Below are 138,157 nucleotides of genomic sequence, written 5' to 3'. Positions count from 1 at the left end.
GCGACTAGGTCCATGAGCCACAGCTATTGACCCTGTGCTCTAGAGCCTGGGAGCCTCAACTCTGAGCCCAGCTGCTGCAGCTACTGAAGCCCAAGCACCCCAGAGCCTGTGCTCCTCAGTGACAAACCTGCATGCTGCAACTAGAGGAAAGCCCATGCAGCAATGAAGACCCAACACAATCAAAAGTAAAAATTTAAAAAAAAAGGGTGCAGACACCCTGGTGTTCACTGCAGCACTAGCTACAATAGCCAGAACATGGAAGCAACCTAGGTGTCCATTGACAGAGGAATGGATAAAGAAGCTGTGGCACATATACACATCGGAATATTAGTCAGCCATGAAAAAGGAACGAAGTAGGGCCATTTGCAGAGACATGGATGGACCTAGAGTCTGTCAGAGTGAAGTCAGAAAAAGAAAACCAAATATTGTATAATATCATCTATATACAGAATCTAGAAAAATGGTAGAGAAGAACTTATTTTCAAAGCAGAAATAGAGTCACAGATATAGAGAACAAACATGGTTACCAAGTTGGGGAGAAGAAGATGGGGTGAATTGGGAAACTGAGACTGATACACATACACTATTATGTATGAAATAAATAACTGATGAGGACCTACTATATACCATAGGGAACTCTACTCAGCACTCTGTGGTGACCTAAATGGGAAGGAAATCTGAAAAGCAGAGTGGATATATGCATTGTTTGTTCATGCAAGTGCTTAGTCATGTCCAACTCTTTTCTACCCATTGGAGTGTAGCCTGCCAGGTTCCTTCGTCTATGGAATTTCCCAGGCAAAAGTACTGTAGGGGACTGCCATTTCCTTCTGTAGGGATCTTCCCAACCCAGGTATCAATCCTGAGTCTCCTGTGTCTCCTGCATTGGAGGCAGATTCTGAGCCCACCGAGCCATTGGGGAAACCCCAGATATATGTATTTGTATAATTGTTTCACTTTGTTGTATAGCAAGAAACTAATATAATATTGCAAAGCAACTATACTCCAATAAAAATTAATTTTTAAAAAAGTTCTGAAAATAAAGCTGGTTGTTGTTGTTTTTATTGTTAATCAGTCTGGGGCTGAGATTCTTTTAGTAGCAAAATTTGAGCTAAAATGCCATGAGACTCTGTATAAACTTCATTTACTCCACTTGCTGTAAATAAATTTTAATACATTTTACCGAAAATTATTAATGTGTTTCGATAATGGATAATATTCCAGCCCCTGCTTAATTAGCTTCCGTTATTGTTTTACCTTGATTTTTGAAGAAGGAAAAAACATCAAAATGTAAGGCAATGGGAAGAGAGAGATTAGCTATATATGTGTGTGTGTGTGTGTATAAGTTGCAATTATTTTTTTCTTTGATTCTACATTATAGCAAATTAATGGAGGTCAGAGGTCAAAGAAGTAGAAAGAGAAAAGAGACAAACTGAAGGAAAGGGAAAATGCAAGCGTCATAAATACATACGAGGGGAAGGATCATGTTTGTTTTATTTTTCTATTAAATATCCAGAATTTAGCACAGAGCCTAATACAAAGTGGAAGCTCAAAATTATTTGCTTCATGAGATGTACGCGAGAAAGGACAGCTGGAGGAGCAAAGACAAGAGAGAAAAATAGACAATTATATAATAAGCACCAAGGGAAAGGAAACAAACAGCGTACTCCTAAAAAAGGGCTAGGGAAGAAAGCGGGGGTGGGGGACAGAGAGAAAGAGATGAGAAAGAGAGGACTGAGAGAGAGAAGAGAGAGAGACAGGAAGGAAAGAGAGAGGGGGAACAGACAGAGAGAAAAGAGAGAACTGGGGGACAGGAAGGAAAGAGAGAATAGGAGCTCTGAGCTCTTAGCCTGGTGACAGCCAGCGCTTTGGTGCAGAGACTTCAGAGTTCTATTATCTTTGATCTTTGAAATGCTAACTCACAGATTAAAGACTTTCCAGCACTTGCTATTTAGACTAACTTCTAGAGGAAGCCTCTGAAAGGCCAGGCCACAGCAACTCCCCAGGTGGCAAATGATGCTTTTGGTTGCCCTGACAGGGACTAAATTCCCAGGGTGATGAGGGGAAGCCCTGCTAAGGTCTGAGGCCATCCATCTTTTCCTTAGAACGAGTAAAAGATACTCTGGCATCAGATATGTCTGCATTTGAAAAGAGATGTTGCACAGTATTGCAACAGCATTCTTCTTTGCCATAGGATCACTTTAGTTTGGTAATATCATCCAGGGTCATTCATTCGGTAATGGTTAGGAACCTCTGACTATTATTCAGAAGATCCCTAATCTTTCAAGTTGTTTTTTGATGGTGTCTTCCTTTTTTGATTTTTTTTTTCCATTGTAAAATTCTATTCTTGTTGGAACCCAGATTTCATCTAGGCAGTAAGGAAGAGTGAGATGGGGTACAGGGTCACAGAGACAAAAGGGTCTGTGAGGAAGGCAAGCCCATTATCAGCTAAGTGATACTGGAATGCATTCTCCCTGAAACCGAGTCCCCCTGAAATCAAGTTCCTCTGCCAGGTGTATGATGAACCTCTCTGTCTAAAACTTTATTCCCTTTCTGGTCCTGCCCTTGTTCCCCTCAGGATTGAGGAGTAACAAAGAAAGTGAAAGTGAAAGTCACTCAGTCGTGTCCGACTCTTTGTGACCCCTTGGACTATACAGTCCATGGAATTCTCCAGGCCAGAGTACTGGAGTGGATAGCCTTTCCCTTCTCCAGGAGAAAGAAAAAGGGGGGTTGAAACCAAGCAGGGCCCATGTGGGTACAAAAAGTCCCTCCATGTCCCCCATTTCTTGTTTTTAGAAAAAGGCTTTAGTTTCCTAGGCCTTCCCTGAGTTCCAAAGAGCAAACTCAAGCAGTTACTAATCAGGGAAGTGAGGGAATGCAGAAACAAAGGAAAAGCAGATAAACAAGAAAAATAATGATAATAATTTAGCTATAGACATCCTGAGTTCCTCCTCAAAGGACATGCATGACAACCTGATACACATCCTTGAGTTCTGCAAGAACTAAGATGCCCCTACCCCCAGCCCAATCCAAGTGAAGAATGGTGAGTAAGTGTTGAGCAGAAGCTTATAGACCCCAGACTGGTTGGGACCAGACGGCTACTTAAGATTTCTTGAAACATCACCCTGTTACCCACCGCCAAACCAATCAGAAGAAAGTCATACTTCCTTATAGTCCTCACTCCAAACACTGCCATTAAAATCCTTCCACCCACTTCCTGGGTGGTTCAGTGGTTATGACTTCGCTTTCCAATGTGGGAATGCAGGTTCCATCCCTGGTTGGGGGACTAAGATCCCACATGCCTCAGAGCCAAAAAAACTGAAACGTAAAACGGAAGCGATGCTGCCACAAGTTCAATAAGTCCCCCAAACAGTCCACATCAGAAAGTCTTATAAATAAAACAAAATCCTTCCCTGAAAGCCATCAGGAAGTTCAGATCTTTGGAAGATGAGCTGCTCATACTTCTTGGCACATTACAGATAAATCCTGAACTTTCTTCACCAGTAAGCAGGCTTTGCTACACAGAGGGCAAGTGGACCCAAGTTTGGCTCAATAGCAATGTCAGCATGAAGATTCACAAGAACAAGCAAATATTTGGACATAGGGCAAAAGGCAACAATTTAATTTTAGCTGTTTCCTCCTCATAGCCAGGAATTCATAGTCTTAGTTGCTCCTTGAAATCATCTGAAGAAGTTTTTAAAAATATGGATTTCTTGACCTCACATAGTTTGATGCAATGGCTTCAGAATGTGTCCTAAACATCTCATAGTAAACACACATACTCTTCACACACACACACACCCTTCCAGGTGGTTTTAATAAAAATCCACAGTTGAGCACCTCTGCCCTAGGGTAGCAGTCCCCAACCTTTTTGACACCAGGGACCAGTTGCATGAAAGACAATTTTTCCATGGACTGGAGAGAGGGGATGGTTTCAGGATGATTCAAGCACGTAAGATTTATTGAGCACTTTATTTCTAGCATTACTACATTAGCTCCACCTCAGATCATCAGGCATTAGATCCCAGAGGTTGGGGACCCCTGCACCAGGGGACCTGCTAATCTTCTGTTGTATTGAATACTATTAATATCCACACAACCACTGTTCTCATCTAACTTGTGCACTTGAAACACTTCAGGTGTTGTTTTACTTCAAACAACTCTTGATTTTTACATCGATCTCCCCAAACCCAACTCCACTCTTCTTCCATATTCACCCTCTCCTCCCACGTACCTTCTATCACCACTAACGCATGTGAAAATCTTCTTGACACCTTCAGATACCTCATACCTTTCTCACATTCAGTCATCAAATTCTGCTGACTTCACTTTTAGGAAATCTGTCCACTTGTCTATCTCTCCACTAGGCAGTGCCCCAATCTCTGCCCTCCACCAATACACACACACACACTCACACACTCATTTTGCACTTGAATTACTAGGGTGGTCTCTGAACCAGCTTTCCGTCTCCCACTCTTGTTCTCATAGAATTCATGCTCCACAGAAATTTGTTTATGACACACTCTTGCTGAATGCTTTCAAGATCTTAGAACGGTGGTTACCAGAGTCTGTGTGGGGAAAATGGAGAGATATTAACTAATGGACACAAATGTCATTAAGCTTAGCAAGTTCTGGGCATCAATATACAGTGTGGTGATTATAGCTAATAATACTGTATTGTATACATGAAAGTTGCTATGAGAGTAGATCTTAAATGTTGTTACCACCAAAAAAGGGCAACCATGTGACAGGAAAAGGGCAAATAGATGGGGAAACAAGGGGAAAAGTGACAGACTTTATTTTCTTGGGCTCCAAAATCGCTGCAGATGGTGACTGCAGCCATGACATTAAAAGACACTTGCTCTGTGGAAGAAAGGCTATGACCAACCTAGACAGCATATGAAAAAGCAGAGACATTACTTTTCTGGCAAAGGTCTGTCTAGTCAAAGCTATGTTTTTTTCCATAGTCATATATGGATGTGAGAGTTGGACCATAAAGAAAGCTGAGCAGTGAAGAATTGATGCTTTTGAACTGTGGTGTTGAAGAAGACTCTTAAGAGTCCCTTGGACTGCAAGGAGATCCAACCAGTCAATCCTAAAGGAAATCAGTCCTGAATATTCATTAGAAGGACTGATGCTGAAGCTGAAACCCCAATATTTTGGCCACCTGATGCGAAGAACTGACTCACTGGAAAAGACCCTGATGTTGGGAAAGACTGAAGACATAAGGAGAAGGGGACGACAGAGGATGAGATGGTTGGATGGCATCATCGACTCGATGGACATGAGTTTGAGCAAGCTCTGGGAGTTGGTGATAGACAGGGAAGCCTGCTGTGCTGCAGTCCATGGGGTCACAAAGAGTAGGAGACGCCTGAGCGACTGAACTGAACTGATGTGACAGGATGGAGTTATTAGCTAAGGAGGTAGTTGTAATCATTTTGCCATATATAAATGCATCAAATTAAGTCTTTGTAAACCTTAAGTTTACACAGTGTTATGTCTCAATTACATCTCAATAAAACAGCTTGAAGGAGGAGGATCTTTCTTTTGCTCTAAGGATAAAGTCCTATTTGTTTAATTTGACGCACTAGGTCCAGACCACTTCTACAAAGTCATTCCCCCCTCCCCTCCCCCACTAACCCTACTTCTATGTCTTCACTGATCTTTCTTCTTCATTTTTAGGCCACATCAAATCTTCGGTCTTCTGAAAGGCCTTCATGCAGGATCACTGTTCATCCCCACCTCAGATCTTTATGCCACTTCCATGTCATTTTCAGCCTACATTTCATGTACCTTTTAGTTCTCAAGCTAAACGTTATCTCATTCTAAATTAGGTTCCTTTCCTAAATGCTCTAACATCCTATATTGTTCCCTCAAAGCATTTCCAATAATTGCAATTAAATATTTGTGTAGTTGTGAATGTGAGTTTTACAAAGTCATGGATCAGGTCTGTCTTGTTAATGTTAAATGCCCACCATGTATCACAATGTAGATCTCATAGATCTCAAATGCTAAATATTTGTTGAACACATGATTAAAATAGGGGCTTCCTCTCCCCATGTTATCAATATCCATGGGATTCTCTTAACTCTGGACGACTGATGAGCACCCGTGATTCCCAGCTTGGCTCTCACAGGAAGAAGGTGAGGATGAGGAAATCAAGGTAAGAAGAAAGTATAGATAGAATCTTAGCTGGACAGGCTTAACACTGAAGTTTTCTACTAATCTGTGCCTTTTTGCTCAGTCTCTGTTTGATAGATTGTCTTCCTTGATAAAAGCACACATTTGCTTGCCCAGCGGGTCCTGTTGGATTGCTGTCCTGCTGCTATTCTAAAGCAGAGATCTGGCACGCAGGATATGATGTAGATCATGGGACATGAGCAGATAGGGACACACGACAGCTTAGAATGACAGCACTGACACCAGCTGAACCGGAAATTTCCGGTCACTGATACACCTCGGTGATTCCAGAACCTGTTCAACCTTTTCAATAAATCTCTCTTCTGGAGGAGCTCTGCAGTCCAGAACTGTCTTTACCTTCCACCACATGGAAGTTTCTAAAGTTACTACACTATTTAAAATTTCTGTCTAGTTCATATGGTTGACTCTTTTCTGTTTCAGAGGCCACTCACAGAAATAAAAAATGTTTCTGCTAGTCTTGTTTTGGCCCCAGAATATATGTTGTCATTGTTCAGTTGTCAACTCATGTCTGATCCTTTGTGACCCCATGCAGCACACCAGGCCTCCCTGTCCCTCACCATCTCCTGGAGTTTGCCCAGGTTCATGTCCATTGAATTGGAGATGCCATCCAACCATCTCATTCTCTGTTGTCCTCTTCTGCTTTCAATCTGAAATCTACTCTTTGATTGGCAGTTTATCCAATCCTCCAATTACCAGTCAAAAAGCAATCTACTTTTTTAAAAATAATAATCAATCAAAAAACATAGAGTGAGACCATAGTAGCTAGAACTGTGAAGACAGTACAGTCAGAATTTCCTCCAGCTGCTCAGCACTGATACAGTTAACCCGGCTCTAGATCTGACCAAGGAAATTTCTGGGGACTTCCAAAGGGATTACCCAGCAGAGGTACCCATAACCCTCATCCTTTCAGGCATCTAATACCACAAACTCATTTAACTGCATGAGGAGCTGCATTTTTCAAGTTATTCAGCACCTCCACTCAGCAAATACTGCACAGGAAGCAATCTTAGGACAGTCAACCAACAGAGTCATCACAGTTTGGAAGCCTTTTTTTGGTGCCAGGGGATCCTAGAGAATGGGACTCAGGTCCTAAAACACCGATAGGCAGCCTGCGTAAAACCAGTGCAGGCACCACTGTTCCTCCAGTGTCCGCAGTAGCATGCAGGGTCTCTTGTCTTAACCTCCTGGGGGTGTCTCTACTGATGAATGGGTAAAAGTATAAAGAAAAAGAAATTATTTATTTTTCTGTTTTTTAATTCATTGAGCATAAGCAGAAGATTTATTACCAGTCTTTTATCATTTAATGAACTATCAGTATATACGTAGTCATAGCTCATTACAACATAAATCTCTGTATTCATTATTAAAAGAATCTCATCTCATTGTTAACATTATTATTAACAATTGATAGGTAGTGAGGGCTCACTAAGTGTTGACAATGTGTTTAAACATGTTATTTATGGATTATCTCATCTAATTGTGACTAAAATTTTGGGAGAAGCTAGGTAATTTGCGTATGAGAGGACCTGTATTACAAAATAAATTTTATCTCATTCAACTATGCCAGCAACCTTGTGAGATATTAATAAACTCTTGTATTAGGGATGACAGTAATATTAATAAGGGAGGCTAGGAAACATTTGTAGAAAAATAATGGTCAAAATTTTTGATAAGTAGGAACAGAAAAGTTTGTTTTAAAGCATTTGGTAAGGAAAGACAACAGATCTTAAACAGGACATAAGATTAGAGACCTCTATATTAAGATGGCACAAATATTCTAGCGTATCAGTCATAATAAATAACAACTTAAACTTGCAGAACACGTTTTATTCCATTCTATATAATTCTCAAAATATGAGATGGAAAAGGATGAGATCCTAAATAAGAGCCTGTTTAAGAATCCAAAAGAAATAAGCATCCCACCAATGAGTTAGAAATTTTTTCTTTAGTTGTCTACTTTAAAAAAAAACTCACTGAGAAAATATATTTAAATATAGATTTGATTCTTGAACAATGCAGGGGTTACAGGTGCCAACCCTCTGTGAAGTCAAAACTCCAAGTGTTATCTTTGTCTTCAAAACAAAGAAATTGATGAATGATTCACCCAAGGACAGGAAGCTAAAACAGTTTGAATAAAATCAGAAATAAAAATCGAGTCTTTTTGATCCCACATATTGTGATCCAAAATCACTGCAGATGGTGACTGCAGCCATGAAATTAAAAGACGCTTACTCCTTGGAAGAAAAGTTATGACCAACCTAGATAGTATGTTGAAAAGCAGAGATATTACTTTGCCAGCAAAGGTCCATCTAGTCAAGGCTATGGTTTTTCCTATGGTCATGTATGGATTCGAGAGCTGGACTGTGAAGAAAGCTGAGCGCTGAAGAATTGATGCTTTTGAACTGTGGTGTTGGAGAAGACTCTTGAGAGTCCCTTGGACTGCAGGGAGATCCAACCAGTCCATTCTAAAGGAGATCAGCCCTGGGATTTCTTTGGAAGGAATGATGCTAAAGCTGAAACTCCAGTACTTTGGCCACGTCATGCGAAGAGTTGACTCATTGGAAAAGACTCTGATGCTGGGAGGGATTGGGGGCAGGAGAAAAAGGGGACGACAGAGGATGAGATGGCTGGGTGGCATCACCGACTCAATGGATGTGAGTTTGAGTGAACTCCGGGAGTTGGTGATGGACAGGGAGGCCTGGCATGCTGTGATTCATGGGGTCGAAAAGAGTCGGACACAACTGAGTGACTGACCTGAACTGAACTGAACTGATTGTGATCTCTAATCCAACACAAGTTTTTTCCCCACATCCAGCTGTAAAATGAAAACATGAGTACTGACTGTATTTATTGAAAAGAATCAAGGTGTAAATGGGTCAATGCAGTTTAAATCCGTGTTGTTCAAGGGTCAGTTTAATGCAATCACATAAAGAGCCAGCCTTTCAGATATAGAAATTCTAAGAGTAATTTCCATTTTTAAGTTTTTTATAAAAATGATAGACTTGTAAAATAAATTTATTAAAATTTGTATTTTGAAATTTATGCATTTTCTTTAAGGGTGGTATAGCATTTAAATACCCACACCCAGAAGTCACACATGACTTGTTATCTGTAAAAATTTGGATGAGTAACTTAGCTTTGCTTATCCGGTTCATCAGCTGTCTAGTCAGATTAACAATTGCTTTACCCTACAGGGTTGTTTTGAAGCTAAAAAGAAAATTAATTATTTGGCTTTCGGGAATTAAGTATAATGACTGAAATGACAATTGTATTCACCTAGTCATATAGAAGAAGTGGCAAGAATACACAGAAGAACTATACAAAAAAGATCTTCATGACTCAGATAACCACGATGGTGTGATCACTCACCTAGAGCCAGACATCCTGGAATGTGACGTCATGTGGGCCTTAGGAAGCATCATTACAAACAAAGCTAGTGGAGGTGATGGAATTCCAGCTGAGCTATTTCAAATCCTAAAAGATGATGCTGTGAAAGTGCTGCACTTAACATACCAGCAAATTTGGAAAACTCAGCAGTGGACACAGGACTGGAAAAGGTCAGTTTTCATTCTAATCCCAAAGAAAGGCAATGTTAAAGAATGTTCAGATAACTGCACGATTGCACTCATCTCACATGCTAGCAAAGTAATGCTCAAAATTCTCCAAGTGAGGCTTCAACAGAACATGAACCGAGTACTTCCAGATGTTCAAGCTGAACTTAGAAAAGGCAGAGGAACCAAAGATCAAATTGCCAACATCTGCTGGATCATCGAAAAAGCAAGAGAGTTCCAGAAAAACATCTACTTCTGCTTTATTGACTATGCCAAAGCCTTTGACTATGTGGATCACAACAAACTGTGGAAAATTCTTCAAGAGATGGGAATGCCAGATCACCTTACCTACCTCTTGAGAAATCTGTATGTGGGTCAAGAAGCAATAGTTAGAACTGGACATGGAGCAATGGATTGGTTCCAAATTGGGAAAGGAGTACATCAAGGCTGTATATTGTCACTTTGTTTATTTAACTTATATGCATAGTACATCATGCAAAATTCCAGGCTGGATAAAGCGCAAACTGGAATCAAGATTTCTGGGAGAAATATCAACAATCTCAGATACATAGATGATCGCACCCTTACGGCAGAAAGTGAAGACGAACTTAGCCTCTTGATGAAAGTGAAAGAGGAGAGTGAAAAAGCTGACTTAAAACTCAACATTCAAAAATCTAAGATCATGGCATCCGGTCCCATCATTTCATGGCAAATAAATGGGGAAACAATGGAAACAGTGACAGACTTTATTTTGGGGGGCTCCAAAATCACTGCAGATGGTGATTGCAGCCATGAAATTAAAAGATGCCTGCTCCCTGGAAGAAAAGCTATGACCAACCTAGACAGCATATTAAAAAGCAGAAACATTACTTTGCTGACACAAGTCCGTCTAGTCAAAGCTATGGTCTTTCCAGTAGTCATGTGTGGATGTGAGAGTTGGACTGTGAAGAAAGCTGAGTGCTGAAGAATTGACGCTTTTGAACTGTGGTGTTGGAGAAGACTCTTGAGAGTCCCTTGGACAGCAAGGAGATCCAACCAGTCCATCCTAAAGGAAATCAGTCCTGAATATTCATTGGAAGGACTGATGCTAAAGCTGAAGCTCCAATACTTTGGCCACCTGATACAAAGAACTGACTCACTGGAAAAGACACTGATGCTGGGAAAGATTTAAGGCAGTAGGAGAAGGGGATGATAGAGGTTGGATGGTATCACCAACTTGATGGACCTGAGTTTGAGCAAGCTCCAGGAGTTGGTGATAGACAGGGAAGCCTGGGGTTGCAAAGAGTCAGACACGACTGAATGACTGAACTGAACTGATGTACTTATTTGATTATTATGTGTTTTAATTTGGCAAATATCTGAATTAGCTCTGACTGGCAACATTCCTAATACTGAAGCACACAGTTTGCACTCCTATTTAAATGTATTTGTTTTATTCACTATTTCTAAAATTAATATCTGACCAATTTTAGGATGCTCAAAAATTTGACATTTATAATTATCTTCAATCTTTTAGAAGAAATTTTTATGTCTCCTTGATTTCAGACACTCAGTAGGGCTAATAGTACTTCATATTCAACTTGGAGTTCCATGTGGGTTACCCAGTATGTTAGTTGGTGTCTTAGTCAGCTCAGGCTACTATAACAAAATGCAATCGACTGGGTGGCTTAAACATAAGACACTTCTTCTTCACAGATCTGAGCTTGGGAATCCAAGATCAGGGAGCCAGCATCCTAGGTTCTGGTAAAGGAATTTCTTCCCATTTTGCTGGTGGCTACCTTCTTGCTGTGTCCTCATAGAGCAGAGAAATAGAACAAGAGAGTACAAGCTCGCTGAGGCCTCTTTCATAAGGATGATCATTTCATCTTGGGGCCCCATCTTCAGGATTTTATGTAAAGCTAATAACCTCCCAAAGGCCCTACTTCCAAAGACTTCATCACATGCATTTTGAGGGATGCGAGAGTTCAGTCCCTAACATTTGGCTAGGGTTGCCATAACAAGATACCACAAGCAGGGTTGCTTAAACAATTGAAATGCATTGTCTCACAGTTATGGAGGCTGGAAGTCTGAAACAAACATGTTGATAGAGTTGGTTTTTGCTGAGTCATGAAGGGGAATCTGTTTCATGCCGCTGTCTCAGCCTCTAGTGGTTTGCTGGTAACCTTTGGCATGCCTTGACGTCTGTGTGTGTGTGTGTCTCTGTGTGCAATATTGCCCTTCCAATAAGGACACTGGTCATATTGGATTAGGAATCCATCCTACTCCAAAATGACCTCATTCTAACTGATTACATCTGCAATGATCCTATTTTCAGATAAGGTCACATTCTAAGGTACTGGGCGTTAGAACACCAACATATGAATGGACAGGGGCACGATTCAGTATGTAATGCTTAGTTATCCTTACTATCTATAAAGCACAAAGATATGAAGCATATTACTGAGCTCCTTAGTAGACATAGTATATATTGATTTTTCACATTAATATAAAATATTATTTAAAACATTACCTGGTCAATGTTTGACGTATTGGCCATACTGAAATAAAATTCTGAGCTTTGTGAATTAAAAAGGAGCATTTGTTTACAGAAGGAAAGTGAATCCTATGTTTCATCTGAGAACACTTTACCAAATCAAATTTAGCGATTTGCTGAGTTTCCTGGTATGGTACTTTGAGTGTTTAAAAGTGTTTTCTCAATTAGCTATTAAAAACCATTTAATTTTACATAAAGCATCTTTCTCTTTAGAGCCTTAATTAAAAGTCAGTATTCAATTATTTATGTACCACTCAGGGTATCAAACGATTTAGAAGGAATAGCAAGTAACATTCCACAGATTTGGGCTCATTTAAAATATGTTTGAAATAGCATATATATGATAACATTTAAAGTATGATTATGACCTTCCTTATTTGACTTTGTTATCTGTTGGCCTTTACAGAAAGCTGCCGGCTAACTCGGGTCTCTGATGAGATCAAAAGCCAAGAAGATGCCGGAAATATTTTGAATACTCAAAAGTCCAGAGAAATTTGAAGCTCAGAAAGTTGTACCAGCTCCCAGGAGGACAATTAGATTGAGACATCACTTTAAGAGCTAAGTAATAATCATGCTGAAAGAAAGAAGACTTGGTTACCTAATACAAAAGTATGCCTGCACTTCCTTGGTGACCAAGCAGGATCTGTGGGCATTACACTCCCCAATCTGGGGACCTCCAGCCCTAACCAGCTGCCTTAGACACTTCTGAAACAAGAGAAGTTGAAGGGCATTTCCATGGTTCCCCAAATAATGAGTGATGTAAGTACTCCTCACTCCACTCTGATACCTCAATATCTACTGCAGTAAACAGCTACCAAGGGCGACAGTGCCCAGCATGGACAAGCTGCCCAGGGAGGAACTGCAAGAGTTGTATCCCAGATGGAAGCAAGTCAAGTAATTTCAAGGGATGCCCGGAGGCATAGTGAGACTCTGACCAGGTATAGCTAAACAGCAAAACCTTCTCTGTTTTTACATACGCAGGATCCCAAAAGTCTCAGTTCAGTTTTAAGTTTTAATATCTTCACTAGTATAGATGTCACAAACTTATAAAATCAGCGTGATCTGGAAGACTATCTGTACTTATTTAGTTTTAAAATATTTGAAAAATTAATTTTTTGGTTCTGTCTTAGTCCATCTGGAGATGGCAGACACTAAAACAAAAAATTAAATTAAAACTGTATCCTTTGGTCAATAAGCATATGAAAAGATGCCGAACATCACTAATCATTAGGAAGATGAAAAATCAAAAACACAATATTATATCACCTCATATTCATTAGGATGGCTACTATAAGTAAACCAAAAATTAGCAAGTGTTGGCAAGGATGTGGAGAAATTAAAACCCTTGTGCCCGTTGGTGGGAATGCAAAATGGTACAGCTACTATAGACAACAGTATGGCAGTTTCTCAAAAGATTAAAAATAGAATGACTATATGATCCAGCAATTTCGATTCTGGATATATATCTAAAGAATCGAAAGCAGGGTCTTAAAAAGATATTGATACATTCATGTTCATAGCATTATTGACAAAGCCAAGAGGAGGAAGCAACTCAAATGTCCATCAATGGATGAACCAGTAAACAAAACATGGTATAGACATATAATAGAACATTATTCAGCCTTAAGAAGGAAAGAAATTCTGACACATGCTACAGAATGGATGAACCTTGAGGACATGATGCTAAGTAAAATAAACCAGTCACAACAAGACAAATACTGAATTATTTCATTAACATGAGTTATCTAGAGTAGTCAAATTCATCAAAATAGAAAATGGGAGGGTGGTTGCCAGGGGCTGTAGGAAAGAGAAAATGGGTACTTGTTTAATGGGCACAGAGTTTCAGTGTCCCGAGATGAACAAGTTCGGGCAACTGGCTGCACAACTATGAATACACTTAACACTACTTAGCTGTACATGAAGAAAGTGGTAAATTTATATTATGGGCTTTTTATCACAACAAAAATTTATTATTCAAAGTTTCTCAAAACTGTATGATGTGATAAATATAAATAATTTATAATTTCAATGTTTTTTTCTTTTGAAGCATTTATACTTCTGAGATTATCAAAACTTAAGAACCTCTAACACCTTTGAGATACCCTAGGTTTGGGGTCTTCCTTCCATTTATGGCTGATAATGCATACTATTTGATTTAGCTAAAGTGTGATACTACTATACTACATGTTGTAAATAAAAGCTTTAATATTATTTTGAAAAGCTTGATATTTCACAAGTTTGTATGGATTCGAAATCCATTTGCATTATCAGAGAACTTTCAATATTACCAACATTTCTTTGGTAATAAAAGAAGTGAAGTGCCATCAGATCTTAAAATATAATTTCAAATATATATTTTAGAATCGTTGCAAGAACAATTCAGGTTGTTTTACTTTTAATTAAGAAAAATTTCAAATGTATTTAAAAAAAGAACAGAGATGCTGGGAAAACTGGAGGCCTATGTTTAAGATTCAATTGCACACTATTGAAAGTTACTAGAAGAATCAGAAGACTCATAAAACTACTATGTTATGAGGAATAAAGAATGTTACATTGCAATTAAAAAAATACCTATAGTTTTAAATGAAAATGAACTGTTTTTAAAATCAAAGTATTTACTTGCAAAATTAAATTTCACAAATGAGACCATAAGATACTCTTTTAATTTAAATGATCAAATTTTTCTTTATCTTTCTTTCTTTTCTTTTTTTTTAACTGGCTGAGTTGCTTCCAGCAGATCAGTGAAGTCATATTGGTTATCAGGAGCCTGGTGAATAAATTCAACCTCCTGAAACAAACACTGTCCAAAACTTTAAGTGAACACTGTTCTCCAAAACAAATACTTCTAGAAACACTGCTTTCCATAAAACAAAACAGTTCTAAGGTCAACAATGCTTAGGGGATCTCTAATAAAACAAAAATGAAATATAAATATAAGAACAAGTTAGAAAATCGAAACACTAGGGGAAAATTTCTTTCCCATTTAGTAAACAGATGAAGATACTCACTTTTGCATGATGAGGAGCAGACTAAATGTAGATTTAACTTACTTTTTTTTTTAAATTTAAATTTATTTTAATTGGAGGCTAATTACTTTACAATATTGGATTGGTTTTGCCATACATCAACATGATTTAACTTACTTTTTATGGTTGGTAAAGGGTAAATATTGTCCTCTATCTTTCTTTCTCAACATATGACGATGACTAACCTAGTGATGTAAATTCATGCATCAGTTGTGTCAGCACCTTTCTATTTTTCCATCTGTTTCACTGAAGTGAAGTGAAGTGAAGAGAAGTAAAAGTTGTTCAGTCGTGTTGAATAGGGACTTTCTCCTTTGACTTAATCAAGGCTGAATTAAAGTATCCAGGGCTAATAATTTTTTTCTCTTAGTTCATTGTGAATGAGCATTGTAAGCAAATGCTCTGAAATTTTGATTGACATTTTAACAGTTGTTGTAGATTGAATGATTATCCCACACACTTACCCCGGCAAGATATCCACAGCCTCATCTCCAGAACTTGTGAATGTTACTTCCACGGCAAAAGAGCTCTGCAGATGTAACTGAATTAAGGTTTTTGATATGGAGAGATGAACCTTGATTATCTGGATGTAACACACCCACAAGAGTCCTATAAGAGGGAGACTAGACATGCATAGCCCAGAGAATATGCCACTGCCTTTGAAGGTGGAGGAAGGAACCACAAGCCAAGGTATGCAGGCATGTCTAGAAACTGGAAAAAAGATTCCTCCCTAAAGCCTGCACAAGAATACATCTCTGCTGATCCATTCTAGACTTCTGACCACTAGACAGTAAGATAATAAATTTGTGTGGTTTTAAGCTAGTACATGTGTGGTGATTTGTTTGCCAATAGGAAATTAATCCAACAATGGTCTGTGAGCACCTTTCACTCATCTCTTTTGTGGCATCTACACCTGTTACCTCTGGTGTTGCTTTTAGGTGTGGTTTGGAAGCCAGCACTGCTCAAGCCTATACCTCTGGTTGCTGCCCTAAAGGTGACTGAAACCCTAGGTGAGTGGTGTTGCCTTAGCTGCCTTATAAAAAAGAACTCAGTTTCTCTTGTGTGTGGCTACCTAAGATGTAGATTAGAAGGCTATTCACCATAACAGAAACACTAAAAAAATCAATTTTAAGTAAGATAGACAACCTAGAGGAAGATCCAAGGGAACATCCATAGTTAAGCCCAGTTAGTGACTCTAATTAGTAAGTGTTAGCTCTCCTTCATCACGGCTTAAGCCAATTTGAGTTTCTATAAATTTGAGTAGAATAAACTCATCTTGAACCTATTCTGTTCTGAGGTAAGGCTGGAACTATCACACCAAATTGATATGAAAAATGTTTCCTAACTGCAAGACCCTTATGCTCTTTAATTAAATATTGATCTGTGAGGCTTTCTCTGATTATCACTTCTCCTATTTGGTTCAGAGCCCAGACTACCTGTGGTGTGCTTTGCTTCCGTGCAGAATTAAGAATATCACGCTGTCTCCTTTCATTCTCCTGGCCTGGGTTCTGTGTTTGCTTTTCATCTACTCCCTCATTTACCTTCCAAGATAATAACTTCAGAGCTGCTCTATATGTGTGTGTGTCCATCCACGTCTTCTAGCATTTTCTGCTAAAGTCCTGCTGAAAGACAGCCTGTAAGAGATGATCAACTTTTTAGAAAAGGCGGGTATGAAGCCACATTTAGGTCACTCTGAATTCTGCATTTCTGAACGCCAGCACCACTTCCAAACAATTCCAATCCAGTTTCAAAAATTGAATCTTTAGTGCTATATGTTTTACTTTATAAGTTCTTTTTCAGTGTTTATAAAGTAAAGAAAAGAAAACCCAATTTATCCCAAACAGACGCTAATATGTGCAGCATCTGTGGATAGCAGAGAGAGTAACTGTCTCCCCAAACAGTCACTAAGAGGCCATATCCTTCAGTTGGCTATTGCATTGGACAAATCAAGATTATAAGCTGAGTTACTAAAAGCTGAAAGGTACAGGGAGTTATCTAAACTACTCTATATTTCTTAGAAAATAGTCGATTGCTCTTTCTGAAACAGTACCCTGTTCTAAGGCCAGTCCCTACCAGAGAAGGACAAATAGTAAGTGGGTCACCAAAACAAGCACTTCGTTAAATTAGCCTCAATTCTTCCTTTTAATTCCTCCACTCTTTATACCCCGAGTTCCCTTTACTCTTCATTTTTCCATTGTGAAAATACAAAAATATGTCCAAAGGAAGGAAGAAGGGCCCCCAGGATGAAAATGAGATGCTAACAGGGGACTCTGGTGTTGACAACAGCACATCCACTCTACATGAGAATGGGCTGTCTGGCTATAATCATCTGCCTGAGCTACCTTGATACCACTCTTTGGCAAGCTCTTGCCAGCTGCCTGCTATTTTTTTCCCCAGAAGCAGCACATTCTTTTGTGAGTTCTATGTAATTTCCCTGAATGCACACATTTCTAACATATTTTGTGGTTCAATCTTTAGCAGTATCTATTTTACTCATTTAGTTCCTAGCAAATCTTTCATTATTAGAATCGTTCTTTATTTTCAGCATGATTTTAAACAACAAGAATATTTTCCCTATATTCAAAATAATACACAAAAATGGACCTCCAGGGAGTTTATTTACTTGCTTGAAACTTTGTTAGTCATTGTACATGAAAAACAACATTTTTTTTGTATACAAGCAGAAAAAACAAGCCTTTGGATTTCATATAACTAAAACGACTTTAGGAATTAATGTTTGACTTATATGATTATTTTAATCCACAGGGCGGCAGAGGAAGGTATCAGTGGCTTTTATGAATTTGATTGAGCATGTAAAAAATTGTGATCTGTGGCTTTAACAAGTGTCACATTTTTCTACGACAATCATTCTTTTAGGGTGTCCTGTACCAAAAGGATCTTCACGACCCGGATAATCACGATGGTGTGATCACTCATCTAGAACCAGACATCTTGGAATGTGAAGTCAAGTGGGCCTTAGAAAGCATCACTATGAACAAAGCTAGTGGAGGTGATGGAATTCCAGTTGAGCTATTTCAAATCCTCAAAGATGATGCTGTGAAAGTGCTGTACTCAATATGCCAGCACATTTGGAAAACTCAGCAGTGGCCACAGGACTGGAAAAGGTCAGTTTTCATTCCAATCCCAAAGAAAGGCAATGCCAAAGAATGCTCAAACTACCACACAATTGCACTCATCTCACACGCTAGTAAAGTCATGCTCAAAATTCTCCAAGCTAGGCTTCAGCAAGCAATACGTGAACCGTGAACTTCCAGATGTTCAAGCTGGTTTTAGAAAAGGCAGAGGAACCAGAGATCAAATTGCCAACATCCGCTGGATCATGGAAAAAGCAAGAGAGTTCCAGAAAAACATCTATTTCTGCTTTATTGACTATGCCAAAGCCTTTGACTGTGTGGATCACAATAAACTGTGGAAAATTCTGAAAAAGATGGGAATACCAGACCACCTGACCTGCCTCTTGAGAAATCTGTATGCAGGTCAGGAAGCAACAGTTAGAAGTGGACATGGAACAACAGACTGGTTCCAAATAGGAAAAGGAGTATGTCAAGGCTGTATATTGTCACCCTGCTTAACTTTTATGCAGAGTACATCATGAGAAACGCTGGGCTGGAAGAAGCACAAGCTGGAATCAAGATCACCAGGAGAAATATCAATAACCTCAGATATGCAGATGACACCACCCTTATGGCAGAAAGTGAAGAGGAACTCAAAAGCTTCTTGCTGAAAGTGAAAGAGGAGAGTGAAAAAGTTGGCTTAAAGCTCAACGTTCAGAAAACAAAGATCACAGCATCTGGTCCCATCACTCCATGGGAAATAGATGGAGAAACAGTGGAAACAGTGTCAGACTTTATTTTTTGGGGCTCCAGAATCACTGCAGATGGTGATTGCAGCCATGAAATTAAAAGAGGCTTACTCCTTGGAAGAAAAGTTATGACCAACCTAGATAGCATATTCAAAAGCAGAGACATTACTTGGCCGACTAAGGTCCATCTAGTCAAGGCTATGGTTTTTCCAGTAGTAATGTATGGATGTGAGAGTTGGACTGTGAAGAAGGCTGAGCGCCGAAGAACTGATGCGTTTGAACTGTGGTGTTGGAGAAGATTCTTGAGAGCCCCTTGGACCACAAGGAGATCCAAGCAGTCCATTCTGAAGGAGATCAACCCTGGGATTTCTTTGGAAGGAATGATGCTAAAGCTGAAACTCCAGTACTTTGGCCACCTCATGTGAAGAGTTGACTCATTGGAAAAGACTTTGATGCTGGGAGGGATTGGGGGCAGGAGAAGAAGGGGACAACCAAGGATGAGATGGCTGGATGGCATCACTGACTCAATGGACGCGAGTCTGAGTGAACTCCGGGAGTTGGTGATGGACAGGGAGGCCTGGCGTGCTGCGATTCATGGGGTCGCAAAGAGTCGGATGCGACTGAGTGACTGAACTGACTGATAGGTATAATGTTATAGATGGATTATATATGACAACAATTACACAAAGGATGGAGGGGAGGGTAGATAGGTCTATACAGTTATGAGGTATTTATATTTTATGCAAAATAAAACACTATTACCTCTAAGTAAAGTGAAAATTTAAGATTGTCCATTTTAGTCCCTAGAGCTGTCACTAAAATATAAAAAGGTACAGCTAGAAAGGAATAGATAAAGTGGAATTCTAAAAAATATTCAATTAATTCTAAAACTAGGCAGGAAAATGTAGAAAGAGGGCTAAAAACAGAAGGGACAAATAGGAATAAATTCTAAAATCGTAGACTTAAATTCAACTATATTAACAATGAACCAAGCACTCCATTTAAAGGGCAGATTATCGAGATGGATTTTTTAAAAAGCAAGACTCAGTTATGTTGTGAACAAGAGTCATACTTTAAATATAAATGTACAGATTGAGAGGACATGAATGAAAAAAGATATGCCATACAAATATTAATAGTATGCCTTAAGAGGGTGGAGTGGCTGTACCATCAGATAAAGCAGATTTCAAGACAAAGATTATTACTAGAGGTAAAGAGGGACATTTCATAATGAAAAATCGGCCATTTCATGAGAAAGGCACATTAACCATAAATGTGCACACAACGGATAACAGAGCTTCCAGATATATGAAGCAAAGTAAGTCACATTAAAGAGAAAGGGACGGTTTATTACCAGAGTTGATCTTAATACCCCTTTCTCAGAAATTGATGCAGCCCCTGGGCAAAGAAATCATTAAAGAACATAATCTCTGAACACCATCATCAGACCTGTAGATCACACACTATTGTCAAGAATACATGGCACTTTCATGAAGACAGACCAAACACTGGACTGTATAACAAGTTTCAATCAACTTAAAGCTGTGAAATCATAGTGTACAAGTTCTCTGATCACAGTGAATTAAACTAGCAAGTAGCAAACCATATTAGAAAAACCCAAATATCTGGAAAATAAATGCATTTGTAAATAGTTCACGGGCCGTTGTCACAGCTCATAATATTTTAGAAGTCATTTAGTAATCACTATGATGTGAAACATGCTTTGATGTGAACAGACGACTAGAGCCTGTATTGGGCAAAGTAAACACCTTTTCTAAAGTCCATGGAAAAGCTTCAAGATTTGGTGGAAAAAAGATAAATAATCAGATATTTCATTTGCTGTTTTATCCTCAGCATTAACATTAGAATTTTAAAATCTTTGTTTACCAGCCAGTTAGCCTAAATATAATCCCATCTAGACTCCTATATGCATGTACATATAACATTCATCTTTCCCTCTTCCGTTGCCCCTATATTCCTATTACCCAGAAGACTATTTCGAGAATACTCATCTTCCAGTTCTATTGTATTTAGAAAAGCTGCTGCTCTTTACTACTAAACCTATTTCTATGCTTATTGATGGGAAGCTACTATGAAGAAGAAAAAAAAATCTGAAAATACATTTTCATTTCATTGCTCAATAAGAAGATAAGAAATTGAGGGAAAACTAGTTTCTAGAAGAACTATAACTTTTCAGAAGGTGTTTGTTCCCATGCACCTGGGAAATGAGTTCATACAGGATAGCAGCCACTTTCATTGCTTGGTCTGAGTTATGTAGTTACAGGGCATTGACATCCTCTATTTTCTTAAATCAGGAAAGAAGAAAAAAACAAAAAACAAAATGATCTGAAGCATAATGGGTCATCTTGCCCCCAAAGATATTTTCCAGTCTCTGATCCAGTCTTCAAAAATAGTGAACTCTATTGTCTCACTAACCCCTTACCTGTGCCAAAACCTGACATTCTAATTGTCCTCCTACCTCATGTCTTTCATGGATGTGTTTCAGGATAATCTGGTGCCTGATTTTAAGTTAGGCCAGTGGCTTTTTAAACCGAACGGTGGGTCAGAGTCACCAAAAGGGCTGGTTAAAATAGATCGCAGGGTTGACCTCTAGAGTTTCTGGAGTGGATCCTGAAATTTTCCGTTTCTGCCTCCCTCCCAGGTGATACTGCTGCTGGTGGTCTGAAGTCTACACTCAGAAAACCACTGGGCTTTCCTGTTCAAGAGGAAAGAGAATGCTAAGAAAGGTTCCAGGATTTCCTCAAAGGCATTTTTGTATTGCAAGAAGTCAAGACTGTCTGAATTTAGATTTTTCAAACTTTCTCATACTTCTTAAAAATACTTAAGTATTCAGGGAAGATAGGAGCTTGAGAGAGCTAGGGAAGAAATTATACAAATTCAGTAGTTTTTGAATTAGTCTAAATTAAAGTCCTATTCTGTGAGGCTGGGTTGCTTCAACATGCCTATTCCTAAGGGTTTACAGATTAGCTAGCCCAGTGGTTCTCAACATATGGTCACAGGTTCAGCAGGAACAGCACGACCTGGGGACTTGCCAGAAAATGCAAATCCTCAGGTCTTACCCCAGGTGTACTGCGTCAGAGACTCTGGAGCTGTTTACAACCCACAATTAACAAGCCTTCCATGAGATTTTGAGCGACTAACTCTCTCTCTGCCATGTGATCCAGATGGTTTTCAGATAAAGTTTGAAAACCAGTAATCTAGTTCAGTTAGAGCTTCCCTCTCTTAGACATGTTCTAGGTCAGAGACAGCAGGCTGAGGGGTTCACAGTTGGTCAATATCCACAATGTACCTGTGCAGATAGAGCCTGGTTAGACAATCCTCATGAGAAAGTATTTTTGCTACTTTTGGAAAAAAAAAAAAAAATAAAGGATAGGATCAGATCATTTTGTAAATTATGGCCCCACGTTTTACTGGCTCTGCTTCAATAGTTTTACTGGCTCTGCTTCAACAGAATGCCACAATCAATAGTCATGGATTTCTGTCTAGCTCATTAATTCAAATTCTTACTAAGTAGCAGTCAGACTATGGTCCCAAAGCTGAACTTTTCAAAGATATAGGAACACATTAGGATGAATTTATGATCAACCCTTTAAAAAGGAATTCTTAATGCACATTTATTCATTCAAACATGTTTCAAACACCAACTTCCTGCTAAGCTATGCTAAATGGCAATACAGAGGTGAGCAAAGTACAACCCACCTCCTTTACTGAAGATCTAGCAGACTTCAGATGGCTGCACAGGAGTGCACCTTGGTAACCATCTGGCTCTGTGGCTGTCAGTGTGGTCCTGACACCAGGGGACTGATGTTGGGTGTCTCAAGTATCACTGAGAAGTTGTCCTCAGACCTTGCCCACACCTACTAAGTCAGAAACTCAGTGGAGCAGGGAGGTGAGATCAGCAATCGATTTTCAGTCATTTGGGTGCCCCTGATGCATGCTAAGATTTAAGAACCCACAATCTAGCCTAATTATATTTTACCTTTCTCAGGTCACAGACCTAAGAATCTGAGCATCTGATGAAAAGTCTTACTTTTCACTTTGGATGTTGTGAACTGTGAGGGCCATTTAAGGACTGATCTCGTACAAGCCTTTATTTTACAGTTAAGCAAAGTAAATACCAAGAGCTGAGCAAATTCAGGGAGATAGTGAAGGACAGGGAAGCCTGGCATGTTGCAGTTCATGGGGTCACAAAGAGTTGGACATGACTTAGCAACTGAACAAGTGACTTACTATTTAAGTTAATCAACTAATTAATGACAGAAGAATGGTGCCTCCAAGCTCAAACCAACCAATTCCAAATTCATTTCTCTACTCCTCTATTTACACGGAAGGAAAAGCCAAAATATGGGTGCAAGCAAGAACACCCAATTCCTGGTCACAGGAATCTATGATGTCATTAAAACATCTATCCTGCCCATATAAAATGTAACTAGTCCTTCAGAGAAGGCAGGCATAATTTTTTTTTTTTTGTAATGACTACTGCAAGGAAATACATGCAATTTCCAAAACGATCTCTGATGAGCGGAAATGCTCCTAGGAATTCTTTTCTGTGCTAAAAGAAAATAGGGCAACATTTTGCTCAGTAAAAAAAGTGTCCTCACGTTTCTTGTTTTTGCTGAAAGAGCTGGGTACTCCTGTCTGTAGACTGACAGAGTCCACTTTATCACATACCAGAAAAGAACTCAACATAGAAACTGACAGTGAAACTAGGCAAAGTTAAACAAAAGAAGGTCTAAGTGAACTGATCCTATATGTGGTCACCTCAAACTCAGGGGAAATGAACCTATGCTGTCAGAACTCAGGACGACGATCTACCTAGAGGAGGGAGCGGTGGAGGCTGGGAGGGCGTGTCCTCTAGGACTGTGCTCACAGTTATGGTCTTCACTGGAGCCCTGCTCACACAGGTGTGCTTAGCTTCTATTCAGACAACAGTCTGCATTTTCCTTTCTTATAGGTAAATACACACTTGAAACACACACATAAAACAAGGTGTTTTAAGGATGCAAAGATTAGCTCTAAAAAGTTGTTTTTCCTGGAAGAAATATTTTAATCCCATGGAGGTGTCAAGGCATCTATCCTGAGGAACCTTGAAGTTAGTAATTTTTCAGAAGAACTTAGTGTAAAGAAATAATTGCCTATAGCCATGTTGGACCTGGTGTATTTCCAGACAGCTGCTTTTTTTTGGCTTAATAAGATATTCTCCGTACTGCCAATGCAGGGGGCCCAGGTTCAATCCCTGGTGAGAGAACTAGATCCCACGTGCTGCAGCTAAAGATTCTGTGTGCTACAATAAGACCTGGTGCGGGCAAATAAAGATTTTTTAAAAACACAAATTCAAAAGTAAGACTCCTTGTGTTAAAATTATTCAAATCCCTTGACCCAAATTCCATTTTCATTTTTTTTCTGAATAACCATAGATGAACAAAACCTTATGTCAGAATATTTTAAATGGTTATTTTTAAAAGAAAAACATTTAAAGATATTTTGAACATAAAGAGTAGTAATTGAACTTACACTGAACATAAAGAGTATTATATTATGCTCCATCCATACCAAGGATAATTATATATATTTTAAAATCAGGTACTTCAAGGATAGTTATTGAGGTGGCAAAATGGTATCAAACACTACTTAATAAAGAGCAGGATAAAAATGGTACAGAATAGACTTAATTTGTTAAAGAATTAAGCAAAGCCATATTTGTAAAAAATATAAAAACATTTAAAAAATATAAAAACTAAGTTCCCAACAAGCCATGGGGCAACTTGCCCCTCACTGCACTGCAATTACTGAGCCTGTGCTCTGGGACCTGCTCGCCACAAGAAAAGATCCCACAGGCCCCAGTGAAGCCAAATGAAAAAATATTAAAAAAAGATATTTCCTACATTGTCTTTAAGTGCTGTCGTTAACATTAGTTTTAATCTATTCAGATTAAAAACGGTTTAACATAACATACAGTTTTCATCTAACTAGAAACGATTTTAGTATGTATTAATAGAGGCTAATAATAATAGACTAATTAATAGAGATTGATACTACTGTGGTCACCAGCCTCCAAGAGAGCCCTCGAGTCTCCCCACTGTCTGGAAGTCACACCTCATGTCGTCCCCTTCGGCACTGTACCCGAGTTGGTCTGTGCCACCAGTAGAACCCGACAGTATGGTAGGTCACTTCAAATACTTAGTTATCAAAGATAGCCCTTCCAGGGCTGCCTTTCTCACACCATTCTGGGAAAAGCCAGGGGTTATGCCATGAAGACTCTCAGGCAGCCTAAGCAGAGGGCCTGTGGTAAGGGACATGCGTCTGTAGCCAAACGTCACCGAGGAACTGAGGTCCTCCACCAATCCTTGCTTTGGGGCCGCGCCCACAGGCCCCACACTCACCCAGCCTCAAGACTGAAGAAAGAGCTCCAAGGCAGCAACAGGGACATTAATGTTTTAATGGATGGGGGAGCTTATTTGTCTGAAGCAGGATCCTGGAGCAACACCCCACCATGTCAGTAGACAGCAGCAAAGACCCCAGGGCAAGACGTGGCAGTCTTTGGTACCAGGGGCAAAGGGAGGTTACCAGTTACAAGGGAATTGACATCAGGTGTGCACTTCAGTCACCAGGAGAACCAGCAGAAAGGCCGCTCCTTTTAAACTGTCTGAGTAGAGGGGTCTGATCTAACGATTAGAACAATCAGCACCTGGGGCCTGGAGCAAGGCGGCATTTCCAGATTAGACTCTATGGCTAAGACAGAAGGTCTGTCATTTGATGAGGGTGTAGGGGAGGCTGGGACTTATTGAGCAGGGGTTCCCTGGTGGTGGCTCAGACATAAAGAATCGGGGACGCAGGTTTAGATCCATGGGTTGGGAAGATCTCCTGGAGGGCATGGCAACCCACTCCAGTATTCTTGCCTGGAGAATCCCATGCACAGAGGAGCCTGGCAGGCTACAGTCCATGGGGTTGCCAAGAGTGGGACACGACTGAGCCACTAACACTTTCACTTTTCTTTTCCCCAACCTGGACCTGGCCACACAGTAGGAGGTGAGAGGCCAGCAAGCAACAGAAGCTTCGTCTTTACAGCCATTTGCTATTGTTCACGTTACTGCCTGAGCTCTGCTTCCTGCTCAGTGAGATCAATAAATGTAACGCACTTGAATCATTCTGAAGTCCTGCCCCTGCCCCCCATCCATGGAAAAATTATCTTCCAGGAAACTGGTTTCAAAGTGGCTGGGGACTGCTGATGTAGACAGAGCAAGAGAGCAGCCATCTTGAGTGGCCTGAGCTTGCCCCACCAACAGCTTGACTGCAACCTCAGGAGAGGCCAAGCTGGAGGCCACCCTGCCGAGCTGCTCATGGATCCAAATCACAGAAGCTGATAGGATAAATGTCTGTTGTTTAAACTTGCTAAATGTGGGGATAATCTGCTGTGTAGCAATAGATAACTAATGCAATTAGTTTTATAATTAGGACAAGTTTTATTTAAAAAAAGTAAAAGAGATACTTGTCTTTCTGAGAAAGAAAGGGCTTTGGTTTGAGGCTTCCTTGAGTTTTTGCTGATAGGCATCCTTCCTCTCCCCCATGACTGCACATGCCTGCTAAGTCACCTCAGTCGTGTCTGACTCTTTTCGAACCCATGGACTATAGCCCATCATGTTCCTCTGTCCACGGGATTTTCCAGGCAAGAATATTGAAGTGGGTTGCCATTTCCTTCTCCAGAGGATCTTCCTGACCCAGGGACTGAACCATCTTTGGCACCGCCAGCATTGCAGTCAGCTTCTTGACTGCTTAGCCACCCGGGGAGGCCCTCACCCACGATTACGTACCTGAAAATCACTATCTTAAGCTCTGTTTGGAAAAAATATTATGTGCTAGAAAACATTAAGTAGTTTATACGTTAGAAAACTGACTTCCCAGATGTTTGCTCAGTAGAAGTGCTCCTGAACCTTCTTGAGCAACCTTCTAATTGAACTGTACAAACATACATTTCATTATAATTTGACAGCAGAAAATAGGGGCAAAAGGGCATAAGTGTGCAACTCAGTAATGGGACTTTTAGTTCCATCTTGGTCACTAAGACCTAGGACAGTAGGTCTGAGTGTGGATACTTTGGAAATAGTGGGGCAAAGTCAAGTATCTTCTTCACACATCTTACTCAAGATCCCCAAAATGACAGGGAACATGCTGATTTAAACTTAAATCTAAAATACATAAAAGTTGACATATAAAATTGTTATTACAAATTGAATGTAATTTTCAATATTTTAATCTTTAACTATATCTGTCAAAACATCAGAGATGAAGATTTAACTTACAGAGTGTGCCTGCCATGTATACTAATTGGCAGTCAGTACTTGTCAAATTAGTTTGCCAAGTTTGCTTTCAATAAAAATCATTCATTTTTTTCATTTCCAATAAATACATTGAATATGCACTCTATGATGTGAATACCATTTAACTTCATAATTCTTATTTTTAGATAGGCAGAAGGAGGGGCAGATGGAGGCTTGCCATGAACTAATGGACTGGAAGAAATAAGGTGCAGATTGAAAGGAAAAACCAGAAGCAAAGAGGAGAATTTTCCAGGAGAACAATTTTAGGAAAGAATATATAAGCGCCCCCTGGGGTATGCTAGTCACTTCAAGGGGCTGTAAAGCTCTTTATCCTATGACTTCTACTCATTCTTGAGTACAGTCATTCTTGTCCTTATTATTTCCTGCATAATGAAAATGACATCCTCACACACAGATAATATTATTATTATCATCAATTTATGGTATTGGTGCTGCTGCTGCTAAGTCACTTCAGTTGTGTCCGACTCTGTGCGACCCCATAGACTCTCCAGATGATATTATTATTACCAATTTATGGTATTGGTGCTAGTGTGCCTACACTTTTGGGTGGATTTCTACGACACTACAAAGGTAAGTGAAATATATTCGCCAACGGTACAAGGAGTAGAAGTGCTTTGATCAACAAGAACCATTCAGCATTTTGGATGGGAAAGAAAGCCTGACATTGAAACGTCATCTGTACAAGAAGTCAGGACAGTAAAGAAATAAAAGCGTTGAAAATGTAAGCCCAGATTTTTAAAAAGCCATTTATTTTAAAAAACTGGTTTGTCAAATCACATACACGAGCAGATACACAACTACCAACGTGGCCCTGCAACAGACACCAGTGGGGCGTTCACCACACAGTACCTGAAAAATACAGCTTAAAAAAGAGGAGTCTGTGGAGTATTTCGCCTCAGATACCTACTGGACTCCCTGTTGAATGGCTTTAAGTTAGCGAATAGTGAGTGAGAGGTAGAGTCCCAAGTATAATCGCTGATGCCTCAGGGCTCCATTTAAAAACAAAACAAAACAGAAAACCATTTCCCCTCGGCAAAAGGGAAGTCTATCCTATTTTTTTTTTCCTTTGTGAAAACGGAAGCCAAGTTTCTCTTCTCAAATGGCTCAGCATTCCCAATAAAAGTGTTGTGTGGTGACCTAGGTATTGTGCTTCTTGAGCCACCTAATTCTCTTCACCTTCAGATTCAGACTCTACGAGAGAAGAGAGAGACAAGTCAGGTCGTTTTCTTCTGAGACTGTTAAACGAGGTCAGGAAATAGTTTCTATTCTTATCTCCCTGTCCCCTAAAAAAACACATTATTGCCTGGGTGTCCATTGACTAAGAGAGTCAGAAAGGGCAGAAACAAACTTTTGGATTTTTAAATGAAATTGACTTTCTAAAAAGGCAACATACTCAGAAATATTACTGGTGACTATAACTACTTGTATGTTTCTGGATCATCAACTTCTCATGCCTAGTTGGATTAAGTCTCATCATTATTGCTCTTCCAACTTGTATTCCCACTTTAAGCACATCAACCAGTAAAGGTGCTATAAAAAAATTGATCTAATCCCATAAATGTAATTATTTTTTTCCTTTCACATCTGATTATTTCTTCCTCTTTGTCCTCCACTAGGGATAATTTAAGAGATTTTGTTTTGTTTATCATGCAGATATTTTCATTGCCTTGATTCAGAAACGAAGGCTTAGAACTTCAGTTTTACAAAGCCAAAAAAAAAAAAAAAAAATCTGTGGAGGGAGGAGCTATTTTGAATTACAGTGAGAAAGGAGCTGCTAAATGGCCACCAAGGTTGTTAAACACAATCATACCTTCTTCTGCGTTTTGTAACCACTCCACAAATTTCTTCATCTGGTCAAGGAAAACACTTTTGCCTTTGGCAACATGTGCTTCTTTGTACCACTTCAATATCGCTTCTTCACTCAGCACATCAGCTGCAATTTCAAATCAAACATTTCAAAGTTATTACATATATATCATGTTTTAAAGCAAGTTCATGTCTTACAGCTTAACAGAAAGCAATCACTTCAAATATTAAAATTCTGTTATAAAAGAAACGCATATTGAAACTTATCAGAAGACAAGAACTAAGCTTGTTTCCACACAGCACAGTGTCCTGTGTCCAGCGTACGTTAGTAGTGTGGGTAGTGATGTTGCTTAGTTGCTCAGTGGTGTCAAACTCCTTTGTGACCCCACAGACTGTAGGCTTTTCTGTTCATGGGATTTCCCAGGCAAGAATTCTGTAGTGGGTTGCCATTCCCTTCTCCAGGGGACCTTCCTGACCCAAGGATGGGACCCTTGTCTCCTGCATTGGCAGGTGGGATCTTTATTTCTGAGCCACTGGGGAAGCCCAGTAGATAGGATCGTCAGTACTTTAGTGATGATGGTGGGACCGGGACTTGGAAATCTTACAGTGTTAATTTGCTGGGAGGAAACTGGGTTATTTTGCCAATGAATCAGCAATTCTAGCATTTCAGAATACCCTTTTGTCCTGCCAGTTTCAAACACATCTTGATTAAGCAGCGACCTCAAATGACTGGTCTTTTAAGGGGATTTACTTTAGGAGAACAAAAGGGCAAACAAAAAAAATATTGTAGATAGAATGCAATAATGGTAATATTAATGATTAAATATAAAGATGAGCTTCCTGGGTATACCATGGGACCAATATACACAGAATCCAAAGTTCTACATCACTCTATCGCTGTCCTAAATTTATTTTCCCACAATATCTAAATCACATGAGTTTCCTTGTACATCATTCAGGGAGAAAGACGTGTTAGATAGATTTCCTACAGGTTTTTAAGAAAAAGTGTTATCTATTAACTATCTACTACCTAAAACTCTAAATTCCACAAATACACCTTGATACCCTCAAGTTATCATTAACTTAGAATAGTTAATGTTAATAGAAAGGGGAATGTGGAAACAATAGCCGACATACTTTGCCAATGTTCTAATGGGTTGTCTTTCGGGGTTTTGGAGTGTGACATGAAACAGAAACCATATAAAAAGGATTTATTATTATCGCCAACGCCTGCCCAATCCACTGCAAATGCTGATAAATCATTCTAACGATGTTTTTGTAGTTGAAATATACCTTTAACTTATAAAAACAAGAGAAATGTTTTGATATTGCTTTTATTCATAATATCACTGATCTCTTCCTAACAAAAGCCTTGTTTTTTAAAATTAATAACTGGCTCTCAGATTCAACTGAAGAGATTAAATTGACTAAAAATGCACATGATTGGTTTTAGAAAATAGAAAAGTGTGTTTTATTTTTTATTTTGATCATTAAATACACTACGTTTTGCAAAGGAAGATAGAAATCTGGGTTTATTCATTTTTAAGGACTAGACTTAGAAATTATAATCAGGAGTCCTAAGTAACTACTCTTAGCTTCTAGTTTTTGAGTTTCTCATGTTTCCAGCTCTGCACTCTCCACTCACAATGATAAAAGAACTTTCCTACCTCTGGCCATCAAAGCCTAGTTTTCGTAGCCATGAGAAGAAGATGGTTTACAGCTCGAGGAAGTGATTTGTTACTGGGTAAGAACACTTTGCAGAAATTTCCAGGAACACTGATTATCTCAAACATGAATTTTAAAAGTCCCTTTTATAGGATTTGTTTTTATGACATCTTTAAGATGCCTGTGATTTCTACTAGTAACTTCCAAACTGTTTCATCATGTTCTCTTATTAGTAAGACAATTTTGAGCACATACATTCCCAACATATGTATATTTTTTGGTTTACAAACTATATGCATGTACTAACAACTACTCTTCATGGGGTTCTCAAGGCAAGAACACTGAAGTGGTGTGCCATTCCCTTCTCCAGTGGACCACATTCTGTCAGACCTCTCCACCATGACCTGTCTGTCTTGGGTGACCCCACACGGCATGACTTAGTTTCATTGAGTTAGACCTAACAGAAGCAGGAGATATTAAGAAGTGGCAAGAATACACAGAAGAACTGTACAGAAAAGAGCTTCATGACCCAGATAATCACAATGTTGTGTTCACTCACCTAGAGCCAGATATCCTGGGTTGTGAAGTCAAGTGGGCCTTAGAAAGCATCACTACGAACAAAGCTAGTGGAGGTGATAGAATTCCAGTTGAGCTATTTCAAATCCTCAAAGATGATACTGTGAAAGTGCTGCACTCAATATGCCAGCAAATTTGGAAAACTCAGCAGTGGCCACAGGACTGGAAAAGGTCAGTTTTCATTTCAATCCCAAAGAAAGGCAATGCCAAAGAATGCTCAAACTACCGCACAATTACACTCATCTCACACGCTAGTAAAGTCATGCTCAAAATTCTTCAAGCCAGGCTTCAATAGTACATGAACTGTGAACTTCCAGATGTTCAAGCTGGTTTTAGAAAAGGCAGAGGAACCAGAGATCAAATTGCCAACATCTGCTGGATCATGGAAAAAGCAAGAGAGTTCCAGAAAAAGATCTCTTTCTGCTTTATTGACTATGCCAAAGCCTATAACTGTGTGGATCACAATAAACTATGGAGAATTCTGAAAGAGATGGGAATACCAGACCACCTGACCTTCCTCTTGAGAAACCTATATGCAGGTCAGGAAGCAACAGTTAGAAGTGGACATGGAACAACAAACTGGTTCCAAATAGGAAAAGGAGTACATCAAGGCTGTATATTGTCACCCTGCTTATTTAACTTCTATGCAGAGTATATCATGAGAAACGCTGGGCTGGAAGAAGCACAAGCTGGAATAAGATTGCCAGGAGAAATATCAATAACCTCAGATATGCAGACGATACCACCCTTATGGCAGAAAGTGAAGAGGATCGAAAAAGCCTCTTGATGAAAGTGAAAGTGGAGAGTGAAAAAGTTGGCCTAAAGCTCAACGTTCAGAAAACAAAGATCACAGCATCTGGTCCCATCACTTCATGGGAAATAGTGGAAACAGTGTCAGACTTTATTTTTGGGGGCTCCAAAATCACTGCAGATGGTGACTGCAGCCATGAAATTAAAAGATGCTTACTCCTTGGAAGAAAAGTTATGACCAACCTAGATAGCATATTGAAAAGCAGAGATACTACTTTGCCAACAAAGGTCTGTCTAGTCAAGGCTATGGTTTTTCCAGTGGTCATGTATGGATGTGAGAGTTGGACTATGAAGAAAGCTGAGTGCTGAAGAATTGATGCTTTTGAACTGTGGTGTTGGAGAAGACTCTTGAGAGTCCCTTGGACTGCAAGGAGATCCAACCAGTCCATTCTAAAGGAGATCAGTCCTGGGTGTTCATTAGAAGGAATGATGCTAAAGCTGAAACTCCAATACTTTGGCCACCTAATGTGAAGAGTTAACTCACTGGAAAAGACTCTGATGCTGGGAGATATTGGGGGCAGGAGGAGAAGGGGACAACAGAGGATGAGATGGCTGGATGGCATCACTGACTCCATGGACGTGAGTCTGAGTGAACTCCAGGAGTTGGTGATGGACAAGGAGGCCTGGTGTGCTGCGACTCATGGGGTTGCAAAGAGTCAGACACGACTGAGCAACTGAACTGAACAACTACTACTGTTAATAGAACTAAACATGTAAAGGGAAATTCTATTTTTTCTTCTCACCATAATGAATCATGTTATGATACAATCTACAGGTTGCAAAGGCGACAGAGTGTAGCTTAGTGACACTGTCTCGTGTCTTCCTTATGAAGGTTGAGAGCTCACTCCTGCGTTTGATTGCCCCGCAGAGGCCAAAGGAGACCATGCAAGTACTAGAATCCTTGCTGGTGACTGTGCTTGTGAAAAGGACTGTACATGACCGGGAAAACTTACCGGATAGATCATCTACTGAAAAATCAGACCATCTTTGTACAGAGCTGAGCTCGTGGAAGAATTTAATAATAAATTCTCCTGCAAGACCAAATCTCTAGGGAAATAAATAATAAAGAAGGGACAGAAACAATGACACAGGGCAACTTTGAGGCAAAGTGTGAATATCAAAAAGAAAGCTAACTTTTGTGTAGGAAAAAAATCTAATCACAAATGGAAGGAACTCCTTGACAAATGTAGGAGAGAGAGAACTTGTGTTTTCCACTAAGGAAAAGTAGGGAGAAGAGTTCATTATAACCAGGAGATGGAGACGACAAAGTGTTGGGATCTCCCCCAACTACCTACTAGGAATACAGACGATCAGTAAAAGTACAGTAAGAAAGGAGACATTCCACAATTGCACCAAGGCCTCTCATATTACAGTGTGTTTCTCTCCCTTCTATGTGGCCAACTTCTTCATCACCTCTGGGGAAAATACTCTGGTCCCTTGAGAGCCTTCCTCTTTCCTTCACCAAGTTAGCTCCAGCTCAGAGTTAGGGGCCCCTCCGCTGTCTTCCTTCCACTTCTCATCATCATTTATTGGTACCAGCCTTATTTTAGCCACTGATATGGTGATTATAGGAGAGAGCCACTGCAGTATTCTTGCCTAGAAAATACCATAGACAGCGGAGCCTGCCAGGCTACAGTCCATGGCGTCGCAAAGAATCAGACATGACTGAGTGAATGAATACACACACACATTGTGATTATAATTGTGGATTTTCTTCTATACTCTGAAATCCAGGCAGTCAGGGACTGTTTTGTTCATCTCATTTCCAGCATTTAACATAAGACTTGGCAGCTAGTTTGCACTCAGTACATGTATAATAAATAACCTGATGAGAAAAACTAAATATGTCTCAGTGTGTAGAATTTTAATTCAAAATTTGGGTTTTCATGAGGGTCAGAGACAATATCCTAAGAGTGTTATGACAACTGCAAAGTGTTAGGTGATGTCACTTATTTAAATATTTAAGTTGAAAACGATGTCACCTGAAACATAAAATTCAGTGCTTTTTATGAGCAGTGGCGTATAGGGACATGAGTCAAACATAATTTACCCTAAGAAAGCTGGGACTATATGTGAGAAGGTCAAACATCTTTTAGAATAAGAAACTTCTTTTAGAAAAATGTGTGTGAGGAATAGAATTTCACCTAAGAAATATCTGTGAACAATAAAAGCCATAATAGAGGTACTAATAGTACTTGAGGAGGTAGTTTTGTATTTTTCCAAAACTACATGCTGAGAATACACTACCTAGCTTTAGGAAGAAAGAAATTTATTTTAGAAGGTGAATAATGCAACATTAGAAAAGTAGTGATGGACTTACTATTTTCCTTACTGCCTTAGAAATATAAAAATCTAGATTCTAGTACAAAATGTGAATCTTCAGGAAGTGACCAATCACCACTGTCTCCTTTCATTGCTGCAAAGCATTACTCAAAGTTTATTCACCTTCACTCCTCTATTTTTTTTCTATAAAATATATAAAAATGAAAATGTTAATAATGGCACTCTTTTAAGCAATTAGGTTTTCAGAGGGGACACGGGGAGTCATATCCCACAATTCTGTTATCCTCAATTTTAGCAATACAGGAAGATGAGTGTATGTAATAGAGATACTCAGAGAAGGCAATGGCAACCCACTCCAGTACTCTTGCCTGGAAAATCCCACGGACAGAGGAGCCTGGTAGGCTGCAGTCCCTGGGGTCAAGAAGAGTCGGACACTTACTGAGCGACTTCTAAAATGGGAAAGGAGAAATTATTTCCATTACATTTTTGAAAACTGGCTTTAAAGCAAAATGTAAAGGGCTTCCCATCACTAGATAAAAGAAGCAGACAAAACACTATTTAATATTTGTAAAATGTGTATGTGTATATGGAATTAATGGTTAAGCATAATCTTAACCATGTTACTACAGTTCATGGGATTTGTCACTAAATAAATATCAATAAATATCCTTTAGGTCAATCAGTAAATATCCTTTAGGCATTCAATAAATATCCTTTAGGTCAATCAGTGATCTGAGACCAACAGTCACAGCATCACCTGGAAATTTGTTAAAAGGGAAATCTGAGGGCCCAAGGCTCAGAGGATAAAGCATCTGCCTGCAATGCAGGAGACCCGGGTTCGATCCCTGGGTTGGGAAGATCCCCAGGAGAAGGAAATGGCAACCCACTCCAGTATTCTTGCCTGGAGAATCCCATGGACAGAGGAGCCTGGCGGGCTACAGTCCACGGGGTAGCAAAGAGTCGGACATGACTGAGTGATTTCACTTCTCTAAGGCTGGACGCACTGAATCAGAATCTTTGGGGAATCTGTTTTAACAAGCTCCCCAGGTGATTCACACACACAGGCACTGGAAAAGGAGTGCTTTAACAAACATAGTCCTCAAGTCTTCCTAGACATATGAAATACAGGACAAGAACATCCAAATCCATATAAAGACAAACGAAATATATGTCTACTGGTGCACAAGTGTTTGTTGAATGAAATAAGGCCAAGGTAAAAACTACTATGAAAAGGAAGGTAAACACAGTAACTCTCTTAACAGTCATAAAGAACAAACATTCTTCAGGGATTCCATGTTCTCAAGAGAAAAAAATGCAATTATTTTATTCAGAAGAACAGCCTATATGTATAATTTTGTGGAAAATTGCAAAGTTACTTAGAAAATGATATTCAGTTTTAACTTTTCAGTAAAATATAGTTTAGGTTTCTATTTGCAAGTTTCCTGATTTCATTTCCAAAAACAGCTAGGCCAGAATAAAACTGATGCTGACGCTTATGTTCCTGTGTTCCCTTGGGCCTGCTCATACTCACCGCAGACTTTACTAACTGAAACAATCTATTCAATAGGTAACCTACGGTGTAAGGAACAGCTAATGCCTCTTCTTTGTACTTCTTGGTGCCCATTTCTTGGATACAATTCCAGGCCACTGTTCCTTAGAGTTTGGGGCTGAAGAATAGGAAATAACTCAAAGCCGCCAGTTTTGCTAGCTGTTAGTAGTTGTTATAAAAAGTATAATGGGGAAGGATGCTGACATTCATTACTAGTTAAAAAGAGAAATCTGAAGAGTAGGATGTTAATAGTTAATATGCCATCTAAATGCCTTTACTGATTAAAAAGTAGTTTGTCTTGGCCACTGGGTACCACAGGTATGTTTGCCACAGGACCTGCAGGTCTGGTTCTGATGGGTTACCTAGCATTAAGACATTGCTGTCTCATGACCTGGGGTATCATGTAAGCCCTAGTTTTAGGATGTTGCTATCTCACAACCATATCCAAGTGAGTCTAATACAGACCTGGCCAAAAAAAAAAACACCAAAACCAAAAACACCTTTTATGGAACTTCAAATGGGACTCTGCAGTCATCACAGTCTCCCACTGACACAAAAAACTGTGCCAAATACCTTAGTGCTGAGAAAGCAAAAATATCACCCACACACTTATGGGCAAGAAGAAGAATGCATCTGAAGAATCTGGATAGCCAATTAAAACTCTGTGAAATGCTATCACGCATTTTTTTCCAAATAGCTAGCAACCAATAACGCAAAATTTTTACATTCCAAACTGTCATTCAAAATAGACAAATTTAAGAACGCATCAAAAAGAAAAGAAACATTTGACTGGTACTCATTTATGTGTTTGTTGTGTGCGTGTCTGTTAGTCGCTCAGCTGTGTCTGACTCTTTGTGATGCCATGGACTGTAGCCTGCCAGGCTCCTCTACCCCTGGAATTTTCCAGGCAAGAAAACTGGAGTGGGTTGCCATTCCCTTCTCCATGGGATCTACCAGACCCAGGGATTGAACCCGGGTTTCCTGCACTACAGGTGGATTCTTTACTGTCTGAGCCACCAGGGAAGCCCATTAATTTATACTTTAGTTTTCTTCTGTTATGCCATTTAAGATAGCAGTAATTTCTAATAAACAATTCATCATGTTCAAAATGTATCATTGTTTAAATGCTCCTTCCCCTCTCCTCATAAAACTAACTACAAAGCTAGACCAAAGAATAGTCTAGGATCATTTTTTAAAAATATACTATAGGTATAGAGATTGAGATCAGTTAAAACCCTAGAGCATTCATTTTTTAATAAACTGGCAGTACCAGTTGTCATGGCAACCTAAACCTTATAAACATAATGAACAGACAGTAAATGTGAAAATCTAAAAATAGTCATTTCCTGGGCAAATAGGAGACTGGGTGAGCCAAATAACTAAAACACAAAGTTTAAAGCTAATTTAGAGCCAGCTTGATGGTATCTGAAAGGCCTGAACATGCTTCTGGTGATCCTTACAATTCAAACACAGACCTTCTTTTTAGTAATTACAGTCTTTTTCACCATCCTCTCTCCCCATCTTCTGAAATTATAAGTTCATCACCAGTCTTCTAGCCATTTCCATCAGTGAGAAGTGCACAGGGGCCTAATCAGACTGGGACCTGGGGCCACAGGCATTTATGGGTTTTGTATGAATACCCCCTCTCTCTACATAATATGGCTGCCTCACTAAAACTCAGAGATGAGCAGAAACCCATGTTCCCCTCTGCATCACCCCTTACTCTGGCCCAAAAACAGCTTCAACAAAACACGGAAGCATAGTGGCAGAACGACACAGATACATACCTTTGTAAAAGAGAACCACAATCTTCTGAAAGGCTTTCATGAAATGGATGTTGTCGTAGCAGTATTCCTGAACCTTCTGCAGGAGGATCAGCTCTGACTGGCCTTGGGAGCTGAACACAGCCAGGAGTGGAGCGTATTGCTGGAAGAGGAGTGGGGAGGAAGACCGTTCACTTTTGTGGGAGGTATAGGGCTGATGCCACTTGAAGCACAAGCAGTCACCTGGAGATGTGCTTAGAAAACTTCCACTTTGAGGATTATCTTATTATAATATTGTGTCCAACCAAAATGAATTTTCTACCCCTGCACCATATCAGACTTCTCTCATTGCACCTGCTAAGAGAGACCAAATAGGAACTCCTGGCTCTGTCAAGAGACAACTGCTATGCTATGTGTTCGTCTAATGGATATCGTGAAAATGAGGCAGAGATCCTAAGTTCTGAAGGTTCCCAGGCCTGCTGTGATTCCTCCACTCCTGGCTCTGCCGCTGGAAGAGCAGAGGTCTCTTCCCAGATCCCCTCACAAAACATCTTTATGGTTTTGTTTTGTTCATATTGCTCCTTCTGTCTTAAATGACCTTGGCTTCCAGTTCTTGATGTGAGTGTGTCTCTCTCAGTCCTGTCTGACTCTTTGTGATCCTACTGATTGTAGCCCGCCAGGCTCCTCTGTCCATAGAATTCTCCAGGCAAGAATACTGAAGCGGGTTGCCACTCTCTTCTCCAGAGGATATTCCCAAACCAGGGATCAAACCCAGGTCTCCCACACTGCAGGCAGATTCTTTACCATCTGAGCCATCAGGGAAGCCCCTAGTTGTTGATGTTTGGCTATTATATTGTCAAGAGTTACTGAGCTCAGCACAAACTCCTCCTTTGATCCTTCCCTGCATAGGCTACTCACTGCTCTGTTCTCCTAAATATTGAAGAGTTATCCGATTTACATCCTACCAAGTTTATACTATGTAGGTGTCCACTTCCCAATTCAACTGAAAACTCTGAAGGCAGGTTCTAAGTCTTCTACGTTTCTTAATAGTTTTACAGGGAGAGGATGATGAAAGCAAACACATATGTATCCCCCTACAAAAATATACAATTCATACAATCAGTTGATTACTTCTACCACTCACTTTTCAAATTCTAACGTCAACTTGTAGCTGACTCCTTAGGAATTTTTGTCAGGTAGAAGGAAAACTAACAGACTATATTTCTCTTTAATACTGAATATATGACTATTCCGCGGATTTTCTGATGTTTTTAATAAGAACTTACCCTCAGTTATTTCAGAAGCTCTTACATCTCAAACATTTTAGGTGGTGGCATATTTGAAAGGAAAAACATTAGGAAATATATGTTTGGACTGAACCTGGGACACTATGATTAGAACCCGTCTGTCCCACTGTTAAAGCTGCAGCTGGCCTGCAGCCAAGATAGCCTGGCTGGAACCCTGTACCTTCAGGTGTTTGAGGGCCTGCTCCGCCACGAGTTCCTCCTTCTTGTTCCATTCCACAGCGTTCATTATACAGGTCCACAGAAGTCCGATCACTGCTGTTTCTGGAAGATCATTCCTTTTCATTTCTTCTTTAACATAGAGAACCACCTACATTTCACGAAGATAGGAGTCAAAAGAAGAACAGGCAGGTGGGGAGATCCCCCCCTCTCTGTGCTTAGTGAAAGGTTTGGGGCAGACAAACACGCTGCTAGTCCCACCCTTCCCGGCATATGCTCTCAAGTTCCAAGGCAGAGGAGAACACAATGATTTGTTCTCAGAGCGGATTTATTTTTAGTTCCCAAATTAATAGGCTTAGCTCTGGCCAGGAGCTGCAGGGTAATAGAAAATAACAGCGAATCTTGGTTTCTCAGAGTTAGTCTTTTACAGGCAGGACCCCTGTTGAGTTCAGCAGGGCAAGGATTATTTAAGCCAGTCTGACTTTCTGGGGTTTGAAACAGAGCTGTGAATGTCTACTTCCAATCCTCAACTTAAAACCTCTTGATGAAAAGTGTCTTGGGTTGGTATGAGGCACTCACTACAATTTATTCTTTAATTATAACTTTCGAATATCCTCATGCCTCATGTAAATAAATTGTAAAGTGCAAAGACTTCTTTTAGATGGTATATATCAATGTAGCAACACTCAGCAGGCTATTTTCCTTCAGAATTACTTTTAAACGCGCAAATGTATCCTAAAAACCTGACCATATGCAATAAATTCTGCCTAACAGTGTATTTTATATTAAACTTGTTTGCAAAAATCTTTCCCCTTTTGAAATAAAATCCCAAGTAGAGTTGAGGACTTCAGTACACGCATGTATGCTAAGTCGCTCAGTCCTGTCCAACTCTTTGCGAACCCATGGACTGTAGCCCACCAGGCTTCTCTGTCCATGGGGATTCTACAGGCAAGAATACTGCAGTGAGTTGCATTTCCTTTTCCACGGGATATTCCTGACCCAGGGATTGAACTTGCTTCTCTTAAGTCTCCTGCCTTGACAGATGGATTCTTTACCACTACCGCCACCTGGAGGGCTTAAAAAATAATTAAAAACCATAATGCATCTTGCTGCAGCTCCTGCTAAGTCGCTTCAGTCGTGTCCGACTCTGTGTGACCCCATAGACGGCAGCCCATCAGGCTCCACCATCCCTGGGATTCTGGAGTGGGTTGCCATTTCCTTCTCCAATGCATGAAAGGGAAAAGTGAAAGTGAAGTTGCTCAGTCGTGTCCGACTCTTAGTGACCCCATGGACTGCAGCCTACCAGGCTCCTCCGTCCATGGGATTTTCCAAGCAAGAGTACTGGAGTGGGGTGCCATTGCCTTTTCCAATAATGCATCTTAATGTACCACTTTGTGAGCTTCCCTGGTGGCTCAGACAGTAAAGCGTCTGCCTGCAATGCGGGAGACCCGGGTTCGATTCCTGGGTCGGAAGGTCCCCTGGAGAAGGAAATGGCAATCCATTCCAGCACGCTTGCCTGGAAAATCCCATGGACAGAGGAGCCTGATAGGCTACAGTCCATGGGGTCGCAAAGAGTCGGACACGACTGAGCGACTTCACTTTCACTTTTGTGAGCAGTACACCTACTTTTCTCCCTTCCTTTTTAAAAAGAAAGTATACTGTTTTCTTTCCTGACAGCCTGGATTGCAGCGGGGAAAGCAGCTTTCAAGAAAAGAAGGAACGGAGGAGTCCCAGACCTCCAGCTGACAGGGAAAAGCTGCAAAGAAATGTGACCTCTCTATCCCTGGAAGTATCACAGTGTTCGTTATAGTTTGCTTTTTTCACCATGGAAAATCATGTTCAAGATTTGTGCTTGGGTAAAGGTTACTGAATATATTGCTGACCTTAATGCTATGAGACTTAGGACCAACACCTCCACCTGCTGGCCAGAATCCATCTTGAAATCTCAAATTTTAAATCATACATGGTACCTTGCAAGGCTCTAGGCAAGCAGGGTGGTGAGGATTTGGGACTTGAGAGTTAAGTGGCAAAAGGAAAGGACTTTTAATGCAACTTTTGAATTATCCCATAAAAGTTTTTTTAAAGTTCAAATGGAAAGTTTTCTTCAGGCATGACTTAAAAAAAAAAAAAGATAGTCATAGCCACAAGAACCATAGCTATACAAAAATATAGTATTTACATTATGCAGCTACCCAGCTATTGTGAGTGGAAGCCAGCAAGTCACTGGTCCAAATGGTCTTTATCCATGACATGAATGTAAAACCACCCCCTTTCTGTCTTAAAATTGAAATCTGCATACATTAAGCTAATACTTAACCATATTATATAATTTGCAGTAAAATGGGAAAAAATCACCTTAAACTGAGGTATAACGCTAGTGGATAGCAGCGGACAGTGAATCTATTAGGCAGATGAAATATTTTGACAACCACAGCAAGCTGATAAATAAGTCATTTGTATGGAAATAGCCATTATTTTCTGGAACATCCTGGAGGATGTTTTTGATATTGAGCTCGTCTATATGGTATGAAAAGGACCTCAAGTTCATAGCTGAGTGAAGGGCAGTCTCCTTTAAGGGGGGTGAAGTCTGCGCCGCACAATCTGGGATGCGCCCCCGCCAGTGGCTTGGCAGGGAGGCGAGCCCATGGGCCTCACCTCCCTGATCGGGCACTCCTGAGAAAGGCGCTCCTGGAGTTCCTTCTGCAGCTCCTTCCTGGTGCCCAGGGACTGCTGGACTCGGAGGAAGTCGGAGAGCTCCTTCAGACCTGCGTCTGTGAAGAACCTAGCGAAATGATCCACGCTCTGTCTGTTAGCTGGGAAGAGTTCCTGGGAGAGAAAAGACAAGAGACTGTCACACAACAAGCCATGCACATTCTGCAAGCATAAAGAACATTTTCATATTAAAGTAGCACTTGGACTATCTCACGAAGAAAAGAGTAAGGGTTGATTTTTGAAAAGAATACATCTCGAGGTATATTTCTTGAGCACTTGCTAAGACACCTTTCAAAATTAGGCAGTTTGACAAAGAATAAAAAAAGTAGTTTCACTCATTTGGAACCACTATTTACTTTTTCTTTTACTTTAATTGAAGTATAGCATATGCAAAAACAGAGCCAAGTTTGCTAAACTAAGTATAAGTAGGGTGATAAATGAGTAAGGCTGGGATTATTTTAAACAGATAAGAAAAACGGAAATTATCAATCATACTGTTTCCTTAACTATGAGTTAATAGACAAAAACCAGTTTTAGTAATGCTGAAATGATTTGAGATACTATTAAAAAAAAAACAATATTGACTATTATCATCTCATAGACCTTGATTCACATTCTGAGAAAACGCTGCTATTAGTCTAAAATAGCTCAGAGCTGCAGGGAATTTTTGCTGTATCTCTTAATGATGGTGGCTCTAAATTAAGTTCATGGTGAGATCTAATCTAAACCTGTCTTACCAACTCTTCAATTCATTACATAATTCTTTTGGAAATTTTTAAAACACGCAGTACACCATGGCTGCTCTTACATTTTTACTTCATTTCCATTTCACCTTATACAGCTTGGCAGGGGCTTAGGAACACTTAGTCATGTTCTAATCCTGTGTGACTCCCAGCACTCAACTAAGAAAGCAACGCAGTTTTCAAAGCTCTCACATTTTTCAGACTGTTGAAGAGTCTACAAAATAGATCCAAACTTTTATGATGGCTAGATTTGGATATATATATTGGCCAATGCCTACATGGGCTTCAGTAAAAATCTCTGAAGAAAGATCTGTAACGAATTTGCTAAAGAAATGCAAAAAAGCAAAATGGCTGTCTGGGGAGGCCTTACAAACAGCTGTGAAAAGAAGAGAAGCGAAAAGCAAAGGAGAAAAGGAAAGATATAAGCATCTGAATGCAGAGTTCCAAAGAATAGCAAGAAGACATAAGAAAGCCTTCTGCAGTGATCAATGCAAAGAAATAGAGGAAAACAACAGAATGGGAAAGACTAGAGATTTCTTCAAGAAAATTAGAGATACCAAGGGAACATTTCATGCAAAGATGGGCTCGATCAAGGACAGAAATGGTATGGACCTAACAGAAGCAGAAGATATTAAGAAGAGGTGGCAAGAATACACAGAAGAACTGTACAAAAAAGATCTTCACAATGCACAGAAAAGATAATAACAATGGTGTGATCACTCACCTAGAGCCAGATATCCTGGAATGTGAAGTCAAGTGGGCCTTAGAAAGCATCACTATGAACAAAGCTAGTGGAGGTAATGGAATTCCAGTTGAGCTATTTCAAATCCTCAAAGATGATGCTGTGCAAGTGCTGCACTCAATATGCCAGCACATTTGGAAAACTCAGCAGTGGCCACAGGACTGGAAAAGGTCAGTTTTCATTCCAATCCCAAAGAAAGGCAATGCCAAAGAATGCTCAAACTACCACACAATTGCACTCATCTCACACGCTAGTAAAGTCATGCTCAAAATTCTCCAAGCTAGGCTTCAGCAGCATGCGAACCATGAAATTCCAGATGTTCAAGCTGGTTTTAGAAAAAGCAGAGGAACCAGAGATCAAATTGTCAACATCCACTGGATCATTGAAAAAGCAAGAGAGTTCCAGAAAAACATCTATTTCTGCTTTATTGACTATGCCAAAGCCTTTGACTGTGTGGATCACAATAAACTGTGGAAAATTCTGAAAGAGAAGGGAATACCAGACCACCTGACCTGCCTCTTGAGAAATCTGTCTGCAGGTCAGGAAGCAACAGTTAGAAGTGGACATGGAACAACAGACTGGTTCCAAATAGGAAAAGGAGTACGTCAAGGCTGTATATTGTCACCCTGCTTATTTAACTTCTATTGAGAGTACATCATGAGAAACATTGGGCTGGAAGAAGCACAAGCTGGAATCAAGATCACCGGGAGAAATATCAATAACCTCAGATATGCAGATGACACCACCCTTATGGCAGAAAGTGAAGAGGAACTAAAAACCCTCTTGATGAAAGTGAAAGAGGAGAGCGAAAAAGTTGGCTTAAAGCTCAACATTCAGAAAACGAAGATCATGGCATCTGGTCCCATCACTTCATGGGAAATAGATGGGGAAACAGTGGAAATAGTGTCAGACTTTATTTTTTGGGGATCCAAAATCACTGCAGATGGTGACTGCAGCCATGAAATTAAAAGAGGCTTACTCCTTGGAAGGAAAGTTATGACCAACCTAGATAGCATATTCAAAAGCAGAGACATTACTTTGCCAACAAAGGTCTGTTTAGTCAAGGCTATGGTTTTTCCAGTAGTCATGTATGGATGTGAGAATTGGTCTTTGAAGAAAGCTGAGTGCTGAAGAATTGATGCTTTTGAAGTGTGGTGTTGGAAAAGACTCTTGAGAGTCCCTTGGACTGAAAGGATATCCAACCAGTTCATTCTAAAGGAGATCAGCCCTGGGATTTCCTTGGAAGGAATGATGCTAAAGCTGAAACTCCAGTACTTTGGCCACCTCATGCGAAGAGTTGACTCATTGGAAAAGATCCTGATGCTGGGAAGGATTGGGGGCAGGAGGATAAGGGGATGACAGAGGATGAGATGGCTGGATGGCATCACCGACTCGATGGACATGAGTTCTCGTGAACTCCAGGAGTTGGTGACGGACAGGGAGGCCTGGCGTGCTGCGATTCATGCGGTTGGCAAAGAGTTGGACACAACTGAGCGAATGAATTGAACTGAACTGATAGGGACGTAGCCAGATGGCTTCTGTCATGATTCAAATTTCAATATTCTGTGTGCCATCATCCCATAACCTGCGTTGAGTTGAGTCATGAGTTTCAAAACATCAGAACAGAGTTGGTGGGAGCAGCATTAAAACACACGTTCACGTTAAACAAACATTTCAAACCTGACTGAATTTCTGTCTTGATATTTGTCAAGAGGTCTTCTAAATTTGTTGGGGACAAGGAACTAATTTAATTTTTAGTTTCTTCTATGAATTTAGATATGAAGTATTTTGCTAATAACTGTATACAACAGAAGTTTTACAGAAAAATAAACTGAACCTCAACAAGGTTAAACAACTAATTAGGCAGCTAGAAATTTAAGGACACGGCTGCATGACTCCAAAGTCAATAATTATTTGCGCCAGCATTCTGTGTTCAATTTAGGAAGAATGTGACTGCAAAGTCTGATTGCAAGTTACGTTCAGAGTAATACATCATCAAAGTGATTTTTTAATTTACTTTTACGAACTATCACCATAGTCCTTATGAATGACACGTAATATCTTGAAAATTACTATTCTGAGCTGATCTCTACATTTCTGCTCCTACTAAATTCTCTCTTTTGCTGTTCCCAACATGCCATGCCTCAAAGGCTTTGCCTGAAATACTCTTCCTGGATATATCTAGATAGTTAGCTTCCTCACACACGTTACCTTATGAGAGGCCTTGCCACACCACACAGGGATACGTCACTGTTTGCCTACTTGGTTTTCCTCTCAGAGCACTTTTTACTTTTTATTATACTACACATTTAAATTAATTATTCAGTTTATTGCCTGTTCCCCTGCAATAAACTATAAGCCCCAGAAAGACAAAGGTTGCTTGTTTGACTTTCTTCAATAGCTTCAGCTCAATATCTTGATCACTGTTCCCTTTTCCAGTGATGGGAGAATGATGTCTCCCATCTCCTCTCTTCTAGGAGTTGCTATATATTTTTCTTGCTTCTGTATTACAGAAGTAGGTAATTGCTAAATTTTGAGAATATGCTATTTTTCCCCCAAATGTGCTAATCCAGAGGGAACTTTGTTTAACAGCTTAGTGAAACAAAAATTTCCTCCTAGATGGTGGAACTGACACTCTAGTTCCTCATTCATTTGTAAGTCAGCAAACAGCATGTAGGCATGGTCTAAGACATAGCCACCCTGTCCTCATGGAGTTTCTGGTAGAAACTGCTACCTAAGCTTTTCATGCTCAAAATACACTAGACAAAGAAACCTAGTAAAAACACTTAAATGATATGTTTTTCAAAAAGGAAATACATTAAACATTTTTTTAAATGAAGTAACCTAATCAAGTTAACCAAGCTGTGATTACTGGTGTCTTTAAGGAACCCTACTTCAAGTTAGAAGAGTATAGCATTCTCAAAAGTTTAATATGGGAAAGAAAGGTTCACTCTTACCCTCAACCCACACTCACATACAGTGCCTTGTAAAACACCTGATAATAAGCATAAAATTGTAAGGATGAATGAATAAAAAATAAATTGCTATTCAAAAAAATAAAATGGATAACCAACAAGGACCTATTTGTATTGCCCATGGAACGCTGCTCAGTGTTATGTGGCAGCTTGAATGGGAGGGAAGTTTGGGAGAGAATGGATACATGTATATGTATGGCTTAGCTCTTTTGCTGTTCACCCTAAATCATCACAACAGTGTTAATTAGCTATATCTCAATACAAAATAAAAGTTTAAAAAAGAGAAATAACTGAGTCTTCTGTGTTAAGTAGTAATCAACTATATCTTTTTTCCTAATAATTCACCCAGCTATCCTTTAAAAGTGTTCAGTGAAGTTCCTCCTTGTTGTATCTGTCTTCACAGGTGGAGAAGTAGCTCATGAGTGGATTAAATCTTCCTACCCCACTGGCAGGCTTCTCACTGACTACTTCTGACCAAAAAAGATGAGCGTCTACACCACCAGAAGGGCTCACTTTGGTGTCCTATATTCCTGTCCTCTGACATGAGGACAGAATGGCTCTGGTCGGAGCTGTTCCTTCACCATGGGTCCCAGAAAGAAAGGGCATGTAGATCTCAGTGGGCCTTGCTGAGCTAAGATACAGCTACTCCACAGACTCAGGGACGAGAATACACTCTTTCATATGAACCTCCACCGACATCAACAATCTATTCACTTGTCTTCAGTGACTTCCAGACACCCTACGTTGCTATAGAGTAGGTGCCACAAAGGCAGGAAACTTTTCTATCCTGTCTCTACTGACTCTACAACTTCTAGGCTGGAGCCTGGCACAAAGCAGACATTTAATAAATACACACTAAAATGAAAAGTATTGTCAGTGGCAAAAATCAACAAGAATCTAGAGTTAAATTTTTCTTCTTTATCAAATTCTAAAGACTTCCAAGAGAGCTATTTTAAGGTGAACTGCAAAAGATAAAGGGATTTTAAGTCACTGAAAATCCAAGAGTTTACAATGAGCCAGATTTAGACTTATCCCATGGATCAATACCCTTGCACAGTAGGACACACTGGAAGAGAAAACAGAGAAGAAACTAGGTAAAGAGAACACGGCAAGCATGTCTTTTAACTTTAGACTTTGTCCTAAAATTGTAAAGGCAGTTTCACTTGGAGCTATCTCTATCACAGCTGTGGCTTCTAGCACAAAGAAATTATAGGGGCAGATAGAAATTATGAGAGCAAATATTTTTCCTGATTTTCTTTGAAAAATACAAAGATATAGATGTAAAAATATAATCAAGCAATCGTGATGATGGAAGTTTCAAATTAACTACAATTAACTTGTTCACTTTCATAGGTATCTAAGCATTTCTAAGGAATCTTGGTATAAATAAGGAATCTTGTTTAAACTTTTATTTTGTTAATAAACTAACCTGTATTTGAGATCAGTGTTATTCAACTATGACTCAAGATACCCATAAATGTCTAATTAGGTGAGATCAATGTGACCTCAAATTTCATATTAAAACTTTAAATTTCTACAGTTATTAGCTGCATCAGAGGTAATTCTGATAAATTTTTTTCACTATGTCAACAAACTTCCAAATTTGAAAGTCTCCACATTCCTTGTGACTCTTTAATTTTATCATTCCATTTATTTATGCAACGAAGATTAAACTGGAATTAGTTTCTACCTTACAATAATACAGAAATAAAAGGAACCATGTTCCAATTCAACACAGACTCGGGCATTTGCGTATTACATTGCACACACTGAGAGAGCCACGGCAGATGCATGAAACATATAACCCTTTGCCCAAACAACACTTACAAGCAGCCTTTTATCTAAGTTGGCTTTTCTCAAAGAGGAGGTAACAGAGTTGGCATCTTTTTCTGCCATCCATGCTTTAAAAAGCTTGACAGCAAATGAGGCCGCAATGCCTGTTAAAAGAGAGAGAGTAAACCTTTTATAAGAAAAACTGCTTGTGATAATGCGTAAGGCAACATTCCCCATTAGGTGCCCTGAAATGACTAAATAACTTAGAGACTTGATTTGGTACAAAGAAAAAATGGAAAGCTCTCTAGGCTATTCATTACTCAAAAGAGAATATTTTCATGAGAAGTAAAAAAAGAAGTTACAGTACTTTTCAAACTTGGACTCCCGAATCCCAACCTGTTTTAACTGTAAGTTTATTTTTATCGTGGTCAAAACCATATTCAAAGCCAAGAATGTTATAGTGTTTTGCCTCTATTTCACTCTGTGGTTCACCAATATTTCATGTTTATAACAGTTATCCTGAGGTATAACAAATAAATCATGAGCCATACGACTGAAATGCCAACATGTCAACTAATCTGTTGATAAATGATGCCAGTGAAAGAACATCAATAGTGACAGGTATAAATAAATAAAGTTATAGATGAACATGCATCATTTACTTTACAGTTTTACTTTTTGTAAAAAGCATTTTAAAACATTCATGAGTTAAGCTATAAAAATGTCAGTTCTGTTTTCAGCTGAAATCTTTTCTGGATATTTTTAAAGAGATTTTAAAAATTGCTATGTTAATCAGGAATCTACTCAATTACATACTCATTTATAACAAGATTTATTTCTAAATATAAGTGATCAGATAACTAATAGACAGCTTTTCTGTAAACCCAAAATGTCTAAATTAATGTTGCATTTATTTAATGAAAATTTAAGGAGTAGTTGATACATTAAACTGATTTTTCTGAGTTGAAGGCTTCACTATTGGTGATGGTTTAAACAGTCTCTAGTCCCCTTTCCAAAGAGAATTCCCATCTTACTGAGGCCAGGTGACTTCTAATTAGTCTAAGCCCTGGCACCACCCTACTTCTGCAATGATTAATAATGGGGGAAAAATTCGAGTCCTGAATGATATTGCTTTCACTCTGAAGTCTGTTTGACTTTTACATATATTGTTACATAAGAAACAAATGCCCTTAAATGGGGGAGGGAATAAATTAGGAATTATCGGATTAACACATGCACACTACTATCTATAAAATAGATAACCAACAAGGACCTACTGTATGGCACAGGGAACTATACTCAGTATTTTGTAATAACCTATAAGGGAAAAGCATCTGAAAAAGAATATATATCTGAATCACTTTGCTATACACCTGAAACTAACAACATTGTAAGTCAAATGTTTCAATTAAAAAAATGTTAAAAAAAAAAAAAAAAAAGAAATGCCCTGACAGAAATTTATGTTCTGTCTTCCAGTTACTTGCAGGTAAACAAGCTCAACTAATACAGACACCAGCTTTACCCAATGTTTTTCTTTTGAATAGCAGAGAAACTAAGCCCCTCCAGCCTCAAACTAAGACAATAAACATGAGCCAGAGAATTTTATGTTGTCAACTTGTTGACCTGGATTTTTAATATTATCATTACTTCATAGTCAATATAAAATTTTATATAAACGTATGTAATTAAAACATTTTAAAAGGATCTTGTAACCCTCATTGTAAGTAAGAGAAGCAAAGCATGCCTGAAACTAGGAGTCTAAAAAAAAAATCAGGCTCAAACCTGTCACTGTGCATTAAAAGTGGGCCCTAGTGGAAGGACTGGAGAAACTCTGTACTTGAGATTCTGCTGAGTGGATGACTCCCCTGAGCCATTTGTTGGGTGGGAAGTTGGGGAGAAGGTATAATTTCATAACCCTTTCCTATTTGGGAAGAAGGAGTTTAAGGCTTTAGTTTCTAAAGATGGTAGAGTGTAAGGAAGAACCATGTGACAGGGGCACCATGTCACTTCTGTTGCAGAGCTGTTCTTTCCTACCCCTCCTAACATTTTACCATAAAAAATTTCAAGACCTTCTTACAGAAGAACTGAACAAACTGAAAAGTAAATACTCATGTACTCACCATCTTGATTCTGCAGCAGTTAATATTTTGCTGTATTTGCTCTATCACGTCTGTCCATTTATCTTTCTAATAATTTAATTTCTAATACATTTCAAAAGAAATTACATACCCCATTTAAGGTTTTAATATAACCAGAAAGAATTATTTTCTGTTATGAATGCTAGGGATAAATCTGACGTAATTAACATTTACTGTTTACATTTTATCTTTTTCTCCTAGTATAAAATGGCTAGTACCATAAATAAAACATGAAGGATCATGAATTCTCTTCAGGAAAACACTTTAAAGTGCTATAATATTTTAACAATATATTAATAACAATTAGAGAATCTAAAACTATAGAGAATCTCTAAATAATGTGATTCGACTCTTGATTTACTATTCTTTTCTCAGTTATAAAAAATTATAACTCATTTCACTGCAGGCATGAATGAGGCTGGGACTTCACATCTGTAGGAGTAAAACCCAATTCTAAGAAGAAACAGATGTTTTCACAAAAGCTCTTTTAATTTGTCTTTAAGAAAAAAATAACTCTTTTGTTTAACTGCATTTAAAACTTGAATATCATTATCCTCCTACAAGAAAAAAAAAGCCCACTTCTGTATTATTCTATAACCAAGTAATTGTATGTATGCCCATCAAACTCTTAATGCCTTAAAATTAAAGCAAAACTCTTAGGCAGCCGTCTGGACTTCTAAAACAGACATAATGAATACTTTTTAAAAATGTGATCAGAACGAACATCTGAGCACAAGATCTTGAGGGGGAACAGTCCAGAAGAATGGCCCAAACCAGTGAAGTAATAGTTTGGGGGGCATTTAGGAAAGTGAAGGCCCATTTTTGGCTGTTCTACTAAATGGAAGCAAGTGTTTTAGGCTGGAATTCTGTTTCTGAGGGCAAAAAAGGCTAAATGTCCCACAAAGCATAAAGAGTCCTGCACAATGAAGCACTGTCCCAGCAAAATATGTCAGTAAGCATCTATGTTGAGAGAAACAGTGTAGAACTGATCAATTTCAGGGTCTTTGACTGAGACTTAAGGCAAAAATTCTGGTTTATTATTTTCTTTAATTGTCTTTCTATAGGTGTGCATATTTTTCTCCTAAATTCCTACAAGAAACACATACAATCCTTATATTGTTTGAACACACATACACACAGCCTCTTACGTGGAGCACGGATGGGCAGCAGAGAACACCAAGAAGAGATACTGGTATTTTTCTTTGGCTTTCTTTCCCAGCTGACAGGTAAGAAATGAACATACATACCTTCTTTGACTAAGCTGTCAGTGAAGAGACTGGTGAGGATGGTGGCAGGCAGGGTGCCGCTGCCCAGCAGGATCCCTGACAGCATTGCCAACTTTGTCTGCTCTGTTTCGGAAAAGGCTTTAAGGAAGAGGAGAAGCTGCGGGTCAAACAAAAGAAACCATGTCTATAAAGCAAAGGACTAAAGTAGGAAAATAATAAACGACGCACATGCACGGCTAGATGGTTCACAACTGATGGCTCACGGGTGGCACACTTACTCACTGGAGACACACACCTATGTTCCATGATAAATTGGGTGCGATAGAAAGGGACTTTATCAGGCCCTGTTCCTTTCTCCCAAATTTACTTACAATTTAGCTACAGATAACATGAAATTAAAAGATGCTTACTCCTTTGAAGAAAAGTTATGACCAACCTAGACAGCATATTCAAAAGCAGGGACATTACTTTGCCAGCAAAGGTCCGTCTAGTCAAGGCTATGGTTTTCCTGTGGTCATGTATGGATATGAGAGTTGGACTATGAAGAAAGCTGAGCACCGAAGAATTGATGCTTTTGAACTGTGGTGTTGGAGAAGACTCTTAAGAGTCCCTTGGACTGCAAGGAGATCCAACCCATCCATTCTAAAAGAGATCAGTCCTGGGTGTTCTTTGGAAGGAATGTTGCTAAAGCTGAAACTCCAGTACTTTGGCCACCTCATGCGAAGAGTTGACTCTTTGGAAAAGACTCTGATGCTGGGAGGGATTGGGGGCAGGAGGAGAAGGGGACGACAGAGGATGAGATGGCTGGATGGCATCACCGACTCGATGAATGTGAGTCTGAATGAACTCTGGGAGTTGGTGATGGACAGGGAGGCCTGGCGTGCTGTGATTCATGGGGTCGCAAAGAGTTGGACATGACTGAGCAACTGAACTGAACTGAACATTCATGGGAAGGAAAAGAGACATTTGGAGAATAGTGTGAACAGGTCACATAAATAAATTTGACTGTATATGACAAAGGGTAAACATCACCAAGTATCTTCTGAAAGCACTGTTGCCTTTCATGGGTGTTTCATTTCTTTGCATGCTCCCTTAGTCCTGCGCCCCCTCACTACACCCCCATCCCATCATACACCTACCCATTTTCTTTGGGTTATAACAAAAAATAAACAATAATAACAAAACAGAAGTCAATAAGCTGTGACAGCCAGCATATACTTTTTTGAGCCCACAGCATACTTTTTTAAAACAAGACTGGGTGAAAAAGGGTTTTCAAGGTTCTTGATGCCTCTTTTAAAAATGGTGCAATTCAAACTAGGTATTTCCTAGATCATCGAGTTTTACCACCAACCCCGGTGATGAGGTAACGGAGGGTGTAACATAAAGAAAAGTTACGGGTGGAGAAAAGGCCACTGCTGCGGGTTGGAAAGAACAATTGTAATGAGAGGGTGACAGTGCTGTCTGGGTCCTTCTGGGTTGCAAGGCTGCCAACATCATATCCCAGCAGTAGAGGAAGTGACAAAGCAGCAGCCCCAGAAAACTTGGAAGGGAACGCAAAGCAAAGGGGCTAAACCCCACTTGCCACCGTGAGTTCTAGGAGTATCCCTGCCCTCCTTTTTCCTAACCCTCCTCCACCTAGTGCTTTGACTCTATTTGTATTTCATGGCTACTTTTCTTTGTTTCAACAGACTTTAGGCATGTAACTGAGATTCCCCAGGGCCGAAAATCACGACTGGGGCTCTCCAGACTTATTCATTACCCTGCACCGATGGGAAAAAAAAAATCACTGGCATAAATACAGACTTATTAAGCACTTTATGGTCAATGAAATTCTGTTAGCTCTGTGCAGTGAATAGGGCTGTATTAATGTACCATCCCCAACAGTTACAGAATTATTATATTACAGAGAGGTTATGTGACTCTCCAAATATTTATATGATGAGTAAGTGGCAGAACTGGAATCAAACTAGCCCATTTCACTCCCCATTTAAGCCTTTTAAAGTCTCAATGATTTAACAAGACTTTCTAAGCTCACTTTCTAAGCTCACAAGAAAAGAGGGAGTCAAGGAAATTGGTATCAATGGTTAAAGCTCCAGGGCGCAGCAGGAATGAGGTAAGAAAAAAACTGACAAAACTAGATACTTTATATCAATCTGGCTTTTTTCTCATTGTCAAAATAAGAAAGATTCAAGTAAATAATGAAAAAGAGCCAAGATAAAAATATTAACACTATTTTAGAACATTAATATACTCATATTCACCAAAAACTCATTTATATTTAGCAAAATGGTGCAAAAGTTTTCTTTTCTTAAAATTAACATCCATATTGCTCAATTATACAAATAAGTATTAAAATCAGACGCTACATGTATTGCAGCAGAATTTTCTTTAAAAAATGGATACTCTGAAAAATAAATAATTCTTGAAAGCATATGCATCAAATGAATCAAGTAGAAAGTTTTCAAGGTTCAAATGAACTACGATAAGAAAAACATGAAGGATATTATTAGGCAAAGAGGAAAGATGTTTATTTGAATGCTTTAATATCATTTTTTGGTAATATCTATCCCTCTATTTTTGGAGAAGGCAATGGCATCCCACTCCAGTACTCTTGCCTGGGAAATCCCACGGTCGGAGGGGCCTGGTAGGCTACAGTCCATGGGGTCGCAAAGAGTCGGACACGACTGAGCGACTTCACTTTCACTTTTCACTTTCATGCATTGGACAAGGAAGTGGCAACCCACTCCAGTGTTCTTGCCTGGAGAATCCCAGGGACGGTGGAGCCTGGTAGGCTGAAGTCTATGGGGTCGCACAGAGTTGGACATGACTGATGCGACTTAGCAGCAGCAGCATCCCTCTATTTTAATGACACACTCCTTACATTTTATAAATAACTACATATATACACATGCTTTTATTGAACTATACATTGATAACAGCTCAAAATTGCTGAGTGGAACAGACAGTTTTCTGAACAGTTTATGTGTATATGACTATTTACGAAAGTCTTGATCCTCACTTTCAATAAAGAAATCTGAGGCACAAAGAAATTAAGTAATTTGCTAAGGTTAAACTTCTGCCAAATGGTTGTTCTTCTACTTAACAATTTATCATAGACATTTCCTCTCATCAATTCATGTGGTTATGCCTCATGCTTTGACTGCATAGTATCCCACTGTAGAGAGAGACCATGATTTAATGAGCCTGTCTCCCACCATGAAAATTTAGCTTACGTCTCAATACTGTGATGAACATCTGTATGCATATATAGTTGTATGTTTTCATGCTGAAGGATTTTTTTGTATGAAAGTTGAGCCATGAAGAATTTAGATTAAAAAAAAAGATTTTGCTGCTGAAGTGTTTGCTTTATATGGAACCATTTTGAACAAAGGGAAGCAAGAGTGGGTAAGCAGCAAAGTAGACGTTGCAAAGTAACAAAGTTGATGTTCTGTTTATTCCCTTGGTTTATAATTTGGGCAGATATCTAAAATCAGAAATGATGGCAAAACTGCCATATATAAATAAAAGGGGAGCTACAAATCAGAAAGGAACATACTGCAATTTCTGAAAGGAGGGCTTCTTTAATAAGGTGCTATTGCTTATTTGGCTATTTATTAGAGGTCAATTACTGTGCTAAGTACCTTACAGCTCATAGAATTATCTCTACAACAACCATACATGAAGTCCATACTTTTATTGCAGCTATTTTATAGATGAGAAAAACCAATGAGATTTACACCCAGATACTATTTCACAAGGTATGCTTCTATTTCCTTTGCTAAATGGCATCTTCTAAAATTAAAGAATTTTAGTGATTAATAGCTCCTGTGCTATGCTCTTTTGTAAGCTTTAACTAATTATATATTCTTCAAAAATATTCCTTTGAACAAAGCATGCTGGCTCACATTAAACATGAAGGAAAAATTCTAGGCTAATAATGTATTTCTTTCTACAGCTATTAGCTAATGATCTATCATACTCATTTCTTCACTCAACAAGCATTTATTAAAAGCTTAAAGAGGTCTGTGGTTCTCTGGACTACCCCTATAAAAGCAAAATTTTCATCCCTCTTCGTGTCATATTTTAGCAAACAGAGTATATTACATCTGAATTCTTACCTTTTTCATTTCATCCTCAAATGCTTTTTCCAAATACTTATATCTCCTGATGAGTTTATTGAAGACCTAAACATAAAAGAAACCAGTCAATATTATGTAAACAATTTTAAAACACAAACTCACCTCAACTACAAAGGTCTACACTAAGAAACACATGTAGTTAAACATTCTCCTACTGTGATATGAGAACCACAAACATTTCAAAAGAGTTATTATGACCTGGGGGATAAAACAGGATCAAAATGCACGTAGGAAAAAAAAACAAATCCATTTGAGAATATAATAGGTGAGAAAACAAAAATGACTTTGATGAAAATAAAATGAATAAATATAATTTTAAAACTGTGTGACACAGAGATGGAAAATATTAATAACTGAAACAAAGGGGATTACAGATATAATCACTGAGATACATGATGGGAGGAGATCAGTGTTTAGGGGAGATTATACTCCAGGTGAATACAAACATGATTTCAGCAGATAAGCAAAAAAGACTATTGGCCCCCACAATCCAGTTAGAATTCTCAAGCAGGATTTCCAAGTGTGTCAGTGGAATCCTGGACTGTTTTTTAAAGAGGAATGATGTTTGTTATGGACCGAACATCTGTGTTCCTCCTAAATTCATACATTGAGGCCCTACCCCTAAAGTAACTCTAACCTCTGGGCTCTAATGCCTGATCTGAGGTAGAGCTAATGTAAAAGTAATAGAAATAACGTGCAAAATAAATGTGATGCACTTGAATCATTCTTTTCCTAATAGGCTGCCTGTCCTTTTTTTCTTGGCTTACAGTTCTTTATTTAATCTGTATATAAATCCTTTATTGGAGAAGGCAATGGCAACCCACTCCAGTACTCTTGCCTGGAAAATCCCATGGATGGAGGAGCCCGGTAGGCTGCAGTCCATGAGGTCATGAAGTTGGACACGACTAAGTGACTTCACTTTCACTTTTCACTCTCATGCATTGGAGAAGGAAATGGCAACCCACTCCAATGTTCTTGCCTGGAGAATCCCAGGGACGGGGGAGCCTGGTGGGCTTCTGTCTATGGGGTCGCACAGAGTTGGACATGACTGAAGCGGCTTAGCAGCAGCAGCAGCAGCAGCATAAATCCTTTATAGGCTTTATGTATTACAAGTATCTCCTTGCTTCTTTCTTCTGAACAGCTACCTAATAGTTTATTAATATGAATTACCAAGCTCTACTTAATTAGTAGCCTGCGGATCGACTTATGGATTTTCAGACCTATGGATTTTCATCCTTTGATGTTTTAGTTTTGAAGGATAGTGCTAAACCACTCTCCCTAAAGCTGGAACCAACTTATATTCCAACAGAAATTGCGATTTCTCATGTCTCTTATGGATGAAAGGTAAAAACACTCCATCTTCCTGAAGTTTAATGATCACTGTCTTATTATGAGTGCAGTTAAGTATCTCCCCATATGCTTAAGAGCTACTGAACATTTCTATTAAAAAAGTGACCTGAAGAATTTCTGAATCTTAACTTAAATCTTACTTAAAGGTTTCCCTTTCAGCACAACAATCTCTCAGTGACAGGCTCTACCTGAGCATAGTTTCGGATGGTTTCATGATCTTCATTTGCTGAAAACACACAGTGGTTGGTCATCTTGGTCTTATCACCATCATCTATGCGTGTTCCTCCAGGGGCTAATAAGAGAATAGTTAACAACCATTAGGACAGCACTGAAATCAGATGAGCATGTGTACAAGAGATCAATTCTTGTACATCCAGGAAAACTGTAAAAGTAGGAATCACATAAACTTTCATAGAATGATGTACGTGTGTAGATACACAGTTTTTTAGAAGATTATCACCTTAATAAAATTTTGTTCAAGTGGTTGTGTTTATTACAAAGGGCTAATTAAATCTTATGAATAAATTAACTGCATCAAAATAGACTCTTGAAGGAGTTAACTTTTCCAAAAACTAATTTACTTATGAAAGATGTTTATACGGTTTGATTTGTGTTTTTGCTGTGCGGTGCAGCATGTAGGATCTTAGTTTTCTAACCAGAGACTGAACCCATGCCCCCTGCGTTGGAAGCAGAGTCTTGACCACTGGACTGCCCTTGTTTATACTTCTATGATAATGCAAAATGGTTATTCGAATGTGTATTCCTACCATAGGCTATGAGACTGTTGATCTACATACTTGACTTCGCTGGACCCTATAAGTCTGGTTCTTGCCAAAGCGTATCCTTAACTATGATAGCTAAACAATAATATTTATTCAGTGAATTTAATTTGATTATTCTCAATGTAGTTCCTGATGTTTCCCACATCAGAACATGGTTCACTTTCCAGGTTTGCTACTAATATTTTGCTGGGCTCCAGTTCACCAACACTAGTACTATCCAGACCTGGCTTTTATAGCAGATCTTGATGGTTTCCACTTCAGTAGGTATCAAGAATGTTTCCTCCTCACTAACCCAGTTATCCACACAGTGTTGATCAGTATACACTCTGACCCCTTATCATTTATATTTGATCACCCAGCAGTTCCACTGGCTAGGAAAGAGTGTATTTTATTGTTGTTCATCTTTGCCCCATACACTATACAGCATCATGGAAAAGTGAAGTCGCTCAGTCGTGTCCGACTCTTTGTGACCCCACGGACTGTAGTCTATCAGGCTCCTCCGTCCATGGGATTTTCCAGGCAAGAGTGCTGGAGTGGATTGCCATTTCCTTCTCCAGGGGATCTTCCCGACCCAGGAATCGAACCCAGGTCTCCCGCATTGCAGGCGGACGCTTTACCATCTGAGCCACCAGGGAAGCCCTAAGTATCATGGAGGAAATGGACAAATAAATGGATTAGAACAAAAGGATGCCTTTTTTCTACCACTCAACTTTCCTATTCAAAGGCTTCCCAGGTGGCACAAAGGTAAAGAACCCACCTGCCAATGCAGGAGATGCAAGTTCAATCCCTGGGTTGAGAAGATCCCCTGGAAAAGGAAATTGCAACCCACTCCAGTATTCCTGCTTGGGAAATTCCATGGACAGAGGAGCCTGGCAAGCTACAGTCCATGGGGCTGCAAAAAGTCAGACACTCATGCACACATGCTCAAAGGCTTCTCCTATAAGTTTCAACGGTGGCCATTACAAACATTGGTTGATTAGAAGGCCAGAGTCAGAACACTAGGTAGTTTCGTTTCCTGATTTTACTTCATCAGAATTAGGGTGAAAATTTGAGCAAGTCAAATTAGGTTAATAACTACTATACACTCAAATATTTGTTGAGTAGGTATTTGAACAGGCCATATTTTAGTGTTTTGATTTGAGTCATATTTCATACCTTTGGATGATATGAGCTACAAATAGCCAACTGTTTCTTATAGTTTTGTAAGTAAATTCGTTTTTAGAAATGTCAGCTCCTTCAGGAGTCTGTTCTCATGCAATTAATTTATGCACAATTCAATTAGCCCTTTATAATGAATACAACCACCTGGAACAAATTTGTTTTGGGGGAAGGGGAACAAAATTTTATTAAGAGTATAATCTTCTAAAACCTCTGGACTAATGATTCCTATTTGATAGAAGTTATATAACTGAAAAGTCTGATTTGGAAACTACAGTCTTTTAAGAGGTAAAATTTAAAAACTGCACTCTCTTACAAAACAAAATATTTGTTATACATTAATAATATTGCTATACCTCGCTTTTTTCCCCCCAATAGTGGGACCAAACATTAATTGCCATTTCTAAAAATCTTGTGAAATTTTCTGTTTTTCTCAAGGTAGAAATAGAACAAAAGTAAAGTGTTTCTTGTATCTACTCTTCAAAGCATACACCTGAAAAGCCAAGGTAACTATTGTCTCAAGAATAGCAGCGGAAGGTAAATATTTTTGTGGATGTGAAGAAAATTCTTACATACTAAATTAGCAAACAAAATGTTTATATAAAAAGAATGCACCTGGCTAACTTTTTTCATTACATCATAGGTCTGGCCTCGGTAGATATGTGCGGATACACTAACTGTGCTCATACACTGTACCAAACATTATGTCCTACGCTCTTTTGGATGTATGCATGTGGCGTGAAGACATGAATTCTTTTTCTCAAACATACGGGGTTTATTAGGAAAAAAGCCTAACAGTGGAAAGGGGGAAAGACTGACAAAGAGTGTTCAATGTGTGTGTTTGTAAAAGGAAGGCGGTGGTGAAGGAATCTCCCCTGAGCTCTAGGTTCTGCGAGTCAGAGAGAGGCAAGATGCTGCAGACTTTGTGATCCTGGTACAGGCTGCAGGGATAAATTTGCTGATCATCATTATGGAGATGGTAAATGAAGTCTTGAGACAATCAATGCAAAGCATATAACTTTGACCATATGTGAGGCAGCAAATATGGAAACCTATGAGTCACATGACAAGGGGCACTAAGAGAAGGAGCAGGGAGTCCAAATTTGGTCTACGAAAGGAAAGAAAGGGAAATACTTCAAGGACAATCAAAGGGTCAGCAGTGCTGCCAGCAAGGTACTAAGAGCTGAAAAGGGTGCCCCAGATAGACAGGTGAAGTCATTCGTGACTTTGATAAGAACCAAAACTGACCGAAGATTATCCTTGCATACAATTTACCAGTGTATCAATAAAACAGTTAAGGAAATTGAAAAAGCCAATAATCACAACAGGAAAGGTTCAATCTCACTCTTAATTATGGTTTTCATTCTTTTCAGAATCATTTGAGGTAACACTTATTATAGCAAGAAAGACAACAACATACTGCAAAGTAAATACAAAACAGCAGAGAGAGTTATTGTGTTTGTATAATATCATCCATCCTCAAAAGTTTATGCATTTAGGTAAAGAAATCTGTAGAAAAGAATTCACCAAATATTAACAATAGTTATCTCTGGGTATCGGCATTTGAGCACACTTCAGTTCAGTTCAGTTGCTCAGTCGTGTCCGACTCCGCGACCCCATGAACCACAGCATGTCAGGCCTCTCTGTTCATTGCCAACTCCTGAAGTCCACCCAAACTCATGTCCATTGAGTTGGTGATGCCATCCAACCATCTCACCCTCTGTCGTCCCCTTCTCCTCCTGCCCTCAATCTTTCCCAGCATCAGGGTCTTTTCAAATGAGTCAAATCTTCGCGTCAGGTGGCCAAAGTATTGGAGTTTCAGCTTCAACATTAGTCCTTCCAATGAACACCCAGGACTGATCTCCTTTAAAATGGACTGGTTGGATCTCCTTGCAGTCCAAGGGACTCTCAAGAATCTCCTCCAGCACCACAGTTCAAAAGCATCAATTCTTCAGTGCTCAGCCTTCTTTATAGTCTCCAACTCTCATATCCATACATGACCACTGGAAAAACCATAGCCTTGACTAGATGGACCTTTGTTGACAAAGTAATGTCTCTGCTTTTTAATATGCTATCTAGGTTGGTCATAACTTTCTTTCCAAGGAGTAAGCCTCTTTTAATTTCATGGCTGCAATCACCATCTGCAGTGATTATACTTGTTTTAAAATATCTACTTTCTGCTTTATTGACTCTGCTAAAGCCTTTGACAGTGTGGATCACAACAAAATGTGGAAAATTCTTAGAAAGAGATAGGAATATCAGACCACCTTACCTGTCTCCTGAGAAACCTGTATATAGGCCAAGAAGCAACAGTTAGAACTGGACATGGAACTGCAGACTGGTTCCAAATTGGGAAAGGCGTGTATCAAGGCTGTACATTGTCACCCTGCTTATTTAAGTTACATGCAGAGTACGTCACGCAAAATGCTGGACTGGATGAAGCATAAACTGGAATCAAGATTAATGGGAAAAATATGAACAATCTCAGATATGCAGATGACACCACTCTAATGGCAGAAAGTGAAGGAACTAAAGAGCCTCTTGATGAAAGTGAAAGAGGAGAGTGAAAAAGCTGGCTTGAAACTCAGCATTCAAAAAACTAAGATCATGGCATCACTTCATCATTTCATGGTAAGCAGATGGGGAAAAACTAGCAGATTTTATTTTCTTGGGCTCCAAAATCATTGCTAATGGTGACTGTAGCCATGAAATTAAAAGACACTTGCTCCTTGGAAGGAAAGCTATGACAAACCTTTGTCAGCAAAGTGATGCCTCTGCTTTTTAATGACAAACCTAGACAGCATATTAGAAACCAGAGGTGTCACTTTGCCAAAAAAGGTCCATCTAGTCAAAACCATGGTTTTTCCAGTAGTCATGGTATGGATGTGAGAACTGGAACACAAAGGAGGCTGAGTGCTGAAGAACTGATGCTTTCGAACTGTGGGGCTAGAGAAGGCTCTTGAGAATCCCTTGGACTGCAAGGAGATCAAATCAGTCAATCCTAAAGGAAATTAATCCTGAATATTCACTGGAAGGACTGATTCTGAAGCTGAAGCTTCAAAACTTTGGACACCTGATGTGAAGAACTGACTCATTTGAAAAGACCCTGATGTTGGCAAAGACTGAAAGCAGAAGGAGAAGGGGACGACAGAGGTTGAGATGGTTGGATGGCATCACTGAATCAATGGACATGAGTTTGAGCAAACTCGGGGAGATAATAAAGGACAGGAAGCCTGGTGTGCTGTAGTCCACGGGGTCGCAAAAAGTAGGACATGACTTAGTGACTAAACAACAACAGCAATTTCTGAGTATTGGGATTCGAGCACACTACAAAGTGCTTTTATAAGTGGACTTGAATTACCTATAATGATAATGAGATTTTCATAAACAGTAGCAATAAAAATAAACCTGGCACAGAGTGAAAGCCAGCAGTTCAAATCAAAAGGGAGTCTGGAAGTGAATGGGGCCATGTATCAGCACAGATAGATATAAGAGCTCAGAGTGAAGAATTAAAGGGTGGCTCTACCTAGAAAGGGCTTCCCTGGTGGGTCACATGGTAAAGAATTCACCTGCAAGGCAGAAGACCTGGGTTCAGTCCCTGGGTTGGGAAGATCCCCCAGAGGAGGGCATGGCAACCCACTCCAGGATTCTCGCCTGGAGAATCCCCATGGACAGAGGAGGCTGGTAGGCTACAGCCCATGGGGTCGCTAAGAGTCACACACAACTGAGCGACTAGGTATGTATATACCCTGTCTTAAAGTAGGTTGGCCTAAGCAACATTTCTCAATGAAAGGCACTTGCACCATGCTGCACAGGGCAATTTCTGATTGTACAGAATGTTCCTTGCGTAGCAGAGTAGGTGGCATACCCGGCCTCCACTCCCAGGTCTCTGTGACAACCACAACACTTGCATACACTTGCATATGTCCTCCAGGTAGTTGAAAAATCACTGACCTGGGGATCTGACCACTTCCGGTGATTTACAATTACCATAGGAACTAGTTATGAAAACCAAGTTCTGAGAACAACTAGAGAGGAAAAATGAGTGGTTGTGATACCTATTTAACATTTAGATCAACACACCAGGACACTTAAATAGTATTCTGAAACCTTTTCCCCTGATGCCCCTGCTCTGAAAGATACAGTTTTTATTTTGCTTTTTACCTATTTTTAATAATTTCTGAGCTTTTATCTCTAATCCTTTTAGTTACACACTCACTATTGAGAGGATTTTTAAAAAAAACTAAATATAAACTATATTTCTTAGGCATTTTATTATTGATTGATGAAATGATATTGAATGAAACACTGGGACTTCTTTTTAAATTTGTTGACAAAGTTAAATCTCACTGCTTATTGTACCAAAAAAAGGGGTGGATGGGACTAGAAAGAAAGGTGCTATGGCAATTGGGATTTAAGTTGCAGGCAGATTCTTTATTGTCCGAGCCACTAGCTAAGCCCCTTAAATGTACTGGAATGATCTAGACAAGTGGTCTCCAGCCTCTCTGGCACCAGGGACTGGGTTTATGAAAGACAACTTTCCCACGGACTGGGGGTTGAGGACCACTGATCTAGATGATTCCTGAACTATAACGCAGAAATTACCCCTCCTAAATCCACTCCAGAAACATTCAAAGATCAGGGACACATAGGAAAATTGGCTTTTAGCTACAGCCAAGTGGCCAACCGTGTTGTCTGTCAACAAAAGTTCTCAGTTCTATGCTTCTCTTAACCCACAAACATTTCACAGCCACATCAACACCATTCCAAATCATAATCTAGGTAAAAGTTCTACAGACTCCCATTTGTATTTTTTAAAAATCAACTATCATGCATGTAAAGCTTATAAAGATTCTGTCTCATAAGAAAATATTTCAATACAATTGAAAGTACGTAATACTACAAGATGCTCTAGTATATGGCTTACCGAGCATACTGCCAGCCACCAGGATATCGAAGAGTGTGTCTGCATAGCGACGATAATCTAATCTTGAGCCTGTGGAGTCCAAAAACTTGGCTACAGCTTCAAGGTCATCACCAGCTTCATTAAGCCCCTGGACAAGTGTATCCCTGAAGACTGTGGGTTCGAATTTCTCTTTTTCATCTAAAATAATAGATAATACAATGGCTCTTTTACTTATACATCATATTGCCAAATGCAACCATACATTTCCTTTGCTCACTGGTTTTTATTTGATAGCACGATTATTCAAAAGTTGAAAGACAATTAAGATTGTCTACTAATTTTTCATGTTAAAGCCCCTGTTTAAATATTCATTTAAGCAACTGATTTCCACTAAATGGGGCCACACTTTAATACATTAAAAAGTTGATGATCAATCATTTGTATCACTCATAGGGTAGGCCAATGTAACTATTAGTAGGCCAATCTAACTATTAACTCTAACTCTCTAATAAAAAATAAAGTATAACAATCAAAAGTTTAAAAAAATTTTTCCTATCCAGGATAGAAAAAGAAAATGACTCAGGGAGACTCACCTAAGAATAAGGGAGAATATAAAAGCAAACAAAATAAAGGCTAGGAGGGAGGAAATAAAGAGGGGTGGTACTTAAAAAAATTTTTTAATTGAGATATAATTGATATGTGATATTAGTTTAATGATTTGATATCTGTACATATTGCCAAATGATCACCATTAAGTCTAGTTAGTCATCACCATATACAGTCATATATTCTGGCTTGTAATGAGAACTTCCAAGATCTTATTTCCAGTATGCAATACAGTATTATTAACTGTAGCTGTCAGGCTGTACATTACATTCTCACTGCTTACTCTACAGTTGGGGGTTTCTTCCTTTTGAATACCACCTCCACCCACTGGCCCACCTCTTCATACCCTCTCCTGCAACCATCAATCTGTTATCTATGAGCTTTTTTGTTGTTTTTATTGTTAAGATTTCACATATAAAGATCATATAGAATTTGTCTTTCTTATTTCACTTAACATAATTCCCTCCACATCCATCCATGTTGTCACAAACAGCAGGGTTTCCTTCTCTTTACTGCTGAGTAATAAAAACTTAGGTTGTCGCTCTACCTTGGCTATTATAAATAATGCCTCAGTGAACACTGGGGTGAATGTATCTTTTTGAGTTAGTGTTTTCATTTTCTTCAGATAAATACCCAGAAGTGGAGCTGCTGGGTCATATGTAGTTCTACTTTTAATTTTTTAAAGGAACCTCCATACTGTTTTTTATAGTGGCTGCACAAATTTACACTCCCACCAAGGGTGTTCAAAGGTTCTCCTTTAACCACATCCTCACCAACACCTGTTACTTCCTGGAAGGATATATATATTTTTTAACAAGATAAGTTATTCCAGAATATTTAAATATTTAATAAATATCTGAGCTATATGTTTATAAATCCAGCTTCAGAGAAGACATTGTCAACCTTCCTGGTTGCATGACCCCTTGGCAACCTTCAAAAATACTAAAGATTCCAAAGAACTCTTGTGTTTATGGACCCACGGAAACTTATTTTATAGAAATAAAATTAAAACTATTTATTACATGAAAGATATTAGTGAGAAGATAGGCACTGTTTTTACACTTTTGCATTTCTTTTAAAGTCTGGAGTAATAGCAGATAGACAAATTCTCAATGTACTGCGTGCAATTTGTTGCAATATCACACATCCTGAAATGACTGTTAAACTCTTGAGAGAATGTGTTAAAGGGGAAAATATTATCTTGGTATCTTATTACGAAAACAGTTTCAATTTTGTAGATGCCCTGAAGTATTTCAGAGGATTTAAGGATACAGATACTATGTAACTTTCTCTCCTCAGCACACTCTAGAGAGACTTCTTTGTGGATGGTCACTTTGGAGTAAAATCTTGAACAAAGTAAGGATCACTTGAAAAAAAGTGAAGGTAACAAACTAGATGTCAGATGAGGAGTTAAAAAAAATGACTAGATAAGACAAAGGATCTAACATTCAGTTCAAAGAATTTCACCTCTTCCCCCTTATAAAGACTGAGTCGGCATATGGGGAAAAGGGGCAAAGGATGACATTCCCCCCAAATATTCTATCATAAATGTCTTTAGAGTAGATATTGCAATTTTTTTTTAAAGGAAGAAGGAGGAGGAGAAGAGAATGCTATGGAAAAAAGAAACATTTCATGAATAAAAAAAGAGTACTTGGAAATGAAAAATATGGTAGAAAAACTTAAGAACTCAATTGAAGAGTTAAAAGAGAAAGCTGAGAGTATCTCTTAGAAACTCACAGAAAAGTCAAAGACGTACATAATAGAAGCATAAAGATAAGAAGAGCAGACTAGCCAAATGTCCAAACAAGTGAATAAAAAGATACTTTTCTTGAAAAGGGGGGGATTTAAAACTTGCAAGAAATTTCAGTTTTAAAGGAGACGTGAGTTTCCCAGTGAAAGATTATCTGTGGACACAGCACAAGGACTGACAGCAGATCCACAAGGAGCCTTCATTACTGTGAAACTTCAGAACAAAGCAAGTCGCTGAAGTTTCAAGGGCAAAAAACCAAATCACATACAAGGTATCAAGAAACAGAACAACCCTGAATTGCCCAACAGAAATACCAGAAGCCAGAAGACAGTCCTTCAAAATTCCAAGGAAAATCAATTTTCAACCCAGAATTCCAGTGTTTGGTCACACTATTAATTAAACATAGTTAAGTGGAGTTCAGTTGCTTAGGCAAGTCTGACTCTTTGCGACCCCATGGATCGCAGCATGCTGGGCTTCCCTATCCATCACCAACTCCTGGAGTTTGCTCAAACTCATGCCCATAGAGTTGGTGACGCCATCCAACTATCTCATCCTCTGTCAGCCCCTTCTCTTCCTGCCTTCAGTCTTTCCCAGCATCAGGGGCTTTTCCAATGAGTCAGTTCTTCGCATCAGGTGGCCAAAGTACTGGAGCTTCAGCTTCAGCATCAGTCCTTCCAATGAATATTCAGGACTGATTTCCTTTAGGATTGACTACTTTGATCTCCTTGCAGTTCAAGACTCAAGAAGTTCAAGACTCTTCTTTAACACCATAGTTCAAAAGCATCCATTCTTCAGCACTCAGCTTTCTTTATAGTCCAACTCTCACATCCATACATGACTATTGAAAAAACCATAGCTTTGACTAGACGGACCTTTGTTGGCAAAGTAATGTCTCTGCTTTTTAATATGCTGTCTAGGTTGGTCATAACTTTTCTTCCAAGAAGCAAGGGTCTTTTAATTTCATGGCTGCAGTCACCATCTGCAGTGATTTTGGAGCCTAAGAAAACAAAGTCTGTCACAATTTCCATTATTTTCCCATCTATTTGCCATGAAGTGATGGGAATAGATGCCATGATCTTCGCTTTTTGAACGTTGACTTTAAGCCAGATTTTTCACTTTCTTCTTTCACTTTCATCAAGAGGCTCTTTTAGCTTCTCTTGCTTTCTGCCATTAGAGTGGTATCATCTGCATATCTGCGGTTATTCTCCCACCAATCTTGATCCCAGCTTGTGCTTCATCCAGGCCGGCATTTTGCATGATGTACTCTGCATATAAGTTAAATAAGCAGGATGACAATATACAGCCTTAACGTACTCCTTTCCCAATTTGGAACCAGTCTGTTGTTCCATGTCCGGTTCTAACTGTTGCTTCTTGATCTGCATACAGATTTCTCAGGAGGAAAGTCAGGTGGTCCAATATTCCCATCTCTTGAAGAATATTCCACAGTTTGTTGTGATCTACACAGTCAAAGGCTTTGACATAGTCAATAAGAAGTAGATGTTTTTCTGGAATTCTCTTACTTTTTCTATGATCCAGCAGATACTGGCAATTTGATCTCTGGTTCCTCTGCCTTTTCTAAATCCAGTTGAACATCTGGAAGTTCTCAGTTCAAGTAATGTTGAAGGCTCGCTTGCAAAATTTTGAGCATTATTTTGCTAGCATGTGAGATGAGTGCAATTGTGTGGTAGTTTGAACATTCTTTGTCATTGCCTTTCTTTGGGATTGGAATGAAAACTGACCTTTTCCAGTCCTGTGGCCACTGCTGAGTTTTCCAAATTTGCTGGCATATTGAGTACAGCACTTTCACAGCATCATCTTTGAGGATTTGAAATAGCTCAGTTGAAATTCTATCATCTCCACTAGCTTTGTTCCTAATGATGCTTCCTAAGGCCCATTTGACTTCACACTCCAGGATGTCTGGCTCTAGGTGAGAGATCACACCATTGTGGTTATCTGGATCATTAAAATCTTTTTTGTATAGTTCTTCTGTGTATTCTTGCCACCTTTTCTTGATATTTGCTGCTTCTTTTAGGTCCATACCATTTCTGTCCTTTATTGTCCCCATTGCTACGTAAGAGCAGATTAAACACATATTAAAACATTCAAGGCCTCAAAAATTATGTTTCTCATTCACTCTTTTTAAAAAGCAATTGAAACAGACACTCCACCAAAACAGGAGAGTAACTCATGATTTCATGATCTTATTAAGTTATGAGATCCTGGGAAAAAGAGAAAAAAATCTAAGAGACAGACAACAGTACTTTTCGGGATAGTAGGAAAAGGGTCATTTCAAGCTGTACTGTTAACAACTGGACAAGTGGCCTAAAGAACAAACTGAATGGAAGAGTGTTTTCCAATGCAATCATACAGTATGAAATGATACATAGTTAGAATTGCTTCAATAAAATGTCATTGTTAGAATTCCAAAAGTGTTTATATGAAGAGATTTACATAACAAAGCAAAGTGTAGTGCTATCTAGTTTTAAGGTACAGAAAGCTAAGAAAAAAAAATCAATTAATATAAACTCATTTAATCCAAAGTGAAAATGGTGTTCAGAAAAATAAATAATAGTTTAGCTCTGAAGACCATGTACCAGGTCACAATGATATAACCCCTAATCAGGAGTCTAGCTAAAACTGATAAAATGAAAGAACACAGACCAAGAAGAGGATTTTGCAGGTGGGTGGGGGGCGTGAAAGAGACAAATCTTCATCTCCCACAGCAGGAAGTGCATCCATAATATACCTCTCCAACAGAAACATCAAGAAACAGCCAAGTAGAAGTGTTATGTGGTCATAGGAATGCAAATGCTAAAAGAAGCAGTTTAAGGTTAGAAAGAAGACTGCTGGAAAACAGACTTGCTGCTGTTACAACATGTTTTGCAGAGTGGTTTGACTATTTAAGCCATGTATGTGTGGACTATTCAAACCATGTACGTGCATGACTTAGATACAATTAAAAACTACATTTTAAATCAGACAGCAGCTATCTGGTTTTTACAGACTGCCTACCTACGGTGTAACAGAAAGGATGTGTTGTAAGAGGTTAATACCACAACCTCAGAAGCAGAGAAGAATGGCATTCCCAGTACCAGTCACAGTCACGCAGCGTAAGATTCCACGAAGACAGATGTAAATTAACTTGAACACTATTTGTCATGAACAAGAGATAAAAGTCCCTTTGATTCCATAAGCAAAACATTATGCAGACAAGAACATGCAAATGTTGACTGTGGGGGAAAACATAATTAGGGTCTTGTTGTGAAGCGGGGGAGGGAAAGAATGGGCACCCTACAAGAACAGATCATGGGGTGTGGGAGGAGCAGGCAACTGTGACCAGAAAGAGGAACTCATTGGCAAGCATCATCCCCCTGCTGGGCATCCAGCTAAAGGGTAATTCTCCTCCCACCTTGGGAAAAAGTTCTGTTTCCCTTAATAAAAAAACGTGAGAAGTAAAAAAAAAGACCACAGGTTGCTCACTAAGTATTAGTCACTCAGTTCTGTCCAACTCTTTGTGGCCCCATGGACTGTAGCCAGCCGGGCTCTTCTGTCTATGGAATTCTCCAGGCAAGAATACTAGAGTGGGTTGCCATTTCCTTCTTGGGTCTCCTGCATTGCAGGCTGACACTTCACCATCTAAGCCAATAGGGAGGACTATTAAGCTTATTAAAACTTATGACCAGCTCCCAAAATCAACTGAGGCCACCCACATAATGGCACCCCAATATACTAGGATGTTGATTCAGGCGGCAGAACAGACTTTTTGATGGTTTGAAAATTATAAATTCGAAGCATTGGATAATATAAGTTGGTCAATAAAGTACAATCCAGACCAAGCTACAAATACAGACAGCTTTGTTTTGAATCCAACAGACAACTTAAAAACTTTCGCTTGTGAAAAGGCTTTCACCCTCCAGTTACACTTTTTCAAAAGACTTGCTAATAGAGAGGAAGGCAGTATATTACAGCCAGAGCTATTTCAACAGTGAGTAATAATGCAGTAGGTCAAAATGCTCACGTATAGCTTGGGAATATTAAAAAGTCATAATGGCCTGGGAGGATTAATAATTATCTTGCAGGATGAAGAACAGAACTCCCATGTGCTAAGTGTTCATCTGCAGGAATATAAAATTCCTGTACAGGAAAATGGCAAGAACGTTAATGGAAGTTTGGGGAAACAAGACAATACTTTCACCCAAAGGTTCTTTTTCACCTTAAACAACCAACAGTAAATATGATGGATTTTCTAACCATACACACAGATTGACTTCCAATATATATTACCTTAAATGATTTACTTCATTAGTTCCTAACACCACTTATTACAAATCTTAAGTTATTTAAAACTGCCAACTCAGATCTAAAGCCTCAGAGAGAAACCTGAGTATGTAGCCACTCTGGATGCCTGATGTTTGGTCATTTTTTCTCACTCCGATTTTCACTAATTTTAATTGTATTTTTCTACAAAATTTAGAGGGGGACCACTTGAATTATTAAACATTTCATCTCGCTCATTTCATCTAAGCATAACAATGGCTCAGGCGAGAAGTGTTCATCCTTCTCAGATTCCCATAAGTCGCAGTAGAAAACACAAAATTTCTTTGCAGAAAATATTATAAGTAAGATGTGCATATTTCATAAAGGATTAGTGCTATATGATGTGCCCTACTATAATGTTTGGGCTTCCCAGGTTGTGCTAATGTTACAGAATCCATTTGCCTATGCAGGAGACATGAGACATGGGTTTGATTGTTTGGGAAGATCCCCTGGAAGAGGGAATAGCAACCCACTCCAGTATTCTTGCCTAGAGAATCCCCAAGGACAGAGGAGCCTGGTGGGCTACAGCCCATGGGGTCACAAAGAGTCAGACACGACTGAAGCAACTTAGCATGCACACACCATAATATTTCATTTTGATGTTAAGAAGAGAAAAAAAAGAACAAAACATTTTTAGACTAACTTGGCAGGGAAGAGCATTAGCTGTGCTAGGGAATACTTAAAAACTGAAGAGAGAGCTTCAGAAGACAGCCTATTAAAATGACCTTGAAATATCCTCTGCAGATTTCTTTTCTCAGCTCTATGAAATTGCCAACCATTTATCTGAAGTCAGCCCCATCATAATAGCAAAAGAAAAGCCAAAACACGATGAATTGTCAGGAGGCACTTTACTGTTATGAAAAGCAGAAAATGAGGCTGATCCATTTTTGCCCCCAGTCAGCAGTTTGCACAAAATGGCTCAAATGCAGCTTTAAATCCTCAACAGACCTGAGTTATATAAATCTAGATCAACTGGCAAATTATGGATAACATATTTCTGGGTGGCTCTCTGTGTGTACTCCTGAAGCAATGAGACGCAGGCACAATCTTGCCCGTCAAATGAATCAGAGGCAAACCAGTTCAGTATGAGAGGCAACCTTTCCGTTTCAGAACTGACTGACTGTAAGAGCCAGTTTACTCGCTGACTCATGCTTGCTCTTGTGCAATCCATCCTAAGGCCCTCTCCTGGCGTTGGAGCTCAGCTACCGTGAATCAGCGTCACGTTAAGAAAGCTGCCTGAGCTGAAGATCCAGGTCTGAGATTAACACGTTCCCTCAGCGGGCAGGTGGTGGCAAACCTTTCTTCACCTCACAGTGGGGCATACGTTAAATATTATCACATTACCAGGAGCAAGAATACCTTAACTGTGACTAGATTTCTGATTAAGTCCTTTGGAAATCATCGACGTCATTTATTTATTTTTTTCCCAAGACTGCTTTACACAATGAGACAAAGAATGCATGCTGGTTTCGGCACCTTGCATGGCTATCTGCTTCCAGACTTCAATCCTCATTGTGTAAGCGGGTTTCTAAAAGGACTAAACACAGGGGGTGGTTCAGGCTATACTTGTTCATCATTTATGGGGATGAGTCAAGAATGCAAAAAATAAAAACATAAAAATAAAAGCATATAAGACAGAAATACTGTACAAAATAACTACTTTTTTGGTTTTTAAAACTTTTTTTCATTTTTTAGAGAGAATGTGAAGTTTTTTTGCAGGCAGCATTTACAGTTAAATTTAGACTTACTGCTACTGAGTGTATATTCTTATAATGTCTTCTTATTCAATTGACCCATTGTATTGAGAAATCTTTTCTTTCTACATGACCACACTGGGCTGCTTCTTACACAGACACCACTACAAGAGAACCTCAGCTACAGACACTGGTGGGGAATGCCAAAGGCCTCTGACACAGGTTAACAATTCAACAGTTTAGTGCTAGAAGACCATTACATAGCTTCTGTTTCATAATCAGTAATGAGGACTTCACAAAGATATTCAATCATCCTTTATCTTTACACATGATACTTCCTTAAATATTTTTCAGTCACTCTCCTCAGTGTTAGTCATACCATGTTTCATATTTTAAGAAGTTTCCCGATCAAGTTTTAGCTCAACTATTCTTAAATCCAAGAGGATTTCTGTATAATTATGCAAAACTGGTTAAATATTTAGAATACTTAAAAATTCTTTATGCAGAGAAATGGTAAGATGAACACAAAAGGAGTCACACATACAGATGTTTTAACAGCCACCATCAAACTGGCTTTATCACTACTTTTCCCACTATAAAAGACACTTGAAAATATCATGAATTTTAAAGTTTTAAAGATATTTAGGTAAATTCATTCGACTTTCTAAAATTCTGAAACAATTACAGCTCTATTATATCTCTTTTCCTAATTTACTCTTCTCGTAGCTTTACTATCTTTGCATATGAACATTTTCTTAAAAACATAAAGAAAGCAAAAACCAAGTGCAAATGTCAAAAATAGTAAAATTTATCAATTGCCTTCATAGCCTCACATGAGACTAAGGGAACCTGAACAGACATAATTACCCTCATTTTGTAGCTAAAGACACAAAGCTCAGACAAGTTAAATGACTTGTTCAAAAATCAAACACCTAAATAACTGGCAGTTCTGAAGCTTGAATGCCGAACTTTAGATTTTACAGTCAGAGCTCAAAAGACAGGAATTAATGAGGTTAGGTGGAAACAAAGATAATACTAATTTTCTTTGTGGAATTAAGAAACCTCACCTAAAAGTGGGCTTCATTGGTAGCTCAGCTGGTAAAGATCCCCTTGGAGAAGGAAACAGCTAGCTACTCCAGTATTCTGGCCTAGAGAATTCCATGGACTGTACAGTCCATGGGGTTGCAAGGAGTCGGACGTGACAGAGTGACTTTCACTTCCCTTCACTTCAGCTACAACTGGAGTCCAGACATGCCTGTAGGGGGAGCTCTTACACCCTCTCATGCACCATCAATTATTCCAAACAGGAAGAGACTTAATGCCTTCATCTCTAGTCTCCAACAGAAAGCTATGGCCTACTTTACTATCCAGAAGGAAGAACAAAACTTTTCTCCACCTAACCACAGCCCAGCCAATCAGAGAGTGTACCAGTGCAACCTATGAGAAGCCTCCATACTTTGGACTTCCAGCTTCCTAATGTGACTCTTGGGTTATTACAGCCCCTCTCAGCTTCCCTCTTTTCTCTGCAACAGCAAGTTCCTCATCCTTTTTCTGATTTGCCCCATAGTTCAAATATCCAAAATTGCAATTTCTTTGAACTATTTTTGAATAAACTGGCTTTTGCTAGTAAAATAACTGGTTTTGTATTATTAAATTTGACATTCTCCAAACTTATATATTGATTAGCACTTTAAACAACATTCCCCCCCCAACCTCGCCCCCTCCCTGCCCTCCTTGCCTCAGCCATACACACGCAAACACAACACAACTTACCCCTTTTCCGAGTTTTGAACCGCTGGCCTGTTAGCACTGGCTTCTGATGCTTATTCATAAAATTTCTAAAAACAAAAAAATAAAGATTATGTGCTTCAAATAAACAGTCCATATATTTCCAGTAAGTATGTTTGACTTTACTCATCTAAATACACTTTTCAAAATGAGATAACTGTAACTACTGAACTAGCAAAACTTTTAAAGTTTTATAATATCTGCTGCTGCTAAGTTGCTTCAGCTGTGTCCGACTCTGTGTGACCCCATAGACGGCAGCCCACCAGGCTCCCCCGTCCGTGGGATTCTCCAGGCAAGAACACTGGAGTGGGTTGCCATTTCCTTCTCCAGTGCATGAAAGTGAAAAGTGAAACTGAAGTCGCTCAGTTGTGTTCGACTCTTCGCGACCCCATGGACTGCAGCCTACCAGGCTCCTCTGTCCATGGGATTTTCCAGCCAAGAGTACTGGAGTGGGGTGCCATTGCCTCTAGTGTTGACAAAAGACACAAGGAAAATAATCATAGACATAAACTTTGGCAGAAGGGATAAAGTCCATGCAATACGTTTGGAACACATTTGGTGAATATAAATATTTACATGTACAAAACCTATGGTCCAGCAATTCCTTTACAAGGAATTTATTCTAGTTATACCCACCAAGTATGTAAATATACTCATGGTATGTAAATATACTCATGTGTATCTAAAAGGATTTAGTTGCAACATTGTTGGATGCATAAATAAATGAAAAATTCAAATACCCATAAACCAGTATCTGGTTCAATAAGTTATAATAAGCCATTGAATGGAACTATGAAGCATTACAAAATAAAATAGATCCAAATGTACTACATATGGCCCTGGCTACCTCTCTGATTAAGTTTCCTATACCTATCTTTTCCCATCACTCACTCCTCTAGTCACCCAGCCCTCTGCTTTTCCCACTGGGCCAGGGAAGGTCATTTTTCTTCTGGGAAGACTCTTTCCCAAGGCATTCATGTGGCTTTACTCTCTGCACACAAACACCTCCTTTTCAGAGAAATTCCCAGACCATCCTGACTAACAAGGCTCCGTGTCTTTCTCTAGCTTTATTTCTCTTCATTGCTTATAGCAGCCCCTGGCATTCTTTAGGATTTGTTTGCCACGGTCTATTGCCCTGATGACAGTGTAACCTCCCTGTGGGCAGGGACTTCACAAGTTTTACTCAAAACTGTATCTTTAGGACCTAAAACAACACTGAGATCAAGTATTGAATAAATAATTGTCAGTAAGCTGTCATACTGAGAAAGATGTTCAAGGTAAATTGTGAAGGGAAAAAAGCAAATTGAATAAGAGTGCAAAGCATAATTTTTTGGTTAAAAGGGGGTACGTGTAATATTTGCTTTTCCAGGCAAGGAACATTTAAGAATGAGACAAGAAACAGTTTTTCATTTGTTTGTTTACTTCAGAGGATGCATATTTGGGCTTTTTAATTCTTCTACTGGAGTTAATAATTTAAAGTATTATAAATTATCTTTTAAAAAAGTGAAAAATCTGCTCTAAAAAGAGCTTCTACAAACTGAGAATAACCTTGCTGACATAAATATTACAATCTGAAAGTGTATCTAGATTGCCTAAGTTATGAAGACCAAACAACTCAAGATAATGTGAAGCAAATTATTTCTCTTTCAAAGTTTTTTAAAATTGTAATTACAAAACATTCTCAAGAATGTGGGAAAATTATTCAATTTATGTACCAAAACTTTCTTCCCACCCATCCAGTGAAAGAAGAGAAACACCCATTTTCACATAGAAAGCAATCTATTTATCTTGGAAAAACTTGAATCGCCATTTCACAAGTGAAATTCATTAAAAATAAAGTAACAAAGCCCAACAGTAATTTCTTTCATGGTTAAAGAGAGAGAATTTTTATCAGTCTTATAAAATGAACTTACTACATTCTGCTTTTAGATATAAAGGTGACTAAGCTAGATTCCAAGCCCTCAAGGAGCACAGAGTCCAGCAGGAGATAAAATACAAACATTTCCAGTACAATGAGGCAGGTGAAACAACAGCGGGGCTCCCCTAGGTCAAGAGTAGCGAAGGGATCCACAGATGTACGCGTATGGGGCAGCAGCTGCATATGAAATAGTTACAAATGCAATAACCTTAATCAGTGAAATCTCATTTCACTTGAGAGGCACTGGAAACAGAGTTTCTAATGCATTATGTATATTTACAGAAAAGTTCTTTCATTCAGGATTTTCCCTGTTGGCATTTTCAACAGATTCACTCTAGATCTACTGGGGCACAAGTAATGAATATAGCTAAGTGTGCATGTAGTTTCCTTAATGTTTCCATACCTCCCCAAACACAACAAATATTATACAAAATATTTTCTTGTGTTAGCAAAGAAAAAAATACCTGTTAAAGGGTTTGGGTCTTGTACTGAGATACACAACCAAAAATAGAGCCTGAAACTTCTCCAGGAGCTGAACATGTATGGAAGGCATTACCCTTTGCCAAAGATGTTTTTATTTCAGAATTTAAAATTATTTTTAAAGTGTGTGCCCCTTCTATTAGAGTCTACAGTATAAATACATAGAATTCTCTAATTACCTTAATATCTTATTTCTGTTTTCCTGCTAATGGAGAATTACCACCGAACAAAACCTACCTAGGAGTGAATTACTGTATTTTAAAAATTCTTTAGCTCCATTTATAATACCTTCTTTAGTTTTAAACAGGAAAGTTTGTATCTTCAAAGTTCAGTTATGTGGGCTTGTTTTATACAACCTGAACATATTCTATGTGGAAAATAAGGTAAGAACACATAAATGTTTAAAAAAAGTATGCAAAGATTTTTGACATATACAACATCAAAAATTAAAATAAACAAACACACACACATAGAGATTCACCTAGGGGTATTGAATGACTAAGTGAAGATATTCTGTTCACCAAAAGTCTCTATCACTTAGCTGTTACTATTTGGAGCAGAGGCTTGGCTGTTCTCTAAATTTAGCTCTGGTGCTACATTATAATCTGCTCCAGAGAGGGTCAGCCTTTATAAGGCATTCACTGAATCCTGGCCGAAGAAGAGCAAGGGCGTGTAGACTAAGAAACTGCACCAGCTTAAACCTGGGCAAGTCACAGCAGAAGGGCAACGACGGCAGTTCTCTTAGGCCAACCAAAAAAGGTCACAGTTATTAGATTGCATTACAATTTATAACTTGATATCCACTAACTAACAGCATGATAATTTGGCTTCCATTCAGAACACTGTAACTCAAACATTCGCAGAGAAAAATAAGCTCATGTCCCACCAAAATGGAAAAGCTCCATGGTTTAAAACAGTACTTATTTTTTAAAAATTTTTATGTAAAGTTGGAAATGTTAGAAGATTAGGTCATAAAAATACTAAAATGATCCACTCAATCAAACATTAGAGACCAGGTCCTCTATTAATGAAATAACAATTTAAAATCAATTTCTATTTGAGCCTAAATGGCTAACTGACCTCACACCCTTTTCACATTCCATCTCTCACTTCCAACCAGACTCTGGGCTGCAGTGTGACGAGGGGTCAGCAGCACTGAGGGGCCTCATGGCTGCTGTAGGCTAATTCTGCCACTTGCCCTGCCCACATTGAGTAGACTGACACCTCGTGAGTTGCCTTCCCTTATACTCTTCTTTAATTCTCTCCATTTTGGAAAGTGTCTGATCAGTCAGAGACAGACATATCTTCCAGCTGTCCCTCCTAGGGGAAGCTTGTTCTCAACTAGTAATTTAGAGATCTTGCCTGTCCTGGTCTGGCTCATCTCTGAAGTATGATAACCTACTTTATGTAAGGCATTTAATACCGCTAATATATACTACACATAAAATAACTGCTATTCAAACAATCTCGACATTATGAATATGGATTCTCTAAAGTGGGGGTCACAATCTTTTTCCATAAAGGGACAGAAAGGAAGTATTTTAGGCTCTGCGAGCTACAAGGTCTCTATTCTTACGATTCGCTGTTACAGCCTGCCTGAAAGTAGCCACAGGCAAAATGCAAAGAGGTGGTCCTGGTTGCATTCCAGTAAAACTTTATTTACAAAACAAATAGTGGCTCAAAATGGGCCTCCAGACTTTAGTCTGCCAATACCCATCCTAGAAAGTGAAGTGAGGTCGCTCAGTCCTGTCTGACTCTTTGTGACCCCATGGACTGTAGCCTACCAGGCTCCTTCGTCTATGGGATTCTCCAGGCAATACTGGAGTGGGTTACCATTTCCTTCTCCAGGAGATCTTCCCGACGCAGGGATTGAACCTGGGCCTCCCGCATTGCAGGCAGACGCTTTAACCCCTGAGCCACCAGGAAGCCATCCTGGCAAGGCAGTGCCTAACACTACTGTCTGTGACACTGAGAACGTTCTGTATCTGCACTGTCTAATATGGTCGCCACTAGACACCTGTAGCATCCTTGGAGTGTGGCTAGTGTGAATGAGGAAGAAAATGCTTAATTTTATATAATTGTTATTAGTGAAAACTGAAACAGCCAACATGCCTAGTGGCTATCATGACGGGCAATCCCGTTCCAAAGCATTCCCCATGGCTCAACACACAAACTTGATAAGACTTGATAAGAAGATGAAAATATACTCAAAGAAAAGCAATTTCTTACTTAGCATTTTTCAAATAAAGTAACTGCAGAGCATTTTGCCCAAATTTCAAAACTACATGTCTATAGCAGGAAAGAAAAGAAAAAGTACCAAACTCCAAGGTGAAACTCTCTGGGTACAATCAATATTACTTAAGACAATGGCAACAAAAAGACCTCCGATTGATTCTGATACTAACAATGATTTTTGCTGTTGTTTAGTTGCTAAGTTGTGTCTGACTCTTTGTGACTCTGTGGGCTGTGGCCCACCAGGCTTGTCTGTCCATGGGATTTCCCAGGCACACTTTATTCTTTGGGTATGATACTGTTGCCATACAAAATTATACCCAAAGAATAAAGTATGTTGTACAGATGCAACAACACCAGGACACAAAACTCAAAATATTACTGAGCCACTTCACTGCAATATTCTAGGGAAATACTCTGTGTTTAGAAGCAAGTTTCAAGAATTTAACTCTACATAAGTTTCAGTATTTATAATAATTGAAATAACATTAAAATTTAAAATAAGTAGCCTATCTATAAAAGAAGAATGTTTTAAAATACAGGCAAATATTTCTTTAATATAAATATTATTGTTATATTCATATCCACTTCACTTTTATAATTAATGATATCAAAGGACAAAAATATTTATCTTAAAAAGTACAAAACAATAAACTGAAACAATAGTTTCCAGTGAGGAACACTAACGATTGGAACTTAAATTGTGCTGCTAAGCAATGACTTTATAAGAGGGATCAAAAGCCTAAGGAATTGTGCTGTGAAAAAAATAAACACTGAGTTAATTATGTTCATCTAAATCTTCCTTAAGAAGACAGAAAAGCATCATGATTAAATTTTTATTATAACATTTCCAAATCTATTTCATGTCTTAAACTTTATCTTGTTTTTGAATACTGGATTTTTGCTTCCCTTTTAATAAAAATATTTCAGAAATTACATTTTAACTATCACTGTACAACCTCTTCATTGAAATAAGATGATTACATAATGTCCCTTATTTCATCTCAATGAAATTATTTTCAAAAACTCCCAAGAAGTATAAATAACTCCTAAATAGTTTCACTCTGCTTATCCATTCATGCCATCTATTTAATGAACCCTATACAAAGTCCCTGGGGCAAGCACACCTCCTTCTCTGGAAGCTTCCACTTTCCCCAGAGGCAATCTCTCCTGGGCCCTTCCCTTCCCCCAGCAACTGACCAGCCCCTCTCAGCTTCCCAGATGGCCTAATCTTGCTGATGTTATTCTTATGTCTCAACACTCTGAAAAACACAAACACACCTTCAACTACAAACACTATATATTTTAGCTTTTAGAAAAGTCATCCCTCAAACATAACATCTCAGGGTGTTTTAATAACAAAATGTCCTACAACCTTTGTGCTAGATGAGACCCTTAGAATTTTTATCTACAAGACAAGAGGATGGTGATAAGAGCTGCATACCTACTAGAATACTTCAAGCTGTAAATTTGGAGAATTTAGAGGAAGTGGTGGCATGAAACAGAGAAATATCCAATGATTAAATGTCTAGCTGTGGTTTAAACATGTTTATTAATTTATCAAGCATTTGAGGGGCGCTTACTCTGTGTCAAGCACTGTGCTAGAGCAGTGGCTTCACTCCAGGGTTAATTTCCTTCCCCAAGGGACATTTGGCAGTGTCTGCAGACATTTTTATTTGTCATGCTGGGAAGACTGGGGTGCTACTGGAATCTAGTAGGTTGAGGCCAGGGCTGCTGCTGAACCATGTTGTAGGAGAGCCCCCTACAGCAAAAGGTTATCTGGTCCAAAATTTCCAGTGTCAAGGTTGGAAGACCCCACACTGGAGAGGAAAAACAGCGAGCAAAGCCAAAGACGGGCTTTGCTCTCAAGAACTGAAAATTGTACACACAGGTCTGCACATATCAGAGCCGCAATCAGGCAGATATTTCCTTGAGAGATTTGTTTGCCAAACAGTAATGTCAGTTTTAGACAAAACAAATGTATCACTGAGTAGCTCTGGTGAGGACTGATGATAATGAGGAGACTATGTATATGGGCAGAGGGTATATATGAAATCTCTGTACCCTTAACTTTGATGTGAACCTAAAAAAATTAAGTTTAAAAAATCAGCAGGGAGTGGTGTCAAATACTAGAGCGCAAACCAGTTGATTTAGGCTAATTTTGTATCAAACACAAAAGTGATGGGAATGTTTATGACTATCAGCACAAACAGAAGATTAGATGGTAAGTTATTATGGCAAGGGGGATTGAAATCTGTTCCTCTATTAGCGTGTTAATCAAGGAGCAGAAGAAAACAGAATTTTCTGAAAAATGAAACAAAAATACTAGACTGGTAACTAGTGGGAGAATGCTGCTTTGGAGCAGTGGCTTAAAAAACATGGGAATGGACCTTCAGGAAGTTCAAACGTGGTGGTGGGCAGAAGTCCAAATATCTTCTCACTTGTGAATTCTCCCAGGCCACTCCTGCCCCCATTCTCCCAGGAGGGAACCTGCCCAAGCCTGTTTAGCAGATGAAGCTTTATTCGAAGAGTTGAACACACACAAAAAGTTACACATGCCTATTTCACAATGAGGAGAGCATAAACTGGATATAAATATCCAACCTTAGCCTGGGACTTATGGGACACAGCACACTGATATGAGACTGCATTCCCAGGTACAATTTTAAAGGAGTGAATTATACAAACTCAAATTAAAAGGGGGAAAGAAGGCCAGAGCACAATTACAAACTCTCATGTATACTTTCTAAAAAAGCCTAAACATATAGAGAATAACTCCTTTGCATTCACTTATTAAATATACACTGTGCTGTGCTAAGTCACTTCAGTCTTGTCCAACTGTTTGTAACCCTGTAGACTGGGCCCTGCTAGGCTCCTCTGTCCATGGGATTCTCCAGGCAAAAATACTGGAGTGGATTGCCATGCCCTCCTCCAGAGGATCTTCCAGATCCAGGGGTCAAACCCGAGTCTCTGATGTCTCCTGCACTGGCAGACAGATTCTTAACCACTAGCGGCACCCGGGAAGCCCTACCTGGTACTGGCAATAGGGATGCAGTGGGGACCAGACAAGATGCATAGATGAGATGCCTGGTGCTCACTTTCTAGCAGGTGGGGTTCTGAGCCAAGCACTGCACAAAATTAGCTGGCAGTGTGAGTTAAGAAGGAATGGTCTCCAGCATGTTAAAGTCCTTCGTGATGAATTTGAGTTGCAAATTGTGTTTATTAATGCTTTAACAATTCGATGTGTGTTATTGTTGTTGTTTTTTACTTTTTAACTTATAATGGCTATCCATGAAGCTTGGAACACTTTGAAACCTGAAGAACTAAACCTAGACCCACTCTGATAAGCTATAGACTCTGATAAGACTCTGAGATGTCATGCCACTTGTCTGAGGCCATGCATTCCATTCTAACCTTGGTGATAACAGCAGAGATCAAAGAGGAAAAATCAAACACAGAACAGCCAGGGCCAGAACCCATCAACTATCTCCTCACAGTGCACTTCCTCCAAAGAACCAACCAAAGTTTGTCGGGTAACAATTTACATGATCCTTGACGGCAGCTTTTTCATTATGTGCCTCATGGATTTTATGGGTTTAGAGTTAGAGAGAGTGAAGCATAAATATTAATTTTAATGTCTAGTTCAGCACTTGGATAAACTAAATTAGCATATGTTACCTCCAAAATGCCAAATAGTTCTCTGTGGAGTTCTGGTAAGGAAAAACACATTCATCTTTAGCAAGAGGATTTAACAGAAATCCTGACTCTTATGGACATGTAAACAGTAGGAAATTTATGGCTCCCTGGTTTCTGGTACTATGGGAGCCAGTGCCCAACTTGCTTCCTGCAGAGGCTCAACCCTCATGTAAACACCATCTTCACACTCCTCCAAGCCGAGAAGTGGCATCCTTTCCTCTAGCCAGCAGCTTCCTCTGTACCAGCGACACGGGCTTCTCCTTCCTATTTACAATAACCCCTTTCTATTACCTTGTATACTGAGAAGAATGTATGTCCTGTTCTTTTTTTTCTTAGAAATGGTCACAAATCCAGGAAGCCATAGACGTTGGTTTGAAAACCATTCAAGTCTTTTGTGTGAATATGAGAAAAAGGACGACAGTAGAATATTATAAAATCGCACACCTCACAGTGGCTTATGATAAAGTCTCCACAGTGCTAAGAGTTAATATTCATTACTGTTTCCCTTCTCTGCCCAGTGGTTGTCTTCAGATTTACTTAGAAGTCCTCAAAATAACAGTGCATCTAACAATTATTTTCTGAAAGTCCTCATCTAACATAAAAATAAGTTGGATTATGAGAAGAGGAAACATAATTCTACATCGCTCACAAATCTGTTATTATTGTTTTCCTATTAATATATCATTTCTGTAATTAAGATAATTAAAGATAACAAAACAAAAAATACCAAAGACTACACCTGCAGTTAAAAAATCAGGCAAGAACAACGAAAGCACTCTCTTTTGGTGTTTGTCAAAGAAGAATGGGTCATTCAGTGAGTTATCTAAAGCTTTTATTTTCAAAATAGTTTACAAATATGACTATCAGAACATTTTTTGGCACTCTTCACTCATCACATGCCAAATTTAGAACAGGTCAGTTCATTCTAGTTGGCATTTAACTGCCCAAAAGATACTAGCCAAAGAGACCCATGGCCCCAGCACATACATCAGAGTGAGCTAAGAATGAAAAATACTCTTGTATACACTGCTGATAGTGGTAGATTTTATATTTTAAAAAATTTAGAAATTATTTTAAATTATCACAAACTTTTTTCCCCCGTAGATATAAAGGAAAAAATGTTGTGGAAACTCCTAATGACAATCACAATCCCGCATTAAAGTGATTCACATTAATCTGATTATTAAATCCAAGTTGCATCTCTCAGGTCTAACTGTTTCAGTCATTATTCCATTCGTCAATAAAAGTAGAAAAAAAAACGGAACAATCCAATGGGCAAAAAAAAAATCAGAGAAGAAAATTCTTTAAAGGCACTGTATAGATAAAAAGAGGTTCCATGGATTATATTTCATTTGTAAAATAAATTTCATAAACAATTTCCTACTCATTTGATTGTCTAGCTGTTTTGGCTATTGATATTTTAGCTATTTTGGATAATTTTGAATCAGTTTGTATTCAAGGACACAATATCCTAATAAGTATATGATTTTCTCTTCCATTGCTTCTTTTCATGTCCATTTCAACTTTCCTGTTACCAACAATTCTAAAGATACTGCTTTATAATTTTCAGTTTAGTCGAAAACATGTGATGTCATAAACTCCTTGAGAGCAAGAACAAACCTAGTGTGCTTTAAAATACAATCTACCTCTTCTATGACGTAAAAATTTCTAGTTCCAAGATGGTCAGCCAGAAAATTACAGGCAATATTTATTTTATAAATATTTATGTTACAGTATATTATGGAGTTGTTTTCTTAGGGGTTGTCCTCCCTGGAATGTTTTCCATTTTCTGGCTCACCTGCCCAAATTCACCAATCCTTCCACACTCTGCTCACAATCTCATTTTCTCTGAGCCTCCCATTGAGCGCCACCCATTCTGGAACCTACACATGTGGACTGTGTTGCTCAGATTAGGCATTGGAGAAGGCTGTTTGAAGGAGGAGCTGAGAAGGATTTGAGTAAAATGTGAGGCAGAAATGGGTGGAGAAGGGCACTCTGGGAGCAGGAAACCTCTGGGTGGATAGGGGAATAACCACATTGTTCAAATTAAAGTTGAAAGACTGGAAGGAGCCAGACAGCCACTTGAACAGGCAATGGACTCTAGTCATTGTTTCAGAGACTGGCAGGTCTCCTAGAGGACACTGGAAGCCTCTTGAGGACAAAGACCACATCTATCATTTGGGATTTGCTGAAAACAGATACACACCAAGAGATGTAATTCTAATAACTCTATCTCAGGATTTTATACATATATATATATATATATATATAATGTTAATCCTGACATAGAGTTATTAGAATTACATCTTTTATGAAAGTCTCTCTTGAAAAACAAATCTCTTCCAAAATGTAGGAAGAAGGGCTTATATGAATACTAATTTCTATACAATTTTACTTTAAAATGACTTCTTACCTAGGCCTACAACTATGTTATTCATCTACTTCTCAACTGTAAAAACAGGGAGAATTGGCCCTAAAAATATCAATTAGTTTTTATATAACACTTTATAGTTCACAGGGCATCCTCAAGAATCCTCAAAGTCACGATGTAAGTTTGGTTACCATCCCTGTTTTATATATGAAGAAAGTGAAAGCAAGAGAGGTTGCCTTGGAAAAGCCACCTCATCACAGAGCCGTGGCTTTGCCACTCTGATTCTCAGGGCTGTGGCCGTGCTTGGCTGTCTCCCAGGGCTCATCCATAATCATTTCCCACCAGGTCAGAAGAGGCTACTTAATGGGACTGTGGAGTATAGACTCCACAATCAACAGACCAGGAAGAGATTTTACTCAGAGGCTGATGAATGTAGTTTTAAGGGCAGCTTCATCTGCTGGGTTGTTCTAACAACCCAGCAAAAGACAATCAAATAATGAGACATAAAAACACTGCTTTTCTACCTTAAATGTATTTATTGGGAAGGCGAATACTACCTTTCCCTTCTGATGCAGAAACAGCTTTCTATTTTTAATTATTGCAATTGCTTTACTATACTCAGAGATAAAGAGGCAGCAGCCTAGAGTTTTAAATTCCACAGTGACCTAGCGAATATAAATACATATGAGTTGAAGTTGGAAGCACCCGCGTGTGTGCGCTTCAACATTACCTGGCAATGAGACTGGATTGGCTGCATTGCCTTAGATATTGTGAAGGCTTGGCTTTGAAGCTTAATTAAATATGCTTTAAAAACCCTTCCAAAAAAAAAAAAATCTGGACGATTATAAATGATACCAAAATATTTCATATTGGCCTCTGGAAATATTAACGTTTCATAAGTCCACAACATCATACAAGAAATGTAAACATCAGGACACACAAGTTATAAAGTTTTAAGAATTCAGAAAGCAGGTGTCAAAATGAGCATTTAGTTAAGCAAACCCTGAGGAAGGGCATGGCAGGCACACCTGAGTGCGGTCCTCATTTCCTACACTGAGAGATTTGTTCTAACTACACTGATGCTGCTCACAACATTACCAAAGTACTCCTTCTTTGGAAATGTCTTCTGACGTGGTTTATGAGACAGAGAAGAAAATCGGTCTCTCTACTTCATTCATATCTTGATTTTCTCAGTTAAACTAAATATATATGCACCCCTTGTTCAGACTTGTCTGCAAATTACTGTCAGAGTTCAAAAAGGATGAAGATTAACTGACACCAGGATATTCATAAGCCTGTGGCACAGCACTGAGAATGCCACCTACCCCTTCTTCATTCGGGGGAGAAGTTAAAATGTGACATGAACAGTTTACGGAAATGCATTGTTCACAAGACAACCTTTTGCACGTTTAGGTGTAACTGTTTTAACATTAAATGGATAACTGCATAAGCTAAACTCCAAGGACAGAGAAAGAATGTTTGTATCCATATTGCTTTCTTTTTTTAAAAAAAACTGAAACAACAATTTCTTAAGAAGCTGTAATACTTCCAAACCTTCCTTTTTATTTCTTTATTTTTTTTAATTTATTTGGCTGCACAGGATTTTACTTGCTACACGCAGGATGCCTTAATTGTGGCATATGGGCTGTAGTTCCCTGACCAGGGATTAAACCTGGGTCCCCTGCATTGGGAGCACAGAGTCTTAACCACTGGACCACCGGGGAGTCCCAAACCTTCCTTTTTAAAACTTCATTACGGAAAAATCTCAAACATATCAAAAGCAGAGAGAATAACGAAGTCAGTGTACTCACTGCCCACTTTAAACAGTTAACAGCATTGGTGAGTTTTGTCTCATTAATATTCTTACTCAGTCCCTTCCCATCACTGTCACAAAATTAGATTAAAGCCAGTGTTAGATATCCTACCATTCCCGCCTTAAATAATTCAGTACCCATGTCTAAAAGATAAGGGATATTTTAAAATATAACCATAATATTAGTTTCAGACCTAAAGGAAAATGAAATTCCTTAATATCATCAAATATCCAACTCAGTCAAGAAGTGTACCTAAGAGTCAAATGTCAATGAAAACATTACCCACCAAAGTTACAACACTCAAAAATGAGCTATTCCCCTGCAATAAAAAAACAAACAGCATTCTCTTAAAGCACAGAGTTGGAAGTCAAAGGTTTCAAAGAGAATCCAGGCATGGTTTGCAAAATTTGTAGCACATACATATGAACAATTTTTTTTTTCTTGGTTGATAGCATTCATCAGAATGTCAAGCAGCTTGAGACTGAAAACATTTAAAGACCTTCTGCCCTTGGTTACGACTGTGTGTGCTTAGTGCCACATCACCTCACATTGCCAGGAAGGATTAGTCAAGTAGGGAAATAAATCTACCTAAAATAACTTAGAGATCAAGCTGAATTCAACTCAGTATGCACTGAGCACACACTAGGTGCAAGACACTGGGTCACGGTCTTGAGAAGCAAAGGTAAACTAATCCTGGTTAATTTACAGTATAGAAGGAGAATGGATCAAACAGATTAACAAACACTGAACTAGAAAGTCACGAAAAAGGTGCTGGCTTTAGGTTATTTTCATGGAGCTCCAGATGAGGAAGCAAAGATGTTAACTTAGGGGTGCGGGGAGGGATCAGGGCTAATAAGGAGATAGGAGAAAATCAGAGGATGTCAGCAATTGTACCAGCAACTCACGAGGAAAGACTGTCCTTATCGCCCTTGCTGATGGACAGGAATAAACATGTTTACTAGGGCCTGTATTCCCCTCCTGGATAGGGCAGAAGAAAGTTTCTTGAAAGTTGACACCTGATCAGATCTGGGAAGGAGAGAAACACTCAGTGAAGAGGAAAGGGAGGTCATTCCAAGAAGAGAGAAGAGCAGGAACAAAGGGGTAGAAGTTACTGGCACGTTAGGGAATCAGCAGTGAGGTGAGTTTAGAGCAGAGTTATGTGGGAAGGGCTGGCTGACTGGAAATGCTGGCTGGGACCAGAAGTCAGAGCCTCCCAGACCAGACGTGGACCTCTTGTCTGCGGCTCGCGGAGGGGAACTGGAAGTAGTTCTCCAGCCGAGACCAGAGCCTCTATTCTGCGGCCAGTGGAGAGCCACCGACAGGTTTTTAAGTGAATCAGTTCTGTCTTTACAAAGTATGTCTCATCCTTCAGTAGAGGATGAGTGCTGACTGTTTATTGGTGGCCTTGAATGAGCCAGATGGGAAGCAAGCTACTTAGGAATCCATTGCAATCGGCTGAGAGGTCCAAGGTATTAGAAGTAGGCAAAGGGCTGACAGGGACACATATAAGAATTTCAGACATTTCAGAATTTTTTTGTTTTTTTCACAGAAGAGGAAAGAAACCAAAGCATTATATAAATTCCATTACACAGTGTGCAACAGTGTGTTAGCACATTTTTCACTTGTTTTAAAAAAACTAGAAATACACCTGCAAGTTATAAACACATACAATTTCTCAGTAAAGGTATGAGAAAAATAGACACTATGGGTTGTAGGACATGGAGAAAAACTGGGAAGAGGCTGGAGAGTTTTTTGTATCTTTGTCTCACTGAAGCACATGAACATGTTACCTATTAGCTAAAGAATATATACTTTCCCCCTTACTTCCAGCCACGTAGATAGAGAAAAACGCAAAGAGAAAAGGTTTTGGAGACAGATCTAGGTTCCAGTTTGGGCTGTGATACTTCCTAACTGTAGGGCTGTGGGCAAATTAACTTCTTTTTGTTTCTGTCCTCTTATTTTCAGAAACAGGGGTAATATTGGCTTATTTTGGGGTCATTACAACAATGATTAAACTAATCCTATACAAAGCTTCTGGTGGACTATCTGGTGCTGACTAAGTACCCAGTAAGCAGTAGCTATTTTATTACCAACAAAACTTCTTTGATGTGAACACATTCTTCATACAAAAAAAGTTCCTTGAACAAGTCTAAGTTATGTTCATTAGCCGATCCGATTCCTACATTCAATATTAACACTACAAAACAATGAATGTAACCCATATGATAAACACTACCCATTACATTATCTAGAAATTTAAAATTAACATGTTACTTACATGCATTTCAAGGCAGATATTAGCTGCTTTATTTCTAGCTGCCTAGGTTTACTGAATGAATGCAGTCACAGAGGACTAAGTATCAACAAGGCATCAGGAAAACAGGTAATAAGTTGCTATCCTTTAGAAACTGACAACCTCAGTGAGCCAAACAGGTGTGACCTTCAAGTAACCATGGCCCCAATTTGGCAGAAGACATGGAAATTCTGGCAATGAAGCACCCAATTCTGTAACATCCCTTCAGTTCAGTTCAGTCACTCAGTCGTGTCCGACTCTTTGCGACCCCATGAATCGCAGCACGCCAGGCCTCCCTGTCCGTCACTAACTCCCAGAGTTCACTCAAACTCATGTCCATTGAGTCGGTGATGCCATCCAGACATCTCATCCTCTGTCGTCCCCTTCTCCTCCTGCCCCCAACCCCTCCCAGCATCAAAGTCTTTTCCAGTGAGTCAACTCTACACATGAGGTGGCCAAAGTACTGGAGTTTCAGATTTATAGGATGTTAAATCACATGGTAAGGAAAGGTTACTCTGTAAGCATTTTCTTAGGTTTGTGGGTTGCTCCTTCATGAGACTGTGTTTTTAATCAGCTGTAACTGTGGCAATAGCAGCATTCTAAGTGTTACAAAAGATGGGTCACTCAAAAGCCTTACTACTTGTTTGAACAGTCACATCATTATTAAAGCATCCCTAAACAAAAGTTTCTTTGTTATACATTGAGTTGAATAATTTCAGACCATTTTCATGTGAGATGTTCTGGCTCAGATTTGCCCCAGCCTGCAGAGATGAAGCCTTAGAAAAAAAACATCTGGGATTCAGGGGGGGGGAAAATTTTTTTTTTGTTAAAGACAGGAAATAAGGGTGAACATCTTCCAGGATTTCAGAAGTGTTAGTGAATGCTTCCAAGAAATGAAGGTGTAAGGCCAGAGGAAAATACATTTTACTTCATATATGGCACAAGAGGGGAGGAAGAGTGGTGAGGAGGGATGCTTAACAACAACAAAAAAAATCTACGTAATCATTCAAATTATTCTCTTGGAAGCAGAAGGGTCTTGGGAGAAACACTAATACTAGACTGTAGAGAAACCGTAAACACTAATTTCTAAACAGCTTTCACCAATGCTGTAAATATGTTACGGATAAGCACCCGGGAGGAATGACTGACTTCATATTAGCAAGCAAGTCTTGTGGCTGAGCCACAGGAGGGTGCACACTTGTATTTATCCCCTAGCTTCCCATAGTGAAACCTTGAGGTTACATATTACAGTTGAATGAAGGTTGGATTAAGAGGCTAATCTAATGCTATATATAGACAGCAACACCAATTTAATCTCCGCCCCTTCCCCCTCCCCTCCCTATTTCCATAAATCTCAAGATCTGAGTTACAAAGAGACTGGCAACTCTAGCAGAGTGAAGAGGCCCTTCCTCCCCCCTCCCCCTGACTGTCTCCCCTAAATCAAGTATTAGTGCACGTGTAAATTGCTTCCAAACACCTTTTACAGGCACACAGCGCGATCGGATCCGGTTTTCTTCTACAGCTTCCACAGAGGCCGGAGGAGATGACAAGTGGGGGCGAGGGGTAGGTTGCCAGAAGAGACTTAATCTCACATGCTTTCACCTCGCTTGTAATGGGGAGCTCCTTTCCTCCCCACCCGTAGTTGAGAGCCTCAACCTTGGCTTCCTCCGGAGTTGCATCTGGCGGTGCCACGCACGAGACGCTAGGCACCCGCCACTTCCCACCGCGTGGCCAGCCCCTGCCCGCTCTTGGTCTCTCGGGGCGGCCAGACGTGGCGAGTGGTGGGTCTTTACTCTAGGGCACCGATACGCTGTATAAGCGATGGTAATGGGGTGGAGGGGAGGCTTCCCCACCGAGAGGCAGGAAGCAGCCCGAGCAGGCACATGCTTCCTCCCGGCCACCTTCGGCCGGAGGGGGAGCTCCCAGTCGGGCTTTGGCTCCGGTGGTCTAAGGCTTCCCGGCTCTCCCCTGCCCTACCTGGTTTGCTTCTCACCTGTCCGAGGAGGTAGCGGCGACGCGCGAGGCTGGGGGCTGCGGCGATCCCGGCAGCGGCGGTGGCAGAAGCGGCAGCGGTGGTGGCAGACAATGGAGGAGTGAAGGACAGACACATTGACATCCACACGGAGCTCGGCGCAGCCCCGCCTCCCACGCCGCCCCGCCTCCCAGCCCGCCCCCGGCCCGGGCCGCTCCACTTCCAGGGAAATAAGGGGGGGGTGTATAGCGAGAACTAGGGAGATGCATGCCCAAAGAAGAAATTTTTGAACACAGAAGTTTCAGATAGAGAATTTAATTATTGTGTGTCCTTAAAAATCTGAACCGGAAAGAGTGGCTTGGGGGAAACGTGCAAGAAGCATTTAATTACCCCCCAGTGATTTTCTCCATTTGGTTTTTCCTCCCCAGGCCCTTCCAATGGGACAGCCTCGCCGCTGCCTCCTGCAGCTCCTCCTCCCTGCCGGGCCAACGAGGCGCGGGGGGCGGGGACGACCGCTGGGCCTGCGGAGACCGCCCGCCCGGCTCGCCCGAGCTCGCCCGCTGCTCGCCAGCTCCTGGAAGGAGGAGAGAATTCGAATGCTTCCGCGGTTGGCTACTTAGTGTCCTAGTCGCAAGTTGCCTAACGTTGCGGCTGGCTTTCCTAATACAGAAACGTCGTTTCTTTTTAGTACTCCCGAAGACACAGAATAGCCGTCAAGCTGGCGGAAGCAATGGTTCACATAAAGAAAGGCGAGCTGACCCAGGAGGAAAAGGAGCTGCTGGAAGTCATCGGAAAAGGTGTGGGTGCTGGGCTGCGACGGGGGCTTTGCCTGCCTGGCTGGGGAGCGGAGGGAGGGGCGTGGCGGAGCCCGGGCGGCGCCCCAGACCCGGCTGACCCCAGGTTGCGGTTTTACGAGGTTGACACCCTACCACCGGGAAACAGCGCTCCTCCCTTTGGTCTGGGACGAGTTGCGGGGGCGGAGAGGTGGGGAGGGAGAAGCGCAGCTGGGACGAGAGCGGAGGTTGCAGACTTTCGTCCTCTGAATCAGCTTTTAGAAGGTGGCACCTTTCCGGGCTCCACATCGGATAATAAAGAACCACCCGGGGGTGGGGCCTCAGAATGTGCATTCTTCAAAACTCCTCAGGTGAATTGACCACAGCCCACCTGGGCGATAGTGGCCGGAAAGTTTCAGGCTCTTACACCGGTGTCTACAGCGCCATTTCGACTTCCGGAGGCCGAATGATCTGGATCCATTGGCTGTCTCCGCCCCCTTGGGGGGGGGGGTGGTGGAGAGAGCTCCTAAGAAGCAGGGTTCTTTATAAGGGCACAAAACGACATCTGTAACTTGCCGCATTGAGGCTTCTGCCTGCAGGGCCTCCCTGGCATCCTTCCAGAAGCCCCCGACCGCCGCAGAAACTCGCGCGAAAGCGCGAAGGGGTTGAGGAGGCGTCCACACCGCCTGGCGCTCTTTGGCAGGGCTGGGATCTTGTAATCGCTCTCTGCGCGCATTCTCTTCCGTTCTCCCTACGCGAGTCCCCTTCCACCGCTCCTGGTACTAGGGAGGGAGACGCAGGCCCCGGGGACGAGCCAGAAGCCATGTGTCCCCTCAGTCCCCCAGCGGATATCCCAGAAGAGTTTACTGCTAGGTCCCGTTACCTGGCAGGTGCCAACAGCATGAATACGTTGCTTCTGTACTGTCGCCACGCGGGGATGGGGATGCGTGGGAACTGCGGGCGTTGTTCACGTGGCTGTTTTAAGCTCAAAATGAGCTTGCCCTCGATCGGGATCGGCAGAGAGGCTGGTCATAATAACATAAAAAGCTTCCCGAGTTCCAGTCTTTCTTTCTAAGTAACATGGCTCAAATCTGGACCTACATAGAGAGAGGAAGGCAAACTCTACACTGACAAGGAAAGTCTGCTCGGAAAAGAGAGAAAAATCGGATTGGAACTCAACAGGTGCTGATGACCTGAGCCCACCCGATGTGACCTCAACAATTTTAAGTCAGTCACAGCTGTGTTTGTCATGATAAGTGTTCTTTGCCCAGAATTTGTGGGACTTGGAGTTAGTGCAGTGTGTTTGTTCAGCATGGTTCTCGCCAACCTATTTGGCATGCAGTCTTTCTGTTCTGCCTATCTCTGGTTAATTTCTCCGTGCTTTTTGGTGACTCTGGGATTAGGCTCCCCAACCATGTGAGTCTCAGCTCTGTGCCAGGTACAGTGCTGGGCAAATAAGGAGAGAAAGGATCAATTTACAATCCACCAGGGATGCAAATGCTGTTTTTAAGCAGTCCAGGGCTATCACCTTCTCTCAAAAGTGTAAACAAGAGAGCAGTTTTGTAAAGTGGGTCTCTGAAAGGCGTTGATGGTGTGTGTGTGTGTGTGTGTGTGTGTGTGTGTGTGTGTGTTGGAGGGAGGGCAGGGAAGGGGAAAGCTTGGATAAATTATTGGGTGTCTACTGGTTTTTATTTGTAAAGATTAAATGAGACAATTGATGGGAATTTAGCCTGGTTAACCCTGTGACTTTTTTTTTTAACTGGGCTCACATTGTTCAACAAATTACATAGACCCTCTTTCAGCTATTTATTTGGTGCAAGCTGATGAGAAAAGAAGAGAGATGGACTTAGTCTGTGATACATTCTTGTCAAGTGAAGGTCAGTTGGACATCACCGTATTCTTAAAAGTAATGAGAAAACTGTAGCCAACCTTCACTATTATCATGGGTCTGGCATAATTCTTAGCACTTTACATGTATCCCTGCATTTAATCTTCATAAGGTAGGAATACAGACTTCTCCGTAGCTCAAAAGATAAAGAATCTGCCTGCAATGCAGGAGACCAGGGTTCGATCCCTGGGTTGGGAACTTCTTTGGAGAAGGGGATGGCCCTCTAACCCAGTATTCTTGCCTGGAAAACTCCATGGACAGAGAAGCCTTCAGGCCCACAGTTGTAGAAACATGCTGGACTTGAAAACAAACTAAAGAAAAAAATGAAAAAATGAAATCAACACCATAGCAGTCCATACCATATCTTACTCACTTTGAAAGGTAATTGCATTAAAATATTATCATCTGTCAAGTTAAATTAATTTTAATTGTAAGTGATTTTGTAGTTTTGTGTGCAAGTGGCTCAGGGTTGAAGAATCTGCCTGCCAAGCAGAAGACAGTGGATTTAATACCTGGGTTGGGAAGATCCCCTGGAGAAGGAAGAAGCAACCCACTCCAGTATTCTTGCCTGGGAAATCCCATGGACTGAGGAGCCTGGTGGGTTACAGTCCATGGGGTCCCAAAGAGTTGGACATGACTTAGCAACAACAATTTGTAAAATAATTGTTGGTTTATCGTCGAACAAAGGTCATAAACAGAGCTTATATTTGTATCATAAGAAGCATTTTTTTTTTAAAGGAGTGATACAGTTCTGATATTTTCCCCCCTTTTTGTACATTTCTCGACTTTGAGAAGCACTGATTAGTCAGTACTAGTCTGTGAAATTAACAATAAATTTCTAGCCAAGCGTGACCTGTCACCTTGGCCAGTCTGAAATAAGCTCAGCAGATAAGCTCAGCAAAGTTTTGAATGTCTCCATCCTGCTAATCACTGCCCTCCAGAAGTTAAGCAGATTGTAAGGGGGACTGATAGCCCAGAGAATACCACATGTGGCACTGGGCATTTTAAGAGCAGTTTCTCCTTTTGAGTGAATTCATATGCTAGCTACTCTACAGGCTGTTTGTCTGTTGGAATGCCAAGAAGAAGCTCCAGGTGAAACTGAGAAGCTGTTTCTCACATATCCATTTAAATTATAGTCACTGACAGCGTCCATTTCACAACATTTCAGAAGAGAAATGAAATCACTGAAGCACAGTTTAGTGGCTTATATTACTTGTAGATTGAGCCATTCTTCCAAGTTCTGATATCTTTTTCACTAAACACTAAGGAAGCACTGTTTCAAAATAAATGAAACCTCCTTTAAGAATATAAACCAGAAGGTCTTTCATTACTTATCTTGTTTAGTACTTGAAATCCCTGGAGTCAGTGTTGCTGATTTCACAAGAAAGTAATGTACTTTCTTTTCCTTTTCTCTTTTTCCATTATTTGTGTTAAAGGAGCTATGAAACAGGCTTGAACAATAAGGTTTATTCTACCGGTCTTACTGGAGTATAATTTAAGTATGATAAACCATGCGTATTTAAAATGTGCATTTTTTAAAAGAGAGTTTTGACATAAGTATACATCCACGCAGGCTTCACTGCAATCCACACAATGACCTGTTGCGTTACCCCAAAAGATTCTACATACCTTTTGTAATCTGCCACTGCCTCCAACCCTGTCTCTAGGCAACCACTGATAGGTATCTGTCACTATTGGTTAAATTTATTTATTCTAGAATTTTATAAAAGTGGAATTATAAAATAAGTAGAGTAAATAATCCCCCCCTTTTTTTTTGCATGACTTTTTTCACTCAGCATCATGATTTTGAGGTTCATCTGTACTGTACCAACAGTTTGGTTTTGATTTTCTTCTTTTATTCCCCGTGTATGGATATGTCATTATGTGCTTATCTGGTCACACTTAGGGACATTTCAGTTGTTTCCAATTTGGGACTGTTAAAAGATCCTGCTCTGAGGTCCTGTGGAGTTAATATGGTTATTTCTAGTGCCTCTGGTATATAGAAAGGTTCAGTTCAGTTCAGTCGCTCAGTTGTGTCTGGCTCTTTGTGACCCCGTGGACTGCAGCATGCCAGGCTTCCCTGTCCATCACCAACTCCCAGAGCTTGCTCAAATTCATGTCCATTGCATTGGTGATGCCATCCAACCATCTCATCCTCTGTTGTCCCCTTCTCCTACTGCCTTCAATCTTTCCCAGCATCAGGGTCCTTTCTAGTGAGTCTGTTCTTTGCATCAGGTGGCCAAAGTATTGGAGTTTCAGCTTCAGCATGAGTCCTTCCAGTGAACATCCAGGACTGATCTCCTTTAGTATGGACTGGTTTGATTTCCTTGCAGTCCAAGGGACTCTCAAGAGTCTTCCTCAACACCACAGTTCAGAAGCATCAATTCTTCAGTGCTCAGCTTTCTTTATACTCCAGCTCTTACATCCATACATGACTACTGGAAAAACCATAACTTTGACTAGACGGACCTTTGTTGACAAAGTAATGTCTCTGCTTTTTAGTATGCTGTATAGGTTGATCATAGCTTTTCTTTTAAGGAGCAAGCATTTTTTAATTTCATGGCTGCAGTTACCATCTGCAGTGATTTTGGAGCCCCCCCCAAATAAAATCTTTCATCGTTTCCCCATCTACTTGCCATGAAGTGATGGGACCAGATGCCACAATCTTAATTTTCTGAATGTTGAGTTTTAAGTCAACTTTTTCACTCTCCTATTTCAATTTCATCAAGAGGCTCTTTATTTATTCTTCGCTTTCTGCCATAAGGGTGATGTCATCTGTGTACCTGAGGTTATTGATATTTCTCCTGGCAATCTTGATTCCAGTTTGTGCTTCATCCAGCCCAGCATTTCACATGATGTACTCTGCATATAAGTTAAATAAGCAGAGTGACAATATACAGCCTTGACATACTCCTTTCCCTATTTGGAACCAGTCTGTTCTTTGTCCAGTTCTAGGTGTTGCCTTTTGCCCTGTATGCAGATTTCTTGGGAGGCAGGTGAGGTAGTCTGGTATTCCCATCTCTTTAAGAATTTTCCATGGTTTGTTGTGATCTACACAGTCAAAGGCTTTGGCATAGTCAATAACACAGAAGTAGATGTTTTTCTGGAACTCTCTTGCTTCTTTGATGATCCAACGTATGTTGGCAATTTGAAAAAGATTCAGGTCTCCTAATAATCAATTATAGCATAGAGTTCAAAAACAAATTTAAATTCAAATGCATAGAAACCGTTAACTATATGACTGGGCAGGTTTTACAACCTCTGTGGGCTTCCTTGTGTTCATTTACAAAACAGCTCTTTTAGATTCTTTTTTTTTTAATGGAGTGATTCATAATCCTAATTTAAGGACATTGGGTTACAAAGTCTAAAAATAGATACGAGTAGAAGAATTTAGAAACTTTATACTTAAACAGAGTCAGTATTTCAAAATGCATATTGTAATTAAAAGTCTATTTAAAAATACATTTATAACTATGTATCTATGATTAAATCTGTATCCATGTATTATTTTAAAATCCAACACTTTATTTTATACATGGTGTTACTTGCACATAAATGTTAGAGCAACTAACAAGCCAAATAGGTTTTTTAAATACTTAACTTTGGTATAGATTCCTCACAAAAAGACATTCCTTTTGGGAAGTGAAGTGAAAGTCGTTCAATCGTGTCTGACTCTTCCAGGCCAGAATACTGGAGTGGGTAACCTTTCCCTTCTCCAGGGGATCTTCCCAACCCAGGGATCTAACCCAGGTCTCCCACATTGCAGGTGGCTTGTTTACCAGCTGAGCCACCAGGGAAGCCTAAAACTCACACGTACCCAGATCCTGTGAGTGTCTGATGGATTGCTGGGAACAGAAATGTCTTGTTTGTTTCTCCCTTTGTTTGTTTTGGCTACTTCTCGTGCTCAGTGAGACCAGTAGTCCCAAACTAGAAATTAGGAGTGTCACAATAAATTTTATTATGCTGCTCTGAATACATATAACAGGAGCACCTAGTGTGCACTGAAGTTTTACTCTGCCCTACACCAAGACAAGCCCTTAGTCCTAAGAGCTGTATGGGATGGATGTTATTATTTCTGCTTCATCGATGAGAACACTGAGGGTTTTATAGGACTTGTTCATTTTTAGAGTGATGCTAAAAGGTCTCTGGTGTGGTGTAAGAGAGGGCAGTAACAGTGAGACTCTCACGCTTACCATCATCTCTTTTCTGCTAAAGGGCTGGTCCATCCAGGTAAGTTATCAATCCCACCCTAATGGAGCAGGTTAGGTTGTGTTTTCTTCTCTGGAGTAATTTGGAGAAAGTCTCAACAAGGGAACCAAATCATTAAATATTATTTTCATCATTATAGGTCTGTTCATTGTTGTCTCCAGTGAAATGTCTCATTTCCTATCCCCCTTTTACTACCACATTTTTTCATCTTAAGAGTTTGTTAACTGAGATTTAACACATTTCTTTTTCCCAAGGAAAGCAATTAATCTTTTAAACTTAATTGCAAAATATTGTTTGAGAGTCTCCTATATGCACAGTGAGGAATGGCCAAAAAAAAAAAAAATCCTTCTGTGTTAACCATGCGTTTCCCATTTCCATGCCGTTGTAGACTTGGACAGTTTCCCACTAATATCATTAAATTACGAACACCAAATTAGAAATTGTAAGAAACGCCGCAGGAAGAAGGAGCCACCCCTGTGGACCGTTGATCAGGGCCTTTTATTGGGCGGTCGCTCTCGGGCAGAACTCCTGGGGGCGGGGAAGCAAGGGAGCGAGGGGGGTCTGCGAAGCAAAGGGAGTCAGTGGGGTAAAAGGAGTCTGCAGGGTAAATGGAGTCTGCGGGGTAAATGGAGTCTGCGAAGTGTGAGGGGTGGGGAAGGGATTTTATAGTCCGGGCCGGGGCTCCCATATAAGGAAGAAAACGCGGGCTCAGCGGTGATTGGTGTCCAAGGGCTCCATGTCAGCTCCTGATTGGACGGTGAGGGCTTCGTGTCGGCTCCTGATTGGTCGGCTTGGTTGCCGGCCCGTCTCCGGGGTGTGTCTGCAGCGCCCTCTGCTGGGGCATGTCCCGACATGCCCAGGCGTGCCTGACCTCGCCCTGACCTTTCTTCCTGGCCTTGCCCTGACCCTTCATCCTGACCTCGCCCTGACCTTTCAGAAATCATTGGAAGTTTCTCTTCTTAGGGGTATTGTGCTCATGTGTTTTCTAAAATCTGTTTTCATTTTCTGGATTCCCAAACTGTTTTAGAAAAATTTTCTAACCATGGTCCCTGCATTTCAAAAGACTAACCGGTATTCCGTGGCATGTGAGTGAATGCCTCATCTTTTTTTTTTTTTTTTTAATTGCCCTGTGACTGGACAGATTCAAAATGTGTTGTTAGCCCTTGGGCTCAACTTTTATAGAATTATCGGCCTGTTCCCTAACATGAGCCAAGTGTTTGTGATTGTAATTCCCATCTTCCCCCTAACATATAGCAGGCTTTGGCATGCTCACAGTCCCTATAGTATTCTCCCTTTATTGCATAAGCATCTCTTGGTTGGATGAAAAGTAACTTCAGTTATTCCTCAGTGGATAATGGGGTTAAACTGGAGCATCTTCTTCAAGTGAAATTGGGATGCTGGAGTTTGTTTGAATTCCTTTCCAAAGATGTTTGAGTCTCTGGTGAAAACCCATGGGTACGGATAAGCTTCTGTATAGAATGTGCTTGCATGATTGAAGCCTTTCCCCTCTCTCTCTGTAGCTGTAGCCATTCAACCAGTGATACCAACTGCCCCTCAGATGGACTGCAGGATCAGACAAACGAACTATTGACAGAACAGCTGTCATAGTCCAGGGCCTTGCAGATCACTCACTTGACATTTCCCCAGCCGAGCTGTTGCAGCCTCAGTCTAGGAGACATTTCTGTATCCCCCCTCTGTTGGTGAGGGGCACTCAGATTATGTGCCTAAGATGCAGATCAGGTAGAAAGAAGCAGGCTAAACTCGAGTCTGCTTTCCAGCTTTAACTCTGGAAGAAGTGCAGAGTTTAGCACTTGAACTATAATTCTAAATTTAAAAAGAAGAAATAATTCCTCATTGAGAATGCTTCAGTTCTTCTATGTCCTTTCAGAAGAGAGGCTTAGCTCATCCTTTCTCCCTGAGAACGTGCAATTTCATTATCCTGTTCCCCTTCACACTAGACATTTTTTGGCAGAGCATGTGGTTGGCTTCTACTAATGATGGTAATAGCAACATTTTCTCCTGAGACTGCTTGCTTCTGTCAGTATGTCTTACAGACGGCTGGAAAACCTGACAGTTGTGGCCCAATTACAGCTTATTTACACATTTGCAGAAACTGACCTTTAGTTTTATATCAGATGACTTTCAGTATGAAAGTCTGAATCCTGGCCATAACGGCACTTTTATATAGTACCAGGCTTTAAAGATAACGTTTACCTCAGCATTTACAAACCAAGAATTCTATTACAAGCATGCCATCAATTCACAGGGCCTAGTGGTGACAAGGTATATAAATACTGACTGTATTTTGAACCCCAGTTATTACATTGACTGCAGTTTAAGCTTTAGATGGTGGGTTGGATTAGATGCCCTTTAAGATTTGTTTCAGTATTAAAAGTCTTAGGCCTTGTGGTTTTTGTATTACTGCCAAAAGGAAAATGCGGCCAATTTAATATACTCTGAGGCCAGTGGAAGTAAAAGCAAGATGGAACTATTTTAGTCTCTGTGAATCTGTTCTTGGGAATAATTACTTTGTGGAAGAAATACTGTGCGATCGATGTTTTATTTCTTAACAACCTAACCTGACTCATCTTAGTTTCACAGATAATCCTTTAAAGTTTGTTTCCTTGGTGTTAGATTCTTTTCTAAAGATAAATGAACTTTGCATTTTCTTTGTTTCTTTTTTTAAGGTACTATCCAAGAAGCTGTAACATTGTTAGGCAGCAAGAATGTTCGTGTCAACTGCTTGGATGAGGTAAAATTTTAAATGTTTAATAAGATGTTTTACTTCCTATGAGAATAGATAATGTATAAAATCTAATAATAAGAGTTGTTTTCTAGCATTTGTCCTCAAGTTATATTAAGCTTTAAAGCAAATATCAGCAAGACAGGTTGCAAAAGACAAATAGCATATAATTAATGTTTAATTTTACTGGTAATCAAATAAGTGACAATTAAACCAAACTACATCATTTCTTATGAAGTATGGGAAACATTGGATTTATATATGCTAATGGATTAGGTATAAATTGACATCACATTCTGGAAAAAATTTTTAGAATATTTCTCGTTTTTAAACATGCATACCTTCGATCCAGCAAGTCTCCTTCTAGGGAAGGTTAATTGAACCTAAACTCTACATTATAGAACAGTTGCTATCCAAAATAACTTTCTGAGATGATGGTAATTTCTCTTCCAAGCTGTCCAGAACGGCAGCCATTAGCCATGTGTGGCTAGTAGCTACACAATTATGCAGGGCAGTTCTAGTACTATAGACAGTTAACTGAATTTCTGTTTCTCATGCAGAAAAGGAAGTGTTTTGTTAACCCTTTACCCACACATGGATAGCAAAATTAATATCAGAGAAAATAAAGCTAAAGCAACAAACAAAAAAAAGATGAAGACTCTTTGCTATAGATCATTAAGAATCCTCCAAGAACATGACAGCCTTAAGCCTTCACTAATAAGCCTTTAAGCTTTGAGGTTCATAATGAAAAAGATGGAAATCAAAGGAGAAATTTGTAAGACCACAAAAGCATCTTCTGGTTAAGTAGAAGTATTCAAGGGTTGGAAAATTGGATAACCTAACAGGAGAAGGCAATGGCACCCCATTCCAGTACTCTTGCCTGGAAAATCCCGTGGACAAAGGAGCCTGGTGGGCTGCAGTCCATGGGGTCGCTAAGAGTCGGACATGGCTAAGCAACTTCACTTTCACTTTTCACTCCAGTACTCTTGCCTGGTAAATCCCGTGGACAAAGGAGCCTGGTGGGCTGCAGTCCATGGGGTCGCTAAGAGTCGGACATGACTAAGCAACTTCACTTTCACTTTTCACTTTCACGCATTGGAGAAGGAGATGGCAGCGCACTCCAGTGTTCTTGCCTAGAGAATCCCAGGGATGGTGGAGCCTCGTGGACTGCCGTCTATGGGGTCCCACAGAGTCGGACACAACTGAAGCCACTTAGCAGCAGCAGCAGCAAATTTCTGCACTATGTGTAAGACAGAAATAGTATGTCTCCATTTTACATGGAACACTGATAAAAATTTGCCCATGAATACTAATTTGTACAGGAAAATTTTAGCTAATTTTGAACAAGGTCATCAAATGTAATATAACACTGAAAATAAAAATTTGATTCAAATGATAAAACATATAACCTGAATGCTTGCTAAAATTCTGAATAATTCTTGGCTAAAGGAAGAAATAGAAGTAGAAATTACCTACTATTTACAGCTGAAAGCGCAATATTTATCAAAAGCTACTGTTGATCAAAAACTGGTGTCATGTGGCCAAAATCATATTCAGAGGAAATTTTGTAGCATTTATTATTGTACTTTAAATCTTTGTGGTGGTCTGAGCTTTCAGCTCATGAAATTAGATGAAAAATAGTATACTCAGAAAATATAGGAAATGAATTAAGAAAAATAAAATAGAAATAAAAAATTTAAAAAGTCATTAAACATAAGCAACAAAAGAAAAAACAAAAATGAAAACCTTTGTACTTCAAACCACACCATCCAAAAAAGTAAAAAGAAAACCCACAGAATGGTTTTACAGATCCTATCTGGTAAGGGATTTGTGAATCCCTTAACTGAAATGTGCTAAGAACCCCTACAACTCAATAATAAAAATTACAAATCACCTGATTTAAAAATGGGCAAAGGATCTGAATAGACATTGCTCCAAAGAAAACATACAAATGGCCAATATGCACATGAAAAAAGGCTCAAAATTAGCTGCCAGGGGAATGCAAATCAAAACTGCCGTGAGAGGCTACTTAATACCCACTAGGATGGTGAAAACAAAAGAGATGATAGCAAGTATTGGTGAGGATGTAGAGAAACTGGAACCCTCATGCTTGGCTGGTGGGAATGTAAAATGGTGCAGCTGCTCTTTAAAATGGGTTGACAGTTCCTCAAATGGTTAAACATAAGAGTTACCATATGACACAGCAATCCTAGGTATATAAGAAAAATAAAACATGGCAATACAAAAACTTTGAACATGAATGTTTATAGCAGCATTATTCGTAACAGCCAAAGCGCCAAAGATGGAAACAGTTCAAAACATCCATCAACTGATAAGTGGATAAACGTAGTATGGTATATCTATGCAATGGAGTATTACTCGGTTATAAAAAGGAAAGACATCCTGGTGCATGCTACAACATGGTGAATGTCAGGTAAAACTCTGCCAAGTGGAAGAACCCAATCAAACAAGACTGTGAATCTTATATGGTTCCATTTATAGGAGAATTCAGAAATGAGCAAGTCCAGGATACAGAAATTCGTGGTTGACTGGGGCTGGGTGATGGGATTGGGTGGGGGCCAATGGGAACGCCTGTCAGTGGGCGTGGTGTTTCTTTCAGGTATGACAAAAGTGTTCTAAAATTGATTGTGGTGATAGTTGTACCATTCTGAAAATACTAAACATTATTTAACTGTAACATTAAATGGGTAAATGTTATGGCAATGAAACTGTTAACAAAGAAAAGATAAAACAAAGTTATCAGTTTAGGATCCCCCGCCCCCCTCCCCCCAAAACAGACAATTAGGAAAGTAGAAGCAAGAAAATTACATGTATAAACACCAAGGAAGTAAGTGAGAGCATAACTGCAGTGAGAAAAAAAAATTGTCATAACTTTTTTGTTTAAGCTAATTCATTTGGAAACCTATATGAAAGTAGTGATTTTTGTAGAAACATTAAAATGAACATATTCATCTCATATAGAAGTATAAAAATGGAAAATAAAAAGATTTGTGTGAATGTATGTAACTGCCAACTATCTTTTAAAGCTACAGACCTGAGTAAGTTTTACAAAATGTTCAAGGACCATTTAATTCTCATTTTACACAGATTGTACCATTAATTCATAAAAATACGGGCAGATGCCCAACTCATTTTGATAAAATAATCTTAATGCTGATGCCAAAATAGGAAGAAGCCCAAGCAAACTGTGGGCTCAATGCACTTTGTAAATAAGGATTCAGAAACACTGTAGAAAATACTAGCAACTTTATACAGTGGTGTATCAAAAGAATAATAAGACTTAACAAAGTAAGGTTTCTCCAAGAATGACAGGATGATTCAGTTTAGAAAATCGTATGTAAATCACTATTTTACAACGTAAAAGAGAAATATGTAGATCATCTCAATAGATATTATAATGTATTTGATAAAATTTAGCTACTGAGGGTAAAAACTCTTTAACAGATTAAGGTAGGATGGCTCTTCTGTAGCTTAATAAAAGAAAAAGTTTCTGGAAACCCTCCACAAGCACTGGCATCCTATTTAATGTTTAAAACATTAGACACACTCCTATACTATACTATCCTCTATATGTTTAAACCTGGAGAAAGAAGTGGCAGCCCACTCCAGTATTTTTGTCTGGAGAATTCCAAGGACAGAAGAACCTGGTGGGCTACCCTCCATGGGGGTCACAAAGAGTTGGACACGACTGAGTGACTAACACACACTAGGAGGAGCACTGGAATCAAGACAAAGAGGTCTTGGACATGCTATGAGTGAGCTGCACACAGATTTGGCCTCCCAGGTATTCCTTGAACACAGAACACCTAAGAGTTTTACTCTTGCAGTCTCTTTACTGGAGCATTCTTGTCTGTTTAGTTGCTGAGCTGTGTCCAGCTCTTTGCAACCCCATGGACTGTAGTGCACCAGGCTCCTTTATCCATGGGATTTCCAAGCAAGAATACTGGAGTGTGTTGCCATTTCCTTCTCCAGGGAATCTTCCTGACCCAGGAATCAAACCTGCATCTCCTGCTCTGGCAGGAGGATTCCTTGCCACTGAACCACTCGGGGAGCCCATTCTTCTTCTAGTTATTCAATATTTACATCCTTCCTCCAGGACTTTATTCAAAATGCCACCTTGTCAGAGGCATATTCTTTGACTGTCCTTTTAAAAATAATAACCTCCTCTAACCTTCTGACATTCCCTCTCCCGCTTATGCAGTGTTGTCTCCCTATAGCGCTTATCACCATCTGCCTTGTCACCCCTACTAAAATTTAAGTGCCCAGGACTTAGACTTTAGGGGCTTGGGCTTTGTTCATTGCTACCCACAGTGCATAGGTTTGCCTGACATAGCTTAGACACTTGGTAAGTATTTGCTGAATGAATGCTTTTTTAAATGATAATAGAATTATAGCTTAGACTAATATTGATGAATTCTTTAAGAGTTACGAGAGAGAAACTTTAATTATTTTTAATGTCATCATATCTAAAGTGTTTAAAACTACTCCCTTATTATTTTCCCATTACTACTGCCAAGAAACTTTGACTACTCCTACTAAGTTGCCTCTTGTACAACTTCCCAATAATTCTCATGTCAACATAACCTCTGATAATATTGAGGACTATGTTCATAAGAATAGTCTAGAATCATTACAAACAATTCAAATTATGTTAGTACTCTAAAATTTGCCAAAAATGAGATTATATATTTTAGAGAGGTTTTCACCCAAAACAACTGAAATTCCAGCACTCAGAGAGTCTCTCCTGGGTTCCGAGAAAATTTACTTATAGGAAACAGCTCATTTATTTATCCACCAAGTGGTTTTAGATACTTAACATATAAGGTTGGATGTTCATTGGATATGGACAAAACGTGTGGAGACTAAACAGTGTGGCCTAGTGTAAATACTACTGATCATTTCTCCATATTCATATAATCATATATATGACCAAATCATATTTCTGATTGAAATAATATAAACGTGATTTTGAGGATCATTGTTTTAAAAATGAGGGCACTTTAATATACATTTCCTGCATCTTGTTGTTCTTATTGGCAGTAGTAATTCATGAAGATTTCTTCAGTTCAGTAAATACAGATGAATTCAGTCAGTACATAATAATATTCCATGCTATGGATATTCCATATTCAACTTTCCCCTTGATAAGTATTCTATTTATTTTAAGGTTTTTCCTTACTTTTCTTTCTTTTGTAGTGCATTTGTATCTCTTTGTTCCATTTGTTTCTTCAAGAGCTATGTGTAGGCGAGATGAGAGCTCTGATAAATTTAGTTTCAGTCTTGCCCTGGCCATTTTGTTAGTTAAGTGAGGTTGAGCGATTCTTCTCTGAATCTGTTTGCTAATCTGTTGAAAAGCTGAGGTAATGAAACTATCTTTTTTCTTTAAAAAATTTTTTTAATATAAATTTATTTATTTTAATTGGAGGCTAATTACTTTACAATATTGTATTGGTTTTGCCATACATTGACATGAATCCACCACGGGTATACACGTGTTCCCCATCCTGAACCCCCCCTCCCACCTCCCACCCCATCCCATCCCTCCAGGTCATCCCATTGCACTAGCCCCAAGCATCCTGTATCCAGCATTGAACCTGGACTGGCGATTGGTTTCACATATGATAATATACATGTTTCAATGACATTCTCCCAAATCATCCCACCCTCTCCCTCTCCCACAGAGTCCAAAAGACTGTTCTATACATCTGTGTCTCTTTTGCTGTCTCGCATATAGGGTTATCGTTACGATCTTTCTAAATTCCATATATATGCGTTAGTATACTGTATTGGGGTTTTTCTTTCTGGCTTACTTCACTCTGTATAATAGGCTCCAGTGAAACTATCTTTTTTCCTCAGCAGTTTATAGAAGATCGAAGTGGGAAGTGAGTATAAAAATGTAGATTATAAAGATGGTTTTATTAATTCATTTTATTTTGTGTTCTAACTTAATTGCATAAATTGTTCATAGGTGGGGGAAAGGTAAATAAGTAAAATTAATGTTTTTTCCCTTTCTGTTAAAGAATGGAATGACTCCTCTAATGCATGCTGCATATAAAGGAAAACTTGATATGTGCAAATTACTTCTACGACATGGAGCTGATGTAAATTGTCATCAACATGAACATGGATACACAGCCCTCATGTTTGCTGCACTTTCTGGTGAAGTTTTAGCATTTATTCTAATACATTAATAATAGTCACCTGTACAAATTTCTTATATGTATATTTTTTCATTAAGTGTGTTTTTGTTGTAGTAATTTTAAGATCATGTCTTATGGAAAGACGTGATGGGAATTCGTTTTGAAAAGGTACAATGTATGAACTATGTTACGTAGTTAATTTGGTGATGTTTCTTTAGTTATTTAAATCACCTGATTCTGTTGATGGTATGCTTTGTTTAGAGTCATGAAGCTTGATCTGTTATTCTTACAAGTTAGTTCCTTTGATGTTCTATAGTTTTATATTTTGAAATAACACTGAAGCTTCTTTGTTGTTCTGTTGACACAATAGCTGCTATGATAGAGCAATTTGCTTCACTGACATTTCTCTATGAAATAGGGAGATCTGTTTAGAAACTTACTCTGATTCATGTTTCTTATAATTTGTGAATGAAGACAATTTGGGAAGTATCTAAAATTAAGTGGAATTATCTGCACTTGTTACAGTTTTTAAGAAAATATGTAATATAATATTATCATGCTTTGAAAACAGTAATCTGTAATTTTATAATCCTAAAACTGGAAGGCATTTCTAAGCATAGCATAAAATATAGGCTTCAAAAAGGGCAACAGTGCCTAATTTGATTACATAAAATCTTAATTTTTCCATATGTAGACAATACCCTACATTTAATTTAAAATTTAAATTAAACAATATGGAAAATAGTTATTTCATGTCTTAAAGGCTGTTCAGTTCAGTTCAGTCACTCAGTCATGTCCGACTCTTTGTGACCCCATGGACTGCAGCATGCCAGGCTTCCCTGTCCATCACCAACTCCCAGAGCTTACTCAAATTCATGTCCATTGAGTTGGTGATGCCATCCAATCATTTCATCCTCTGTCGTCCCCTTCTCCTCCTGCCTTCAATCTTTCCTAGCATCAGTGTCTTTTCCAGTGAGTCAGTTCTTTGCATCAGGTGGCCAAAATATTGGAGTTTCAGCTTCAATATCAGTCCTTCCAATGAATATTCAGGCCTGATTTCCTTTAGGACGGACTGGTTTGATCTCCTTCCGGTCCAAGGGACTCTCAAGAGTCTTCTCCAACACCACAATTCAAAAGCATCAATTATTTGGCACTCAGCTTTATGGTCCTACTCTCACATCCATACATGACTACTGAAAAACCCACAGCTTTGACTAGGTTGACCTTTGTTAGCAAAGTAATGTCTCTGCTTTTTAATATGCTGTCTAGGTTGGTTATAGCTTTTCTTTCAAGGAGCAAGCATCTTTTAATTTCAGGGCTTCAATCACCATCTGCAGTGATTTTGGAGCCCCCAAAATAAAGTCTCTCACTGTTTCTATTGTTTCCCCATTTATTTGCCATGAACTGAGGACCAGATGCCATGATCTTCATTTTCTGAATGTTGAGCTTTAAGCCAACTTTTTCACTCTCCTCTTTCACTTTCATCAAGAGGCTTTTTAGTTCCTCTTCACTTTCTGCCATAAGTGTGGTATCATCTGGATATCTGAGGTTATTGATATTTCTCCTGGCAATCTTGATTCCAGCTTGTGCTTCCTCCAGCCCAGCGTTTCTCATGAGGTACTCTGCATATAAGTTAAATAAGCAGGGTGACAATATACAGCCTTGACGTACTCCTCTCCCAATTTGGAACTGTCTGTAGTTCCATGTCCAGTTCTAACTGTTGCCTCTTGACCTGCATACAGATTTCTCAGGAGGCAGGTCAGGTGGTCTGGTGTTTCCATCTCTTTAAGAATTTTCTACAGTTTGTTGTGATCCACACAGTCAAAGGTTTTGGCATGGTGAATAAAGCAGAAGTAGATGTTTTTCTGGTGTTCTCTTGCTTTTTCAATGAATCAGCGGATGTTGACAATTTAATCTCTGGTTCCTCTGCCTTATCTAAATCCAGCTTGAACATCTTAAAGGGTGATATCATTATATATGTAGGGTTCTTATAAATCAATTGGAAAAACAACAAATACGACAGTAGACAATTAGAAAATTGAACAGGAACAAAAGAAATACAACTGACTAAAAAACTCAAACCCGCTCTCACGAACAATCAGAGATTATCAGATTAGGACAACAAATGATAGTTTTCCACTTACAGTATTGACAGAGGTTAAAGAGGAGAGATAAAGCCCAGCATTGGCGTGGGAACTTTTGTGCACTGTATTGGGAAGTGCACATGAGCCTAACTTGCTGGGAGGCTGCCTGGTAAAATGCATTTAAAATGTACATAACCTTTGATCCTACAATGTTTTCCAGGAACTGTTCCTAAGGAAATTATAATTCATCCTTGCAAAAAGTAATGGAAAATGCTATTCACTGAGTATAGTTTATAATAGCAAACGATCTGTAATGATTCCTATAGTCAAAGAATGCAAATGAAATAACTGTGAATGTTTAAACAGGACAAAGCGCAGAAAGATAGGTCCTCAACCATCAGCAGTTATCTCAGGGCCTCTAGGAGTAGGGGAGGGGATCAGTTAGTAGACATTAGTGAGGGCTTTCATTCATTTTCTTTTTTCTGCCTTTGTTTTTGTTGTTATTTTGTTTTGACTTTATACTAAGCAAGGAAAAACATACTTTGTCTTGTTTTTAAAAAAAGTGATATTCAGTTCTGTGCCATTTTTGTACTACTTCAATGTTTTCTATTCTTTTCCAGAAAATAAGGTTGATTTTTCTGTGGGTTCTGTCACATTTTACTTTTTACTATAGTTTTGATAAATATTTTGGGAAAAATGAAAATATCCACCAGATAGAAATCTGAAACTAATTGGGAGAAAAAAGAGTATGGATTATTTAAAAGGCAGTATTTGAATTGGGCATTCCTTATTTTTAACAAATGTTTCTTTTTAACTCTAGGTAATAAAGACATCACGTGGGTAATGCTAGAAGCTGGTGCCGAAACAGATGTTGTCAACTCTGTAGGAAGAACAGCAGCTCAGATGGCAGCCTTTGTGGGTGAGTTTTTAGGACAGTTTTACATTAGGTTATACCCCAAATTTCCCCTGTGGAAAAAAATGCCACTTTGCTTCTCAGAGTATAAATACTGTCATGTGTCCTTTTAAAAAAGCAAACGTTTACAGTTTTGTCTAACTTAATGAAACACCTAATGATATTTTGGAGAACAAGAACAAGGTTTTTCAAATTTCCACTCTGAGAGAGTGTGGCAAGGCCTTTCTGTTGCAGTCAAATGCATGAATGAGAATAGTTTACTCCTCTAAGGAAGTAGTTAAACCTAGTATTTAAGAATAAGAACTGTGGAGTCAATGATCTGGGTTGAATTCTGTTTGTACCACCTAATAGGAAGTTACTTAATGATTCTGATCTTCAGGATAATGGTTCAGTTCAGTTCAGTTCAGTTCAGTTCAGTCGCTCAGTCGTGTCCGACTCTTTGCAACCCCATGAATTCCAGCACGCCAGGCCTGCCTGTCCATCACCAACTCCCAGAGTTCACTTAGACTCTCCTCCATCGAGTCAGTGATGCCATCTAGCCATCTCATCCTCTGTCGTCCCCTTCTCCTCCTGCCCCCAATCCCTCCCAGCATCAGAGTCTTTTCCAATGAGTCAACTCTTCGCATGAGGTGGCCAAAGTACTGGCGTTTCAGCTTTAGCATCATTCCTTCCAAAGAAATCCCAGGGTTGATCTCCTTCAGAATGGACTGCTTGGATCTCCTTGCAGTCCAAGGGACTCTCAAGAGTCTTCTTCAACACCACAGTTCAAACGCACGAATTCTTCGGCGCTCGGCCTTCTTCACAGTCCAACTCTCACATCCATACATGACCACGGGAAAAACCATAGCCTTGACTAGAGGGACCTTGGTCGGCAAAGTAATGTCTCTGCTTTTGAATATGCTATCTAGGTTGGTCATAACTTTTCTTCTAAGGAATAAGCGTCTTTTAATTTCATGTCTGCAGTCACCATCTGCAGTGATTTTGGAGCCCCCGAAAATAAAGTCTGACACTGTTTCCTCATCTATTTCTCATGAAGTGATGAGACCAGATGCCATGATCTTCATTTTCTGAATGTTAAGCTTTAAGCCAACTTTTTCACTCTCCACTTTCACTTTCATCAAGAGGCTTTTTAGTTCCTCTTCACTTTCTGCCATCAGCGTGGTGTCATCTGCATATCTGAGGTTATTGATATTTCTCCCTGCAATCTTGATTTCAGCTTGTGCTTCTTCCAGCCCAGCGTTTCTCATGATGTACTCTGCATAGAAGTTAAATAAGCAGGGTGACAATATACAGCCTTGACATACTCCTTTTCCTATTTGGAACCAGTCTGTTGTTCCATGTCCACTTCTAACTGTTGCTTCCTGACCTGCATACAGATTTCTCAAGAGGCAGGTCAGGTGGTCTGGTATTCCCATCTCTTTCAGAATTTTCCACAGTTTCTTGTGATCCACATAGTCAAAGGCTTTGGCATAGTCAGTAAAGCAGAAATAGATGTTTTTCTGGAACTCTCTTGCTTTTTCCATGATCCAGCAGATGTTGGCAATTTGATCTCTGGTTCCTCTGCCTTTTCTAAAACCAGCTTCAACATCAGGAAGTTCAAGGTTCACGTATTGCTGAAGCGTGGCTTGGAGAATTTTGAGCATGACTTTACTAGCAGTAGTTTGAACGTTCATTGGCATTGCCTTTCTTTGGGATTGGAATGAAAACTACTGACCTTTTCCAGTCCTGTGGCCACTGCTGAGTGTTCCAAATTTGCTGGCATATTGAGTGCAGCACTTTCGCAGCATCATCTTTGAGGATTTGAAATAGCTCAACTGGAATTCCATCACCTCCGCTAGCTTTGTTCGTAGTGATGCTTTCTAAGGCCCACTTGACTTCACATTCCAGGATGTCTGGCTCAGCAACCCCAACAAGATGAAATCATTAAAACTCAGTTTATTTCTCCACATTCTCTGTGTTTGTCAGGCATCAGGACTTTCCTTTCCTCCTCTACCACTACCATGAGCTGTGGCCTTGGCTGAGACAGTCTAGAATTTTTAGTACCAATATATCATTAGAATGTCATCCACGGTGTGTTCCTTCTCCTTTAGCAGTCCCCACCATCTACAGTATAATCTCTCTGTCATGCTGTCTCTGCCCATTGGGATTAACTGTCCCTGCTACCAAGGGCTGTTGTTCTTTCTCCACATTCTCTTTTCTCCTTGCTCCACCTTGATCATTGTTCTCATTATAGGACCTTCTCAGATGGTACATAGGTTGCACATGGTTTGAAACACATCATAACCAAAGCTATCTTTTTCTCTGAAATGCAAGTTATGTCTTGGCTTGTTCCATGATTCTTGTATCACTGCTCTGTTCTCTTATATGTAGACATTACTCCACAGGTTTCTAAATCCTGGTTTTGCGAATGTGATTTGTCTTTGTCAGCTTTTCGTTTCTTAAGCTAGAAGTGTGTTTCAATTTCAGTTTACCCTTGAAAGTAAAAAATGGTACTGGATGTGTCTGATTGTATTTATGTTCTCATTAATCCTGCCTAGGACTGACTCAGTGAGCCCATTTAGTCTAGAAGACTCAAGTCCACTGACAGTAATGATGGAACCGAAAGTGGTCGCCACCCAGCTCCCACTCCTAGCATTTATTTTCTATATAAATAGTAGTGTTTTATTTGCATGTATTCCCAATTCATAAATTAAAAACTAATAAAGCTAAATATTTAATAATTTCAGTTATAAAAAATTAAATATACATTAAGAACTTATAAAGAAAAACTTTAAATATATATGTAAATCACTCTGCTGCTGCTGCTGCCAAGTTGCTTCAGTCGTGTCCGACTCTGTGCGACCCCATAGACGGCAGCCCACCAGGCTCCCCCGTCCTTGGGATTCTCCAGGCAAGAACACTGGAGTGGGTCGCTATTTCCTTCTCCAGTGCGTGAAAGTGAAAAGTGAAAATGAAGTCGCTCAGTTGTGTCTGACTCTTTGCAACTCCATGGACTGCAGCCCACCAGACTCCTCCTCCCATGGGATTTTCCAGGCGAGAGTACTAGAGTGGGGTGCCATTTCCTTCTCCTGTATATCACTCTAACAGAAATTATTGGTGGATTATTTAAAATATCAGAATAACCTAAGCAGTATCTAAAATGAGAAAGATAAATCTTGAGAAAAAATGACATGTCTTTCCCTTTTCACAAAGGTGTAATTTTAAGAAGCGTTTCGTCCTGTGATAGTGTCTTTATTATATAGCCATTATTTTTATGCACAGATATTTCCAACTGCTAACAAGGCTTTTTCTGAGTATCCTAATTAGGGGACTGATGAGAAGATGTCGTTACAAGCTAAGTCTATGTTTTTCTCCCGCTGATTCTTTTAACTTCAAATTTTCCTAGGTCTCTTTATATGTTGAGAAGCTTTTTTAAAGTATCTTTTTTTTTTTTTTAACAGGAACATCTTTCTTTTTATTAAAGCTGGATGTGTTTTAGAGCTTCCCTGGTGTCTTGAAACAGCAGTGCAGTTTGTCTTCATCTGTAGTTGCTTCCTGTGCAGCTGTAAATCCCTGCACACTGTTACCTGTGTTAGTTTTGGTCCTGTCATCTTTATATTGTTGCTTGCAATATATTTGCTTGATTGTCGTTTTCCTCCCTTCTTGAAAAGTATGTAGGTAGAAATGATCTTTCCAAACAGAACACTTTATATTTTTAGTATTTCTTGTTACGGCTTGACTTCTCAAGATATATATATAATGGAGATTTTGGTTTAAAAAAAGAAAAAGAAAGTGATGTCTCAGTATTTACAAATAGCATCAAACACCAAAAATGATACGTGATCAGTACTAAAATTTGCTTTCAAATCATGACTGTGTTGTTTTCATCATTTGTTTAATTATTAATTCTCCATCCATTTCTTTTCTTTTCCTTTTTTTCCCCTGGTTCTGTTTTTTTCAGCTCTCTCATCTTTCCTGTAGTATAGAAATCCTGTAGATTTCTAGATCCTAATTTTTAATTTATTTTGAGATACTTCATCTACCTCATCTTCTGCATGACTATTTTAGTTCTCCATTGTAACCAGGATTGCCCTTCTCAGTTCGTCTATTAACTTCTAAAAATGGGATCTCTCTGTGGTCCATGAGAGTCTGTTTACATACAGCAATTGATCTGCTTACGTATTCTTCGGTGGTTGTCTTTATGGTTTGGTTCTGAGTGGTTGTAGTGGATGTTGTAGTACCTGTTCCACGGAACAGGCCCTCTGTTTGAGACATTGCGTAGTCTTTCGAGATTGGATCCACTCGGGTCTGCATCTCCTAGGCAGTCAGGTAAAGCTGACAGGGTCATGGAGCCGTGAAGGGCTGTGCCATCTCTCTATACCTCTGGGTCCAGGGTCAACAAACCAGGAAATATTTCAGCCTCTGCTGACAGACAACTCTTGGGTTATCCTCGAACTCTTGGGCAAGCCGAGAACTTGACCAGCCTCAAAGATCCACCTGGCCCACAGTGCAGTCCCCCTGCAAGTCACCTACTGTCATCAGGATTGAGCAGATGCTCCCTGGACCATACACAAGTGGGCAGGGGCCACACAGGCCACCCAGAGCAGACCCCTCTCCCAGAGCCCTGGCATCTGGGGCTGCTCCACAGGACTCTTTCAGCTCTCATCAGGCAGAAAGGAGGAAGAAGTCTGTTTTGCAGAGATTCCTGGAAAAGCCTGCAGTTGCAGATGTGCCCTGCTTGTCCAGAGGGGCCACTTCTTGCTCCAGAGAAGTAGTGGAGAGGGAGCCAGCGGGGAGGAAGCAGCAGGCCACCAGCTTCTCCAGGGAAGGTTCTGCTTTCCTAGAGCAGTGTTTACCTCTGGGGATTGGCTTCCAAAAGTGGCACAGGGATCTATGAGGAGCTACAGTGTGGATCCCAAGTGTGTGGATTGCAAGCTTATGGAAGCAAAAGCTTTTTCTCTAATTCATTTCACAAAAAGGCCAAGCTTTTCTCAAATCCTAGGGGAGGAGAGATTAGCTTAACAAAATGGGTAGTAATTATAATGACAATAAGATACTTAATACAGAATAAATTTAAATTTTGTGTAAAGAAAGCCAGATGTGATTAGGGAAGAACGAACATCATTTGTGTAGGAGTGGAAGAAGAAACATTTAAATTATGTGCAACTTTTATTAAATATTTAGGGCCAATTTTAAGTAGAACACTGCTTTTTTATTATTGTTGTTGTTATCTGCATAATCTTCTTATGTATTGTAGATTCTGTGTCTTTAAAAGGGGATTATTTCTTGACTTCGAAAAGCATGCTTATAGATGTTTCCTAAAATATTTTACCTCTCCCCGCCTCCTCTACTCTCTGAAAAGTTAAGGACATTGACGCGTGTTTACTTCAGAAAACAGAACAATGTAATGAAAAAATGGAAAATGTCTAATTTTGAATGATAAAACAATACATTTTCTATTTTCCTATTAAAAGGTCAACATGATTGTGTGACTATAATCAACAATTTCTTTCCTCGAGAGAAACTGGATTATTACACTAAGCCCCAGGGACTGGATAAAGAACCAAAACTGCCCCCAAAGTTGGCAGGCCCACTGCACAAAATTATCACTACAACAAATCTTCATCCTGTCAAGGTACTGTAGTTTATCGTATTTGCTTTCTATTTAAATTGTGTGTGTGTGTGTGTGTGTGTGTGCACGCGCGCGCGCGCCTGGTTGTGTCTAACTCTTTGCAACCACGTGGACTTGCAGCCCACCAGGCTCCTCTGTCCATTGGAACTTTCCAGGCAAGAATACTGGAGTGGGTTGCCATTTCCTTCTCCAGGGGATCTTCCCAAACCAGGGATGGAACCCCAGTCTCCTGTATTACAGGCAAATTCTTTACCATCTGAGCCACCAGGGAAGCCCATTTATATATTGCTTTAGAATTTAAACTGCTCTTAGTATATGGGTCCTAATTGTCTTGGGTTGCTTTTTGTTGATGTAAAACTTGGGATAGGCTCTCCCATTCACTTGATATAGTGAAGTAGTGCTCTTGTCTGAAACCTACAAGAGAGTGAGGGACACAGACCAGAGCAAGAGGAAGAGCAAGGCAGAGAGGTGGGTTCAGCCAAAACCTAGCTTCCACTTCGTCTCACAGTGAGCTCTGTTTATTAGTGGCTCCAGAGAGGCAAGGAAGCCAGGGTTTCCTGTATCAGTATGTCATGGTTGAAGTCTGTCCCCAGGGGGAAAGGACAGCCGCCCAGATGGTGCCAAGTGAGGTGGCTCTCTCTGGATGAAGGGAGTTCCCCGAGGAAGGAGGCAGCTCTGAGCCACAGCAGCCAAAAGTCCCAGTCGCAGGAACCTGGTGTATGGGCCTGGTAATGAGGATCTGGGTGAGGGAGCAACAGCATCCAGTGCAATAATTATCCTTGCAGGCAGTGTTTGGAAATGTAATCATGAACACATTTCTTTCATGCAAGTAGGTATCTGATGCATTTAAGTAGTGCAGTTCTTCCAGTAAATAGTCAAATCACACAGATTTTCAAACTTTGTAAACCAACTTGGAAGTTCGCATAGCATACCTGGGAATCTTCAGGGATTATCCTGAACTATTCCCACTGCTATTTTCTTCATACTTTATTTATGACCTTTTTGCTTATAAAATGATTATGTTTTGAAAAATTAATCCAAATGAATATAATTGTTTCCATGAGTCATCTCAGGAAACAGCACTGACCTTTTTCAGACTTCATTGACTGCCATATGCCTTCATTCATAATGTATAAATTTGACAGTAACTCAGAGCGATTTGGGGGTTTCTTTGGTTTGTTTTTTAATATTTATGTATTTATTTGACTGTGTTGGGTCTTAGTTGCAGCATGTGGGATCTAGTTCCCTGATTAGGGATTGAACCCGAGTCCTCTGCATTGGAAGTGCAGCCTTAGCCGCTGGACCACCAGGGAAGTCCTGAGAACTCTTTGTTGAGCAACATGTATGTTGGGTCAAAAACTGAAGCTTCCCCTTAGTACAAGGTGTTATTATAATGTACTGAAATGGGTTTCCTTAGTCTGTTACAAAAGAAAAATCTGGAATATACTGATCGTCATTAGAGTAAGTGGACAGCTCTCATGAAGTAACTATTTTGAAGACTAACACACCCTTAGAGATATAAATTATATGTAATATTACTACTTTATTGCTGCATCCCATGGCATATGGTCTTTTGAAGCTTGAGGGACACACAAATAAAAAAATACCTTTCATGTGGCCCTTCCCCCAAGTTATTAATAGTGTTCTGGGCCATCAAGAGAGATGGCAAAGTAGCAGATCCTTTCCCACACAACAGACAAGTGCAATCTATTCTGCTTTTATTTTTCAAAACTCAGATGTTTTACTTGACATTTTGAAAGAACCACTAGATGCAACACTTGTGATCCTTGCTGGGCAAAAAAGAAATTCTGCCACGGAATAGGTGTGTGTGTTTCTAGTGGAAATTTTATAGGACTTAGAATTTAACCGTTAGAAAAATACTTGGCCCCTTCTGTTTTAGTCTTTCTTTCCCTCCCAACACACGCAGGAAAGACAGAACTCTTGGAAATGATGACATTGTCTCTGTGGTACTCTTTCTATTAGGAGTGGAGTGGGCTGGGGTGGGAAAACAGGAGTTTCCCTAGGCATACAGCATTTCTCAATGCAGAGAACGTATGTGGTTTTATAAGGCTTTCATCACTCCCCCTCCAGGCTGAGCATGACTCAGGGGTCCCCAGCATCTGGGATCTAATGCCTGGTAATCTGAGGTAGAGCTGATGTAGTAATAATGGAAATAAAGTACACAATAAGGGTAATGCACTTGAATCACCCTGAAACTATCTCCTCCCCAATCTCCTTCTCCCCCGTGGAAAAGTTGTCTTGCACAAAACCAGTCCCTGGTGCCAAAAAAGATTGGGGACCAACACAGTACAGGATATTTTGGGTTTGATTGATTTAAAGATGTTTTCTGTATGTTTCTGATTCACTGTGTCTTATGTCTGTTTTCACCCTTTGAGATTACAGTAATTTCAGTTATTCTGACAGTTGGGTCTGTAGAGTAATTTCTGTTGTTTACACAGAACCTAGTCTCTCAGGGTTAAATATCCCAAGAATTATTGTACCTGCAGTTATCTTTAAAGGCACATATTTTGCATAAGTTAGTTTAAGGGTATATTTATACAGGCAAATTGTAAACTAAAATAGCCTACATTTTATTTTTTAGAGCATTTGGTTTTATGAGAGACTACACTATGATTATAGTACCTTCTTTCAGACCAGACCTTGCCTTTGGTAGATATAGTCTATTTGCTTGAAAACCTTTCTTTATCCACACTTTAGTTAAAAGCTGCCCAGTTGCTTTGGTTATGGGCCATTTTCATTGCTTTACCCCTTTTCAAGCTGACATGGGTCTTCAGAGGGCATATTATAAAAAAAAAGTAACTAATAGCCACCAGTCAAATCAAAGACCTTTAAAAATAAGCACAGTCCAACACTTGATCCAACAGTGCACCTTTTGCCACAGTGTACCTAACACAGATACATTTGTGAGGAGGTTAAGTGGCTGCTATAGCAATAAGGATGTGTGTTTTCAACAGGGACTTAGGGAGTTGTGCTGATGGCCAAGATATAGACGTTTATAATGGAGAAAAAGAGGCAAAAGGAAGAATGACAATAGAGTTTAGCAGGGTCTGTAAGTGATCAGAAGATAGATGTGTGCAAGTGATCCTGTTTTTCGATGATTAACATGATTTTTAAGCCCAGAATTTATTTATTCATCCTCAGTAATTATTAATAATAATGTTTCCATTTATAATAAATATCCTTTTATAATGCTTCAGAGACTGAAGGAAGGAAACTAATTCAAGTATTCTTTCTTTTGTGTGCAGCTATGATAAATGCTTCCATGAGCTCATCGTTGAGCCGTGGATATATATCATTTTTCATTGTGTTTGGACTTCCCTGGTGGCTCAGCTGGTAAAGAATATGCTGGGTTCAATCCCTGGGTCCAAGAGATCCTCTGGAGAAGGGAATTACAACCCACTGCAGTATTTTTGCCTGGAGAATTCCATGGACAGAGGAGCCTGGCAGGCTACAGTCCATGAGGTTTACTGACATATATTATAAAGTAAATAAAGTCTAAGTCTTAAACAAAAAAATCATTAATCTGGGTTCTATTTGGGGTGTTTGCTTTTTTTAAAGGAATTCTCACATCCAAGTTTAGATCCTATGTTTTGATTCATAATGTATACAAAATATTGAGCAAATGGCATCAAGTGATGGTAGTTGATAGGAAAAATATAAATAATTAATGATTCTTTTCTTCTCTGCCACAAATTAACTTTTGAATTATATAATGGTAGAGGAAGTTGTCAGCAAATTTATCAATAAGGATTCTGATTATACTTATTTCATGCAGTCTAGTTTATTACTGAGTGCTATATTTGAAGTGAAAGACTGGGCTGTGTTATCAGTAGGGTCAGAAATAAGTAAAAGTCTTATTTTAATTTAACAAGAACATTTAGTTTATGTTAAATTTTCACGTAGGAGGCTTGGGCATGGGTTTTCCTTAAGTTAACAGTTACCTTGCTCCTTGTCTAAAGAAAAGGATCTGATTCATGAACTCCACCATCTGTTGTTTCCTAACGTTTCAGTTACCTGGGATAGGTATTTTACTGTGACACATAGGTTAACAAATACTGAATGACTTTCTGCTCTGAGAACACAGTTGTGCCTCTGTTTCCCATATATTTACATTACTGTTATGTTATACGGATTTGTACAGGTGTCCTATGCAATCAATAAAGAAGAAAATACTCCTTCTTACACTGAATTTGGGCTTAATCTGTGTGTATTTGGGAAGTGTAGGACCCATAATACATCATATTGGATAACTCTCCTTTACCCCTTTTTAAAAATCTAGTTTTGCTTTCCTCTTTCATCTATTCATATTAATGATTAGAAGCATATTAGGAAAATTTCCACAGAGAAATGTAGTTAGCAAGCAATACACCTTTTATTTTTAGACTTCTGCCTATAAAAACCTCATTTCCTTATAATTGACAAGAATGAATGAGAATTGTGGTTTTCCTAGCCATGAAATCCTAATGCTCAGTAATATTAGCTAAAAGTAGTGATTGCTCTGTGATTCGTTTCTGTATATAAAGGGTGTACATATATGCCATGCTTATCTTTAGTAAAGAGAACTTCCCTAGCTCAGGCGATAAAGAATCTGCCTGCAGTATGGGAGATCCAGGTTCAATCCCTTGGTCAGGAAGATCCCCTGGAGAAGGGAATGGCTACCCACTCTAATACTTGCCTGGACAATCCCATGGGCAGAGGAGCCTGATGGGCTACAGTTCATGGGGTTGCAAAGAGTCGGACACAACTGAGTGACTAACACTTTTATCTTGAGTAAAAGAGCTTTTAACAGATATAGAAACCATGATTCCAAGTGGCCAACTAATACTTAGTTTAACTGGATGGCAAATCACACAATACCTTTGAAATACAGAGTTCGAGAGATTTCATGGTGTCTTTCTGTTGTTAGTTTCACAACTTGATCAGTGGCAATTTGTATTTTTATTTGAATTAATATAGCAAATATGTGACCATGAGAAAGACTTCATTTGGTAATCAAAACTGACTGCCTAAATTGAGCATGGGAAAATCTCTTATGGAATTTCTAAGCTCACTGGGGTTTCTTCTAGATTGTGATGCTTATAAACGAGAATCCTCTACTGGCGGAAGAAGCAGCTCTGAATAAATGCTACAAGGTGATGGATTTGATTTGTGAGAAATGTATGAAGCAAAGAGACATGAATGAAGTACTGGCTATGAAAATGCATTACATCAGCTGTATCTTTCAGAAATGTATTAACTTCTTAAAGGACAGAGAAAACAAATTGGACACTCTGATCAAAAGGTACAGTTTTTACCATGTCATGTATAAAATATACTCAAATGGATAATGTTTTATTATATGAAATCTCATTATGGCTTTAAAAATTAAACATTTTAGCAACAGCTGTTATTGTTGAGATCACATTTAATCTGCCAGAAACCAGGGGCCCTGGATTGACTATTCCATTCTGAAGTATTTACAGCATTTTTGCCATCCTAAATTATGGGTGAGAAATCTGAAGTTTGGAGAGGTTAAAAAGCATTTGTAAAATCATACTTACTGCTAGAAGGTAGCCCAAGTCCAGGGGTCAGATTCTCATGATTTTACTAAGAAAAGAGAACTAAGTTGGAAGGGTGTGACTTAATCAGAGTTTACATTCTTTGTTCAAATAACTGCCACGGTAATAAGTAACCAGCTAATCTGATAAATGTCTAGTGTGTTTTACGTCAGCGGTCACCTTTTAAAATACATCCCTGGGCTCCTAAACCTGATAAGACCTGGCCTAATGGGCAGGTGGAATAGCAATTTGAATTGAATCAATCCTCATGAGGTGACTACATAGTGAAAATCGTAAGCAGCAAAGAAAAGTGAAAGTGTTGATCACTCAGTCATGTCTGACTCTGCAGCCCCATGGGCTGTAGCCCGCCAGGCTCCTCTGTCCATGGAATTTTCCAGACAAGAATACTGGAGTAGGCTGCCTTGCCCTCCTCCAGGGCATCTTCCCAACCCAGGGATCAAACCCCGGTCTCCTGTACTGCAGGCAGATTTGTTTCCCTTGGAGCTACCAGGGAGGCCCACGGAGCAAGGAAGGAACTACCTGAAGTTCATGTGTTCAGCTGGGAGGAAATGCTTGGCAACTCAATTCCAGTTACTCTTTTCAAACTATCTTTTAGCTTGTTAAAAGGCCGAGCTTCTGATGGCTTTCCAGTATATCAAGAAAAGATCATTCGAGAAAGTATCAGAAAATTTCCTTATTGTGAAGCTACTCTCCTCCAGCAGCTGGTGCGAAGCATTGCTCCTGTCGAAATCGTAAGGCTCTTCCTAACTAGGTTAACTCCGTCAATAAAACCTAATTACCATATTTTATACAATTACAGGCATGTTCTCCTTAGCATTATTTAGTTACCTAATGAAGGCATAATTATCTTAAGGAAAATTTCAGAAACAAACATGGAGACAAATTTGCCTGCTAACATTGTTTCTGTTTATGCGTTTTCCCTGTCAGACCTCTTCTTTCATTTATATAGCTCGTGGTTTAATGCACAGTATTTCCTTAGATCGGAATATAGACATTATAGTTACAGTGGATATTTACGTTTTTAATGACTCGCTGAAACCTCAGTGGTGGGGTCACATCCAGTACGTAATACAGACCCATGTTTGTTTTCATATGTAACTTGTGAAAAACTAGCGTAAAATCCCGTACTAGATGGAAGTAGGAATTGAATGTCTGCTTTGATGGTTTCCTGTCGGGGGGATGTGAGAGGATGAGTTATGGGAAAGCGCATTGTGCATCCTGCTAAACAGTGTTAAAGTATGTCCCGCTTCTTAGATCCTCCCTTAATGCCTCTGATTTTATAAATTTTCCACACATTAAAAAAAGTCTATTTATACTTAACAGTTATGGGAAGTAAATTTGAACTTTATTATCTGTTCTTTACTTAACTTTCGTCATGTATTTATTTAAGTGGTATTAAAGACACTCCTTGCCGTCCCTATTTTGGATAGCTTTCAGATCACCTTATCTATACCAGTTATGCTTTTACACATTTCAGTGAAATCCCTTATCAGCCTTTGTGTATTAGGCAAGAAACTGGTCCTGACACTGTTACCATCCATGCCTTCCTGCCTCCCTCTGGCAATGTTGGTTCTTCTCTGCCTTCGCTAGGCTGTTGTATCATTCTCAGCCTGAAAAAATCAGGACTAAAAATGAGTTCCAGGTGCTCCTTTTATATATTAAAGTTTCATCCAATCAGAACCATTAAAGAAGAAAGGCCTAAGAAGACAAGGTGATTTCATGAAGTTCATGCATTGATTTATTACTGAGAGTTCGCCATGATTTCACATAGAGATTCTTTCTGCTTGCTCTTTAGTACGCTTGGCTGTTTGGTGTTTAAGTTTTTGGAAGTTTAAAGTTAGGGTATTATGAGGGTAGCTTATCAATTATGAATGTGTTTTGGCTGTGCATATCATACTCCAGCCAACTATGAATTAAATAGATCAGAGCTTACTTAATCCACATATTAAATATGTGCCCAGGGGTAGGCAGACCCAGTCTGGTACAGTGAACTAGGGACCCAAATCATTTCCCATTTTCCCACCCAGAATTCTTCAGCCATGGATTATCATGCATATGCTAATAACCTCACCGTTGCAAGGCATCTAATGCTCTTCCTCCAAACTCATGTTCCTGTCCTAGGCAGGCAAGAAAATAAAATTGGTCTAGAGCTGGAAAGCATAAGCTTATCAGAGAAGCAATTAACAGTGGCTGCTGAGTGATATCCAGCACTAATAAGTGTAGCCGACATTGTACCTTTAAGGGAGAAAACAGAAAAACTAAAAATAGCAGGTCGGAGTACTTTTTAAAAAGTCAAAGCAGGTCAGGGTAGGACTCAACAGTCCATCTTAGCCCTATATCATAGAACAGTGTAGTTAGTATGGTGTTTGACTGATGTTTATCCTAGTGATCTGAGCCATCAGTAATCAAGATGATATTCATTTAATGCATTTTAGAAACATTTCTGTCTTTAAAAACTTCTGCTGTCTTGAAGACTTGATCTGCAGTGCTTGTGGTTGTGTGTTGTCCCAGATAGCCACTGTTGACTGCCTGACAGATTCCAGTATTCTGCAAGCTCAGAAGCCTCTGAAGCAGTGTTAGCCTTGTCCCATGACATGGTGGTCCTCACGGCCACCTGCCATGAAGATCACCTGTGGTATTTCCTGACAGTGTTAGTACCTGAGCCCAAACCTCTGCCTGTCGTGGAGCTCTGGCTTCTGCCTGTCACAGAGTTCAGCAGGAAGTGTGAGGCATAGCTCTGTTGAAGAGATGCTGCTCAAGAATTGTAACATGACACTGTTAAAGATATTTTGCTTTATCATTTGAAGGTGTATATTTTAACTTCTGGAAGGCTAGCTAAGGTCTCTGATTTTATAGGATACATATTTAACAAAGTAGATGACAAGGTTTTATATAGTAAGAAAGAATTCTTATCACTCAACTGTGACAAGAAAAATTTCACATGGTTACTCGGCTGTACCATCAATTTTTTTCTGAGGCAATAGTTCACATTAATAGCCATATTTCTAGCAAAAAATATTTCAGTTTTACTTCTGGTATATTTGTGAGAATATCATTGTTTTGTGACTCCTACAAAAGTCCCATTTTGGGGAAAATTTTGAACATGTCTCAGTCATAATTTTTTTTTCCCCTTAATTTTTATTTATTTATTTTTAATTTTTGGCTGCACTGGGTTTTCATTGCTGCAAGGGCATCTGTGTAGTTGTGGCAATTTTCAACAAGCTCTCTGATGCACACCCTCTCTTCAGCACAACTGCCATAGACATTCATTCCTGATGAAATTATTAACTTATAACTAGTATCTGAGGTTTTATTTTAGCTCTTTTTTCTCACTGTTATATTATCTTCATTCCAAAAGAGAATTCTTAACTCTTGAACTAAAAAGAAACTTAGTAATTATTTGTTTTCAGGAGGAGTAAAGTGGTTTTGAAATGAGTGCACTGTAAAACAGTGTTCCAAGACAGTTATTTGTTATGTATAACTGGTAAAGTAAATATTCTTAGAAAGGAAAAGCAAATAAAAATAAAAATGTAAACTATGAAAATTTCCACATTTTTAGTGAAGAATAAAGAAGCAAATTTGAAAAACTCAGAAATAAGAACTGTTGTGAATAGGTATGATAGCTCCATACCCTGTAATTGCTCTAAGTAGATCTTAATAGTATTATCCCAGGCAGATAAATATTTAAATAGGTCTTAATAGCATTACCCCAGGCAGATAAATATTTGCCGTTATAATTTCCTCTGTTAAGAAATTTCATAAATCCTCTTTAGCAAGCCATTCTGATTTTCAATAACTGTATAATTTTCATATTTTTGGTTTTTCTTAATAACCTAATGTAACCACACGTATAGCTCTTTAATCTTAAGAGTTTAGAGCATTTCAGTGATAACGGTGATAATTTTTATCTATTAGAATTGTGGATCTACATCAAGTAAATAGTTTTAAATAGACAAGTTCTTTAAAACACTTAAGTTGCATTAAACTTTTAAGAATTATGATAAACATTTGTGATGTATCCTATAAATTGTCCCTCAGAATATGTATTATATATTGTCTTAATTCTCAGAAGGAAACTCCACTCTGAGTTCACTGTCCTATATCTGAAATCTTTGTATGCTTACTGAATAATCCCAGTTGAAAAATACATTTATTCTAGAATAGAGCCAGATTTTTTCTTTCTGAGCATCTGGATCCATGGCTTACCTGCCATGTACTTGGTGCAGAAAAAGGTGCTCAGAAAGGTGTCCTAAAGTCTGTGCAGGCTCTCTCTCGCCTTAATCATTTTGTCTCTTTTTCTGGAGGTGTCTCTTCTGTCCATGGTGATTTCAGAGTTTTTTTTTTTCCTCCTCTTCTTACTTCCTCTAGGGTTCTGATCCCACTGCATTCTCTGTGCTTACCCAAGCCATCACTGGTCAGGTGGGTTTTGTGGATGTTGAATTTTGCACTACCTGTGGAGAAAAAGGAGCAAGTAAAAGATGCTCAGTGTGCAAAACGGTAAGAATGAAGTTAAGTTCATTGACATCTGGTTTAGATTTCATCGAAGTTGGTAACTGAGGTTTCATATTCTGTAAATGTAATAGTTGGCATTTTTTCTAATAAATTCTAATATATTAGATATGAAGTATTGAATCTAATATTTTAAAATAATTTTGAAAAAGAACTATAGGATACATGTAGTTCTATTCCCTCTTCTGTCCAGCTCACATGTTGCCCAGCTTCTATGCTGACCACACCCAAAAAAGAGAGTGTGAATGAATGAATGGTTATGAGAAAACAAGAGAAAACTTACTCACAGGGGACTGAGACTGGGGCATATGTGAGAACCTACAACAGTTCATAAATATGCAGTCTTAAATCTTCCAGTGTTGGCTTCAACTACTCTCTCTTCATCAGCTCTTCCTCGTAAAGCTCTCACTCCCTTCTCACTGTCACCAGTCTTTAAGCTCTGTACTGCTACCAACTTCTGCCAGAATTATCTTTATAAAGAGCATATCTGAATGGGTTCTTCTCATATACAGATACTACCCACATGCATGCATCTGGACGTTCACTTTACCCTACAGATCATGTTAATTTCCTGTTGTTTTTAAGGTTGAAATTCTTTAGCACATTCTTCTGTAACCCGTCATGTTCCGCTAGAAACTTCTTCTCCAGTTTCGTTACCTTTAATAACTTACTTCTCTGAGCCTCAGTTTCCTTATGTGTGAAATGGGGCTAGAGTTGTGAGAACTAAATGAGACCATCTACAATGATTAAGTATGGCCACATATAAAATCACTCCAAAATTCATTACTTAAAGCAAGTCTTTTTTTTCCCTCATGTTTGTGGTTGGCTGGGTCACATCTGTTCCATGTATTTCTCATCCTCCTTGGACCAGCAGGCCAGGGTGAACATGTCCTCATGGTGATGGTAGGCAAGTAGAAACATACAAGGTCTTTTGAGGTCCAGCCTTGAAATTGCCATGCTGTCTCATTCCTCTGGCCAAAACAAGTTGCATGGCTATATTTAAAGTTAATTCTCCTCCCCTTCAGAGAAAAGAACTTTGAAGTCACATGGGAAAATGTATGGGTGCAGGAAAGAATGAAGAATTGGGGCCAGTAATATAGTCTGTAATACCTTCTATGTATAACAGCCTAGCCCAGTACGTGGCATATAATTTTACAAAAATCTAAGCTCTATTTACACAAATGTATTGCTCTCCTAAACACAGCATTCACTTTCCTATTCCTGCATTTTTGTACAAGATATTCCATCTACTTTGAGTGCTTCTTTCCTGTTTCTCTGTCTACTGACTCCCTCTATTTAGAGTGAGTCACTGCTTCCTCTGTGTTCCCATTGCTGTTACGTCCTGTTCTAGGATATAAATCATGTTGTTAATTATTAGCCTCCATCTATGCTATCCCATCCTGCTCTAGCTTCCTCTGGGACAACAATTGTATTTTCTTTGTCCTTGTACCATATCAATTCGGGCACACAGAAGTCTCTTAAATAAATCATATGTTAGAGTCTTTGGTAGACCATGTGTTTTATATTCATTGTTGTTAAAAAATGTAAGCTAAAAATTGCAAAGATAAACAATACACATTCATACATCATAGTTTTAAAATAAAGCACACTGGGAGTTAGTCACTTAGTCATGTCCTATGCTTTGTGAGCCCATGGACTACATCCCACCAGGCTCCTCTGTCCATGGCATTCTCCAGGCAAGAATACTGGAGTGGGTTGCCATTTCCTTCTCCAGGGGATCTTCCCAACCCGGATGTCAGTCCCGGGTTTCCTACATTGCAGGCGATTCTTTACCCTCTGAGCTACCAGGGACGCCTAGAAAAGTTAATATTTTTACAGCACAGTACTTGATTTAGTGTTGTAATTTAAAAATCATGTGACTACACCTCTTGAAAATAAACCTACAATTGCCTTCAGGTAATATATTGTGATCAGACCTGCCAGAAGACACACTGGTTTGCACATAAGAAAATCTGTAAGAATCTTAAGGACATTTATGAGAAGCAACAGTTGGAGGCTGCCAAGGCAAAGAGTGAAGAGGAGAACAGTAAGTGTATGAAAACTGGGACCATAATACTTGTGAGTAGGAAGAGGAAGGATCAATTATATTAACACAGGACACACAGGAACTGCGTCTTCTCAGGAAACCAAGGAGGACTGGGGTTAACCAACATCAGGGTCACACTTAAATATATCCTTCTTTTGAGTCTCTGGGATAATGTACAGACTATAGTCAGCCTAGATAGCAGTAGAAAATGAAAACCATAAAATTCTGAGGAATGGTGTTTATTCCCCTTTCTACTTTGTGATTCATGAGACTGCTCTGGAGCCATCTGACTCTTAATGAATAGTTTACTTATATTTTGCTCACAAAGGATTTTAAGGTCTTTGAATAAGGAAATAATTAAATTTCCCCTAATGGCTGCCTGAAGATTTTAAGATTGGAAACCTTTAAATTTCTTAATTATGAAACTGCAGGTAAAATTATGGAATAAATTTATAAATTGCAAGTTAACTTGCACAGCATAACTTTCCACAAGTGTGAGGGCAGTGAGTTCCATATTATTTTTCCTCTCCTTTCCTCATAAAGTGTATGACTCATTTTCATCAGAAACAGTGAGTTGCTTTGGCAATGATTCACATATTGGAGAAGAGAACCACCCACACTCTTACGTCCCACCCCAGAGGATATAGGATATGTATCACACATTCTGGGAAGTGATAGGTTGCCAAAAGGTTACCTGGGTGATTCTGACACTAAGCATGCTCATCTCTATTCCTCAAAGGACCATGTCCCTTTGCCACCTGGTGGAGAAACCTATTAATGGAAATGGATGATTTGTACAAACCTGCATTCATACCAAATAAACTGGTATAAATAGATTATTAATAGAACAGTCAGGCTTTCTGACTGTCTTGCTTTCTTCTGTTTGCTGGACCAAACCTTTATATCCTGAGTGTTGAAAGTGGTATATAACGGCTGGTCACATACTCAAGAAGCCACATGGGAGGGTTGTCAGTGGATGAGAACTCCTGGTTGGTAGACATCAGTCCATCCCGCACACGATTCTACTCCTTTATTCTCCACAAATGTGCAGTAGGCTTTATTGTCCCCCACTTTATAAGGAGACAGCCTTGGATAGGCATTTACCTAACCAAGCATGTCAAGCTAACTCATGGCAAAGCCGTATTCAAATGTGGATTTTGCCAGTCTGCAATCCTGATTTCGAGGCCTGAGTTCAAATGCCAGTTCTCTTATTTTCACTGGCTGTGCCACGATGAGCAGGTTAACAAACCCCCTCTCTTCTCCGTTTCCCCATTTGTAAAAGAACAATGCTAATAGAAAACTCCCCCTTGTGGTTGTTATGAGGATTAAATGATTTAATACACAGAAGCCCTTAGAAGAGTGTCTGGCACATGGTAAGAGCCAGATGACTTTTTTTTCTTCTTTTTTTTTTTTTATCAGATAGCAAACTTGACGTCAATTCTAATTGTGTTGGTGAAGAGCGGCCAGAGGAGGCTGAAACAAGAATCTGCCAAGAGAATGACAATCCTAAGGATTCTGAGAAAGTCGAGAAAGAATCTCTGCAGAGTGATGCTGGGCTGGAAGGCTTACAGGAGGCTGCTGTAGGTCCGCAGGTGTCTGAGGAGTAAGGGCCAGGGAGTGTCTGAGCAAGTGCAGACAGTCCTCACCCGGCAGGTAGCTGGGAACTCACATGATTGCGTCCTGCTTGGCTCCACACCTGCCTGGCACTGTGGCGGGATTCCACATTTCACAGAATATGTGCTTTCCAGCAAGACCCTGTCCACCACGCCCTGACTTCATACTGATTCTGTTGTATAATAAGACAGATATTCCTGGAGAGAAAGACGTTTTTTCAAAATGCAGGAGAAATTTTTATTCCCTTTCTGAGGCCTGCTTCCCAGCAGTTGTTCTCAAAGGAAAATAAATTTCCTTTTAAAAAAGAAATATATGTTCTTGGGAACAAAGAGGCAAGCAGAACAGTTGTAGGAGAGAGGAGATTTTCAGGAAAAGAAAAATTTTATAGCCATAGAGATGGGTAGTTAGAATCATAACTTATATGTAAATAAAATGCTTTATATAAATAGCATTTATGGTAAAGTGCTACTTATTAAGATGCAGTGAAATGAAGAAAAGCTACATCTTAAAGGAGCTCTGACATAGTTCAGCCAATCGTAGTTTTCTATAGAATTTATCCTGAGCAGACTGAACTTTATGTAGTTCCTGCAGTGACATTTTATCTACAGTATTTGTACCTTCAGAAATGTCAAATCCCCCAGGAGGAACTGAGGTATAGCCACAGTTATCTCAGCATGTGCATTAAAAAAATATGTTTGATGAAATTGTTGATTAAACAAAGGCTAAACATACTGTGTCCACAGTTACTATAAAACTGACTCATGTGCCGTTTTCCACTTGAAAGGCTGTGACCTTCCTGTAAGCTTTTCACAGGGTTCTTCTTGTCCATGAAAGATTTGTCTGATTATATAACTTGTCTGATTTATAACTGTCATTTATAGGCTGTGCTGGCATCAGTTTTTAGTGTCTGAGTATTTAAATTGACCTAGAGTGAGATTTGAAGATAGTGCCGTGTTTCAAAGTTCCTGTGTGTTGATTGTAAAATAAACTGTGTCTACTAACAGAGCCAATTTAAATCTTTTTTCATACTTTATTGCTACTTAGGGGGTGGCAAATGGTAAAGAAATATTAGAGAACTTAAAACATTTTAGGAAACAGCAAATGCTGGAGAACACAGTAATAATTATTTTAATATTTACAATTGTAAATCAGAATGACAAGAATTCTCACCTCACTTCACTGATCAGATTCTTCTTTCTTGCTGCTTTTTCTCTTCCTTACGCTCAGTTACTTTTCTCCCAGCCCCAACACGTACATCTTCTGTACACCCTGTATTATGCTGCTGTAGGAAGACTTCTTGTGAGTAAATCACTGTTTAGGGTTAAGTGGGTAGGAATTCAACAGGCAGATTTTTCCTGCACTTGTGAATCATGACAAGCCCCCCTTCTCTCATTGAAATCCCTCAGTCTGCACACACTGATAAACGTTTATCTTTGACTAGAAAAATGGTCTTCTTAGGCCTTCCTCTTCCACAAGTAAATTTTTAACCCAAGTTCCCTGATTTTAATTATTTTTCGAGTATGTGGTATCATCATGGTCCCTATTTTTGGATAGCAGGAAAGGTTATGAAAAAGCCGAAGGGAGCAGGAGAATTGAGATGTGGCAACATAAAGGTGATTTTCACTTTATTGAAATGAATGCTAATATGAGTCAGAACTCAAGCACAGCTACAGCTGGCATTAATAGTAACTTTCCAGTTGGACAAAGAGGACTTCAGATGTAAGCCATGTCAGTATCAAAGTTCTGTAGATATATTTCAGGGAAGGGTTGGTTAGAAAATGGAATTTAAGAAAAATGAGGTTGATTCTAATGGTACTCTCTTTGTCATAAATAACCAAAAAATAGATGGTTATCTATTATAACAGCATCAAAACAGGTGGTCATCCAGCTACCCTTTTTTTTATTTTACCATCTTGAATTATTTTCAATATGCCATCCAGAAACTTTTCTCAAAAACAGGACCTAAGGGATTAGAATAGTCTTACTATTGTAATGTCTTGTACTCAGAGCTGATAGAATAGAATATTAAATTAGCCAATAGGTTTATTCAAAACTTGGATTGTGCTTTTTGACCCAGTAGTGGCTTAGTTGCTAAATCGTGTCTGACTCTTGCAACCCAAGGGACTGTAGCCTGCCAGGTTTCTCTGTCCTTGGGATTTCCCAGGCAAGAATACTGGAGTGAGTTGCCGTTTCCTTCTCCTGGGGATCTTCCCAACCCTGGGATCAAACCCGGGTCTCCAGCTTTGCAGGCAGATTCTTTACCAACTAGGTAATAATAATAGCTAACACTGAAAGCTACTGTATCTCTGAAGTTATTTTGTTTAATACTCACAACAACCCCATGAATTAGGCTTTATTTTTATCCACTCACAGCACAGATAAGGAAGTTAAAGTTTAAAAAGGCCCACTCAATCATCCAGAAGTACAGAGTTGGAACTCAGCAAGGTCTGCAGTTTGACTACAACATTGTATACTCTATATGTTACCATTGCTGTAGTTTCTCTGCAGACATGAGATAATAGAGCTCTGTAGACAAGCCATTATTTCATAGGATGTGGTGGGTGACCCCTCGGCCCTTAAAAAGATGACTGCTTTTAGTCATCCATCATGTTTGTGAGTTTACTCGAGTTTTAATATTATTGGATATTAAACTTAACAGAAATACTTGAAGTAGTTCTGCAGTGTTTTTATCTTCTCAGGACCGTCTCCCCTGCTTCTGAAACAAATCACTTCCCTTCTTGAGTGGGAGATAGATGTCTTCCTAGTCTCTCAGTTTTACAACAATCAGTAGTGACCTGTTTCCTTGGCCGTAACAAGGCCCATCAGAGTACCTCTCAGAGATTTTACCTTCCTGAAGCCAAAGAGGAAGGATTTTTGTTTGTTTCTCCCTTGGGATGATCATAAATTATAGGGATTCAGTTCAGAAGCTGACATGTAGAGGTACCTAGGAGAATGCAGCCACTGAGTAGATACAGATAAGGGAGGGATACAAGGAGGGAAGGGTGTCGAATTCACTGGGCTCTGACATGGTCCACACTGGGTTTGCTTCATTTGGTTACATGAGCAAATTTCTCATTTGGCTTTCTATAAATCAAAAGCAAAGAACTATTAAGACCTCCTTGAAAAACTTAATGGAATCAAATTTCAAAAGTTAAATGTCTATAAATATAATTAAAAGGAAAACGAAGGCACATAAAAGTTTTGAGATTATATCTTCTTAGAAAAAGTACAAAGGCAGGTCAAGCTTTGGGTTACAGTGCTACCACTACAGGTTGTTTTTGCATCTCTTCAATGGCCCCCACTCCAGTTCTCTTGCCTGGAAGATCCCATGGACGGAGGAGCCTGGTGGGCTGCAGTCCATGGGGTTGCAAAGGGTTGGACATGACTGAGTGACTTCACTTTCACTTTTCACTTTCATGCACTGGAGAAGGAAATGGCAACCCACTCCAGTGTTCTTGCCTGGAGAATCCCAGGGACAGGGGAGCCTGGTGGGCTGCCGTCTGTGGGGTCGCACAGAGTCGGACACAACTGAAGCGACTTAGCAGTAGCAGCAATGTTTATTTTGGAAAAGCATATCTGTTTGCAATTGTATAGAAATTAATAATGTTTATGTAAGCTCTGATAATATTAAAGCATCATTTGCATGGACAAAAAGCAAGATCTTAATTTAGTAAAAACAACTTTCTTCTTCCTGCTAATAATGATTGAATACTTTAGCAGATAAACAGATTCCCCCCCCCCCAAAAGGTGGCTCTAGCCTAGCTTCTATGTCCTTTAAAGATAAAATTCTAGTTTTATAAATCAATAAAGGCATCTTTTTAAATGGTGATCTTAATTTGTCTGTGATGAATCAGGTAGCTATGTAATTGATCAATTCAGGGTAGTGTAGCTAGCAAATTCATACACTTACATAAAACTACTTAATCTCAGAGATGATGCCAAATGAATAATTTTAAATGTGAAAAAAATTGTCAGTTCCAGAAGAAACCATGAATGAATTCGTAGTAACTTTGGCATGAAGAAGGCCTTCTTAAATATGTCACTAAACTCAGAAGCCACAAGTGAAATTAGTTCAGCTAGATTAAAAAAAAAATCTGAACACTTCTGGGAAGATAGTGTATACATACTTTTCCTTATTCCTCCTCCTAAGTAAGACTGAAAACCCTGGACATTACATATAAAACAAACAGAGGAAGCCGACTGGCTAGGCCCCTCAGGACCAGGCAGTGATACTTGGTTTTTTGTCTGTTTCCTTTCTGCCTCATATATCACAGATTTGAGGCAGAAGCCAGTAACATGGAAACAACAATCAGAGTCAAAAATAAGCTCCAGCAAACAAATGCCTGCTCTGTGGATTTTGGACTCAAAGCTGAAACACCAAATCATACCTGAATTTCAAGGCTGTACCAGCCTACCCTACAAATTTTGGACTTGCCAGCCCTGGCTGCACCAATGGCATGATGCAATTCCTTAAAATAAATTGCTCTCTGTAAATATGCATGTACCCAAATGATTCTGTATCTCTGAAGAACCCTAATAGACTGCATGTCCTAGTTTGAGCTGCTAAAACAAATTACCATGGGTTAGGGTGGTTTAAACAGCAAACATTTATTTCTCACAGTTCTGGAGGCTAGAAGTTCAAGACCTGGTTGCCAGCATGGTCAAGTTCTTGGTGAGTGTCTTCTTCCTGGTTTACAGAGGGCCACTGTACTATGTCCTCATTAGCAGAAAGGGCATGCTAGCTCTCTGGCCTCTTATAAGCTTGCTAATCCTGTTATTCATGAGGCTCCACGCTCATGACCTGATTGCCTCCCAAAGGCCTTACCTCCAAGTACCACAACACTGGGAATTAGATTTCAATGTGTACATTTTGAATGAACACAAACATCAGTCTCTGGTGCTAGGTATAGTTCCTAAGGGGCACAACTACTCTTGAACAACACAGGGGTTAGGGATGCCCACCCTCCAGAAATCCAAGTATAACTTTCCAATCTGTCCTCCATATTTGTAGTCTCACGTCTGTGAATTCAGCCAACTACAGAGCATGTAGTACTGTGCTACATATTTATTGGAAAAAAAATCTGCCCATTAGTGAATCTGTGTAGACCAAACCCAAGTTATTCACGGGTCAACTGTAATAGATGACATATATTGAGCACTTTGAGAAAGCCACTCTACTTAATACGTTACATACATGATCTAGTATAATCCTTCCAACTCTCTGAAGTAACATTGTTTTAAAGAAAAGGAAATTAAAGCCTCTATAGAAATTAACTAACTTGTCCAAGTAACGTAACCGGTAAGTGGAAGAGCTAAACTAGATTGTCCAATTCCAGAGCCCTAGCTTATAACCGCAGCCCTCCACAAATCTATGCATCAGTATTTTCTCTTCCCCAGTTAAAAGATCAAGTGATGGATCCTGAAATAAATGTGCTTCCTCTTGAACCCACTTGAATGGGTCTTTGTTTTTTGAAGCAAATAATTAAAGATTCTCTCAATTGTGTATTCCGTTTTGGTAGAGTTTTAGATTATTTAGGTAAGGATCATGTATTTTATTTTGTCCTTTTCTCCAAATGGTATTTAATGTAATGTTTTCCTCTCGTGGAAATAATAGGTCTTCATTCTTGAACCAGAAGTACCCAGTATTGAGGAGTGCATTTTGAAACAAATCTTTTTCATACAAATGAGATATATTTCCATTAGTTCTCTAAAAAGATTAAGTAAAATTTGTTAGCCATACTTTTCCAATTGGAATAGATTTTTCTTCCTTTTTAGCCAATGTGGGATTAAAAATAACTTTTTAATTTTACTATTCTTTTAGTGGTTAACCTGAGTATTGCAATACCCCATCTTCCATTGGGCAGAATGTGGTCCACTGGAGAAGGGAATGGCAGACCACTTCAGTATTCTTGCCTTGAGAACCCCATGAACAGTATGAAAAGGTAAAACGATAGGATACTGAAAGAGGAACTCCCCAGGTCAGTAGGTGCCTGATATGCTACTGGAGATCAGTGGAGAAATAACTCCAGAAAGAATGAAGGAATGGAGCCAAAGCAAAAACAATACCCAGTTGTGGATGTGACTGGTGACAGAAGCAAGGTCCGATGCTATAAAGAGCAATATTGCATAGGAACATGGAATGTTAGGTCCATGAATCAAGGCAAATTGGAAGCGGTCAAACAGGAGATGGCAAGAGTGAATGTCGACATTCTAGGAATCAGCAAACTAAAATGGACTGGAATGGGTGAATTCAACTCAGATGGCCATTATATCTACTACTTTGGGCAGGAATCCCTCAGAAGAAATGGAGTAGCCATCATGGTCAACAAAAGAGTCTGAAATGCAGTACTTGGATGCAATCTCAAAAACGACAGAATGATCTCTGTTCATTTCCAAGGCAAACCATTCAATATCACAGTAATCCAAGTCTATGCCCCAACCAGTAATGCTGAAGAAGCTGAAGTTGAACGGTTCTATGAAGACCTACAAGACCTTTTAGAACTAACACCCCAAAAGATGTCCTTTTCATTATAGGGGACTGGAATGCAAAAGTAGGAAGTCAAGAAACACCTGGAGTAACAGGCAAATTTCGCCTTGGAATACAGAATGAAGCAACTCTAATAGAGTTTTGCCAAGAAAATGCACTGGTCATAGCAAACACCCTCTTCCAACAACACAAGAGAAGACTACACATGGACAACACCAGATGGTCAACACCAAAATCAGATTGATTATATTCTTTGCAGCCAAAGATGGAGAAGCTCTATACAGTCAGCAAAAACAAGACCAGGAGCTGACTGTGGCTCATATCATGGACTCCTTATTGCCAAATTCAGATTTAAATGGAAGAAAGTATGGAAAACCACTAGACCATTCAGGTATGACCTAAATCAAATCCCTTATGATTATACAGTGGAAGTGAGAAATAGATTTAAGGGCCTAGATCTGATAGATAGAGTGCCTGATGAATGATGGATGGAGGTTCGTGACATTGTACAGGAGACAGGGATCAAGACCATCTCCATGGAAAAGAAATGCAAAAAAGCAAAATGGCTGTCTGGGGGGGCCTTATAAATAGCTGTGAAAAGAAGAGAAGCGAAAACCAAAGAGAAAAGGAAAGATATAAGCATCTGAATGCAGAGTTCCAAAGAACAGCAAGAAGAGATAAGAAGGCCTTCCTCAGAGATCAATGCAAAGAAATAGAGGAAAACAATAGAGTGGGAAAGACTAGAGATCTCTTCAAGAAAATGAGACATACCAAGGGAACATTTCATGAAAGATGGGCTCAATAAAGGACAGAAATGGTATGGACCTAACAGAAGCAGAAGATATTGAGAAGAGGTGGCAAGAATACACAGAAGAACAATACAAAAAAGATCTTCACGACCAAGATAATCACGATGGTGTGATCACTCACCTAGAGCCAGACATCCTAGAATGTGAAGTCAAGTGGGCCTTAGAAAGCATCACTGCGAACAAAGCTAATGGAGGTGATGGAATTCCAGCTGAGCTGTTTCAAATCCTGAAAGATGATGCTGTGAAAGTGCTCTACTCAATATGCCAGCAAATTTGGAAAACTCAGCAGTGGCCACAGGACTGGAAAAGGTCAGTTTTCATTCCAATCCCAAAGAAAGGCAATGCCAAAGAATGCTCAAACTGCTGCACAATTGCACTCATCTCACACGCTAGTAAAGTAATGCTCAAAATTCTCCAAGCCAGGCTTCAGCAATAAGTGAACCGTGAACTTCCAGATGTTCAAGCTCGATTTAGAAAAGGCAGAGGAACCACAGGTCAAATTGCCAACATCCACTGGATCATCGAAAAAGTAAGAGAGTTCCAGAAAAACATCTATTTCTGCTTTATTGACTATGCCAAAGCCTTTGTCTGTGTGGATCACAATAAACTGTGGAAAATTCTGAAAGAGAAGGGAATACCAGACCACCTGACCTGCCTCTTGAGAAACCTATAGGCAGGTCAGGAAGCAGCAGTTAGAAGTGGACATGGAACAAGAGACTGGTTCCAAATAGGAAAAGGAGTACGTCAAGGCTGTATATTGTCACCCTGTTTATTTAACTTATATGCAGAGTACATCATGAGAAACATTGGGCTGGAAGAAGCACAAGCTGGAATCAAGATCACCGGGAGAAATATCAATAACCTCATATATGCAGATGACACCACCCTCATGGCAGACAGTGAAGAGGAACTAAAGCCTTTTGATGAAAGTGAAAGAGGAGAGTGAAGAAGTTGGCTTAAAGCTCAACATTCAGAAAATGAAGATCATGGCATCTGGCCCCATCACTCCATGGGAAATAGATGGGAAAACAGTGGAAACAGTGTCAGACTTTATTTTGGGGGGCTCCAGAATCACTGCAGATGGTGATTGCAGCCATGAAATTAAAAGAGGCTTACTCCTTGGAAGAAAAATTATGACCAACCTAGATAGCATATTCAAAAGCAGAGACATTACTTTGCCAACAAAGGTCCATCTAGTCAAGGCTATGGTTTTTCCAGTAGTCATGTATGGATGTGAGAGTTGGACTGTGAAGAAGGCTGAGCGCCGAAGAATTGATGCTTTTGAACTGTGGTGTTGGAGAAGACTCTTGAGAGTCCCTTGGACTGCAAGGAGATCCAACTAGTCCATTCTAAGGGAGATCAGTCCTGGGTGTTCTTTGGAAGGAATGATGCTGATGCTGAAACTCCAGTACTTTGGCCACCTCTTGTGAAGAGTTGACTCATTGGAAAAGACTCTGATGCTGGGAGGGATTGAGGGCAGGAGGAAAAGTGGACGACAGAGGATGAGATGGCTGGATGGTATCACCGACTTGATGAACATGAGTTTGAGTGACTCTGGGAGATGGTGATGGACAGGGAGGCCTGGCATGCTGCGATTCATGGGGTCGCAAGGAGTCGGAGACGACTGAGCTACTGAACTGAACTGAACTGATCCTCCATTTACTGAAATCTAATTACAAAGTTTGAACATTCGTTGGCATTGCCTTTCTTTGGGATTGGAATGAAAACTGACCTTTTCCAGTCCTGTGGCCA

General features: G+C 39.4%; 2 protein-coding genes and 1 non-coding gene across 4 annotated transcripts; 1 reads left to right on the top strand and 2 right to left on the bottom strand.

Annotated features, from left to right (window-relative positions):
* Positions 1-28,220: 28,220 nt before the first annotated feature.
* Positions 28,221-91,552, bottom strand: BZW2 (basic leucine zipper and W2 domains 2). Of its 2 annotated transcripts, none has more exons than XM_069587595.1 (12): positions 91,000-91,552; positions 74,188-74,252; positions 64,069-64,245; positions 57,390-57,493; positions 55,831-55,896; positions 51,734-51,869; positions 48,403-48,512; positions 42,059-42,229; positions 39,408-39,554; positions 37,965-38,103; positions 29,299-29,421; positions 28,221-28,679 (listed from the first exon to the last, which is right to left on the bottom strand). In XM_069587595.1, exons 1-12 carry the CDS (start codon positions 91,245-91,247, stop codon positions 28,651-28,653), a joined length of 1,515 nt encoding a protein of 504 aa, XP_069443696.1. In that variant the 5' UTR covers positions 91,248-91,552; the 3' UTR covers positions 28,221-28,650. The 2 variants fall into 2 exon arrangements, with proteins under 2 accessions (XP_069443696.1, XP_069443697.1); XM_069587596.1 differs by having other exon boundaries at positions 90,984-91,172.
* TRNAG-CCC (transfer RNA glycine (anticodon CCC)) lies at positions 86,551-86,623 on the bottom strand. Its single transcript has one exon. It is a non-coding gene; the product is annotated as a tRNA-Gly (tRNA).
* On the top strand, positions 91,442-130,125 carry ANKMY2 (ankyrin repeat and MYND domain containing 2). Its single transcript, XM_069587598.1, has 10 exons — positions 91,442-91,775; positions 100,536-100,600; positions 106,633-106,771; positions 109,657-109,755; positions 115,203-115,363; positions 120,448-120,662; positions 121,535-121,670; positions 125,308-125,436; positions 127,366-127,495; positions 128,915-130,125. Exons 1-10 carry the CDS (start codon positions 91,709-91,711, stop codon positions 129,100-129,102), a joined length of 1,329 nt encoding a protein of 442 aa, XP_069443699.1. The 5' UTR covers positions 91,442-91,708; the 3' UTR covers positions 129,103-130,125.
* Positions 130,126-138,157: the final 8,032 nt, after the last annotated feature.

This window comes from Ovis canadensis, chromosome 4 (assembly GCF_042477335.2).
Source record: "Ovis canadensis isolate MfBH-ARS-UI-01 breed Bighorn chromosome 4, ARS-UI_OviCan_v2, whole genome shotgun sequence".
NCBI classification, from domain to species: domain Eukaryota; kingdom Metazoa; phylum Chordata; class Mammalia; order Artiodactyla; family Bovidae; genus Ovis; species Ovis canadensis.
The sequence above is the reverse complement of the archived record's forward strand: the minus strand, read 5'-3'. Positions and strand labels throughout refer to the sequence as shown.

Coding starts and splice junctions, on each gene's coding strand:
- BZW2 (XM_069587595.1), bottom strand. CDS start 91,247: ATGCATCTCCCTAGTTCTCGCTATACACCCCCCCCTTATTTCCCTGGA. Junction 48,513..51,733: donor TGACAGCTTAGTCAAAGAAG/GTATGTATGTTC, acceptor CTCTTTTAACAG/GCATTGCGGCCTCATTTGCT. Junction 38,104..39,407: donor AGGCCCTCAAACACCTGAAG/GTACAGGGTTCC, acceptor CTCCTCTTCCAG/CAATACGCTCCACTCCTGGC.
- ANKMY2 (XM_069587598.1), top strand. CDS start 91,709: ATGGTTCACATAAAGAAAGGCGAGCTGACCCAGGAGGAAAAGGAGCTG. Junction 100,601..106,632: donor GTGTCAACTGCTTGGATGAG/GTAAAATTTTAA, acceptor TTTCTGTTAAAG/AATGGAATGACTCCTCTAAT. Junction 109,756..115,202: donor TCAGATGGCAGCCTTTGTGG/GTGAGTTTTTAG, acceptor TCCTATTAAAAG/GTCAACATGATTGTGTGACT.